Source organism: Microchirus variegatus, assembly GCF_963457635.1.
Source record: "Microchirus variegatus genome assembly, chromosome: 15".
Classification (NCBI taxonomy): Eukaryota; Metazoa; Chordata; class Actinopteri; order Pleuronectiformes; family Soleidae; genus Microchirus; species Microchirus variegatus.
The window spans coordinates 22,155,969-22,300,147 of record NC_139816.1 but is presented as its reverse complement, the minus strand read 5'-3'; the positions used below and the strand labels follow the sequence as shown (position 1 = coordinate 22,300,147).

The following is a 144,179-nucleotide window of genomic DNA, read 5'->3' as shown; positions in this document are numbered from 1 at the left end:
ACACCACTTGTCTGGAGTTTTGTCGGGTTGTGGACGGCTTGCGCCTGTGGCTTCTGCAGCGCGCAGTTTCACACACTCTGCATATTGCACTTTGTGCCACGTTTTTTAAGTGGTGAAAAAGATTTGTATTGCTTCCATCACTGGCTGCAACGTGCTTATGGCACTCCCTACATAAAGCGTGGTTTTGTTGCTCGTCCGATGATTTGTATCCAAACCATCTAGAAATGATTGAGCCACTGCTTTTTCTTTTACTAACCCAGACGCTCTCCTCCGCAGACGTTGCTGCTTTGTCCATGTGAAGCGGAGTGTCTGTACCTGCCCCTCCCCTCTCTGTGCATGAAAGAGGGGCGGGAGGAGCAGTGCAGAGAGCTCCCGTCAGCGGCTTGTCTGGAGCAAGGATCACAGCGCTAATTTGAACTATATCGATATACGCGATAGGGTCTTTCCATATCGCATTTAAAAAATATATTGATATATCGTAAATATCGATATATCGCCCAGCCCTAATTCACCTAATCCCCATATTGCATGTTTTTGGACTGTGGGAGGAAGCCGGAGAACCAGGAGAAAACCCAAGAACATGGGTTAAAGGTGAAGTAAGTAATTTATAGTGACATCTAGAGGCGAGGCTGAAATTTACAACAACGAACTCCTCCTCTGCTCACCCCCTCCCTTCCCTGAGCGCTATGGTATCCTCAGCCGGTCAAATGTCGTCCTCGTCGTCTTTCTCCGTGTCAGCAGATGAGGTTCTAGTATTTATTCAGACAACGAGGGGCAGAGGGCGAGGACGAGGGACAGCTCTTTGTGGCCGCGGTAGAGCTGTCAGAAGCCGGCGAGGGAGAGGGCGAGCTACCGCGGCCGTAGCAGACGAAGCAGAGAGAGTGGAGGCGGGACTTCCGCTACAAGTAAAGTGACGCTTGATTTGTTCTCTCGGGTTTGTCCTTACAGGCTCCGGTAGAAACATGGCGTCTCGCTGCTAACAGTGACAATGCAACAGCGGCCCGCGACCATGTTATTTTACATGACTTTTTGAAACACTACAAAAATGAAACAAAAACTATTATACAGCGACTAGACAATGCAGGAGCACATAATATGTATTAAAAAGTAGATTTTGGGTTATATAAACCCATAAATACTACACAGTGTCCCTTTAAGACTTCTCTTCTGTCTCTATCTTTCTGGGAGTTATAGGTTTATACTACAAGTCAAGTTTCAGGGGGTTCAAATGTAACTCTTTATTTGGACTATATACTTGACACTTTTGTCTCTTGGACCTATATATACACCGAAAACCGGAGTTATAAGTCCACTTATAGAGTACAATATACACTGGGAGTTTTGCTGTGCAGAAGGCCTACTCTGTCTCAAAACAAGTGATCCAAGATGTTACATCAACTTCACAGTTCAAGTCAACCTGTTGTTCTCCAGCAATTATTTTGCCAATTTGCCAAGCCATTGAGCTGAACACTTTTTACTGGGCCACAGTAAAAACTTAATACTTTTAAATGGCATTGATTCCCAGTGGTATGCCACAGCCATCTGATGTTTTTTAGCTAATGACTTTGTTATATTTTTTTAATTTTTGATTGTGTTCACCAAAAACCTTTGTTTGACTTCAAACCTGTCAAAAATAGGTCCAATTGTCCTAGAAGAATTGGACCTATTTTTTCAAATGGATCTGGGATAATGAATCATGATGTGATGTTTAGGAATCAATTTGTGATGTGAATAAAGCTCTTTGAAAAGTTTATGATGTTCAAGAATGAGATGCTTCAGACATACTGTCATACGACGGGAGAAAATACAGTATGATGTTCATGATTTGCATCAGAAACAGCAACAGTCTCCAATGTGCATTTCCTTCTTGTACATCTCCAAATATCAAGGACACATTTCGGATCAAGCAAAATGTTGACTCTGTTTGGTCATTTTTTTTCTCTCAACAAAGCCATAATTGTATAAATATATCCTGTTACAAATATCTGTCTTGGATATGATGTTGTTGTCTGAGAGGTAACCAAAAAGCAACTTTAGCTCAAATTGCCCAACTCCTTCCAATATGTCATGCATATTGTCAATAGCATAGTTACCAGGAACATCAAAGTACTGTAGATCATTAAGTAAACATGTTCGCTTCACTCCAAATTTTGATGGCATTGTAGGATCTGTCACGATCCACATTCTCACATTTTCCCAAGTTCCTTTTTTTTGTTCCCTGCTGCTCCGTGTCTTCTCTCTCTCTGCAGGAGGCGTAGTTGACCTACTTCCAAGATGACGCTGGTGATTGTCTCCACCTGCGCGGCTCCTCCCCAGCTGCTCCTGATCAGCGATCAGGAGGACTCTTAAGGCGGAGCTGCACCTGTCACCGGCGTCAGTCCGTTGTTCCGCTGGTAAAGCCGTTACTTACTTCGCTGTTAGAAACTTGACTCCAGGAAATATACTCACCGCTCGTTCTCTTCAGGTCACCACGTCTCCTGCGTTCGAGAAGATACGGAGGTCCCCGTGGATTCCATCTCCTCCGGAATCACTTCCTCCTTCTGCCTTCTCACCTCGTCACCTCCTCGTCAATGGAACTGTCGCTACTCCTCACGTCACCTCTTCATCTGGGACTCCTGTACTCCTCATTCCTCCACCTCGAGTGAGTTCGTTCCTTGGAACCGACAGATGAACTTTGTGCCACTGTGGAGTCGCTGATTTCTCCCGATCCCTCCGTTAGCTGTTACGTACTTCTCTCTGATCATACTTACGTGCATGCTAGCTTACTGTACTCCAGGGCTAATAAAATCGCATTTTTACATACTTACTTTGTCTTGTCTGCATTCGGGTCCTCTATTCTCTCACAGTCGTTTCCCCTTAAAGGGAAACGAAACAGGATCTGCCTTCAAGTCATTGCAATGCTGAGCATGCAGTACTTTATTGCAGAGTGTTATTCTTGGATCATCATCACTGAAAACTGTCTGTCCATACTTCTTTACATACTTTGTATGAAAAAGTTCCAAAAGATGAATATTCATAAGCGCGGATTTTATCTATGGAGACAGATTTCGTAAAATAAAGTATATACTTCCAATCTTATGGATACCATGTTTGGATCCTAGTGGATCTGTATTTGGAGAGAGTTTGAGAGAGTGACCTTTAAAATAGCTCCCATCACAGAAATCTTTATGAAGCCCAGTCTTCTCACAAGGCTGCAAAATATGATTTAAAATCTCCCGTTTGTTGAATATAAACTTCAATGTTTCCAATGGAGGAATGTACACAAATGTTCTGTCACAGGGACCTGATCGTATGTGCCAGTGGTTTGATTACTTCTGGCGCCATATCGCACCCTTAGAGCGACCTCAACAGGTTTTGTAAGACCCCATTTCTCACTGAAATGTTTTTTTCCATTTTGTCTCAGTGTTCAGTTTGCTAAATGGACTTTGAAGACTTTCAAAATAATCATCAACTTTTGTTCTAATGTCTTCAACATTGGGGAGTAATTTTACAACATCATCTTTAACATTTTAATACAGTTCCTCTACCAGCTCCTCCATATTTTCAACAACAGTCATTATGATATTAGGAGCCACACCTGAGATTTGGAGTTTTGCAATAAATCCTGGGAAAAAAGTGGAAGTTTGAGATGACGAAACAACTGCTGGATGGTGACAAAAGTAGTGTTGTGACGGTCATGAACGATTTGTTCGAAAGAACCGATCTTTTGAGTGAATGAACTGACTGGGATCACTTCATGAACTGATTCCTTTCTTAGTTCAGTTGAGCTCAGCAGCAAGCTGAGCAGTTCTGTGATTCGTGAACACAGAACTGTCACGGATTCCCGTCCTCAGCGAAACAGTCATGGCGGCGCGCTGCTGTGTGTCTATTGTAGAAGACTTGTACAGAAACGGGTGCCAATTTGGCGTCTTTTTCTCCAAGCTAACGGCTAATGTTGAGTCAAGCTAAGGCACTTGAAAACAAGCACACACACTCGACCCATTAACAGACTTAGGTACACATAAAGTAATGAGAGGTTTTCTGCTTTTTCAAGCAGCACAGCTGTCGTTTTGTTTCCAGTTTTTTTCACAGCAAGGCTGTCATTTTGTTTTCCTGTTTTTCGCAGCAAGTCTGCAGTTTTATTTTCTAGTTTTCTGTTTCCTCCCTCCATGAGTTTTGTTTTGACCTCCAGTCGCCTTTTTAGTTGCTTATTCAAGCAAATAAACCTTCTTTGAAAACCATCTTCAGTTCTCGTGCATTTGAGTTTAAGATCCTGACTCGGATCCTGAAAATATTATTATTATCCTCTATGTGCCTCTATAATACTACCATTACTAATAATAATAATAATAATTTTACTTTTTATTTCAATATTATTATTTTGTATGATCATCACCATTATTATTATTATAATGCTGTTTTGCAATTAAACTGTACTTTAATATCAAAACTTGGGAGGGAGGAGGAGTCTGTCAGGGCAGGCGAATGCAGTCACTCACTCACTGACCCGCGAACATACTGACACAAACTGAACTGTGGCCGAGGACTTGAATCGTGCTTGGGAACGAACTGACACAGAGAAGTGGACAACTGGAGAACTGTGGCTGAGGACATGCAGGGCACTGAGTTCCTGCTCAGCACTGAACGATTCGGTGAACAAATCTTTTGAACGAATCATTTTAATGAACGGATTCTAGGGATTCAGAACACTCAAATGAACTGCTGATCCCAGCACTAGACAAAAGTAGACTGGCAAACAAAGCATTTATACATCACAACTTCAGTTGAGGAGCTTTGCCCAAAGATCCTTGACTGTGGGAGTTTAATGAGAAAGTCCTATATCAATATTGTAGATGGAGGTTTGCACAAATGTGTACATTGTGGCAAGACGAGTCAGTGAGTGAGTTTAAGTTTATAGCCAGAACACCACACAGCACATGTGCACATACAGGCATAACACTCCTTGTAAAACGTCCTTACCCACAACCCAACTGGGTGAGAGAACACACCCCTCAGTGCCTGCTGAGTTTCTGTGTTGGGACCCCCTCGAAAAACGAGATGCTGCATCTCAAGGGGCTATCCTAAATAAATTGAATTTAATTGAATTGAAAGTCTTAGACTTAGACAAGTCGTAGAACCTAAAGGGGAAGAAGCAAGTGCAGGTGTACTTGATGATGGAGGCAATGGAAGGAAGTTACCATTTTCATCTTTACAAAGCTGGCATTGATGGAAAAACATTAATATAATTTGTGTGAGCTTACAAGGACTTTTGTGTTAAGGAACCTTGGGAAAACTGTAAGCACTGTGCTGCATCACTCAGGATCATTTATCAATTTTTGTCTGTGCTGGAAGGTTGCCCTCATTTTCATTAAGACCTGGGGCCCGTTTCACAAAGCAGGTTTAGTGAAAACTCTGAGTCTATTAACCCTGAAATGAGGGAAACTCTGAGTTTTCTGTTTCACAAAGGGAGGTAAGTCAAACCAGAGAAAGAGGAGTAACTCTAGCCTGTTTCACAGAGAGGTAACTTAAGCTCTCGGTCAGTTACCATGGTAACATACTCTATGAACCTAACCTGGTCAGGTTTTTCTCGACAAACCTGGAGTTTCTCTCTATTGCCGCCCTCTTTCAGCCACACTGGGTATTTGATTTCCTCATTCAGTCAGTCAGCAGGCGAGTTTTGGCGTAGTATAGTTCTGCCATCATTAGGTGGCGACTATTTTCACTACCATGGCATGTCTTTTTGACAATGATCCAGTGGATGAAGGGGCAGCATTACTGTGCAGAATTTTAAATATTCCTTGGGAGATGATTATCAGACCGTGCATAGATGTTCTTGCACTTATCTTTTTGAGCGGTACCGTCTCACGTCACAGTCCATCATTTACATTCACAACCTAATCCGTCCTTATATTTCCAACATTACCAACTAAAGTCATGCTCTCACATCCCAGCAGAAAGTGTGTGTTGCACTGCATTGTTTTTTGCAAATGGGAGTTTTTTATACAACGTTGGCGATGCAGAGCACTTGAACATGATATAAAGGGTGAATTCCAATTCCTTGCTTAACCCTCAATCTCAAAAATGCGCGCTCCCGCTAGTGCAAGTGCTGTCCCGATTCTCAGAAAAGTTAAGTTGAGGAGCAAGTTTAAGGGCTGTCAATATTGAGATTTTCCGAGACCACCCTTGGGAGCAAGGGTTACCCAAAAGGTATTGCGTGTTTTCACATAACAAAGATGGCGCCGAAAGCAGCCAAGCGAGTACAATACAAATTAAGTATTTTCTTTTTCTTTGTTTCCTCCAGAACGTCACTGAAGACCTCTTCATCAACCTCTGTTCCATTGTCATCCAGCACATATGTTTACGAGTCAGTGGGTATACTGAACTTCATTTTTGCTTTGAATACAGAACAAAAAAATAATGAAGCTTGGGATGCATTATTGTTCAACTTACTACCACAGACACAGGACAAACTTGGAAATAAAGTGTTTACTTTTTATGGACCACAGCACTGTAGACTAGCATGATGCCAAAAAGAAATCAGCTTCCAGAGTTGATTCTGTGTACTGATAATAATTTTTTGTGTGCTTTTTCTCTTGAAAACAGGTATCACGACATATTTACATACAGGCACTGAATGGGTTATTTTTTTCATTAATGTTTGTAATGCATGGTGAGGAGGGAAGTTGATCATGACGTTCATAAAATATATATATGTGTGTGTGGGTGTGTGTGTGTGCGTGTGTGTGCGTGTGCATGATATTTATATTTTCAATCTTTGAAGTTGAGGTTGTTGAGGTGATTGAAATCAATATTGATACCATTTTTGACACTTCCAGCTTCAGATTTAAAAATTTGTGTTGCCCGTGTGAATTAGATATACACACACAGGACACAATAATTTGGGTTTTATAGCTTTACTCTGGCTTGCAATAGGTCATTCAGCCTAAATCAATAACCCAAAAATCTGAGGGGTGTTCTCAGTTTTAATCCTTGATAAGAAATAATAAATAATAAAATAAAATAAAATACAAAAAAACACAAAATACGGCAGTGGCCGAGGAACTAATTACACAAACAACATAATACAAAGTCAGTTCTGTAACCATTCACATACACGATTTTAAATGTACAGTATACAAAAACAGACACACACTTCACCAAACGTCTCTCCAACGTGTTTGAGTTTTCCTCACTTAGCATAGCAGCTAACCGTGGTTGACGCCGAACGTGTTTACATCCTGAAACTTATTTCCATTCTCTATAAATTACCATGTTCGGTCGCTTCACAAGCAGATAAGTTACAGTGTACAATATTCTCCAACATGTGTGTGTGTTTTTTACCTTTTAATTCAACCCCGGAGTGTCTGTTACACACGTTTTAACTCTCAATCCCACATTCAGCAGAAGGAAAATCAACAACCCAGAATGCACTTCGCGGCAAAACCTAACAGGGCTCAGTGCTGCCACCCTGTGACCAAAAAGTGTCTGTGTACATTTCTGTGTCTGTGACAAAAACATTACATAGAAAACGAGAACAAAACAAGCAAAGAACACATTATAATTTTACATTTGCAGTTTTTACCACCCGGTTACATTCTCCCCTGCAGTAAGTCAACGTCCCCGGTGACTACAAAACGTAAACTGATTCAAATGCTCCCTGCAATGCCTTTTCAAAGAGCGCAGCACGAGGCTCGTCAAAACCTGGGAAACCATGTCCGTGCTGACTGTTACAGCATTGCAGGCTGCCTTCGGCAAGTTAAAGGGATTTGGATGAGACCCTGCATTTGCCCGCTTGCTTCTCCTAATAGCAGGTGTAGGTGCATAAACTTTACATTCAGCTCTGCTAGTCATGCCGGTTTGAGCGGGTCTTTTCCCATTTTTACCAATGAGCAGGTCACTGTCACCAATGTCTGAATGAACGTCATTGTTCACACACTCTCTGTCACCATTCCCGATATCTGCCTGACCTTCCTCAGCTTCTTCGCTGTCACTGTCATGCAAAGGTGCTGTCACAGGTAAATTAACCCTGTCGGGGACGCATGGCAGCTTTGGTATCTGCATAAACTCAGGAGGCAGGATTTCCTCAACAACAACAAAATCTGGGTCAGATGACTCAGGAGGCACATCCTCAACTACAGGCTGTGTACTGGCATGTGACCTGGTTTTAGTTCTGGGTTTGGGAACTGGTTTTGCACAAGGTCTCAACTCTGATCTATGAACTCTTTTGATGGGACCTCCTTCCAGAGGTTCAACAGTGTGTGTAGTTCCCTGAATGTCAACTACCTTGTAGACTGTTGGACTCAATGCATCTTGAATCTTATTTCTCCCTGGGGGTCTGTGACATAGGAAAACAACCTGACCAATGTCCATAGGAGGACAATACACCTTCTTATTTTGCAGCACAATTCTCTCAGCTGCCTTCTGCTCTGAGTACTCTCTGGCTCTCTCATGTGCCTGTCGGAGTCTCTCCTGATGAACAGACAACCAGTCCTGTTTACGGTCTGACATACACTCATGCTCTAATAAAGCATCGACTGGGAGATGTGGCTGTACACCAAAAAGCAGAAAATAGGGCGAGTACCCTGTGGTGGAATGAGGGGTAACATTATAGGCATACACTAATTCAGGAAGATGCTCTGGCCAACGCCTTTTCTTCTCTGGAGGGAGTGTCCTCAACAAGTCATGGAAGGTGCGATTGTATCTTTCACACTGAGCATTTCCTTGTGGTCTGTATGGAGTTGTCCTTGTCTTTTTGACCCCATAAAGTTTGCACAGCTCTGCAATCACTTCACTCTCGAAATTTCTTCCCTGGTCAGAGTGCAACCTCTCTGGGACACCATACTTCATGAACCATTCTCTGAGAAGAACTTTAGCTGTTGTATCTGCTTTTTGGTCCCTGGTAGGATATGCCTGTGTGAACTTTGTAAAAACGTCAGTCACAACGAGGACATTCTCACGGCCATCTGAAGCCGGTTCGAGCACTGTAAAATCAATAGCCACCACTTCACGTCGGGAGGCTAGAAATGCTTTAACTGGAGCCTGGATTTTTGGCTGAGGCGTGTTTGTCAAAATGCACCGCTCACAGTTTTTAACCCAGCTCTCAAAATCTTCATAAAGCCCAACCCAAAAACATCTCTCTCTGAGCAGGTTCACAGTACGTTCTATGCCCTGATGTCCCATGAGGTTGTGTACACTCACCAAGACTTGGTCTCTTAGACAACCAGGCACGAGTAATTGCCATACTTCACCATGACGTGGATCTTTGATAACTCTGTACAACAATTGTTCCTTTTCCTGTACACGACGCCACTGTTTCAACAGTCTTTTCACTGAGCTCGATAGGGTTGGTCGCTCCCTGGCACTAGGCTTCCTCCCCTGATCCCAAAATGTCCTGAATTCTTTCAGGGTGGAGTCACTACCCTGAAAACCTATCAGCTCCTCTCTGGTAAAACCTGGAAGTGTGGGTGTGTTGCCTTGCCTGGAGCTTATCTCATCTGAACTTGATTCCATAGCACGGATCTGTCTCACCTTGTAACACTCTAGACTTTTGGTGACAAGATCAGAATCTAGGGCTGTTCCTCTCCCAATCAGGTTGCACACGGCTATACAACCATCAAAATCTGAATCAGGACAACAAATTTTGCACCCAGCAGGTAACCTCTAAAGTTCTCAGAAATTGCCCATTTTAAGGCAAGCAACTCTAACTTCATACTACTGTAATTCCTGTCATTTTTCTCAGCTTGACGTAACCAGCGAACTTGCGTATGCTGTGACACGTTTGGCGTTACCCTGCTGCTGATACAATATAGCTCTTAACCCGTGCTGACTAGCGTCTGTCTCAACTTCGAAGGGTTGTGTGAAATCAGCAAAACCCAAAATGGGAGCAGAGGTAATTTTCCCTTTTAACTGTTCAAAAGACGACTCACACTCTTGTGTCCACATAGCGCCAAACTGGTGACCTGTCTTTTTTGTTTTCCTTTCACCTGAACATTTGTTGACCAAGTCGTGTAGTGGTCCAGCAATTTGTGAGAAACCTTGAATAAATCTCCTGTAATAACTACAGAAACCTAAAAAGGACTGCAGCTCTTTCACAGTGATTGGGACCTTCCAGTTGTTAACAGCGGAGACCTTGGACGGGTCAGTCCCCACACCTTTCGCTGACACCTGATGACCCAGAAACTTTACTGACTGCTGCACACTTTTGTAACTTCACTTTAAGGCCTGTCTCTGCCAGTCTTTTCAGCACGGTTTCCAGTCTCTCTAAATGTTGCTCAAATGTCTCTGAAAAAACAAGATATCATCTAGGTAGACATCTAGGAGTATCTGAAAAATGAGATCACTCGTAGTGACTTGCATAAGTCTTTGAAACATAGCTGGCCCATTACAAACACCAAACTGCATTCGCACGTAATCATATAGGCCAAATGGTGTAGCAAAAGCTGTCTTGCCCATGTCTCTCTTGTGCATGGCCACCTGATGATAACCGCGCGGTAAATCTATAGTTGAGAAGAATTTCGCCCCCCTCAAAGCATCAAAACTCTCATCAATCCTTGGTAGCGGGAATGCATCACGTCTCGTCTTGGAGTTAAGTTTTCTGTAGTCGACACATAGCCTAAGACTACCATCTACCTTCCTCACAAGTACTATTGGTGAAGCATAGGCACTCGAGCTTTCTCTGATAACTCCTTTTTTCAACAGCTTGCCTATGTGTTCCCTGACTTCACTGTACTGTGTGGATGGGATTCGTCTGTATGGCTGTGTTACAGGAATGTCGTCTATGAGATGGATCTCATGTTGCACTTTGTCAGCGTGGCCTAAATCTACATCCTCTGTTACAAACACAAAAGAATATTTCTCCAGCAGTAAAGCCAGTTGTGCCCGCTGTTCTGAGCTACCAATTACATCAAGTTGGTTGAGGACGGACTGTACATCTGTGGGTGTTTCGATACTGTTGTCGATACTCACTTGTTCAGTATCAGCTGAGATTCTCTGGAACTGTATCTCACAATGTTCATCACTTTTCACACTGTCTACATGAGTCAAAACCCCTAGCCTGATCCTTGGTTTCAGCCAGATATCTTCATCAGACATGTTCATGACTTGTACGGGAAACACATGACTCTCAGATGAAACTAAGGTAGGCACGACAACCAAACCTCCAGGCAATGGTGCACTCACAGGCTCCAGCAACATTAAAGAGCCACGTTCACTCACAGTCCTAAGTCCCCTTGCCATGACTGTGGCGGCAGATAACGCAGGAACATGGACCATCTCGTTACTCACCACTCTAGCAAAGGACAGCCTGTCTGTTATAGTTACTGCATGAAGATTATTGAAAGCCTCTCTCCAGTTTGAGTCAAGTTTATTCCGTAGTGTGGTGTCAAACTCAGCGTGTACAAGCTCTCGACATTTTTTGACAACATTCATCCCTATGAGACCTGGAACAGAGAAAGAGTGTGCAGAATCCTTAACTATCAGGAAGCCTCGCTCAGGAATAGTCAGACCCATTACTTCGACCTCAAGGTCTACATAGCCCATATAGGGTATGTCTAATCCATTTGCTGCAGTGATCTTTAACCACTCAAATGCAGGATGAATGTCTTCAGTTTTATCTGACAAGTGTTCTCTGAAAAAACTCTCAGAAATTGTGCTGACCTGGCTACCGGTGTCAAGTAGGCATGATACTGAGACTCCCTGAAGTTTCACTTTGACAGTTTTGCATTCCCCGATTGCACGCTCAAAGATCCTAATTCTGTCTAGTGTTACTGCTGGTGAGCCAGTAGATCCCCCTCGAAATGCCTGGCTCATGACAACCGAGGGTGAAAGTTTTCCTGCACCGCTGAAGAACCAGATGTTGACTCATCTTGGCCTCTTTTGGCCTGCAGGCACTTTTTGGCAATGTGGCCCACGCCTCTACACTTAAAACAGATAGGCTGACCATCGGGTGTGAACCGTGGTTGCAGTCTAGCTCGTGGCTTGGGCTCTTGGAAAGTCTTTTGAGTGGTACGTCAACTCAGCTCAGTTACAGCACTTGCTAGGTCAGCAAGTGTTTTGCCTAACTCTACTAACTGGTTTCCTTATTGAGCTACTGCTCTTTGAACATCACCTAATGCGGTAGTTTGGCCATTTTTTGTCTCAGTAGCAGAGAACTGGGATTCCCCAACTTCTGACTTAACCTGGCTGCTCTTAACCACTCTGGGACGATGGGGCCTGCTTTCCTCCATCTCCCACAGGAGGGCTTCGCGCCTCACATCTAAAAGGCTACAGTCTAGTTGATCCCTGACCATCTTTCTGAGTTCACGCCTGAGAGCTGAATCCCTTAAACCCTCTATGAACTGGTCCCGGAGAACGACTTTCTCATTAGGTATCACATTTGATGACTGCTTCACTACAGAGCTCAAGATCTGGGACAGTGCATGGGAGTAATCACGGAGATCTTCTCCCTCTGCTTGTTTACGGTTGTAAAAGGTCTGCAAAAGCTGTGTGATGCTGCGCTTTTCCCCAAATGCATTCCTTAAATAGGAGTATAAATCACTGGGCCTCACTGACTGACCCCCCATGCATTTTTTAAAAAACATACAGCAGCATCAAGAGGGTAATGGACCAACAATTGTCGCTACATCCCATCGTATTGCTGGTAGTTGAGCCGGTTAAAATGTAAACAAATAACACAAACTTTCTTTTTCTTTTTAATGAAATGAAATGATAACTAGGGATGGGAGTTACACGGCTTTTTGAGAGTTGACTGTCAAGGTTTAGTGTCAAATTTTGTCTAGTTTTTTTTTTTGCAGGAGTGGAAACTATTCTTCACGGTACTAATTAATTTTAAGCTCAAAAACATGGCTGTTCTGTCCAATATTGACCATCAAAGCAGCGCTAATAAAAATGAGGGACAAAAAAAAGGTAAAAACTCTCTGCTGTCACGGATGTATCTCCAGATGGCGGTCAGGTGGTGAAAAGCTGGTGTATCCAGTGTAATTTTACGTCTGATCGGATGCTACATTAATTTTGATTTAAAAAATATATATATATATATATTTTTTTTATATATTTTTCCAAAATGATTTGGCGACCCCCAATAATTAGCCCAGCTAAACCCATGCTAGCGGTTAGCATCGCGATTAGCGTTTAGCTTTAGCGATTAGCATTAGCCCGATACTAACTGAAAATAAGGCTTGTAACAACAGCATTAGAACATCTACACGTTTCAATAACTTAAACAACTATGAGTGACCATACTCACTGATGGATCTACTCCAAGGATAGGCAAATAACTGCATGTGGTGGTGGAGCATTCAGTCTGCATGTGCATGTACTGTTGATCCCCTTACAGAGATGGGAGTAAGTCACACATGCAAGTCTCAAGCAAGTCTCAAGCAAGTCCCAAGTAATTTTTGTGAGGGTCGAGAGAAGTCAAGTCAAGTCATAGCTTAGGTCAAGCAAGTCACAAGTCAAGTCATAGAAATATAATAACCTGGAAGACAACCGTCTTAAAACTGAAAAAAAGACTGTAGCCTAAGTTTTATGTAGCCCTCCTTTGCACAAAAGGTCTAACATATTTACAACAATTTGTTTCAATATGTTGCTAATAAGTGCTTCAAGGAATGAACTTGAACAAATAAGACTTCGTAGGGATGCGCCATTTTTGGGGCCGATTCCGATTTTTCAAGAAGTTTGACCTGCCGATACCGATTTCAATTTTTTAAACCACTTACAGAAAGATATATATTTTTGCATCTTTTGCAGAAGAACATTTTAACATAGAAATACAAACGGACGAACGGTTTCACGGTATATGACGGTATTTTTTTTTCATGCATAATCAGGTGTTCACGGTATTTTCTACTGGTTGAGAAAATAATTACTGCAGTAGATTAACTTAAGGTGGTCTATTTTACTGACATGAATACTGCAGAGAATAACTCCACACTAGTACAGGTTCACATGGCCCCAGAAAATTATGTTGTTTACAAAGAAGAGCTACTCATGATTCTAATGAAGTGAGGAATCGGAATGCAAAGACAAAATACAGAACTTTGACTGTGCAAATCAACATCTTTTATAAACATTCCCGTGTTACCTGTTGATGTGGGTGCCGACCTTAACTTCGTGCATTCTTGATATTCCAAGACATGCTTACTTGGGCAGTCAAAATTGCTCAGAAATGATATTTCCCTCTAAAAAAAACACAGATATTTGAATATATTCGCATAGTATTTGCATCGCACATCTGGGGGCTTTCAATCAGCCAGACTGCCGGTTGATGACAGCATGACGTCAATAACAGGACAAACTAATACAACGAGACATAACTACCTGTGTATGTAGCTTATTTAAGGTTAAACATATTTCACAACATAGTACCTACACAAAAATAAGTAGATGAACTAATGACCAAGAGCGCAGACCTCACTCTCTCGCTCTCTCCCGCCCCTCGCGGTCTCTGCGCACACAGGTTTAACAAACAAACAAATGCTGAGTGCTGATCAAATGTTTTGTGCAAGTGATTTAAGGTCCTGACTCTTGTCTTAAATACGACAAGTGATTCAGTGATTGAAACAAATATATCAACATTAATGAAACGTTTACATGCAGAGCGCGCTCACTCGCAAAGTAGACAGCAGCGCCGCGGCTGTGTGGATGTTGTGTAATCAAATACACCGGTATGGCGGTATATTAAAAATTAATATCATAATGAAAAAAAAAAACGGTATTCGGTGTGAACCGGTATACCGCCCAGCCCTACACTGTACTACATGTGCGTGTAGCCTCTGTGCACGTGTGTTGCTGATGCTGTGCGATGCGGGTGCATTTGGCAGCTTTTTTTTTTTCTTTTTATTATTTGCAGAGAACAATCACAAATGCAGAATACAGAACAATGTTACCATACAACAATAGGGTAGAATCTGCAAAAAAGAAGACAAAATAATCCCATCCCCCCTCCCCTTTTCGGTACACTCCCCCAGCACATAACAGAAAAAAAAAAATTGAGATAAACAGAGTGTGGAAAGACAGCTTCAAATGAAAAAGAAAACAAACAAATAAATAAAGAAAAAATAAAACATTTTAAATGAGCAAGATGAAACGTATCATTAAGTGACCTTAGCGTACAATGTTATATTAATTCACCCAATCAGTCTGGTGTAAATGTAGATTGCGTGTCATTAACTAGGACAAAAAAAGGGCTCCAAATCCTGTCAAACCTTCCCGATTGTCCACGAAGTGACCACCGAATTTTTTCAAGTCCTAGAAAGTGTAGGACATCCTTAAGCCACTGCGAATGTGTGGGAGGTGGAACCGATTTCCATCTCAATAGAATTAACCTTCGGGCAAGAAGGGTGGTGAAGGCCAAGGTATCTTTTTGCGAGGAGGAGAGGCTGAGTGGGGGTAGCACAGCCCCAAAAACAGCCGTAAATGGATTTGGAGAAATTGTTACACCTGTAATTGTAGATAGGGTGGAGAATATTTCTTGCCAGTATTTAGAGAGATGTGGGCATTGCCAGAACATATGAATATAATCAGCGGGGGTTTGATGACAGCGATCACAAGACGGTGACACATCCTTGAACATTTTTGACAGACGTTCTTTTGTATAATGAGCACGATGCAAAACCTTACATTGAATAAAACAATGTTTAGCACAAATGGAAGATTTGTGCACTCTGCGTAAAGCCTCACTCCACATGCTTTCTGAAATTTCTATACCAAGACTAACTTCCCAAGTTGTTCTATAGGTTTCCAAGGGGCCTGATCTGAGTTTATGAATGTTGGAATATATAGCAGACACAGCCCCTTTAAGAGATGAGAGGGCATTCGTGAAGCTGTCCAAATCAGAGTCAGGAGGTAAAGCTGGGAAACAAGCATATGTACTCGAGACAAAGCTTCGCACTTGGAGAAATCTAAAAAAGTGACTTTTTGGCAAAGAAAATTTGGTTACTAATTGTTGGAAAGAAGCAAATATCCCGTCTATGAATAAGTCCCTGACGCACCTCACTCCCAATCGATCCCATAATAAAAAAGCATTATCCATCAAGGAGGGAGGAAATAGGTGATTACCAATCAGAGGAGATTTAGTGGACAGTGATTGGAAACCAAAAAAGCGACGGAATTGGGCCCATATTTTCAATGAAGACACTACAATTATATTTTTTGTATACATGGAGACAGAGGAGGGGAGCTGTGAGTGTAATAGAGACTGCAATGTGGCCGGATGTGTAGAGTTAGCTTCTATAGTTAACCACATAGGCGGAGCCTCCAAGTTCTTATACTGAATCCAAAAATTTAAACTCCTTATATTCACCGCCCAATAGTAAAATAGCATGTTTGGTAGAGCCATCCCTCCCAGTTCTTTAGTTCTTTGAAGTGATTGTAATGATAACCTAGGTTTCTTCTTATTCCAAATAAAATCCAAAATAATGCTGTCGAGTTTACGAAAAAAGGAGCGAGGGATAAAAATCGGTATGCATTGAAACAAATACATAAAACGAGGCAAAATATTCATTTTTATTGTATTGATTCTGGCGGCCACAGATAAATGTAAAAGAGACCACCGATCAAAGTCACTCTTAATTTGCGTCATTAGTGAAGTGAAATTTCTCTTGAACAGTTTTTCATAAGAATCAGTTAAATGAATACCTAGGTAGTCAAAGCCAGAGCTGGCTAATTTGAATGGTAAATTTTGTAGGGGGTAGCTTCCAGAAGATCCCTTAATGAGAAATAGCTCGCTCTTACTAAGATTCACTTTATAACCTGAGATTTTACCAAATGAGTCGAGGATAGAGAGTGCTATTGGAATAGATTGAGATACATTTGCAGTGAAAAGAAGCAGGTCATCCGCATAGAGAGTGAGTTTGGATTCCACTCCATTTCTAGTAATTCCTGTGAATTTAGGGTGACACCGAATGGCAATAGCCAGAGGCTCTATAGCTAAAGCGAACAAGAGGGGACTGAGTGGACATCCCTGTCTCGTGGATCGTTGCAGTGAAAAAGGGGACGAAGTTAAGCCATTGGTTTTCACTGTAGCTTGTGGTGAAGAATACAGCAGCTTAACCCAGTTTATAAATTTAGATCCAAAACAAAATTTCTTCAAAATAAAAAATAAATAATTCCATTCCACCCTGTCGAATGCCTTTTCGGCATCCAACGAAATTAAAGCTTCAGTGGAAGAGGAAGAGTTATGATTATAGATTATATTGAACACCCGCCTAAGGTTAAAGAAGGAATGCCTTCCCTGGATAAAGCCTGTTTGGTCCATTGAGATGATGGATGGGAGTGTGGCTTCTAGTCGTCTAGCTAGTAATTTAGACAGTATTTTAAAATCTACATTAAGTAAACTTATTGGTCGGTATGAGCTGCAGAGTAGAGGATCTTTACCCTTTTTTAACAATAAGGAGATACAGGCTTGGGATAATGTTTGTGGAAGGGAGCCACGATCAAAAGATTCTATAAAGACCTCTAATAATAATGGGGCTAGTTTCTCCCAGAATATTTTATAAAATTCGGCTGGAAAGCCATCTGGTCCTGGACTTTTACCAGTTTGTAGTAAGGTTGCAGCTGCCTTAAGTTCGAATATTGTAATTGGTTTTTCTAATACTTGAGCTAAGTTTGGGTCCAAAACGGGAATGTTTAGTTTATCGCAAAAGTCATCCAATTCAGTAACCGTAGGATTTACTTCAGATGCATACAATGATTCATAGAAATCTTTGAAACAATTATTGATCTCAAGCGGGTCAGAAGTTGGACCGGATTCTGTCTGTATTTGAGGGATTAATTGGGAGGACATGATTTGACGAAGTCTGTGGGCTAATAATTGACTTTGTTTGTCTCCATGCTCATAATACGTTGACCTGCACTGTGACAGTTGCTCCATAGTGTGCTGTGTCGTTAATAAGTCATATTCAGTTTGCAGTGTCATTCGTTTTTTATAAACATCTGAAGATTTTGATATTGAATAATCTAGATCCAATTCCGATATTTCCTGGGCCAATTGATTTAACCTTCCCTTCCAAATCTTTTTTTTGTGTGACTCAAACGAAATTATTTCACCTCGAATATATGCTTTCATAGTCTCCCATAACAGCGAGGGAGAAATATTAGGGGTCCTGTTGGTTTCCAGGAAGAAATCTATGCGATCGCGTATAACTTTAACAAATCCTTCTTCCAAAAGCAATTGAGAATTCAAACGCCAGGATGTACGTGGTTTCAACATTTTTTCCAAATTAATATTCATAGAAATGGAAGCATGGTCAGATACTATGATAGGGTCATATTTGCATGCAGAGATCAAATTTAAGAGTCGTTTGGGTACTAAAAAGAAGTCTATACGAGTATATGTATGATGGACTGGTGAAAAAAAGGAGTATTGTTTTTTTAACGGGTTGAAGGTGCGCCAGGGATCAATCATTCCAAATTCTTCCATAAAATGTTTAATAACTTTGGCTGACTTTGAAAGAGTGTTCAGGGCAGAGGATGATCTATCAAGGTGAGGGTTAATCCAGCAATTAAAGTCTCCTCCTAATATCAAGTTGAATGAATTAAGGTCTGGTAATAATGAGAAAAAATGTCTGAAAAAATTGTCATCGTCCCAATTTGGAGCATAAACGTTTGCCAATATTAGTTTAGTATCATGAATCTGACCTATAACAATCAAGTATCTGCCTGATGGATCTGTAATGGTTTTAAAATGAATAAAAGGAATAGATTTATGCAGAATTATTGCTACTCCCCTAGCTCTGCTTGAAAAACAAGAAAGATAAACCTGCCCCACCCAACCCCTCCTCAATTTGGCTTTATCTGAACTCTTTAAGTGAGTTTCCTGCAAATAAATAATATGTGAATTCAAATGTTGTAAATAATGCAAAACTTTGCTACGCTTAATTGGGTTGTTCAAGCCTTTGCAATTCAGACTTGTGAGCTTAACATCACAGCCCAAGGTCACTGGTTGAACATTAGATAGACTCATAGAAATACCAATAAACAAAATGTATTAATAATAAACGTTCCTGCTTCATCTCAAAAACATTAAAACAAACAAACATTGTATAAGAGAGTGTACCATTCCCCAACCCCACAAAAAAGAACCAAACATCAAAAACACAACCCCCAACCCCACCCCACCCCTGGCAGAAGCACCCCATAATAGGGTGCATGCCCACTTACCCCCCCATACACAACACAAACTTAACGTCATAAGTGGACCTTACCTACTTATGAGTGGGCTTCAGGGATAAAATTGACTTGTTTAAATGCCTCACAAAAATAGAATTGTAAAGTGCAACATTGTATAAAACTGTGCAAAAATTGTAAACCAACTTGAGAGGTAAAAACTATTAAATATTAACAAAATACAGATTGAGTAGTCCAATAACAGTAAATAAAAATATATCTATATATATATATAAATATAAGACATACATCTGTATATAGAAGTGTCCGAACATGACAAAAATCACAGCTTACCGTAACATTATATAGAACAATAACATTGCAAATGCAAACTAAGAAATGTAGTCAACAGCAATGAGCAGCTAGCAGCCGCGAACAGTTATGTAACTGAGCGGCTAGCTTAGCGCAATTGTGCAGCTAGTTTGGCTCAGTTAAATTTATTCTGCTTGACAAAGTCCATGGCAGACTCTGGGTTATCAAACTTCTTCACTTGACCGCCTGGTAGAGTGATATGTAGAATCGCTGGGTACCGGAGACCGAACCTTACATCAGGGTGTCCACGGAGCTCCCTCTTCACAACGGAAAAGGCCGCTCGCTGCTTAGCCACCGCCGGCACGAAGTCTGGGAATATGTGGATCCTCTTCCCGCTGAACATCAGAGGCGAGGTTTTACTCGCACCTTGTAGAATAAGATTCCTGTCCCGAAATCGGTTCAACCTGATGACAAGCGGGCGAGGAGGTTCATCCTGTTTAGGTTTAGCGCGCAGCGTGCGGTGTGCCCGGTCAAGTAGTGGCTCAGCCTCCAGGCCCAGTAGCTCTTGTAAAAAGCCAGCGATGAATTCTGTTGGGCGAGGACCCTCTGTCCCCTCAGGCAGACCAATGAGTCTAACATTGTTCCATCTGGAGCGAGCCTCCAGGTCCTCGCACCTCTTCTTCACGGTTTCCACTGTCGCTGTCAGCGAAGCTACATTAGCTTGTAGGTCGGCTAACTGGCCATCCTGCTCATTAGCTGCCTTCTCAAGCTCGTTGATGGTGCTATTTTGTGCCGTAACTTGCTCCTCAAGCGGCTTCAAGGCGGATTTAATCTCTCGTTTCACGGTCTCTGAGATAATAGTCTCAAACTTCCCAACGATGTCAGACCGCATCTCCTCCATCATGCATTTAATGCTCTGTAGCATTGCCTCATTAGCATCTAGCTTCTCCGGTAGCTCCGGATCTGGCGACTGTCGAGACTTGGAGCGAGTTGTTTTGGCAGAATCCACCTTGGACCGGAACGCCGACATAGTGAAACTTGTAGAAGCAAATTGCAGCACCAAAGTTGTGCAAGAAAATTAAGCTTGAGGCATTAAAAAATGACTTTTGTTGTAAATCCCCGAAGAGCTGCCACGATACACGTCTTACATAGTCGAGCTCTCGGGCGCCCCCCCTCATTTGGCAGCTTATTAACTTCGGAATATTTCTGACTGACCGGCTGGTCGCCGATTGCGGCCGATCATGTGAAAATAGGCTGGTTCCAGTCACTGGCCGAGCAATCGGTGCATTCCTATGTCCACTACTCCTTCAAAGAGGCCTCACTCTCTCATGTGAGAAAAAACTTTAAACATAACTTGGTGTCTTAGTGGAAGCATGTGTACGTATGTGTGAGAGGCAGAATGTGTTTGTGTGTGTGTATGTGAGGGAGAGAGAGTGTGTGTGTGCATGTGTGAGAGAGAGAGAGAGAGAGAGAGAGAAAAGACAGAGAGAGAGGGTGTTTGGAGGAGAGACTCCTCTGTGTGTGCAACCGCACATGTGTGACTGGTAGTTGTTATAACGTTACTATTTGCTGCAACAGCATTTGAAAAAAACTACAGAGTTTGCTCGGCCAAAAGGCGCGTTAATCGTGCGATAAAAATTTTTATTTTTGCGCTGCACACCTTGCACACGGCGAATATTTTCTTTTGTTGAGTTAAATAGTCTTGAAATCCAAATGTTCTAATTTTGGGAACACTGGCCGTGTCAGCAGTAGCAGAACTGGTAGCACCTTCCATCTTTCAAATCCTGGCCGCTCTACTGTTAGATGGGCGGGCGCATCACGTAGTAGAGAGATTACCGGTTGCCAGGTTCGCCCACATACAACAGGACACATCCAATCGAAAATATATATTTTTTATTATTATTCACCAATTAACCAAAACAGCAATGACTTGTCGAGTCATTTTGTGCAAGTCCAAGTCAAGTCTCAAGTTATGGATAGCAAGTCCAAGTCAAGTCAAGTCTTTTCTCACTGTTGATCAAGCAAGTCACAAGTCCTCAATCTGGCGACTTAAGTCTGACTCGAGTCAAGTCACTAGACTCGAGTCCCCCATCTCTGCACAAAACCCTTATTTAAAACAAGAATGACAAAATGTACATGACAGACATTATCAATATGATAATTAATAAATATATGAACTGCATCTACAGATGGGAATTGTAAAGTCTGATGGCCACAGGCAGGAATGATTTCCTGTGCCGTTCAGTGGTGGAATCAATCTTTCACTGAACAAGCTCCTGTGGCCGACCAGCACATCATAGAGCAGATGAAGGTTGTTGTCCAGTATTGTCCTTAACTTGGACAGCATTCTCCTCTCTGACACCACCTTCAGAGAGTCCAACTTAACCCCCACCACGTTACTGGCCTTGCGGATCAGTTTTTTGAGTATGCATCAGTGACCCTCAGCCTGCCACAGCATGCAACAGCATAGAGGATCGCACTGGCCACAATAGACTCATAAAATATCCTGAGCAGAGTCTGGCAGATATTGAATGACCTAAGCCGTCTCAGGAAATAGAGAGAGATCAGGCCCTTCTTGTAACTAGTGTGTATATTATTTGTCCAGTCCAGTTTGTCGTCGATGTGGACTCCCAGGTATTTGTAATCCTTGACCACATCCACATCAACCCCCTGGATGGAAAGAGGGGTCACTGGAGTCTTGGACCTCCTAAAATCCACAATCAGTTCCTTTGTCTTTGTCACGTTTAGCTGCAGATGGTTCTGCACGCACCATGTGATGAAGGAGTCTACCACAGCTCTGTATTCCATCTCATCACCCCCTCTGATGCATCTAACTACCGCAGAGTCATCAGAGAACTTCTGAAGACCTGTCCGACACACAGTGCTGCAGGCGCACATACTGTGGTCTTCCAGTTAGGTAATCCACAATCCAGGACAATAGTGGGGCATCCACCTGCATCGATGTCAGCTTCTCACCTAGAAGAGTTGGCGCACTGGAGAAGTCAAAGAACATGACCCTCACAGTGCTAGCCAGCTGGTTCAGATGGCGAAACTGATCAAGGATGAGTCTCTCCAGGTTCATCATGATGTGAGACGTCAGTGCCACAGGTCTGTAATCCTGAGGGCCACTGGGACATGGCGTCTTTAGTAGTTGAACCAGGCATGACGTCTTCCACAGCAGTGGGACCCTCTGCAGGCTCAGACTCATCCTGAAGAGGTGGTGAAGGACTCCACACAGTTGGGGGGCACAGGCTTTGAGGACCCGGGGGCTCACACCATCCGGTCCTGCAGACTTGCCTGAGTGGAGTCTCATCAGTTGTCTCTGGAACTGAATGTCAGTGAAGATGAAAGGTGTGGGAGGGGTGTCAGGTCTCACATAGAAGGCAATGTTGGAGTGAGGAGGAGGGGGAGAAAGAGTGGAGTAGCTGGGGGTTGCAGGCCAACTACAGGTAAGCCTGTTGGATGGAGAGTAGTCACTGCAGTGTCAAATCTGAGTTTCCACTCCAACTTCCTCCTGTAATTGTCCTTTGCCTCCTTGATCTTGACCCTCAATAGTGCTTGTGTTGTTGCCAGCTCTGAAGGCCCTCCTCAATAACAAGAAGAGGGCTTTTATGTCCTTAGTTACCCACGGCTTGTTATTTGGGTAACAAATACAGTCTGAACTGGAACAATGGAGTCAGTGCAGAAGGTGATATAGTCCGTTATGCACTCTGTAAGTCTATTCAAGTCCTCAGCATGGGGCAGGTTGTGATTCGACCTGCTCAGTGTGGGGAGGGAGGAGGAACTGTATGCCTCTTTAATGTTAGCATACAACAGGTCCAGAGTACTCTCCTCTGGTGGTACAGGTCACATACTGGGTGAAAGTTGGGAGTGTGGTGTCCATGGTGGCATGGTTGAAGTCACCTGAGATGGCAATGAAGGCACTTGGGTGATTGGTCTGTAACTGAGCTATGACTGAGTGAATGGTCTCGCATGCAGAAGTGGGGTTGGCAGAGGGAGGAACATAAACAGCCACCAGATCGACATGGGAAAATTCCAGAGGCAAATAATAAGGTCTGAGTCCAACAGCACACAGTTCAATGTCCGGGCAGCAAATCTGTTCTTTGATATTGATGTGAGCAGGGTTACACAACCGATTGTTGATGAGAATGGCAAGCCCCCCTCCTTTCCGCTTACCGCTTGCGGTGCTTTTCCTTGTTAGCCCGAACAGTGTGGAAGCCTGTGATGGACTCGTCGGGAATGTCCCGGTGCAGTCATGTCTTAGTGAAGCACATAAGACTACACTCCAGGTACTCCCGCTGACTTCGGGCCAGCGCCGTCAGCTCAGCCATATTATTCGCCAGTGACCATACGTTCCCCATGATAAGGGATGGAAGACACAGTGTATACCTCCTCCTCATCAAAGCCCCTGCTGTTTCACCTCCTCTCTCTTCCTCCTCTTCTGCCCTGCACCTCTGCATCCTTGGTTTGTTTTTCTCCAGATCTCAGGCGGGATGTCTGTAGGTCTCTCCGATAATCCGGCGTGATCAGCCGATCTCTGGAGTAAACAAAGCGGGTGGCATGAGTTGCTGCGCTGCTGTCGCACAGTAGAAGTTCTGCAGCAATAAAAAAGGAACAAACTCTCTCTACCAACATGTTTTGAGAGAGAAACTACTTAAACACAAGTTACTAGACATACAACGAAAAAAAAGTATGAGAAATAAAGTAAAAGTTTAAAAAGTGTACGACTGAACAGGAGTGACTGTAAACGGCTGCCTGGTGGTTGACGCATGCGCACTGTCATCAGAGGCTTTAACCAATCACAAGGCAGTTTAGAGAGAGAGGGGATGCCTAAGATTTGCTGCTCCACTACACCTATGATTGCGACTTCAGAACTGTTGACAACTGCAATGAATCTCAAGAGAAAAAGAAAACAAAAGTAAAGCATCAAATCAGTACATAATTTCAGACATGAAGAGATTGGCTGCAAATTATCTGAGGAGTGGAGCCTACTGCAGCTTTAAAGATTCAGTTTGTAAGTGTAGCAGGAGAGAGGTTTCCTCTCCTTATTATTAGCCCCAGTTTTTTTTGACCAATCACCACCAGAGGGCACATTTTATAGGGATGTGGAATTGATCTTGCTCTCTCTCTCTCTTGCTTGGCTGAGGCACCTCCGCTTTCTAGTGGCCTCGCTTCCGGGCGATTGACTCGACCTGTTGCAGGTATGTGGACGGTGGCTGCCTTGACAAACTGTAAATAAGTGGCATGTGTTAAATCTATTATTATTTATAGAAGATCGCTGTGCCGCTAGGTCCTCCTGGATCTCAGATAATGGGATCGGTGAGACGAGCTCCGTGTTTCCTCCAGGTGTAACAAACACTGCCCGATGGTATGTAGGCTGCTGCCTCCTCTTTGCCACTCACTAACCATGAGTGTTTATTAATTTTGTTTTCTTTGTGACATAGGGGCTGTGAGAAGTTGATCGCCCGCCCCTCTGCTGTTTTGCCTGGTGTTAAATTGTGCTTGTTCGCCTCCTTGGTGTGCGCCACGCCGCTCCTGCCGTTGCGCTCCGTAACGGCGCTGTTTCTGCCGTGTTGTCTACCTGCACGCACGCTTGGGTTGGTTCAGGAGTGGGTCTGGGGCTTCATCGGCAGCCGACCGAGCTTGGGTCATAACTGTGGGGTTTGGACGGGGATTGATTCTGTTTAGTTTATTTGTTTATTCATCTGTTTATGGCGTTATTTTCATTATTTGTTTTGATTGATTGATTTTGTTATTTTCTTTATTTTGTCTTGTGTAATGTATGTGTTGATTAGTGCCAATGTTATTATTTTTTTGTTTAACTCCTAGCAAGTAGTTTTTCTTTGTTCGAACCTTTTGATTATAGAGATTAGTTTCTTTCTTTATAATTCGTTACCTTCACCTTCACCTTCAGGCCTGGCACTCGGAACGTTAAGCCAGACGCCCTGTCCCGTCTCTACGCACCCGACCCTCCAGACCAGGAGTCTAAACCCATCCTACCCCCATCATGCATCCTGGGTGCTGCGGTTTGGCCAGTAGAGAGGAGAGTTCGACAGGGTCAGCGTACTGAATCTGATCCCGGCGGCGGACCCCCCAACCGACTGTTTGTCCCCACCGCCGTTCGCTCTGAGGTGCTCCAGTGGTGTCACTCGTCCAAACTTGCCTGCCATCCTGGAGTCGCTCGCATACTCTTCTTCCTCAAGCAACGATTCTGGTGGCCTTCCATGACCCAGGATGCAGCCACGTTCGTCTCTGCCTGTCCTACTTGCTCCAGAGGGAAGTCCTCTAATCATCCCCCGGCTGGTCTTCTCCATCCCCTATCCATCCCCCACCGCCCCTGGTCACACATTGCAGTCGATTTTGTTACTGGACTTCCTCCTTCCTTCAATAACACCACTGTTCTCACCATTGTCGACAGGTTCTCCAAGGCGGTCCACTACGTCCCTCTCCCGAAATTGCCATCTGCCTTGGAGACCACCGACATCCTGGTTCAACACGTCTTCCGCCTCCATGGCTTCCCCGCCGACATCGTCTCAGACCGGGGTCCCCAATTCTCTTCTCTGTTCTGGAAGACATTTTGCTCGGCCCTGGGAGCCTCTGCCAGCCTTTCATCAGGATACCATCCCCAATCCAACAGCCAGACTGAGAGGTCCAATCAAAGCATGGAGGTGGCTCTACGATGCGTCACCGCCCGCCATCCCTCCGATTGGAGTCTGTTCCTGCCTTGGATTGAGTATGCCCACAATTCCCTCATCTCTACTTCCACTGGCGTCTCCCCCATCATGGCCTCTCTGGGTTACCAACCACTCCTGTTCGAGTTCCAGGAGAAGGAAGTGGCGGTTCCATCCGTACAGGCCAACCTTGAGCGCTGTCAGGCTGTATGGCAACAGGTACGAGCCTCCCTCCTGAGAGCTTCCCAGCAGGCACAGAAACAGACCAACCGTCACCGCATCCCAGCACCCGAATACCAACCTTGGCAGAAGGTCTGGTTGTCCTCAAAGGACCTCCCCCTAGAGGTAGAGTCCCAAAAGCTGGCTCCCAGGTTCATCGGCCCCTTCCCCATTGATCGGATCATCAACCCGACTTCTGTGCACCTCAAGCTCCCCCGTTCTCTGAAGATCCATCCCACATTCCACGTCTCACTCATCAGACCGGTGGTGGAATCCGACCTGTGTTTTTTACATACTTACCTTGTCCTGTGTCTGCATTCGGGTCCTCTCTAGGAATACGTAACAAATATTTTGTTTGTTTATACATTTACATGGCTTCGTATGTAAATGTTTATTTGAGTTTATTTTATATCACTTAAATTTTGTCGTTAACATTTATTTTGGTTAATTTGTGTTTATTGTGGGTTTTGGGTGATATGTGTTTGAAAAAACCCTGTTAATTGTTTCTTTTGTTCCCGTTCCTTTCAGTCGCTGAGAGCCGCAGTGGTGGTCCTGGTGTCCCTGGGTGGTGGTTTCCCGTCCCTTGTGTGTTGCAGTTCACTTCCCCTCCTTTTTTTTGATATTTCGCACATGTGATTGGGGTGGTTTTGTGTTGGACCTTTTTCACACAAGTTTCAGCAGGTTCTTCCCACTGGTGAGCTCCAGCACCGGTTTAGGTCTTTTAATACTGTGTACTTATTAATCATATTTACAATCATGCATGTTACATTGTATAAAATAAATTGATTGACTCTGTTAAAAACTGGAACCACGCTCTTGTCTCTCTTAAATTAGAAGTGAAATTGAACCTGTGTGCCAAGTAATAACTTCCTGGGGCGAAACTCCCCAGGTGGTGTTGTCCGCTCTTTAACTGTTAGTGCCTCTCGTCACATAAGCATTATGGAACAGTTATTTTCAGTGTCCTGAATAATTAGCATCAGTTAATTAAAACATGTGTTTAGTATTTACTGGATGACCGGAGCACTGATACCGTTACAACTAAAATACAGCTGAACAGGTTGAACGATTGCCAGCTTTCTGCAGTGCTGTTGCTAAATACACCAGACTCCTCTGTTAAATAGTGAGAGATTTTAGAGATTAACAATTGTTCAGGATTTTTAAAGGGGACATATTATGAAAAATCAAATTTTTAATTATCTGGAGCCCCTATCAGTCAGCAAAGTGTGAAAAAAGATGACTCACTCATGGTTTTGTGGACCTCCTCAGTCTAAGTACAGGAGATGAAACTCAATGTTGACTTCCGCACTCACTCACTAAACAGAGCGTTCGGAACAGGGCTGTTTTGGCAGGGTGATTGAACCGCTATGGTGCTTCATCCTTTTGTTATTTAACTTTTTTTTTATTGACTCTTCATCAAACATGGCAATGCACAACCAGTGTGCTAATACAAACACAGCAATGAATAAGTCAACATTTTAAGAAAATCAAACAAGCATGACAACAACCAGCAAAAGTAGGAGTAAAAGACACTTAAACAAAATAATAAATAAATAAAGTTAAATAAAATACAGACAATAATAATAATAACAATAATAATAAACGGCCATCAAATGGATAATATAAAATGATAAATCATAAATTGCACATTCTTGACAGTTAAAATCATCACAAATCAATATCACATGACTACTCCTTAACCCTACATGGATAATAAAGCACTTGGGGGAGTGTACAGGTATCAGCCACACTTTCCAATCATTTCCAAATAAGGAGCCCATACCTTATTATTATTTATCTTATAAATAAGTTGTTCAAAAGAAGCTATCTTAGTAAGTTCCTCTCTCCATTCCTTAAAGCTAATCTTTTTCTTCTTCCAGCTTCACCCATATGCGTATTTGTGTGGATAGGCCGGATTTCCTCTGCAAAATACCCAGGATACATAGAGCCGGTCCCTCCCTGAACTCTACCTTCAGTACTTTATTGATACAGTGGATAACAGCCACCCAGAGGCTGTGTACCATCTCACATTCGTAAAACATATGTACCAGTGTACGCCTTCTTACATCTCCAGCACTTCGTCGGACATTTTTGCTGGAGTCCAGTAGTTCCTATTTAATATCCTGAATGAAATATCCTTTCAGACCTCGCAGTCAATAGGTGCCCCAAGGTCTTTTCCCATGCTAGCTTAACACCTTCGTAGTTTGGGGGTTGATGATTTCTAAACATGTCATAAAATATGGATGTCCCTCCTTTAAGTTTCCAGCCTGATCGCCATAGCTCTTGAATACAAGAGACAGGTGAAAATTTGACCTTTCTATCTGCTGTTGTGATACAGCTGTTGTGATAACTGAAGGAAATCTTTTCTGGGAATATTATATTTAGATGTACATTGTTCAAACGAGATAACATTTTTCCCGTCAAATAAGTTATGCAGTAACATTACTCCTGCCTTCACCCAATTTCCCCACATGACTGGCTTTTTGTTAATTTTCTAATTTTTTAATTTTTGCACTAGCGGGAGCACGCATTTTTGAGATTGAGGGTTAAGATTGAGGGTTAATCAAGGAATTGGAAATTGGCCCTTACTGTCATTTGGAACCCTTCAAAACAACAACAAAAACAACCGACCATAATAGGTCCGTGAGACTATGAGTGCTCGGCTGTCAAGCACTCCACCACCCCTCCTCTAATATGCATTTTATACCCTTATGTTTGGGCTTCTCAAGCAGCCAATTTGAAGTAGTTTAAATCCATCAATATCTTCTTTATCTCAACATTACTCCTCACCCCTTTCATGCATAGGTTAAATAGGCTACTTCGTTATTATGTTATCATGTCAACCTCACTCAAATAACCATATATAGTGACAAAGAATAAAATAATAATGAACAAAATCCAGTTGAGGCACTCCCCCATAATATACATATATAAAAGTCTGTACTGTGCTGCTATCAATCATCAACATTTTTCACCTATAACTTTTGTCTTTTGGTCCATAAGTCAATTCTACACCTTATACATTAAAATCAAATCCTCCATGGGGTTGTGTTACCTTCAATCTTGCTCTAGTGGCAGCTTGATGGCCCAACACAATGTCAGTGTAATGTGGAGATGAAAGCCTTTGCCTCCGCAGGTGTATTGAAAAGATGACGCTTGTTATTTACTGTGATCCTCAGTGTATCTGGATACAGCATTGCATAGGACACATCCTTCATACACTGGAGTTGGCGTTTGCCTTCATCATATTTTTTGCGCTTCTGTATTGCATCCCTGGATAAGTCCTGGTTAAAATAGATGCACTGTTTCCCTTCTCCCGTGCTGCACGCAGCACCGCCTCTCTTGCAATGTACCGGAGGACTTTAACCAGGATGTGCCTGAATCTCACGTCTGTGTTCGGCTTGGGTCTGCACCTGTGTGCTCTTTCAATTTCAAAGTCTCTGCCAACATCCATGCCCAGGCAGCCCTCCAACAGTGTACACACACATGTCTCCATTTCTCCAGATAATTGACTCTCTCCTGAAGTTGTTCCAAAGTTTTTGCGACTTGGCTAGCTGTTTTCTCCCTCGCGTGACATTCGTCTTCCAAGTTGGAGATGCGAGTTTCAGTCTCTGTCATTCTTCCTCCAAGCTATTGAACCGTGATCTATAGACAGGCCAAACTCCCCTTCACTCATGCTAGCTAGCTCAGTGGCTACATCAGCCTGTTCCTCCGATGAATCTGCCTCTTTTCCATCTTGCCTCTCCCATCGCCCGGTTGGCTTTTTGTCAGGCATGTTCCGGAATTGCTTCAGTTAGTGTTAGCCTACTATTTGGGTATTTTATGACAACGATTAATACTTTTAAAGGGGTATTTGGCACCCAGCCCTGCGGAGATCTCTGCCATACCGGATGACGTCCCACGTGACTCTCTTCATGGTGCTTCATCCTTAAGGTATATTGACCAAAGCATGTCACAGACATATTCATTAAGACACCAGGGAACTCGGTTAACTTGGAGAAATAGGTTATAATATGACTCTTTTAAGTCATTTTAACTGAGCTGCAGTTCAGCATTGTTAATTTTGATCCCTGTGTCAGATGCTGAACTCATGACTCTTCCAGTGAAGATACTCTCTGCCAGTCTGCTGCCTGCACGTTTTCTGCTCGCTTGAACCTCGCCAAAGCACCAGGTACTATCCCTAATGGAAAAGCTAAAAACGCGTTGAGTCAAGTTGAGCCGTGCTGGAAATGTATAATTGAAAAGCGCCATTAGTAACATCTAATGGTGAAACTGCAGATTGTAAGAAAAGGAGGACTCCTCCTCCACTCGGTCCTCCCTTTCCCCTTGCGCATCAGAAAAATTATCTATTACAGAAGTACCAAACAGGGCATCGAACTTTGTTTGTGCAGTAAGCTTCTAGTTCAAGACGCATATGCTCTAGAACAGGGGTCTCAAACTCAAATGACCTGGGGGCCAATGCATCCTAATGCATCATATATTGTGGTCAAGAGGGGGCCGGCCTAGAGAACAAAAAGTGGGGAAAAAAACTGTTCACAATATTGCATTATGATATCATACGTAAACTTAATAATACTATTTATGATAAAAAAATGTATGTATTAATATCAAAAACAGACATTTATTTCAAATTACATAAATAATAGTGTGGACAACTGTTATTAAAATTCATACCAGGAGCTGTTTCGGCCACTGTCATTCTTGGCTTGGGCCCTAAAAAGTGTATTTATATATGTAACTGAATGTTGTATGTGATGTATTTAATAATGGGACAATTATGACCAAATGTCTTATTATTACTGTTATAAAAAACATTGCTCGCAAAAATCTATTATATTATATCACCTCGCTGTGCCTCAGCTACACACTGTGTTTAAAAGACGGTGAGGTCATGGGCCATGTTTTCATTATAACATTAAGTGGGGGACCGCATGTAATCGATTGGGGGGCAGCATGTGGCCCCTGGGCCGCCAGTTTTAGGCCCCTGCTCGAGAAGATTTGTCCCCTGGGGATGCTGTAGAAACATGGCAGCATTAGAAAGCTGCCCCTGACAAGGCTCTTGTGTTAAGTAAATATTAAACGCTTATTCTAAAGTTATGAAAATCAAATGTTTTTTTTATGTTAGAGTGATTATACAAATGTACTTATGGGACATGGAATGGAAAATATGTTGTTAAACCCTTACATTCTATTTTATAATTTTTGTTTATAAATACATTCACCTACATGGGTTCATGTGAGGACACTGTGACTCTGTGTGATATCAGAACTGGTTTGATCCAGCTCTAATCAACCGTGTTACCATTCTTCATGGACAGATGATACAAGTTTTCTCAGAGCTGTGGATGTCACGTAATTCAGTTTGATCACACAGCCATGTTGGCAGGAAATACTTCTGACCAGTGCTGTATTTAAGCAGCAGATATTACAGAGATTGAGCAAATGAACACAGGTTGCTTTTCAAGTATTTCCGATCCCATTGATCAGCAGTATGGCTGAACAATGTGGGCAACATATGTAATTGCAGTATTTCCAGACTTTTATTGTGGTAGCAATTTTCAATATAACTTTTTGAATTACATTTTAATGTGAATCAATATCACATTTACTGTCACATTGATTCAAGATGGAGACTTACCACATTATACAATATATCGCCATATGAATTACTGCAATCTACTGCAAGAATGAGGAGATATTAAATGTTTCTAATATAATATATGCATTATATTTTAAAAAAAAAAATACATATATCGAATAGTTGATTTGCAGTGACTCTCTGTGATTTGCTAATTGCATTTGGTAACAATTAACTGCCCCCCCATCAAAAAGGACATTTAAGTGGGCTATAACACCACTGTGTATCTGTTTTTAGCACCAGGGACAGCACCAAATAGACATGGCTTGGTCCGTGGCGGGTCACATATAGCATCGTCCGTCCTGTGTTCTGTCCAGTTATTGAGGAGATTATTGGCAACAAATGAACGCGGTGTTTCCCACGTGACTGTGTAGGGTCAGCAGCACCCACACACCGTACGCACACACCCTTGACAACCATCAGTGCGTCCACTTTTCTTTCTTCTCCCTGTTGAGCGGGAGGGTAAGGGAGTGAGGTGCGGGCGACCCTTCAGATGCGCTGCAGTAAGGAGGAGAAGAAGAAGAAGAAGGTACCTCTGCCGCCGATATCCGAATCAAACCTGCTCAAAACGAGCTCTTCTCGTCGCTTATATATGTTTCGTACCCACTGGCCGTTTTTATGTGAAAGCTAGGAAATAAAAAAGACTGGTTTGATTTCGTAACGCACCATAACAGGCAGCAGCTGAGAGGAGAGGGGGGGAGAGAGAGAGGGTCTATTTTTTTGAGGATGCGGATTTATCGTATAGCTGTTATCAGTGTCACCTGGGATTTTTAAGCATTAAACATTCAAGTTAGCTTAGACGCACGCGTTGGTAGCGAAGCAAGCAAATTTTTGTGTCTGCCGAAATACCACACACTGTGACGCGGCAGAAAAAATACCAACACCGTTTACAGAAGACGACAAAATAAAGGGGTAAGACTGTTGTTTAATTTTTCTTCACCACCTCCAGTATGCTCCCCACTCATAACAAAGCTAATGTGATTCGGTGACTCCTGCTAGCTTGCCACTGCTATTAGCTCTTTTCGAGCCCACATATTACGTCCTCACATCACATCTCATGCCTTTTGTTGAAAGTCTGACATGCTGGTTAGAATGGACATGTATCTGGACTATGTGAGCTGTCAAAGAAAGAGAGGTGGACCAGACTGCATCGCCCGACGTTTGTTACTGAGTCCATCTCCCTCAGTGTATCTATTTTCTGCCTTTGTTTGAGTCGATGTGCAACGCAGCCACATTTCATCTGCCTGCTCTGCTCTCTATACGAGCCGCATGTGGATATGCCTTGTTGTTGTTGTTGTCCGTCTGGTCAGGTCATATGAATTGGTATGTACCAAAGAGTAGTATGTAATCTGTAATGTAATGTAAATCTGCATACAGATATTGTGGGCTGTGTGGTTATATTATGACATAGGACTGCGTGTCTGCCTGGCCTAGATTGTGAGTGAAAGCAGGGATGCATCAGGTAACGGTTTGTTTAAAGCAGAGCTGGCAAGTAAAACAGTGGAAGTCTGAGTTCTCAAAAGACCAATCAGCATTTCCTCTAATTTGCACACATTTGATCAACCCAGTGGAAAATAATTGTCCAAAATAAGATTTTTTTTTTAATATTTACATATTAGTATTGAGTCATAATAGAAATTAAATAATACGTTTTTGGTTTTTGATTGTGACATTTATGATGCCGACGACGACGACGACAACAACATGAATTTTGAAATGTGAAATTATCACTATTTAAAAATTTCTAAATACATTATTTACTATAGGTTTTCCGGTACATGAATTGAAAATAAGAATTGAAAACAGGATCTTGCAGTACCACTAGGCCAAAACAACAACAAATTAAATATACAAGTTAAAGGTGCATTATGAATATGCACTAAATTTAGAGCAACTGGCCATAAAATCCTCCTAATATGTCACAGAGGACCAGGAATAATGTTCATATAACAAACTGAACTCACCAACAAAACTAGTAAAAAAAAATATTTGCATTAAAAAAAATATTTTACGCACCGGAAGTTTGTTTATGTTTTGAAATCATGTTTTGGCATGACGCGCCATCTACCAATCATAGCAGTCGGCAGAGTCTCAGCAGTTGAGCAGCCATGGGTTGCCAGTTACGTAGCTACAGTGGAAATGAAACGAAAGGAAACCTAAAAGACCTCGGTATGAATGTCAAAAACGGCAAGATAAAGTTTGCGGCGAAGCGAGGGTCTATATAGGACATGCTTTTTGGGCTGCAGCGGCAGTTCAGATGACACAGAGAAATGCGGCTTTTAGTCTCTTTCTAATCTTACCTAATACTCTTCTTCTGACATGTAAAGAGAGAATAATAGCGGTATTCGAGTGGTTAAATAGGTGGACTTGTGTCAGGAAGGTAGTTGGATTGATTCCGTGCAGTGTCAATATAATTTACCTTATTATTGTATAAAGCATTAATAAGCTTGTGATGCATAAAATATTACCATAAATAAATATATTGGGTGTGTGGTGGTAATTTGCCACGATGTCTCACTCTAAGGTTTTGTCAGAAGTTGGCAGCCCTGCTATATAACATTGTAAATATAACATTGCTATATTACCATCTGATATATCCATCCCTAGTCAACAGCTAATGTTACCATAAATTATTATACATCTTGATCTTTACTGAGAGAACAGAATTGTGTGTCTTAGAGCCACTCATTTATGATAAAATGCTCGTTCCTCGCTCGTTGCTGACGGAGTTACGTGTCAACCGCTCTGGCAACCTCGACTCTGGAAGGGAGGGGTGGAGTGGGAGGTGGATACAACTCGTCGCAGTGTTTTGATTTTGAGTGTAGTAACCGTTTTTGGCCACATTGTTACATAATGCACCTTTAAATAAGCAAACGAGTCTATACTGAATACAGCCAAATAAACAAATAGTGTCAGTGTTACAAAAATAAAATAAAAATAAGAATCTCTCTGAAATAATGATAGAAATAATGCGTATCCTGTATTAACCAATCAGTAGCTACTAAGGATTTTTTCTGGAGTGAAAATTAATAGGGCTCGGACATGTGACGTCATTACTTGGCGTGGCAGCCATGTTGGAGGCTTACTTTACTTCCTGTACTTCACTACTACTACTTAGCCGCTGCGCACTGTAGACGTACTCTTCTCAGTCGCGTGTCTTAGTTTTCTAAATTTGGCGTTACTTACGATCTCAACCATGGTAAACCGATGCTGTGTCGTGGGGTGTGGAGCGTGAAGCCTTATTGGCATGGGGCGGCAGGCGGGGAGAGAGAGAGCGAGTGCGAGCGGGTGAGGTCTGTGGTCTTGGCCATTATTTAATTTACTTATTTTTGTGTTGGTAATATGTTGTGAACAAAACTGTATCAAATATAACCTACCTTATGTACACATCTTTCACCCTTTTTTGTTCCTCCACATCGGATGGTTGTCTCAACTCTCTTTTTCTTTCGCGCGCCGCAGACAGGCAGGTGGCGATTACATATATCAGGGTTTCCCCCAGCCTGTCACATTTGGGACAAGAGTCAGGACCTTAAATTGCTTGCACAAAACTCTGTGTTCCTCAACAATTATTGTGCTGATATTACTAGTTATTTTCGGATATCATGGGCTATGATATAGCGCAGATGAACGTAATGCAAAACACTGTCAGAGCCGTCAGTCTCTGTTGAACGCCAGCCGCGGCTGCGGGTCTTTTCAAATTAAGAGCCGCAGCAGCACAGGTACTTTGCGGGTGCAGCTCTTTTCAAAATATAAGAGCCGCACCCGCAAAGTACCCCCCGTTGATTAGCCGATTTTTGGTCGAAATTTCAGCGCTTTAGTCAACCAAGAGTTTCTTTGGTTGATTACAGCCCTAATACCTTGATACCTAATACCATTCGAATTTTGAAAAATACCGTGATATATATTTTTGGTCATATCGCCCAGCACTATCTCATATGTGAGTGTTCAGTGTCCAGGACGTTGCATGACACTTTTGTTGGTGTGTGCTGGTTGTTGGGTTCACGTCCTGACATTCACTATCCTGGTAGTGCTGTGCTGGAGCAGGCACGACAACCGGCAGAATGTAGCGTCTGTTTCTCCTGTACAGCTTTCCTTGTGAGTGAATGATAAAGGATCTGGGCTCCTTACAGATGTCCCTCACTGTGCCTGTTTGATCATAGCCTTTAGGTGTCTGCATTCTAAAAACTTGTCCTCCCATCAAAGGTTGGAGAGGTCGGTAGGGCTGGACGATTAATCTAATTTTAATCGCAATTTCGATTTTGGCTTCTCACTATCATAAAAACCTTATAATCGAAGAAAACCGATTAATGCACTGCACAACGCTGTGTGTGTACATTCCTATGCTAGAAAAACACCTTGAATGCACCTGTGTTACGTGCAGCTGCAGCAATCGTGTGACGTGTGGATCAGTAATATGAGGAGTGAGCGATTGAAAACATGGCAAAAAAGCAGCCTTTGGTTATGAATAAAGGTAGGACAATATCAGCTGGAAACATTTTGGCTTCAATTTGATGGACATTGAGCAAAAGGAACTTGATTGCAAAGTTTCTCACACTGTCGTGTCTGCTCCTAAAGGCAACACAACCTACTAATTCAATCACTTAAAGTTCAGCTGCATATTATAATATTTTGTTAAGAAGCTGAGCCTTTCTTGAGACTGGCAAAGTGGTGCTTGTTTGCCTTGACATCACTCTTTGTGCAGGAGATCCAAGTTTAACATCATGTGGTACATTTCTGAGATTCAACAGATTGAGAAAGACTCAATCACTTCCATCGCTATGAGACTTTTCCATGAGCTGTTTTGCACTGCGGACAGCCCTAAACCATTTGAATGAGCATACTCTGGGCTGCTCGTGACATGAGTGAAATCCCAATGTGCAGCAGAGTCCTTAAAGCACTGACTTGTAAACCGTCTACCATTGTCAGATATGAGAATGTGTGGTGTCCCATGAACTGGGAAATGTCTTTTAAGTTGATGAACGTTGCTGATGTAGCACCACGGAGTAGATCAATCTCATACCAGCCTGAATATGAGTCTACCAAAACTACGTATGGCCGTGCCACTCAAAGATGCCTGTTGCTACAGTGTACCAGGGAAGATCCGGCACCGGTTTTAGCTGAAGTGGTTCCTTCTGCTTATGTGGTTTTGTGCTGTTACACATGGGCATGACTGTATTTCTGAGCCAGAAAACAATCCCCCTGACTCTCTGTTTATTTGCTTCTGCACCAGGATGTCCTCTATGTACAATGCTAGTGTATTCCTTTTGTAAGGACTCTGGAATGACAGGCTTATGACATTTCATGATAACACCATTTTCAATAGTCCATTCATCCCTTAAAGGATAATGGAAACGAATAGCATGAGGAAGGCTTGATGGTTTGCTTGGCCATCCATGTCTGATGGAGCTGAGGCATGTGCATACATTTAGGCACCCTTGTCATTTTATTGATTTCAATACCTTTAGCACTAGTTATTGGAACTCTAAATTGGTTAGGTCAGCGACCCTTGACTTCCATACACGGGTGAATCCAATCATGAGAAAGGGTATTTAACCCTAACCCTAACCCAATTGTAAATGCATTTAATTTTTTGCATCTTCTCTGAAGAGTGGCAACATGGGAGCCTCAAAACAACTCTCAAATGACCTGAAAACAATGATTTCAGGTCATTTGAGAGTTGTTTTGAGCTCTCAGTTTCAACTGTGAGGAACATTGTGTGGAATTGGAAGACCACAGGCACAGTTCTAGTTAAGGCTGTTAAGTGGCTGCAAACAGGAAAGCCTGGCCTCAACTCTGCCGACTCCTCCATTGTATGGGCAAAAAAATGTCAAAGGCCAGACTGTCCGGTGGAAAAAATGCCAAACAATTAAATCAATGACATTTCACACACGGAGGTGAAAAATCGTACATCCATCGTTAAAAATAAAGAGAGGAGAAGACAAAACCTATTTTACCAGAATAAACAGATCAGATCGGTGATTGTTCCACACAGTCTGCTGCACTGAACATTCACAGCGAGTCGGTGACTCCTTTTATATGCGCTGTGTGTGTATGTCTGTGACTTTGTATGTGTGCGCTTCGAAGAATTGTGCATTCTTGTAAAGTATTTAGGTTTATGACAGAATGTCGCTTGATTTATCGCTGGTCACTGTTTTAAAAAAATAAGTAAAGTCGCAATGCACATGGAAATGTCACGCACAATTACAGTGCATATGCTCTACAGAGTTTTGAGTCGTTTCAGAGGGTTCCGTGTGGACAGAGATATTTCCTGAAAAGATGCCAAACTGATTTAGTGTTTTTTGCCATTTCCATGTAGATGTAGCCTTAAATGAATCTTGAGATGGTGTCGTTGAATGTGCATCGCCATGTTTGATGTAGGGCCGGGCGATATATATATATCGGAAACGTATTGTTATCGAAATTTACGACGATAATCAACGCCATTTTTCCCATTGCAAATGTTTTATTTTTTGATTAGCATTAGCGTAGCTAGCTGTTTTGTGACCGTCAGTCACTCATCTTCTTTCGACACCGCGAAAAACGCCCACACCGCTGACATTTTTTCTCCTCTTCAGTTCAACATGCCACACTCCTGTGTGGCATCACTGACACTGTCACATGCCCAGAGAAATGGCGCTTGGCCTCCCACTCCCTCTCCCGACACACATACACAAACAGCAACTAGACGAACAACATCGGTTGTTAAATTCGGCCCAGTCTTACTCATTGGACCGATGCCTAAATGTTAAATAAATGACGAACATCGGCTGATACCCATATTAATGCCGATATATTGTGCATCCCTAAATAAAACCAATTGAATCTAACCTGATTTTATCCGTCTTCAGTACCAACTCAGATAGAAATTCAGAGAACTCTGACAGGAACTCGGAATAAGGTGCAGGTGGAAGGTAAACTGTGACTATCATAATTGGTTTCTGAGATTTCCAACTAGGATGAGATAGATTGAGAATAAGGCTTTCAAAAGATAAATATCCTGGTTTGGGGTTAATCTAGTTTTTAAAATGGCTGCTGCAGCTACTCCTCCTCCACTGCCTGAGCTTCTGGGAATATGAGTGATGGCATGAATGGGTGGAGTGGACTCTAACTAGGGATGGGACTTTTTTGTCGACAAAACGATCGACAATCGACACTTGCGCACCTCGACAAAAAAATACAATTTAAAAAAAGTGTCACAAACACATAAAGTTCACGACCAATGAGGTTCCTTGCGCTCTCAGATGGTGCGCACATTGCAGAGGACGAGTCACCGGCTCATTTTTGTGAATGGAATAGGTGAGGGCGGGTCAGTAAGAGATCTATGGAGCTTCGGTCGCTGTCCGTGGTGCTCAAAGGCTGGTTTGTAGGATGAGTGTGTGGCCAGTCACCTGTAAAGTTAGCCTACATGGTGACAACAGCAGTTCTTTCCAGTGACTGTGCGTGTCCAAGCGTGTGTGTGCGTGCGAGCTTGTGCTAATGTTTAGGACGGGGTGGGGGTCACAACAATAAGCTGTCTACACAAATGAAGCATTTCACCCAGTCAAGATCCTGCACTCTGGTGGACACAACAAGCGTAGGTTCAAAAACCTGAGCCGTCTGGCGACACACCTGTGCCAATGGAGAGAAAACTCTCTGCTCTGCTTTTTTTTTTCTTTTTTTTGCCCCTCATTTTTATTATCACTGCTTTGATGGTCAATAATGGACATTACAGCCATGTTTTTGAGCCTAAAATAAAGTAGTACACTGTAGAATAGTTTCCATGCCCGCATTGCTGCTGTTGTTGACACGTGGACCTCGACAGTCGACTCTCAAAATGTCTGAAATTCCCATCCCTAACTCGTAAACTAACGTAATCTTCTTCATGCAACCAAGTTTAAGTTAAACAGAATAAATCAATACTATTGTTGGTAATGAGATCATTAATAAAAATGTTAAAGTCCTGTTGGAGGGACATAACATAGTCCTTTGTGATATTCAGTTAGCTCATGTCAAATATATTAAGACCTACATTTAAGTGAATCAGAGTAATATAAACAACTGTATGGGTTTAAAATTAATGTTAAATAAGAATTGCCTTAACTTGTTTTCTTCATTATCTATGTTGAATATCTGACAGAAGTGAGTGGAGAAGTAATTAGTAAGCATGTGAATGGGAATCATTCTCAAAAAGAAAGGTTTTACGGAGTCCCTCTGCCCCCAGCGCAACTGCCGATCAGAGCGGACTGTTCTCAGTTCCCACGTAAATCGGGTGCCAGGGGTCAGCAGCAATGTCTGCAACCCACCCGACCCATCTAGAAACACGAATCAAGGAATTTTTAGGTTTTAATTGACAGATTACACACACAATAAGCAGAAATGTCATGCATTTTAACATAACATACATTTATGTCCATTCTCGTTTCATCAACGAAAACTCACATACGTCTAGTCATGTTTTAGTCATTGAAGATCCATGTTTATGTCATTACCGCCTCGTATTATTATTGTCATGAAAAAAAGGGCCGTCAACAAAATAATTTTGCCCTCGTTGACGAAAACAACACTGCTCTACTCCTGTGGTCTGTCATACAACATAATGTTCAAAATCCAAACTATCCCTTTAATATGGTTACCTGGGGATCGCGGTCCCTTTTAATTACCGGAGGGTTAAATTACTTTTTTTTTGGCAGTGACTCCTTATTTTGGTACTGATGGCCCTTAATTTTAAAAGTAAAATGGTCTGCTCTGGTCTCCTTTTCTAAAATTTCTTATACAATGTAATTTTTGGCATCAAAGGAATTTAACACTTTACTTTGATGTTTTATTAATCAAAGCCATTCAACCAAAGTGCTGCAGAAAAACGGTTAAATCAAGGAATGTGTGCATCATCTTTAGCTTCAACTCACTGACCATCTCGTGCATGACACAGCGACACATCAAAGGACTAACTATTGCCATGACATCAAAGCGACCCGGACACAGACAGACTGTTGAATTAATATACCTATAATTCATTGCAGTTCCACAGGTAAGAACAATAATCATTTTGCAAATACCTACTCATCATTTTGTTTACTAAGGCACAGTTGGACAAAGAAAAACTGAAGCCCAATGTATGAACACACATTTTTGACGCACATAAAACTGCATTTCACTCCCTCATTGTTAATTAATTGGGCACTCTAAAGCACAGGTGTCAAACTTGTGTTGTGCGCACAATTGACTATTTTGACATGTGACGTGCAGTGTTGTCTCATTCTCCAAAAGCAGAAACAGAGAAAGACTTTGTTAATAATTCTTTTTTGTAATAGAATGATTTTTTCCCCCTGAACTGACTGAATTTTTTTGATTTGGCATGTTTACATGACATGTTTTTATTCTGATTAGGCTTTTATTCCAATTAATTATGTACATGTAAACAAAGCTAGTGTCACATTCTGACATTCAAAACAAAGGGACATAAAATTACCAATACACTTCAAAAGTGAGGTCAGGGAACTGCTGAACTCCCCGACTTGCATGGGAACATCACAGTTGTCCACATTATTTACGTAATTTTAAATAAATGTCTCTCTTTTTGATATTAATAGATTAATATGTTGTGCAGAAAGAACTGAATGATTAGGTAAGCAAATCTTATTTTAGTGAAAGGATTCTAAAGATTCAGTGTCTGTTTTTGGGTCAATGACATGACATGCATATTTTTGTGTCCGAGTCCTTTATTTAAAAAAACAAAAACAAAACTTAATTAAATCTCTCTCTCTTTTTTTTTAAACCTGTCCTGTGACACACTGACGTGCATTTGATTAAGTGCAGTGCCATTAGTATTTGTTAACAACCACATATAGAAAAGGTGATCTAGTTTACAACAGCTGTATCAGTTTATATTGGTTCTATCATGAAACAAAATGTGTATCTGTATGTCTGTGTGTGCACGCATCCATGTATGTGCGGAGGTTGTTACTTGGCATGGTCGGGAATCCGTGGTGAAAACCGTGTCGCCGCCCTCCAGCTCCCCGGGAGAAGACCACCAGTAGCCCAGGCACGTGGATAGTCCACCGGCCACGGGGAGCCACACAAGACCAGGGGGCTCAAAGGGGCCATGAACACCACGAACACAGATCAAACCAACACACGCCGAGGCAGGCAGACTTTTAGCCAGCAGGGCGTCCGGGTATCCTGGGGATGACCTGTACTGATAATAATAAGAAATTAGACGCCCTACTTTTAGGCAGGACGCCCTAAAGACGCCCTATTTTTCCCCCGGTAACCACCGAAACGATGTTGTGATGACACGCGGGTATAGACAGGCGCGTGCTGGCCGTAGTTTTTGCTGCCAGCACGCGCTCGTTAGGTGTCCACCAGAGTGAAGTACAGTGATCTTGACTGGATGAGTACTTAAGTACTTAACTTAAGCGCAACCTCGTTCGCACTGCATGCACACACGCTTGCGCACAGCCACTCGAGAGAACGAGCCATCTGAGAGCGCAGGGAGCCTGGACAACAGGATCGCTTTTTCGTGCACAGCTTCCTCAACCTCTGTGGTCGTGAACTTTACGTGTTTGTGACACTTAGACTTTTTTTACTCGTAATTGTCAAGGTGCGCACGTGTCGATTGTCGGTCGTTTTGTCGACAAAAAAGTCCCATCCCTACTGGAAAGTCTCTGCGCAAAAGCGAAACTTGGCTGCAGCGCATCGCTGATTATGAACTCCCCCGCGACACTGAATCTTCTAAACTTTAAAAGGAAAATGAGAATTTTATGGTTAATTATTTTGCTTTTTCCCCTCTCTGTTTTCACTGACTTTCGATCATTGTTTTGTCTAACTTATAGGTTGAATGTGTTTTCCTCCAGCCTGGACACCATGAGCACCATCTCACCAACTGACTTTGACAGTTTGGAGATCCAGCAGCAGTATAATGACATCAACAACCGTTGGGATCTGGCAGCAGAAACTGACTGGGATAATGAGAACAGTTCAGCACGGCTCTTTGAACGATCACGAATCAAGGCTCTCGCAGGTATGCTACACTTAAGGCCTCACCAACACACTTCATGTGCTTGCAGGGAGTTTCCTTGCATCTATTGTACATGAAAGCTGTAGCGAACGCAGGTCTTGTTGCTTCATGGCAACAGTGCTAGTCACTACACTGCCATGTGACCCACAATAGCCACATACATCATTTTAATATCACTGGAGTTTGGAGTCTCATCATGACTGTCTTTTTTTTTTTTTTTTCAGTACAGATAAACCAATACTTACAAAACAGTGTCAGTCCTTTAACATTGCCATAGCCTTTCTGTTACTATCCTGTTGTCACCGACAGGATTTGGCATGCGTACTTCTCACTACCGTAACTCCTAGATCGTTAGCGATATCTAGAACTATGGAATGGCAAAACACAGCAACCTCAACGACCATCATGTGGAGGATAAAGCGATAGAAGATGGATGGATACCGGAAAGCAGGGAGATAGTGCTTTGCACCAAGATACTTGTCAAAATATAATGCATTATTATTATTATTATTATTATGATAACACTGAGGACTTTGCGGAACCACTGTCCAATCACTGACAAGATTCACAAGATTAGTCGCTCGTTTGTGGTCATCAGGTTCTCACTACAGTAATTCCTAAATGGTTGAATAATTGCCAGATATTGAAAGTGAAAGCTATCTTGGAAAAAGGGGCAGAAGCACTCACTCACAGCCATAAAATCTACATAATTCCAGACATCCTGAATATCACAATGGTCATAAGAGGGTTAAAGCTATACTTGCCTTTATTGCATGTCTCACAACACTTAGTAAAAATTTGAACTTGAACAACTCCGCCTCCCTCAAAGGCCCACCCTTTAGGGCGGGAACAGCGGGGGGTTTGGGAGGGGAAGGGGATCCTTGCAACACCCGCTGCTTGTTGAGCACAGTAACTGCAGAGTGATACATGCTTTCAACTTGTTGTTTGGTCAAAAACCTCCTAGTTGCTGTAAATGAGCCGATAGAAATCCTCTTTTCTGACGTGTTTCCCAACCGCTAGATTTGAGACTCAACTCTCTCACCCCGAAGACCGAGTCTTGTGATTGGAATTCTTTGAGACAATTTAATGTCTAATTTGAAGAAATCTCGAAAATTCTGAATTACACTAATTATATATATATATATATTTTTTTTTTTTAAACTTTAATTTTTATTGAGAATTTTACCTCTACAAAGGTGCATCAACACACATAAATACAGAAACAAGTAGAAAATACATGGGAGTGACTTTCAAAGCAATCAGTCATTTTCTTTTACTCAATCAGTTTTTTTGTTTTGTCGCTACTCATTCATATATATAGTCCATCTCTTCCATTTCTCCTTGAACTGAGCTTCCTGTAGCCTTAAGCGGTGTGTCACTTTTTCCATTGTGTATACTTCCTCTACCAGGTGAGTCCACTGGTCTTGTGTAGGAACATCTCCCTTTCCCCATTTCTTTGTGATAGCTTTCTAAGCTGCTGTTAGTAATATTTTTACCAAGTATCTGTCCTTTGTTCTTATATTTTCCTCACATAGGTTACACAAATACAGTACTGTACAAGACATTGGAATCTTATATCCAAGTATTTTTAACAATGCATCGTGTATCATTTTCCAAAACCGTCTGATTTTCTCACATTTCCAGAAAATATGTGAATGGTCCACATTCATTACTCCACAGTCCCTCCAGCAAGGTATATTTTTGTTCAGCTGTTTACTCTTGATTTTGGGTGTGATAAAAAAACGTATTAGATTTTTCCAGGAGAACTCCCTCCAGATCCGCGAACTAGTGGATGCGTGATGTATTTTCCACATGTTTAGCCACTCTTCATCAGTGATTTTTATCTTAAATTCTGATTCCCATTTTTCTTTTATGTATTTAGTTGAGTGTTTGTTTAATATCAATTTTTTATATAACGCGGATACAATTCTAATTTTCGTTTCTTTGTAAGTATTGATTATGATTTGGATCACACCATTCACTTCTCCGGAGGGGTCCATCCCGATCTCTTTGATAAAGTAATCTCTAAGTTGTAGGTACCTATAGAAATCATGTTTATCCAAATCGTATTTTCCTTTCATATTTTGGAAACTCTCCAGCTGTCCTTTCTTCACTAGCACACACCATGCTGTGATTCCCTTGGTTGACCACCGCTTAAACCCTTTATCATATCTAGCTGGTTTGAATTTGCTATCATATGCTACCGACTTTAATAAATTGGCGTCTTTCTGTATCTTATAATTTTTTAATATGCTGAACCATAATTTTAGTGTGAACATTGTAATTGGGTTAACTTGTGTTTTAATCACTTTGTATGTTTCTTCATCTCCTATAATACTCTGTACTGGATATTCACCAATCTGTGCTTCCATCTCTTTCCACTTCGAAGTAAGGTCTGGTTTGCACCATCCAACAATATACCTCAGCTGAGCTGCATGGTAGTATGTTTTCAAAATGGGAAGTCCCATCCCACCTTCCTCTTTTGGCAGCTGGAGAGTCTCCAATTGTATTCTCTGTCTTTTTCCACCCCAAACAAATCTTGAAATTATTCTATTCCAGCTCATAAATTGAGACTGTGAGACCTCTACTGGTAGAGATTGGAACAGGTATAAAAGCCTTGGTAAAACATTCATCCTAATTATCTGTATTCGTGAGCTGAAATCTAATGTTAGTGTGGACCATCTTTCAACGTCTTTTTGTATTTCTTGATTTATCTTGCTGTAGTTTGATTTATATAGTTTAGATAGTCCTTTTGTGACTTTTGTGACAGATATTCAATTCTCTTAAGTGTCCAATTAAGATTAAATATTTCTTGGATCTCTTTTGGTGGACTATAGTTAAGTGTTTATATCTGTGTCTTTGTGACATTTATTTTATATCCTGATAGATGTCCAAATTCTTCTAGAAGTTTCATCAGTGCAGGTAAAGATTCATTTGGGCGTTCAAGGTAGGTTATGACATCATCTGCGAAAAGTCCTATTTTTTGTTCTATTCCATTCACCACCACTCCTTTAATCTCTTGATCTTGTCTAACAGCCTGCGCAAGTGGCTCTATAAAAAGTGCAAATAGAGTGGGTGACAGACAGCATCCTTGCCTTGTTGATCTCTGTAATCTAATTTTGTCTGTCAGACTCCCATTGACTTTAATCCTTGCAGTTGGTTGTTGGTAGAGTGTCTTTATGCACTGTATTGATTTATTGCTAAATCCAAATCTCTCTAGTACTTTATATAAAAATTTCCCAATTGACACAATCGAAAGCTTTCTCTGCGTCGATACTTACTAATACTGTGCTCTTTTTATCTTTTCTTGCTTGCTCCACGACATGTAGTGTCCTCTACAAGACGTCCTCTTATAAATACTGTCTGATCTTCCTCTATTATGTCTGGTATAAAGGAGTTCAGTCTTTTAGAGATTATTGTGGTATATATTTTATAATCAACATTCAATATTGAGATTGGTCTATAACTTGCGCAGTGTTCCTTGTCCTTTCCTTGTTTCGGAATGACTGTAATTATTGCCTCAGCCCACGATGGAGGTATTTTATTATTTTGGAGAGTCCAATTGAAAGAGGCAAGGAGCAGTGGTGAAAGCTCTTCTGCAAACATCTTATACCACTCTGCTGGGTATCCATCGCTCCCCGGTGACTTATTATTTTTCAATGTATTTATTGCATCCTTTACATCCTCCATTGTAATATCAGCTGTCAATTTATCATTTTGTGTACGTCCAATTGAGGGAAGGTCTAGCATCTCCAGGAATGCAATCATTTCATTCTCTTCTGCAGCTGTAGGTTGTGTATATAAATCCTGGTAATATCTTCGGAAGATATTTTCAATGCCATCTGGAGTAGATACTATCTCACCAGTATGGTATGCGCCCCCTATCTTGCACTCTCTTACCATTATGTCTATCCTCTACATTCATAAGAAAATAATCTATTCTTGAATGGATTTTATGTGCTGCGGAGTAATGCGTAAGGTCTTTTTCCAGGGGGTGTAGACTCCTCCATACATCAATCATCCCCATCTCCTCCAGAGATATGTTTACGAATCTTGTCAAATGCATTTTATTCTTTTTAGAACTAGTTGTATCTAGTTTGTGGTCTCTAATAACATTTAGGTCTCCCCCGCACACCAGAATACCCCCCGTTTCTGTTATGATGTCATCGGATAGGCATTTAAGAAAGGGTTTATCACTTTCCGGAGGTGCATATATGTTTACCAATGTTACTAATTCATTATCTACTCTTCCTTTTACTATAACATATCTTCCTTCCTTATCCCTGTAATTATTATATTTATTTTTAATCTCATCATAGGATCTAAATTCAACATCTCCCATCACAGACCTAATCCATTTATCCCAACAGAAACTCTTCTTATCTATTAACAGCTTCTTGTTATACCATATGGAGGATTTGCTTGATAAATAAGGGTCGGCTTTTGTTAATATATGTGCAATTTTCCATGACTCCCTGGCAAAAGCCAGTACCGGATCTTGAGAGGGAACCAATTTATCTGTCTGCGAAAGAAAAACCTCCACAGAAAAAGGATAGACCAGCTGCTCCTCCATCCTGGCCCACATAGGCACCCTTGTAAAGGGTAGGTGAATTTTAGGTAGCTGAGCTAAAGAGAATGACAAATGATACCAGTCTATTTGTGATAGTGCCGATCCCCCCCCTTGTCTTTTGCAGCATATAACTTGGTACGATTTAATATGTTTTTTTTCCCCTGCCCATTCAAAATCCTCTTTCAACTTGTTATATGTTTTAAGTAGTGAGGAAGGAAGATATCACATGGAAGTGATATAATTGATCTTGGGAGTTAAAAACATTTTAACTAGTCTGCCTATCAGGGAATTACACAATTTATTCCAATTTTGGAACAGGGTTTGGGTTTTGTGAATGACTGGAATATGTTGGCTTCCATTATTTTTTTCAGACCAGGTGTTAATTTAATGACAAAATACGTTAATCCATCTGGCATCCATCTGCATTTCCAATTCTTTCTGATATCTGGGGGACACGTTTTGGATAACGACATGGCTTCTGATTTCGACCAGTTCACAGTGTATCCAGATAAACTGAAAACTGAGCAGATTCCTGGGACCAAGGTTTCAGGGTTGCTGGATACCAATAAAACATCATCTGCATAGAGCTTGTTCCACCTGACCTGCCTGCACACCACATATATTTGAATTAGCCCATAAGGCTATGGCCAGGGGTTCAAGAAATAAGATAACAAAGATTAGAGGTGATAGAGGAGATCCTTGTCAAACGCCCCGATTCAGCCTTTGAGGTGACATAATCCCATTAGTTAAGACTGTGGCTGATGAATCAGTGTACATTAATTCCACCCACTTCCCTTAATATTGGTCCTAATCCAATTTTTTCTAACGTGTAAAACAAAACGTGGAACTCCACTTTATCATAAGCCTTTTCAGCGTCTAATGAAAAGGCAACAGTTGGTTTGTCATCATTTCTTGTCATCCACATAATGTGTAACAGTCTTTGAAGGTTGTCTGCAGAGCTCCTGCCCGCATAAACCCCACTTGATGCTGATGGAATGGAACCACGTCCTCCAATCTAGTAGCTGATATTTTGGAGAGAATTTTTTCATCCACATTAATTAAAGATATAGGGCTGTAATTAACACACTGCTGTGGATCTCTTCCCTTTTTATGCAGTAGCATAATAACTACTGCCATCATGCTTTCAGGTAGCCTACCTCTTTTTAACGCATGTCGATATGCGACCAGAGATCTTCTATGAATTTCTGATGGAAATCTACTGAAAACCCATCATTTCCGGGGGCCTTTCCTATCCTAAGGCTTCTGATTGCTTTTTTTAATTTCATCTACAGAAATATTGTGTTCCAAAATTGCTCTCCCATCCTGTGTGGATTGAGGAAAAAGAACTTTCAAATTTGTTTTGTCTGAGATGTATACAATTCTTGATAAAACTCCCTAAACATGGTATTAATGTCTCTTTTGTTTGTGATAAGGCTGTTATCTTTATAAAAAATTGAAGGAATAATATTCTGAAATTGTATCTGTACTCTGTTTGCCGGTACTTTACCGGCTCTCTCTCCCTGCACAAAATATTTCTGTCTAGTACAGAACAGGGCAAATTCAGTTTTTCTATTCAGAATGTCATTTAACCACTTCTTCCCTGACCCTCTTTTTGGAGTCCCTGCTTGAAAATGACATGCCCAAACTAAATAGAGTAAATCTCTGCGGTTACATGCTTTATGTGGATTATCTTGGTATCAAAATACAGATAACACTTGTGAGATTCCACCAGATGTGTAAGTTTCACTGTAGATGCCACTGTGTCAGAGTAAATGTACATGGAACACAGCATGACTGAAGGATTTTTTTCTCTCGCCTAAAATAATATTGCATTTTAACCCTTAGATGCGCCTTCAAGTTACGTTAACACACCCAGCACACCAAATGGTGCGCATGAAAGTACACAGCTATAAAAAATAGTATACATTTGTATTTTTGCTTTTTTTTTTTTTATTCCAGATCAACATCTGTTCTTTCCATGCATATAACATATTAATATATATTTTTTTATTTTTAACCCTTAAATTGCCAGGTTTATTCATGACGCCCCTTGATTTTATGATCTAAAAACACAAAAAATTAAATATTTTCAATATACTTCATGCAAACTGGATTTTTATTTTTTTGATTATTGCAGCCTGGTTTATGTAAACGATTACCAGAACATCCGCGCAGCCACGGCGCTGCTGTCTGCTTTGCGAGTGGGCGTGCTCTGCATGTAAACGTTTCATTCATGTTTATATATTTGTTTCAAGCACTGAACAAAGCCTGTCATATTTGGGACAAGAGTCGGGACCTTAAATTGCTTGCACAAAACTTTTGATCAGCACTCAGCATTTGTTTGTTTGTCATTTAAACCAGTATGAATCAGAATCAGAATCAGAATAAGAATACTTTATTAATCCCCGGGGGGAAATTGTTTTTGTTCCAGATGCTCTGTGCAAAGTAAGAAGAAATACAGCACGAGGAAACGAGCTAGATATACAGATGTAAATAAAATAAATATGTAAATAAAATAAAATAAAATAAGACAGTGAAATAGACAATAAGCTAAATGGTATAAAATAAACAATACAATAAACAATAAAAATAAAAATAAAATACAATAATAAGTGGACAATCTGGGAATATACACAATATACAGTGAATGTAAGTATAAACAAATGAAAGAAATTAGATGAGAATGGGTAAAGTTTGTTTGTTGTTTGTTTATTTATTTATAAAGAGTCTGATCATCAGAGGGAGGAGTTGTAAAGATTTATGGCCACAGGCAGAAATGACTTCCTGTGACGCTCTGTGGTGCATTTAGGAGCAATCAATCTCTGACTGAAGGTGCTCCTCTGTTTGACCAGAGCGTTGTGGAGAGGGTGAGAGTCATGCTGTAGTATCGCCCTCACCTTTGACAGCATCCTCCTATCTGACATTGCTGTCAAAGTGTCCAGCTCCATCCCCACAACGTCACTGGCCTTCCTGAGCAGCTTGTTGAGTCTGTTGGCATCTGCTACTCTGTCTGCTGCCCCAGCACACAACAGCAAACAGAACAGCACTGGCCACCACAGACTCATAGAACATCCTCGGCATTGTCCGGCAGATGTTAAAGGAGCGGAGCCTCCTCAGAAAATAGAGGCGGCTCTGTCCCTTCTTGTAAAGGACTTCAGTGTTTTTAGTCCAGTCCAGTTTATTGTCAATGAACACTCCCAGATATTTGTAGTGTTCAACAGTGTCCACAATATGCCCCTGGATGGAAAGTGGGGTCGCTGGTGTCCTCTTCCTCCTCAGATCCACCACCAGCTCTACCACCAGCTCTTTGGTTTTTGTAGTGTTGAGCTGCAGGTGGTTCAGCTCACACCATGAGATAAAGTTGTCCACCACAGCCCTGTACTCAGCCTCTTCACCCTTAGTGATACATCCAACCACAGCAGAGTCATCAGAAAACTTCTGAAGATGACAAGACTGTCTTGTAGCTGAAATCCGTGGTGTAAAGGGTGAAGAGGAAAGGAGAGAGGACAGTCCCTTGTGGGGCCACAGTGTTGCTGACCCTGGAGCAGAGAGCGTGAAACCTTGTTGGCACGGGACGGGAGGGAGAGAGAGAGCGAGTGCGGGAGCGAGAGAGTGAGGTCTGCGCTCTTGGTCATTAGTTCATTTACTTATTTTTGTGTAGGTACTATGTTGTGAAATATGTTTAAACTTAAATAAAGTACATATGCAGGTAGTTATGTCTCGTTGTATTAGTTTGTCCTGTTATTGACGTCATGCTGTCATCGCCTGACAGTCTGGCTGATTGAAAGCGGATGCAATGCACACCAGATGCGTGATACTATGAGAAAATATTTGAATATCTGTTTTTTAGAGGGAATATTCGAATATCATTTTTGAGCAATTTTGTCAGCCCAAGTAGGCATGTCTTGGAATATCAAGAATGCATGAAGTTAAGGGTCGGCACACTCCACATCAGCAGGTAACACAGGGAGTTTTTATAAAAGATGTTGATTCGCACAGTAAAAGTTTTGTATTTTGACTGTAATGGTCTTTGCATTCCAATTCCTCACTTCATTAGAATCATGAGTAGCTCTTCTTTGCAAACAGCATCATTTACTGGGGCCATGTGAACCTGTACTAGTGTGGAGTTATTCTACAGTACTCATGACAGTAAATTAGACCACCCTAAGTTAATATACTGGAGTAATTCTGTTCTCAACCAGTAGAAAATGCTGTGAACACCTGATTATGCATGAAAAATAAAATACCGTCAGACACTGTGAAACTGTTCGAATTTTGAAAAATACCGTGATATATATATTTTGGTCATACCGCTCAGCCCTAGTTTTATGACGCTTTGGTCGCTGCGTCTGAAGCTGCCTCCGGTACCGGGGGCGACCTTGTGAAAGAGGTTAATTCACGTGAACTCATTCAATTTACCCATGTATACGAGTCTTGTTACTCCATGTGTTGCTTCTCAAGCTTTTGATATCTGATCTAGTTTTGAGTTTCCTTTGATTCTCAGCTTTCTTGATAAGTGAGCTTCTTTGAATAATACGCCCCCTCAGAAAAGATTTGAAAGCATCCCATATTATCCTATGATCTATGGAGCCTTCATTATGTTCCCAGAATTCCTGCATTTCGGATTTTTTACTTTGTCTAGAGGATAGAGGACCAAATCCACTGGAGCATGGTCTGATAGTACTTTCTTACCAATTGTAGAATTCAGCACCTGACTGTCCAAATCACAGGATGACAAAGTAATCTATCCTAGAATAACTTGAGTGAGGATGTGAATAAAAGTAAAGTCCTTTTCATTTGGATGCAATACTACAATATCAACAAGACCCAACTCTTCTGACAACACATCAATTGCCATAACACCAGAAGTGTTAGGTTGAGTGGGTTGACAAGTTTTATCCATTGTAACTTCCCTGACTTGATTAAAATCTCCTCCTAGAATTCTGTTACTGTTCCCCATATTTCTAATTAAGTTACACACTGCATGAAAAAATTCTGGGCTAACAGAGTTAAGGGCATAAATATTAGCAATAGTTAGGGATGTAACAATACACTTAACTCACGACTCGATACGGTTCACGATTTTTTTGTTCACGATACAATTTTTTCACCATTTTTTTTTGACCAAATAAAATTATCTTTTATTCGCAGGAAAAAAATCTTAGAGGTGCTTTCTTTACAGAAACTCTGTAAAACAGTTTGTGTATAAAAAGTGCAACTTACATGGTCATCTTGAACAACTGCAATTTCCCGGCCGATCAGTAGGGGTCGCTACGCAAGGCTGTTGTGCTTTTGGCTACAGTGAGCAATGGCGTCCGAGAGAGAAAGACTGTGGAAGCGGAATAACATTGAAACACTCTTTATTTAAGTTTTCAGGGTATTTTATGAAAAAATAATATTAGAAAACAAAACTTATAACAACAATAAAGTGACTAGAAATAGAGTGACTTAAAACATACAGCAGAGCTAAATGGTGAAACCTTTTACACAAACAGTGAGTTACTTCTCTTACAAAGTCCACCTTTCCCAGAATTTGGTATACTGATCAAACTGTAATCTTAAGGAGAAAGTTAGTTAGTTATTTCTCCAACAATTGTGGTCCAGTCATTTCGTGAGGGCAGATTTGTCTGCAACCATTTCCGTGTAATGGCCTTCTTGCTCGTAGCCAGGAGCACTTTATAAAGGTAGATATCCTGGGGCATAAGCCCAATCGGGAGTTTTCCCAGGTACACTGTTACAAAAGAAAAGTCGACCTCTACACCAAAGATTATCCGTATTTCTCCAGCAAATTCTTGCCAATATGGTTGAATAAGGGGGCAGGCACAGAATATATGAAAGTGGTCTGCCATTGACTGACCACACTGTCTCCAGCATCTATCCTGTCCCTGGATACCCTGTTGCTTAAATTTCAATTTTGGAGACACAAAAATCTTATGTTCTTCCAGCAAAATTCTCGCCAAGCCCTGGAGTCAGTTGTCCTAGCTTGACCCTCACATATAGCTCCCCAGTAATTCTCAGATATCTCCAGGCCAGATTCCCCCTCCCATTTCTGCTTAACCTGGAGAGTAGAATGGTTACTGGAATTTTGTAGAGTTTTATAAATGTGTGATATCAAATGTTGTCTTTGGCCTTATAAGCATCTGTAAATATACTAATCAAATTGAGATTACTATTATCTATTTGTTTGATTTCCTTATTGCAGTCTGTATGATTTCAAGATGTAAGTGAAAGACTCTAGGCCACTCTTACCGGTTATCAAGCAGTAGGCCGTTGTGCCATCCATTGTCTGCCCACTGTCTGAATCTTTTATCTAGACCCGCTGGTAAAAACTCTGGGTCATATGCCACCCATTTCAATATTTTTTACACGCTTCCCAAGGTGAAGCTTTTTACAGGTATTGAACCACACCTTAAGGGCGACTCTGGTCCAGCGGTTCAGTTTATCCAGGTAAGGGTTTTGACGTTGGGAGTTACCCAAAAAAGACTGTAATGGTATTTCACATTGCTTTAGCTCCAGGTCCTTCCACTTAGCTGAATAGTTCGGGTTACACCAACATACCACAGGTCGGAGCTGAGCAGCAGTGTAATAGTCCTCCATACATGGAAGAGAAAGCCCACCCACATCTTTGGGTAATTGTAAAATCTTGTATTTAATTCGGGGCCTCCCACTGGCCCAGATAAACCTTGACAGCATTTTATTCCATTCCCTGGAATCATTATGGGGAACCTCAACAGGAAGAGACTGAAATAAGTACAGAAGCCGGGGGAGGACATTCATTCGTTTCAATTCTATTAGACATGTCTAAGGGCAATACGGTCCATCTTTCAAGATCTGCATTGATTGACTTAATAACAGGGTCAAAGTTAGCTTTATATATTTTGGACATATCTTTTGGGATCCAAATTCCCAGGTATTTAATAGCAGAGGTGTCCCATTTAAAATCAAATTTACTTTTCAGGACATCATCTGGTTTGAAGTTGTAAGTGAGTATTTGGGTCTTTTGCGTATTCAATTTATACCCAGAATAATAGCCAAACATTTTCAGAGTGGACATCAATTTAGGTGCACTCTGCAAGTTCGTCAAAGTGAATAATATATCGTCTGCAAATAGACTTATCTTATAATCATTATCTCCAATTGAAATCCCCTCAATCTCCTCCCTTATTGCCTGGGCTAAGGGTTCTATGAAGAGCGCAAATAGAGCGGGGCTAAGTGGGCAACCTTGGCGACATCCTCTCTCTAGTCTGATGGGTCGTGATAGGTGCCCATTGATTCTTATTCTAGCAGTGGGGTTTGAATAAAGTGATCTAATACATTGAATTGAGTTCTGATTAAAACCGAAACGTTGCAGTACTCGGTAGAGATAGTCCCAGCCCACTGAGTCAAACGCTTTCTCCGCATCCAAACTGATCAGCGTTGCGTTAATATTTTCATTGATCACATAGTCTATCACATGGAGTGTCCGTCTGATATTGTCCTGTGTTTGTCTTTCTCTAACAAACCCAGTTTGGTCTGGTTCTATCAGTTCAGAGACGATATGTTCAATCCTTTTGGCAATAATTGAGGTAAATAGTTTATAATCCGTATTCAAAATAGATATCGGCCTATATGAACTACATTCTCCCTTATCCTTGCCTTCCTTATGAATTATTGATATTACTGCTTCACTCCAGGATTGGGGCATCTGGCCTTCTTTAAGAGTGTGGTTAAAGCATCTGAGGAGCAGTGGAATCAGCTCAGGCTTGAATGTTTTGTACCACTCACTAACAAAACCATCTGACCCTGGTGTTTTGTTGGTCTTCAGTCGGGAAATAGCATCACCCAGTTCAGTGGATGTTATCTCTGCAGTCAACAATTTATTTTGGTAATACCCTATACAGGGAAGATCCAAGGATTTTAAGAACTCTATAATAGGCTTCAAAGGATTGCTGAATCTCATCTAGTTTGTAGCACATTTTGCCGTTTCTTGGATTTCGTATTTTATAAATAGTCCTTTCAGCTTGTTGTTTACGAAGTCGCCAAGACCGAAGCTTCATAGCCTTTGAGCCAGTTTCATAATATTTTTGTTTAATAAACCTAATTTTATTCTCAATTTCTTCATCATAAATCCGATCAATTTCCTGTTTAAGACATTTTATTTGGGTCCATATTTGTTGGTCTCTCTGAGTAATATGTTGAGCTTCTAGATTCTTTAGTTTTGACTGCAGTTCCACTAAGTGTTTATGCTTCTCCTTTTTCCTATGGGCTGTAAAAGCTATAAGTTTGCCTCTAAGTACTGCCTTCCAGGCATCCCACAGGACAATTGGTGATACCAATCCATTATTGTTATTATGCAAGTATTCTTTAAACTCTACTTGTATGTATTCTTTAAATTCTCTATCATTCAAAAGGCTGGTATTGAGCCTCCAAAGCGTATTTGCGTACTTCCGTTTATTGTCTAGATGCAGAGACTGGTACTCTCCTGAATGGTCTGAGACATCTCTAATACCTATCTTGCACTCACTTATACAGGATAAGTGAGAGCAAGATAGGTATTAGTCCATCTGTGGTTGAGATAAAAAAAGAATCCAATCTGGAGTATTCTGCATGGCGGGGAGAGTAGTAAGTGTACTGTTTTATTGCAGGGTGGAGGTCCCTCCATATGTCCATCAAACCATATTATTTTAGCATTTTCCGCATAAGTACTGAATTTGGATTACTCCTCTTGCGTAAATTTGTCAAGTCAAGTTTTGGTTGCAAATGGTTATTCCAGTCACCCCCACAGATTAAAGGTCCCATATTGTACCCTATTAACCCAAGTTAAACTAGGTCTTGGTGCCCTAATGAACATGTCTGTGTCATGCTTTAGTCAAAATATCATAAGGATGAAGCACAATAGCAGTTCAATAACCTGCGTTTCAGAACGCTCGGTTTTGTGCCTGGTCATTTACATGTGAATGGGACCCAGGTAAACACACATCCACTGCTTCCAGGGGAGTGTCGCCACTTCACCTATTGTCATGCACCGTCGTCCCAACCCCCGCTCCATATACCCCATAGTAATGTCCGTTTACCCGTTGTTACTGAGTTTCACCGTAATGCATAGTGACCACGATTTTGGCTTCTCGCGATCATAAAAAACATTCAAATGAAAAAAAAACGATTAATGCGTAGGTACGGGCGTGCATGTAAATTCCCATGCTAGAAAAAGACCCTGAACGCACCAGTGTTACATCGGCTGAAAGTGACGTGTGTGGATCAACAACACGAGGAGAGAACGTGGAAACACAACAGAAAGGCAGCCTTTGGTTGAGAAGAAATGTAGGACAACATCTACATCTTTCTGCAGTGCTTTCAAACGCGTGCTCCTCATATCACCGATCCACACACGCCACTCGCTGACCGCAGGCACGTAACTGGTGCGTTCAAGGTGTCCCTCCAGCATAGGAATTTACACACACGATCAACAACAAAGGGCTTGTGAAGCTTGTGAAATTTTTTTTCATAAATAAAATATATCCTCTGGACACAAACATTCTCTGAGGCTGGAAGTTTGTGTAAAACACTGTGCTCCACTGTGCAGCTCTTCCTCCTCGCCTGCACTCTCGTATTTCACAGGGACAAGGGGAGCTACGGTGGAGCTGTGAAGTACTCTGCCTAGCGGGGTGCCAACATTCACGGTGAAATGTCCGCACTGTCGTCACTTGGTCGGGAGGTGTAAACATCGTGTGTTTTATCGCCTATACTTACACAAAGTGGAACCACTAAAACATGACTGAGTCTTGTTTTTTCACATTTTGGGGACTGGTATGGCCCACTGAGTCCCAAATATAAGTACTAAAATATTAAAAAGTTGATTTTGCACAATAGGGGACCTTTAAAGTTCCTGATGACTCTAGACTTAATAAATCAAATATTTTTTTAATGAATTTTCTGTCATGTCCTGGTGGCATACAGTTAGGCCCATAAATATTTGGACATCGGCACAGTTCTCTTTATTTTGGCTCTATGCACCACTACAATGGATTTGAAATGAAACGAGCAAGATGTGCTCTAACGGTACACTTTCAGCTTTAATTTGAGGGTATTTACATCCAAATCAAGTGAACGGTGTAGGAATTACAACACTTTCTATTTGTGCCTCACACTTTTTAGGGGACCAAAAGTAAATGGACAAACTAAACAATCATAAATCAAACTTTCATTGTTTAATACTTAGTTACAATCCTTTGCAGTCAATTCCAGCCTGAAGTCTGGAAGGCATAGACATCACCAGTCACTGGGTTTCATCCCTGGTGATGCTCTGTGAGACCTCTACTGAGACGCTCTTCAGTTCCTGCTTGTTCTTTGGGCATTTTCCCCTCATTTTGGTCTCCAGCAAGTGAAATGCATGCTCAATCAGATTCAGGTCAGGTGATTGACTGATAACATTCCATATTTGCCTTAAAAAACTCTTTGGTTGCTTTTGCAGTATGCTTTGGGTCATTGTCCATCTGCACTGTGAAGCGCCGTCCAATGAGTTCTGAAGCATTTGGCTGAATATGAGCAGATAATATTGTTGGAAACACTTAAGAATTCATCCTGCTGCTTTTGTCAGCAGTTACATCATCAATAAATACAAGGGAACCAGTTCCATTAGCAGCTATACATGCCCACACCATGACACTACTGCCATCATGCTTCACTGATGAGGTGGTATGTTGTGGATCATGAGCAGTTCCTTTCCTTCTCTACACTCTTCTCTTCCCATCACTGTGGTACAAGTTTATCTTGGTCTCATCTGTCCAGAGGATGTTCTTACAGAATTGTAACAGCTTTTTTAGGTGTTGTTTGGCAAATTCTAATCTTGTCTTCCTGTTTTTGAGGCTCACCAATGGTTTCCATCTTGTGGTGAACCCTCTGTATTCACTCTGGTGAAGTCTTCTATTGATTGTTGACTTTAAAACACACACACCTACCTCCTGGAGAGTGTTTTTGATCTGGCCAACTGTTGTGAAGGGGTTTTTCTTCACCAGGGAAATAATTCTTCTGTCGTCCACCACAGTGGTTTTCTGTGGTCTTCTAGGTCCTTTGGTGTTGCTGAGCTCACTGGTGCGTTCTTTCTTTTTAAGAATGTTCCAAACAGTAGATTAGGCCACACCTAATGTTTTTGCTATTTCTCTGATGGGTTTGTTTTGATTTTTCAGCCTAATGATGGCTTGCTTCACTGACAGTGACGGCTCCTTGGATCTCATATAGAAAGTTAACAGCAACAGATTCCAAATACAAATGTCACTCCTGGAATCAACTCCAGAACTTTTACCTGTGTCATTGAAGATGAAATAATGAGGGAATAGCCCACAATTGTCCATGAAATAGCTTTTCAGTCAATTGTCCAATTACTAACCCTAACCCCTAAAAAGTGGGAGGCACATATAGAAAGTGTTGTAATTTGTAAACCGTTCACTTGATTTGGATGTAAATACTCTCAAATTAAAGCTGAGTGTGCAGTTAAAGCACATCTTGTTCGTTTCATTTCAAATCCATTGTAGTGGTTCATAGAGCCAAAATAAAGAGAACTGTGTCGATGTCCAAATATTTATGGGCCTAACTGTATATACATTTAACAGGGTGACTTCTTTGTCATCAATCTTGCCTTTGACTAAAATATAGCGTCCTTCTTTATCTTTAATTTGGGCTGTTAATTGTAATTGTAATTTGTTTGAGAGCAGTATTGCAACTCCCCTCTTACGTCCAGATTTGTGGGAGGAGTAAAACATCTTCATAACCCCATCTTTTTTAATTTCTCATGCTCTGAATCCGAGAGATGAGTCTCTTGCCAAAATGCCACTTGGATGTTTTCCCTTTTTGTTTTTGCAATAACTTTGCTTCTTTTCACTGGACTATGTAACCCGTTCACATTAAGTGTTATTATCTTATATTCCTGATAACCCATTTGCTTTGTTTCTTTCTGACAGTCGTAGCCTCTTGCAACCTGAAACACGTTTCCCTTGAACATAGATATACAAAAATAAGGGAACATGAACAACACGAAACACAGTGAGCATAAAACAAACTGACTTCCACAACTGGAGTATTTATATGCTCCTTAAAATTGAGGGGGAAGCCTGATTTAACAAAAGGGCCCCTCTTTGAAGTCAAGAAAGTTACTTCAGTTAACATCGTCCTCTATTATGGCAGTCTTTCCACCGATCCACTCTCCCACTATCAACAACTAGAAGCATGTCATTAATTTAGAGTAAGGAGAGAGATAAAGAAAAAGTAAAAATAAAAGTTATTACAAGCCATTTGTTAATTATCAATTCACCTGGTGGGACAGAGGGGGACAGTCACATATAGTCCTTGGCATTGAAATCTATTTCTGCATATTCTCTTCTTTTCTTAACAATCTCCGTCGGGTAGTCATGGTCAAAATATATTCTTTTATCTTTATAAAAGACCTCCTTCTTCTTCCAAGCAGATGACAGGATCTGATCCTTAGTTTTACACTCCTGAAAATGAATTACTATGGACCTCGGCGGGGCTTCATGGGGCGGCTGTGGACCCAGAGCTCTGTGGCAGTGCTGTATTTTCAGATCAAGCTCCGCCGGGACAGCCAGCTCTGTCATCAGAAATTTGGCAATGAAGTCCAGACATTTTATTTTCTTCCTCACCTTCAGGGATTCCATAAACGCGGATATTATTTCGTTGTGACCGAGCCTCCAGGTCGGTCACCTTCGTTTGCATAGACTCCTGTTTCTGCTTCATTTGCCGGAACATATCTTCAAGATCGAGGTTGCGCTCCTCCGGATCCGCCACACGCTGTTCGGCTTCCTCGACTCGGGTTGTTGTGTTTTTCAAGTCCCCCCTGATAACTCCCAGGGCCTGATTAATGTCGTCTCTGAATTCGGCCAGCTCCCTCTTCACGTCCTCTCTGTGTAGACCGGAATGAGTTCAATTCGATCTTTACGTCGGAGCGGATCGCTTTAATCTCATTGTGGATACTAGCTAACAGGTTAGCTTCGGAGGGGTCAGGTCCGGCAGGGCTAGGCGGGCTAGCATTCGCATTGTCATCGCCCTCAGTGGCTACTCTCTCACATTTTCCTGATCTTGTTATCACTTTACTTCTCGCTTTAATTGTTTTGTCCCCTTCCATAATATAACAGCTGCACTACCGCGTTAAACACTTGAGTCTGGGGAAATAATCTGAGTGAGAGGGAGAGTGTTCAGTCAGCCTGCCATTTTCTCTGCGCACCAACCGGAAGTCCATGGAACGCAGTTTTAATATAATTTGAGGCGAGAAATTGGCCATTTAGAGTCTAAACGTGCTGTGTGTATTAAGATATGACGTATTATAGTTTGGCAGCTCACGAGGTGGCGTAACGTTACTTTGCTTCTCACTGTGGGGGCAGCTAGTATGCTGCTGCATGTTGCTTGGTGCACGGTGCATCCTCTAGCTCAGGGGTCACCAACCTTTTTGAAACCAAGAGCTACTTCTTGGGTACTGATTAATGCGAAGGGCTACCAGTTTGATACACACTTAAATAAATTGCCAGAAATAGCCAATTTGCTCAATTTACCTTTAACTCTATGTTATTATTAATAATTAATATTTATCTTTGTGGAAACACTGATCATCTCAATGATTTCTCACAATAAATATATACAGAAACAGATAAATATCAATATGCAACACTTTATTTTTATATTTTCTCTAAGTGCACATTTTTCAAATTGAACATTTTCAAATGATCACTTCTAAGACAGTCTTGTGAAATCACAATATCCCATTTTAACTAGCTAGCCACTAACATTTTTTAACAAATCATGAATTACTTTGCACCATGTTTGTACAAATAACAACTCATGTAAAATACAAAAGTCAACTCTCAAATTTTTAAATAAATCATGTCACACTTTGAACTGGACACCAAATCTGTTTCTTTGTCAGCTAGTGGGAAGCCTGGCATTGCATGCTGTCAACTAGTGTGTTGTACTCTGGTGTGTAACTTGACACTGCAACTCTGAGTGAGTCTTGCAGATGTGCATCAGTGAGGCGTGTTCTGTGTTTGTTCTTGATGAAGTTCATGTCAGAAAAGGCTGATTCACAAAGATAAGTTGAACCAAACAGGCTTGCAACCTTCATAGCTGCTGCGCATACACCACTGTACTTTTCTGTGTCAACAAGGCACCAAAAGTTTGGTGCAGCCTGGTGGGCTTTGAGGTGGAGGTCATTTTGCAGTGTTACAATTTCAATCTCCACCTGTTCAGCATCCAGGCTGAATGTTGCACTTAACTGCTCAGCAATGCATGATATGTCCACGTTCATGAAAGGATTAGAAATGAACGACACACATGGCTCAAGCTGATCCAGGTCACAAAACCTGTTCTCAAACTCTTGCCCAACTCTGTTTATGACCTGAGAGTACTTTTCTGCAACTTTGTCAAAAGCCTCAGATGCAGAAGCATTGTCTTTCAGCACCATCTGCACAGAGGGAAAGTGCGGCACTTTTTTTCTCTGTAAATGCACAGAGAAAAGGTTCATCTTAGCTTTAAATGCATTTAAAGCACTTATCATATCGGCGACAGTTTTACCTTTGCCTTGCAGCTCACAGTTCAAACTGTTCAGTTTTCCAGTAATGTCCGTTAAAAATGCAAGGTCAAGTATCCACTCAGTGTCCTCCAGCAGCACGGTGTCCTCACCTCTGGACTGCATGAACTCTTTGATTTCATCCAAAAGTGACAAAAAACGTTGCAAAATTCGTCCCCTGCTGAGCCATCGGATTTCTGTGTGTAGTAGCAGGTCACCATATTCAGCTGACAGCTCCTCCAAAAGTACCTTGAATGTTCTGTGCTGTTTAGCTCTGGAACGGATGCTGTTTATGATCTTTACGACGGGAGTCATTACGTGCTCAAAGCAGATCACTTTTGCACATAAGGCCTGCTGGTGTATGATGCAGTGGTACTGCAGAAAGTTTGGGAACTCTGGGTCAGCTTTACAGTGAGCAACGAATCCTGTGTGTCGGCCGATCATAGCAGGAGCCCCATCCGTAGTCACTGATACCAGCTTTTCCAGCGGCACCTTTTTTTCCACCAAAAACTCCTTCACTGCGTTATAAATGTCAACTCCCCTCGTAGTTGTCTTCAGGGGCACTAGTGTCAGAAGTTCTTCTTTTGTGGAGAAATCATCAAACACCATCCGGATAAAGACCATCAGCTGCGCCGTACTGCTGCTGTCCACCGACTCGTCACACTGGATGCCGAACCACCGGCACCTCGCCAGATCACGGTCCAGCTGGTCGGTTAAGTTCCCAGACATCGCCGACACTCTTCTTACCATTGTAGTTGCCCCGAGTTGAACATCGGAGAGACTGGAGAGTACATCGGTTCCATACTTCTCGTCTTCAAGCACAGTTTTAGCAATTATCATCATTGCTTCTTTGACAACCTCCCCGTCTGTAAATGCCTTCTTTTTCTTCATCAAGAATTGCGTAGCTCTAAACGAGGCTTCGGTTGCTTTTTGGGAGTTTTTAACCGGTCTAGTGAAACAAGACTGCTGTTTGCACAAAGCTGCCTTTAACTCGCGGACCTTTCCTGCGCGCAGTGCGCTGCCCGGTGGGTAGTTAGCATGGTAGCTTGTGTGACACGTAGTGAAATGTCTCTCCACATTGTGCCGCTTTGCTATTGCCACAGTTGCCCCGCAAATGAAACACACGCAGGATCCTCTCACAGTGGTAAAAAAAAACTCTACCTCCCATTCGTCGTGAAAATGATATGTTTTCTTTCTTTTTTCTGACATTTTTTGGGGTAACTCTTCTCCTCATATTCGCTGCGTCCGCTAACGTTAGCTTGTTTGTAAGAGCGCAACAAACGCTACGTTTTGGTCATGCGCACAATACTGACCTTTGAACTATACTAGGTCAGAGTTCATTTATATTAAACGCAAAAAACACTTTACATTTTAAGTGTTTATATATATGTATTGTCATTTGTAAGTTACATGTAAGTGTGATTTAAACAAGAATTGCTAAATAAATAAATTATAAAAGCTCACTGGTAAGTGCTGCTATTTGAGCTATTTTTAGAACAGGCCAGCGGGCGACTCATCTGGTCCTTACGGGCGACCTGGTGCCCGCGGGCACCGCGTTGGTGACCCCTGCTCTAGCTCATCTCTATCGCATCCTCTACCTTCGCCATGTCTTCCCTTGTTCTGTACCCGTACCTACGTAGTGACGTAAGTCACCAACCAGTGACTTTATTTTAAGATAACGTAACCTATTTCTATCTAAAAAAAAAAAGAAGAAAAAGAACATATCCTACTTCTCTACTTTTCCTACTTTTCTGTCAACCGGTGAGAATCGTCAATTGTACCGATTTCTAATCGTGTCACGATGCATCGTTACATCCCTAGCAATAGTCATCTTTTGACCCTCTAGTGACATCCAATATAACCCATCTACCTTCCTTGTATGAAATATGTTTATGGACCTGACAATCTATATTTTTCCTTATCAGAATACTCACTCCTCTTTTCCTTGAGGAAATGATATTCCTGCGCACCATAGCAGTTCAATCACCCTGCCAAAACAGCCCTGTTCTGTTCAGAATGCTCAAAAACGTTGGTTTTGAGGGGGTTACGGGTAAAATATTGCCTTTTTACCAACATATTCTTTTGCAGTTGCTGTTCTGCCAGTGGTATATGTACTTATGCAATTTGAAATTCTATAAAATAAGGCAGCCATCTTGGGTGCCACATGCTCTGATCTTGGAGCATTGTTATAGTCATAGTTCAGTCAAAGTAAAGATAAATGTAATGGAGAGAGAGAGAGAACCATCTCAGTTTAACAAGTATAGGCTTGACATATGCATTCTTTTACATGTTGTAGCAGCTCTTTGCCTGCAGGCCCAAAACCCTCCCCTTATTTTCATGTTCTCTTCAAATGTCATGCATGACCTACATTCTGTAAGCTGCTTTCTCACATTTCTCTCATGTGCTCAGTCTCAGTCAGTGTCTCTGCTTCTGCACAGGTGGACAACCCTTTGTTATGATTATAGTAATTTTCATAAATAATTGCCTTTACAAACAGTTGACTTCACAATAAACTAGCTACTCACGTGTATTATACAAGTGCAAGCCCTCTGTGATTTAAAAAAAAAAGAAGATCTGTTTAATGTAACCATTGTTAAATACTGGGAATGGGACTTTTTTGTCGACAAATCGATCGACAATCGACACGTGCGCACCTCGACAAAAAGTGTCACAAACACCTAGAGTTCACGACCATGGAGGTTAAAGGAGCTGTGCACGAAAAGGTGATCTTGCTGTCTAGGCTCTCTGCGCTCTCACATGATGATGCGCGCGTCACCGGCTCGTTCTCTCGAGTGGCTGTGCGCGTCCAAGCGTGTGTGCGTGCAGTGCGAACGAGGTTGCGCTTAAGTTTAGGACGGGGGTGGGGGACATTAACACGAGCGCTAAATGAAGACGGCATCTCACCCAGTCAAGATCACTGTACTTCACTCTGGTGGACACCTAACGAGCGCAGGTTCAAAAACCTGAGCCGTCTGGCGAGTGGCGACACGCACGTTCCAGCGGAGAGTCTGCTTTTTTTTCCTTTTTTTTGCCCCTCATTTTTATTATCGCTGTTCTGATGGTCAATAATGGACATTACAGCCATGTTTTTGAGCATACAATGAAGTAGTACAGTGTAGAATAGTTTACACCCCCGCTGCTGTTGCTGCTGATGTAAAAAAAAAAAAGTTGACACGTGGACCTCGACAATCGACTCTAAAAATGTGTGAAATTCCCATCCCTATTAAATACCATTAAATCCAATTTTACTAAAGTTAAGTATTGCTTTAGTTGCCTAGATTTGAAAACCACTGTCTGTTGTACCTGGCTAAAAAAAACCCAAAAAACATTATCACATAGGAGTTAGAATAGAGGTGATTTGTGTTCCCCCTTCTATTCTTCTTATAGTCCGCCATGCTTTAAAGCTCCCATAGAGTGGGTCTACTAACATCAATAACTTGTTTTTATGGTCAAAAACCGCCTAATTGCCGCAAATTAGTCTCACTGAAGCTCTCCTCGGGCGCAGTGTTTCAGACTGAAATCTCACACCCAGAAGTGTGTTTTGATTGGCCAATACCTGGAAGTGACACCAGCTCTCAGAAGCGCCCTCCCCCTCTGGAGCGGTGGATGCACTGCTACTCATTATCAAAACAGCGTTTTAACAGTGTTTAAAAATGGCTTCGTCACAATGCCCCGCTGCAATCGCATTTACGTCTTTGCCCCGGAGTCGGACACAGAGCCAGAAGAAACTGTTGCAAGTGAAACACCTCCACAATGGACATTCTTCTTCTTCTGCAGGACAATGTGCACAACTGGATTTGCGCGGACTAGTGCCCGGACCAGGAGGATCCGCTGTTCAGGAGAAATGCTGTTCACGTAACTGGTCCAGGTTTTTTCAGAGATCTCGCTGAGTCCGAAATAATCTCAGCGACAGCTTCACCCAGCGCTGGTTCAAGTGTACTAGCATCAGCATTAGGGCTGTAAAGTTCAAATGGACAGTTTTAATGATGTATTTCATCCCTTTTTTTTCCACTATTTTGGTTTAGTCCAGCCCAGTGGGTTGTTGTCCCTCCATGGCCAACGAGAGACAGACAGATTTGCGATGCCATTAATTACACGTGAAATTTGAGCTTTTCATTTCAGGCTACAGTCAGTCCTCCTGTCACATCCATGTCAAAGACATCAGCAGCGTGGCAACATTTTTCAAAAGTAGATGATGGTAAAAAAAAAAGTGGAATGAAAACAGTTGGCTTTTCACTGCTCTACTACAAACATGGCATATAATTTTTTAAAAACCGTAAGCTAAGGTTGTTCCGTCCATCAGAATTGGCATATTTCAATGTTTTAGTCTAATAATGATTGATTTGTTTTATAACTGCAACCGCGCGCCTGCCTGTAACAGCGGCAGCATCCAGTGGTCTATTTGTGTCTCAGCCATTATTTTCGGATATCACAGGCTATGGTATTGCGCAGATGCACGTAATGCAAATCGCTGTCAGAGCCATCAGACTGTGTTGATCTCCAGCCGCACGCTCTTTTAATTAGAAAAGAGCCCCCGATTAGTCTATTTTTAGTCAAAATTTCAGGGCTTTAGTCGACCAAGAGTTTCTTTGGTTCATTACAGCCCTAATCAGCATTAGCTCAAGCGATAGCTTCTTCACTAGCTTGTTGGCTAGGCTCCTCTGGTTTAGTGGATTTTGCGTTTCTTTTCTGCAACATCTTGGGGCAGCACCCCACATCACATCACTATTTTTATCATCTGTATGTAACAATTTCATGGCTTCTGCTCCTCAAAAGGAAGCCTGTTGTAGCTTGTCATCTCATTACTCCAACTCCCCCTCTATAAACATCCAGTGAGTGAAGGCCTGCAGCATTTTGTCCTCTAATAATGCCTGTCCAGATCCTCCCACCTCATTGGGACAAACAGATCAAACACACAACCATGGCTTTTTACAAGTTCCTCCTGATCAGACCATCCACTCACTAGAAACGATGTGTTGACATTCTTTTTGCACACACAGGCATTATGTATGTGTACATTTGCCCTTGTCACACAACCGTGACCCACAGTCAACTCCCACCCTCATGCAGAATAAACTGACGCCTTTTATCAGCATTTTTGGCCTCTGTTGTTGTTTTTATCCAATTGCTCACCGAGATCTGTTTATTTTTGCAGCAGCAGGGGTTAATTTGTCTAATTTTTTTCACCTCTTTGATTTGGCCTGCCTGCTTTCTGGGACTTATTTGGGCTGACCCGGTACCTCTCGTAAAGAAAATAATAATAATATGTTTTATAAAGTTTAAAACTAATGTCGAAAAATTAAAGGTCCCATATTATACCCTATTAACCCAAGTTAAACTAGGTCCTGGTGCCCTAATGAACATGTCTGTGTCATGCTTTAGTCAAAATATCATAAGGATGAAGCACAATAGCAGTTCAATAACCTTTTCAGAACGCTCGGTTTTGTGCCTGGTCATTTACATGTGAATGGGACTCAGATAAACACACATCCACTGCTTCCAGGGGAGTGTCGATCTAACTTACTATCCACAGCCATACTGTCACCACTTATCACCTATTGTCATGCACCGTCGTCACAACCCCCGCTCTGTATACCCCATAGTAATGTCCCTTTACCCATTGTTACTGAGTTTCACGGTATTGCATGGAGTGACCAAGATTTTGGCTTCTCGCGATCATAAAAACATTAAAATCGAAGAAAAACGATTAATGCGCCACGCGGAGTGTATGTAAATTTCATTTTGTTTATTAAGATTTAACGTCATTTGAGAGTCGCAGATCTGTTGACGCACTGAAAAGCTAGAAAAAGAATGGTGCGCCATTCCTGGGAAGAAGCGAGACGCGGAGGCCAGTTCAGAGGCTTGTGTGGTGTTGGTATTGGTGGAGCCTTACATAGGACATCAAGATAATTTTTTTTTCTTTCTTTTTCTTGAGTTGGCAAAACATTACAAGCCAAGAAAACGAGCCTGGTTGGCACAATTAATAAAATCAGAAGAGAGTTTCCTGTGTGTAAAGACTCAAATGCCGGTCCGGTAAGGACAACAAATTCCGGCACCTTATGATTTACAATTTAAGCACTGTATAGGACCTACAAGTTTTCCATAAAAATCACCTGGAGGACTCACACTTCTCTCTTTCTGCTCTGTCTCAGTTGGACAGTGCAGCTCTATTGTCATAGATCTGACCTGTCTCAACTAATAACTTTGTTCTCAGTATTTATTTACAGAAACAGAGCAGAGTGGTAAATATTGTTTCAGTAATGATTTAAAGCAGCAAATGGAGGCTTAGAGGAACACCTAATTGCTGCAATGCATCTCCCTCTCTCTCTTTCCATCTTACCCAATCTTTCTCTATCTGCTCAGCAGGACAACATGGCTCTAAAGTCACATTTATCTCAGTCAATAATAGTTTGTAATACTTATCTATAAATACATAAAGTGTAGTTAGTAAAAATAAATAAAATTTATGGTGGAGACCATGTGCACATGTACAAACCATGAGGCAGGAAAGAGTTTTTGGCTTTTTTGAGGCTCTTGCAACAACTTCCTTCCTGTCTTCAACACCCTGTGAAGGCAGAGCCTATTATCAGAAGACAGGAGACCAAGCTTTTTCTTAGAGAGTGATTAAATAATAAATTAACTGCAGCAAGACAAGATAGGACCTCACATTCTGACTGGAGACTTTTCTGATGTACCTTTTTGGCAAGCCACACCCCACTTCTCACTGGAATTAGGGTGGGGTTAAATAATCTGCCCGAAGCTACACTGAGCAAAGGACTCTAATGGTTTAGTCCACCTCTACTCCTCCTCCCTCCCCTCATCTACCCACCATGTTCTTTCTTTGTGCTCCTCCCTCAAACACACCTTATGCAAATGACACATTTTCAGACAGGACAGCAGGCTTTGTTTACACAGCTATTCCAAATGCAGCCAGTTAGCCTGCTGTGCTCTGCTCCAGCCTGTGTGAGATTGGAGTTTGTATGGAAGGGATTTCCACTCTTCTTTTTACTTACCACGAGGGAGTTTAACCAAAAGATTTTTTTTTCTTTGCTCAGCGGCCACAAGTGTGGTGAAACTAGAGAAGGTTTTGTTCTTCAGTTTTGGTTGAAATGCTTCTTTGAAAAAAAAAAAAATTCTCCGCCCCTGCACCCATTGCTGTTTTTTCCTTGGACAAGGTGGGACACACTGTATATGAAGAGAAGTACGAGCAATACTATTTTCAAGTTGTGTTGTGCCTTAGCCACAGCACTGAGTGAATCTGGCATTTGGGATATACCGAAATCTTACCTGAGGAGCAACCTTCTAAAAGATTCGATCCATTCTAGTCAATTTTGCTATGTGCAAAACTGTCATTCATTCAGTATCTGAGAGGAATATTTAGAGGAAGATTCGGAAAAAAAGGACATGGAGTGGGATCAGAGGGATAGAGAGCCCTGCTTGTCTCCAGCAGCATTTGTTAATTCGATCCAATACTCTAATATCTTGGAGGGACGGTTTAAACAGCTACAAGGTAAGAGTATTGTTAACTGTGTTTTATTTCATTGGCTTTGTTTTATGTTGTATACAATGTACAGTTGGTTATTGTGTTGAAAGTTATTGACTTAAGACTTTGTTATGGTGAAACTTGTTACCGTTAAACACATCCTGTTGTGCTTTGAAACAGGAAATATGGTTTGTGCTCTCATTTTTGACCTCAAGCACTGGCAGGTACTCTGCTCTGAATGAGTCTCCAAATAGCAAGACCTTTTCTGGCATGGCTTCTTGGGTTATGAGGTTAAAATTATTTTTTAATGAATTACTAATTCAGGGAGAATGTGGAGATAATAGAGCAGAGTTGTAGAAGACATGCAAACGGCTTCAGCTCAGCTCTAAGACAGGCAGGCAGCCTGGCACCTGATCACCAGGCCACCTGTCCTTTCTTATCTTATTACAATACACGGCTCTGTGTCTGACCAAAGCCTCTGAGCTCTGTGAGGTCTTGCACACCACAATCACAGAAGTCCTTATTTGTGACTTCAGACTTTGGGAATAATGTGGTAGCGAAATGCCTGTGTATGTGTGTATGTATGTATGTTTTTTTAAGTCTTGTATTATCCTGTGCCGTCTTTCGCTTGAGATTTAAAAACCAATAGTCACTGGCTATATGTATGCAGAAGGAGAGTGTGTACATGCATTTGTGTGGTACTCTATGAAACCGGTATGTCAGTCAGTGCTGTGCGTGAGGATCACAGTGTTATGTTGGCTTCCAGTCCTTCCCTAGTTGCTTAAACCCATATGTCAGGGCAGTGATGAATATCAACACATCCACCCTGACAGCTCTGGCACTCATGACTGGTGATAAGATTCGGAGAGGGAGATTGGATCTTGTAACTTAAAGAAAGTACACAATCCACAACCCTGTTATCCATGAAAACATGTACAAAGAGTCAAAGGGCAGATTCCAAACCCACACACCAAGTAAACCTCACCCATATTCTGTAACATTGGGGGTCAGTGTTCAGTCACCATGTTTGTGCTGACAGGATTTATTCACATTTCCCATAAAAAAGAATAGTGTAAAATGTTACATGTGTTTGACGTTAGCTTATGAACAGAGGCATTTGGACATATACATGTAAGTTCTTCAGTGGTAATTTCTAAGAATGGATACGCTCTGGATGAAGTTTTCTGTAAATACACTAACACACTTACATACTCAGACACGCAAACACATTTTTGGCAACACCCACCTGTATTTCCAGTTTGACTGTCCTTGTGGTTTATGTCACAAGGACAGTGCTTTCAATTATGTCTCTTTGCAAATAAATTCCTCAGCTATATGATACATGGATTTATGCTGTTAAATTACATATAAACTTTTGACAGAATTTTGACAAAAAAGATTATATGCAAGATTGTTAGGCTCTATACAGGTCTAATATTGTAGCACTGAAACCTGTATCATTCTGTGACTTGCTGGTAAATGATATCTAACCAGTAAAGAATGGACTGAGTAACTTAATAACTTTGGCCAAGGGAGACGGGATTAATGAAACACTGTGCCTGTATAAGTTATGGGGAAAAATCTTGTTTTCTTGCCATGTTTTTGTTGCTAGAGAGTTGCTGTTTGTAATCACAATGTCAGCAATACTGTGTTTAATGCCCTGTGAACATTTACAGCACTTTGTACTTTCAGTTGTTTATCTCTGTGCTTAGATGCATCTTTCATAACCCAGTTGAAAGATAAATACAGTGTGAGTTTGGAAATAGGGTTCAGGGTCCTTGTTTATAGGGTCACTGCACAAGCTACCTAGGCCCTCTGCATGGCTTCTGTGGACTTTCATTCACCACTCTATCAGTATGGCTTTATTCACATACACAGTAGTAGCATGATGTTTTTTCAAACAGGATGTGACTAATGCTTTGTAGCACTGTTTCAACTAATCTTAATATGCATAATGGGATGCCATCCCACAACAATGTGTGACCACTGCCAGTGACCAGCATAAGGAGGATATCCAGTCTTGTGTGGCAAAAAACTAATATGTAAATGGGTGAAAAATAAATGGTGTGGTTAAAACAAATAAACACTCAACTAAACTCGAATTTTCTTACTTATTGTTCTTATTTCACCACCTATGTACAACACAGAGAATTCACACAAAAAAGTCAATCTCGACCTGAATTAAAGACCAAGGAGAAAAACAAAGTATGTTTGTAATCGATAAATCCATTAACTTTTTTTCTCCCCAACAAATAAAATAAATGAATGGATTATAGAATCCACTTTAAAAATGTATCCATTGATTTTTTTTTTTACCACCCAGTGAAAGGTTGGACTCCAGTTGTAACTCAGAGTCGCATTACCATTTCACCACACACACAGCAAAGACATTAATGTGTCTTTTACTAATGTTGTTTTACTAATGTTGATCTTTGACAAAGTTCAAGGAGAAAGCTTTTGCAGGCTTGTGGACTATTATTGTCTTGCTGACCTTTCACACCCTTACTGTGTCCAGATGTTGTTTACTGAAAGCTGCTTGTTTCTGTCTTCTTCCTCATGAGATTGTCCTTGGACAGTCTTCTACTTCGTTTGTCGTTCCCATTATCAGTTCCAGCTGCACATGCACAGGCAGGCATGGCCTCTCAGTAACGATCAACCTGTTAGATTGGGGTAAAGCACATCGTGTTTATATAGTAGTGAACTGTTAAAAGTGTAAAAATATCTTTGACCACGTGATGGGTGGTGGTTCTTATCACAATCTTCCTTGCAAAATAATATGAAAAGGAAGTGCAGTTCTGCTTTTAGAACATTGGTAAAGCATGAGGTTTGGTTGTATGAGACACAGACACGCAAAAACGAGTTCAGGTGTTAAGTGCAGTGAAGTAGCTCTCTTCCCTTTTCAAAACTCTTTATGTTGTCACTTAGAGATGGGACACCCCTTAAATGCAGATACGTCTTCAGACTGTGGGGGGCAGAATAACGCGAAAGCTGCGTCCAGTCTGTCAACTCCAAAAAAGAAGAACACATTTACGTCATGATTATTTATTACGATCCGTTTTTTCAGTCAAGTTATTAGGTTGTCAGTTAGTTATAAGATGATACTCATACAAATACCACAACCAAGGACATATTCAGCTGACAGATACCACACACCACGGCTTATTGAAAAGTAAACGCTAAAAGATCGTAAAATAAATGTTAAGCAACAATGACGTAAGTAATCCATAGTATGGGTCTAAACGAAGATAATAAAATGGTTTTCATAATTTTTATATCTCTATTAACAAAGAAAATACTTAAATTGTAGCGTACCCGTTTCGCTGCTTTCAACGCCATCTTTGTTCTGTCAAAACACGCAATGCATTTTGGGTAGCCCTTGCTCCCAAGGGTGGTCTCGGAAAATCTCAAGAATGAGGGTGTTACAGCACTAAAACTTGCCCCTCAACTTAATTTTTCTGAGAATCAGGACAGACTTGCACTAGCGGGAGCGCACATTTTTGAGATTGAGGGTTAAGATTGAGGGTTTAGCAAGGAATTGGAATTCACCCTAAGCTCATTCATCCACAAAAATGAGTCTCATTAAGGAAGTTAACACTGTCACTCTGGGCAAACTGAACCTCAAAATACTACCAACAGAGAGAATTACATGAGACATTTGTGTCAGATTTATGTCAATCCTGCAGTAAAAACATGCTCATGAGAAAATAATATTACTGCACGTGTGCAGATATTAACATCGCACGTGCAATATACAGTATGTCCCTTGCGCACATATTGAACAGCTCTTCAGACGGCTGCGAATGAGATACAACTAAACGTTACTCGCTCGAATGACCAGACTTCTACTCGTATCCCCTGCTCTTCATCGCGACTGTACTCGATCCTCGTCGTAAAGATCATTATTTGGATGTGGGGTTAGAACTGCGCATAGAGAAATTATCCAGTCTGCAGAGAAAAAAAGGGCCCTCTGTCTGCACCAGATGAGGGGGCACTACCACTTTTTTATTTATGTTGATTTGTTTTACTTTTAAATGTGACCAGCATTGCATGGCTTGTTTTAAGATTCACTGGCCAATTACTAAATTAGGATTTAACTTAAGTGAAAACAATTGATATTATTATTTTTTTATTTCAAGAGTGTGTCTTTTTGTAAGACTCTATAGTTGGTGTTTAAGTATTGTTAGTACATGTCTTACAATATCACATAATAGTCAAATTCCAAATTCCATTTTATCTTTTTGTTAAAACAAAGTGCTCATTTTAAGAAATAAAACATTTTAAACATCAGCTTGAGATTACCTTTTCCTTTTTGTTAACTTATCTGAACAGTCTCAACCAGTTGCACAAGAAACAGACTAGCAAATCAATAAACATTTCCCCCTCTTTTTTTTACTTTGATAAACATAAAGAACAAGATCCCGGATACAAGCGGCTGAAATGAGTTTTCTCCGCAGGGTGGCAGAGCGCTCCCTTAGAGATAGGGTGAGGAGCTCTGTCACCCGGGAGGAGCTCGGAGTAGAGCCGCTGCTCCTCCACATCGAAGAGCCAGCTGAGGTGGCTCGGGCATCTGTATCGGATGCCAGGGAGGGGGCACTACCACTTTTTTATCTGTTGCTTTATTTGACTTTTATGGCTTGTTTTAAGATTCACTGGCCGCTAACTTAATTAGTATTTAAGTGAAAAAAAAAATATTATTATTATTATTTTTTATTATTATTTAAAGGGACACTGTGTAGTATTTATGGGTTTATATAACCCAAAATCCACTTTTGTATACATATTATGTGCTCCTGCATTGTCTAGTCGCTGTATAATATTCTTTGTTTCATTTTCGTAGTGTTTCAAAATGTCATGTAAAATAACATGGTCGCGGGCCGCTACTGCATTGCCACGACGCCATGTATCTACGGGAGCCTGTACAGACAAACGTGAGAGAACAAATCAAGCGTCTCTTTACTTGTAGCGGAAGTCCTGCCTCAACTCTCTCAGCGTCGTCTCTTACGGCTGCGGTAGCTCGCCCTCTCCCTCTCCTCACGAACCTCATCTGCTGACACGGAGAAAAACATAACTCGTTAATGATGATTAATTAATTAATCACAATTAATGCGATCATTTGACACCCCTAATAAAAATAAGTTTGGTAGCACTAACAGCTACCAAACTGGCTGACTGGAAAAATAACTGGGAGTTAGAAAGTGCGTTTAGCGATTCTGTTTTCTCACACCACGAGACAGGTTTGCGGCTCTGAGTATCGCGATTTCGATTTTGACACGCATAACGCAAACAGTGAATGAATGGACATTGAGATGGTAACATCTTACAAATACCTGGGTGTTCACATTAACAATAAACTGGACTGGTCTGATCATGCTGCTGCGCTCTACAGGAAGGGTTAGAGCAGACTCTACCTGTTGAGGAGACTGAGGCCTTTTCAATTGCAGGGTGAACTCCTTAAGACCTTCTATCACTCAGTAGTGGCATCAGCCATCTTTTATGGTGTGGTCTGCTGGGGCAGTAGCATCACAGCTGCGGACAAGAACAGGCTGGACAGATTGATTAAACGAGCCAGCTCTGTCCTTGGATGTCCCCTTGACCCAGTGGAGGTGGTGGGAGAGAGGAGAATTGCTACCAAGTTATCATCTCTCCCACCCCCTGCAGGACACATTCACAGCACTGGACAGCTCCTTCAGACTGAAACATCCTAAATGTCTGAAGGAGCGTTATAGCAGGTTGTTCCTCCCTGCAGCAAGCACTGCTCTCAGTAGACCATACGTAATCAGGCTCCTCATCGCATGTGCAATATACTGCTATTTTACACAAGTGCAATATACTGTCTATAATGTAAATATCTAGTCCATACTGTATATATTCCGGAAATTGTCTATTGTACAATGTACAATACAATATTTTATAGTCCAAAACATGCTATTTTCTGCAAACGAGCAGATCAAAATTTCTCCTGACTGACGCTTGACTACGCTGCGGTGTTTCAGACTGAAATCTCACACCCAGAAGACAGACTGTGTTGTGATTGGCCAGCCAGCTTAGAGCCTTCCCAACTTTAATATCTTTTTATATTGTACTTCTCTTGTTAATGCATGTTTATTATTTATTGTCCTTATCTTAACTGTCTGGAACACTGTAAATATCCCCACTGTGGGACAAATAAAGGACCATCTTATCGTATCTTATCTTAAGGGAATTATAACAGTAACTAATAACTAAAGAGATGCAATTTGTCGTGATCATGAGGCTGTGGGTGGTCCACGCTCACATATCCATCATAAGGAAAGATGGGAAGAGTCTAAAACTGCGTGGCCTCCTTTTAGCCTTTCAGCCTGATGACCGACGAGAGAGAGAGAGAGACCTAGTATCCGGGGTATAAGATTATGAAAAATGTGAATACAAAATAGGAGTACAATTGCCAATAAAATAAGATAAAATTAGGAATATAAAAACTAGGGCTGTCAAAATTAACGCGTTAACGCAGGATGATTAATTTGTGGAATTAACGCGTACATTTTTTAACGCACTTTCTCACTTTCATCGCGCTACGGGTAAACGTGCAGTTTATGAACAGGCAAGGCGGGGCCAACTGCATGGGGCCCCGAGCCGATAGGGGGGCACCCGACACTCTGAGCCTAAATTCCCAATTGAGCAGCCGCATCCCCCGTCCCCCTTAAACAACAATGACATCTCAGTCGGAAACCTCCCTAAAGGAGCCCCACGTCACCTCACGTTAACCTGTGTGAAGCTGAAGGAAAATGAAGAGGAGTTATTAATCAGGTAGTTAGAAGAGGAAGAAAAAAAGAGGATGAAGAAAAAAGAAAGAAAGACACACAGTTGTAAGTGGCGCTACTGGCGCAGATAATGATATTATCATAACATTAACAGTCATTGTCTAACTAATTGGGACACAGACAGCAGCTAACATTAGCGTCAGAATGCTAGCTGACGCTAACGCTAACTTCTAGAAGCAGGTGCTGATGAGGAATTTCCTGCTGTGGGTTTAGTACCCCAAGAAAACTGTTTAACTTTTATACTTTATATTTTGTTTAAAATGTGAGTTATTTACAGTGCAATGTGTAGTTTTTTTTAAAAAAGTTTTTCAAAGTTATGTACAGTATTTAAATTTTTCTATTTATTTATATTGTCTTATAATGTGGGTTCTTGACAATGTAATGTTTATTTTTTACTAAGGTATTAGTAATAAGGTTTTTACAAGTTATTTACAGTATTTTATTGTTCTTTACATTTATATTTTCAAATACTTTAATTATCTCTCCGTTCCTTCAACAATATAAGTAGAAAATTTGAATTTTTCTGGCATATTTACGAATGGTAATTAATCGTGATTAATCCACAGCTACCCTGTGATTAATCTGATTAAAAATTTTAATCTTTTGACAGCCCTAATAAAAACACAAAGATAGGGACATAATTAGCATTTTTTTCATATGGATGGGTAGAAAGTGCAGTGTCACGTAAGAGAAAAACCCAGCCTGTACATTTGAGGGCTTCAAATGTACTATAGAGTCCACTGAAGCTATGTGTATGGTCCAAGCATCTATCCAGCTTCTAGTGTTATCTGGTGATTTGAATATTATACGTGCGTTCACATGGTCACATGGCACTCATGCAGCTATACACAAGTTATCATGATAGATTGTGTCTTGCTGGCTGAATGACAGCTTATGTCATCACCAAGTGTTCTCAGGACTATTCCAGGTCACTCAACTCTCATTAATAATAAAAAAACTTCCATACATTTTACACGCTCATGCATTTATAATTCAGGTGTCACTTATTTCATTAAATTGTGTTTTTATTTGTTTTTCTTAATTATGGTAACTAAATAACTAACTATTATTTGTACATTAAATGTATTTATTTACTAAATGTATTTATTTTATTTTTTTAATCGGGACAATGCAGTTTAACGGTTCCAAGATCCAGTTCCGGTTGCTAATTTATAACCAATTTATTTAATACATCAAATGTGTATGTAAAATATGTCATTAAAAGCTGCAAATACAAGTTCCAATCATTTTATTAAACAACACACTGTGTATGTCAAATTGTTCTCACTTATAAATGCGTATGTGTTCATGTATCCTTTCTCGTGTTATCTTATGTCATCCTCGCCCCTATTTGCCACATGCACAGGGTAAAGTCTGGCTGCATATTTGCTCACATAGCATACAGATAATCATTGTTCTCAACAGTACTCAACTTTGTTTGGTGTTAAATACAGAAATCAGCAGCGAGCTAAAAGGACCTTTGAGATTGTAGAGGTCTCTCTCTACTCTGCATCCTGACATATACTTAAGTCTTACTACCAAAGACAAACATGTTCAGAGTGAGTGGACATGCCCAAATATGCTTTTGAAAATTTTAGTGCTGCCCCTAACTACTAGTTCTGTTCTACCATACCACTGGTTTACAACACAAAAAAATAGCACAGAAAATGTACTTGTTTTCTGAGCTTGTAAAGAAAATGCTAGGCTATATCATTCACTTTATATTTTTGTTTTGAAACTGAATAAATTCTCTACTACCCCAGGGTATTAGTACCCTGGGGTGCACAGCAGAAAGCTGTTTTTTTCAAAATGGTTCAACTTGAAGTTTTGAAGAAGCCACTACATGCTTCAAATCACAGTATTGTGGGTCTTCAAACCATAAACTTTGTATTTGAATTAAGGTTGTTTGATCGCTGTGAATCATTCCTAGTTTGGGTGTGGCGATCTCAAATTCCAGAGCTTTTGTTGTTTTTTCGGCCAATCAGCTGACGGTCACGGAGAATACACATGGCTAATTAATATGCACGCACAGAGAGAGAGAGTGTGTGGAACTTTCTAGAAATTATTGAGCGTGTGCAGTGCGAAATTAAAGCGTGATTGTCATCAAAGCAGTCGCCATCAAAGCTTACCAAAGGAAGGCAAGGAGAACCGGACAATAATTAAACTGTGGCTGAACTTCTTAACAAAGACAGAGACAGCACCTCTGCTCTGTGGTTAGCATTTTAAGCTAGCGATCTTTATGCTAACATACTAGCAGACTTCATCGTCACAACAACAACAAACAGATGATTATTCAGCGGACGAAATAGAGCAGGACAGACACAGTAGTTGTCTGAGATGATGACGAGACGCCAGCACTGCTCTATCTCCTTATGGTGAGTTTTCATTAACGTGGTTAATCTACGTACCGTTAGTGTTCAGTCACATACAGGGACGTTTTTTCTTGTTATTGTTATTCACTAGCATGTGCTGATGTGCTTGAATCATGCCTGAATGACACAGCTTTGTGTATGAAGTATTGACTGTGATGATAATTATTTAGCAACGAGTTGGGCGTTATTATCATGATCCATTCACACTACACCACAGAGCCACTTCAATGTATTTCATTAGTGTCTGTGGCAGCAAGGTATTTTGATTTGATATTAGAAATATGTGTCTATCTTTGATCCTTCTCTCTTAAGTATATATAGTATATTTTGTTTTCATGAAACAACAAAAACAGATGATGGGGACCTGTAAATTTTCATGATTTTCCTTTATAAATCACTGGTTATTTGGATAAAAAATTTCAGTTAAATATATCATATAGGAGACAAACACAGTGATATTTGAGAAGTGAAATAAAGTTTATATGATTTACAGAAAGTCTTCTGGAGAACAATGTCCAGGAGTCGGTGACAAAGTTGTTGTGCCGGGGCAAACCATCAAACTGAACTGGAGATGTTTTGTAAAGAAGAATGGTCCAAAATACCTTCTGCCAGAATCCAGACTCTAATTAGAAACTATAGGAAGCTTTTAGAGACTGTTATTTCTACAAAAGAAGGATGCACAAATGTTTTCTTTTGTGGTGCCTAAACTTATGCACGTCATTAAATAATTCTTGCACACTTTCTGTAAATCATATATATATATATATATATATATATATATATATATATATATATATATATATATATATATATATATATATATATATATATATATATCATATATAAATCATTTATTTCACTTCTCAATTATCACTCTGTTTGTCTCCTATATGATATGTTTAATTGAAATGTCTTTTTCAAACAACCAATGATTTATAAAGGAAAATCATGAAGATTTACAGGGGTGCCCAAACTTTTGCATACCACTGTATGACTACACGAGAACTCAGGACAGAACAAGACAGGACAAGAAATGATAACAGAATAAGCCACCCCCCCTTCCTATATTTTTTTAAGTTATTTCATTTCAGATCTTAAAGAGGATTTTATGTCCAGTTTTTTAATGTATTGTATATGTATTGTTCTGTGTAGCAGTGTAGCTCACAACAATAGTATCTGTGGTCATACAGAGAGGTGTGGTTTCACTGACAGCTTAGGCCAGGGGGGGGTTGTGCTATGTAAATGTGATGATTCTGTCTCTTGGCTCCCAGAAGGTGTAAGTATTTAAGGCTAAAATTCTCCCTAAAGCAGTTTGAGGAGTGACTACATTCAAATGGCCATATCTTCTTCAAATATTATTATATTAAGCTTAGAAATCACACTTTCAGAATCTGTAAATAACTCAAAATGTCCCTCGGTAGACTTGTGACCGGTTTTGCCATGGCTGGACTCATATTAGGTGAATACAACAATCCCTGTTATAGCAGTGTGTGAAAAAAAAGAAGTGTGAAATGTAATGTTATCTCCAGCAGCCAGGGGACACTGTTTTTTAAATTTACTATTTTCATATAGACTTCTTCAGGGTCGGACTTTCAATTCAAGGAAGTTTGGTTCAGAGTGGAACAGGATTTGCAAAGTTATAACAGTTTGTCTTTTTGTTGCACAGTAAATAGCATAGTCTGCTGTCACCAGGGGCCAGTGGCGGCTCCTGAAGAAAATTTCAGGGGGGGCATTTTTTTCTGATAATTATAAGGTGACCCATTCAATAGGTGCATAAAGCAAGACAGTATCAATGTGTTGTTAGTAGGGATGGGAATTTCACAAATTTTTTGAGTCGATTGTCGAGGTCCACGTGTTGAATTTTTTGTCTGTTTTTTTTTTTTTTTTTTTTTTACAACAGCAGTGTGGGGGTGGAAATTAATCTACTGTGTACTACTTCATTTTAGGCTCAAAAACATGACTGTAATGTCCGTTATTGACCATCAGAACAGCAGTAATAAATATGAGGGGCAAAAAAAAGGAAAAAAAGCGGACTCCGCTGGAACGTGTGTGTTGCCACTCGCCAGATGGCTCAGGTTTTTGAACTTGTGCTCGTTAGGTGTCCACCAGAGTGAAGTACAGTGATCCTGACTGGGTGAGATGCCGTGTAGCGCTTGTGTTATGTCCCATAATAACTCACGTCCTAAACTTACGCTCAACCTCGTTCGCACTGCACGCGCACACACACATGCGCTTGGAGGCGCACAGCCACTCGAGAGAACGAGCCGGTGAAGCGCGCACAATCATCTGAGAGCGCAGAGAGCCTGGACAGCAGGATCACCTTTTCGTGCACAGCTTCTTTAACCTCCATGGTTGTGAAATTTACGTGTTTGTGACACTTCGAATTTTTTTACTTTTCATTTTTTTGTCGAGGTGCGCGCCTGTCGCTTGTCGGTCAATTTGTCGACAAAAAAGTCCCATCCCTAGTTGTTAGGTGATTAACAGTCCTCCTTGTGTCCACTAGATGGCAACTTCATAAACAAATATTATTTACATGAATCTAATGTATGATGTAAAATAGCTAAACAGGACACAAGATGTGTCCAGCAACCACATAAAGACAGGGGCAGCATATTAAGTCAAGTATTTATTAACTGACCATGGATGGAAAGCTTTCACAACTTTTACCAGATACATACAACAAACATACATGACAAGATAGTGCAGTCAAATTATTCGTGAAGTGTAAAGGAAAGTGCAGAATTGGATCTTTAGATGTGTTGCTAAATGCATCTTACAATACTCTCTTACACAAAACAGTCCGACTGTCTAATTTGCGTGAAGTTTAAACCTGCAGTTAAACCCTGAGCAGAGCAATACAAACAACAATGTTGGCAAACAAGCTAACAAACGTAGCTTCAAATAGTTGCTGTCTGCTGGTACGAGCCCTAAACAGCTAACACGTATGAAAGCGCCAAATACGTGGCACTGGTAAAACTACATGTACTTAATCGAGCACAATCCTCCGTGTATTTTCAAAACGGAGAGCTTCCCTCCGCTCAGCGCGCCGCCAGAGGCGAACAACTTATCGAGAGACGTGAAGTGAAGTGCAGAGAAGTTATCCCCTCCTCTCTTTGCTCAATTTACATATGACGCAAGCACGTTAGTGCATGCACATAAATCCGTTAAAAATGCTTTGGAGGGTATGTTTTTCGAAAAAAAACATTTTTAACATGAGAGTCAATGGGAGAATTTTTGGGCGATTCTCCACGTCAGTCAAATCGCCCCAGAAGAGGCAGAACCATAAAACGTGACTTGAATCTGACGATTATGATTGGACAATGACAGATAATATGTCTAGAACACTGATAATAACTACCTTTGCTGGCAGAGACGGCTGAAAGGAATATTAGTACTAAAGGTCTTTGGAATTGCTGAGGAAAAAAAATGTCTTTCTCCTCCTAGTTGGGAGGGCGTCACCCAAATCGTCCCTATACACCAGCCGCCCCTGCCAGGGGTGCTGTTTTAGAAATGGAATGTTTTCATATCAACGTCTCCAGGGCATCAATGCAAGGAAGGTCATTGGACCTTCCATCACGAAGTTATAAGAGTTTCATTGTCTGTTTTGACAAATCAGAATTTTTCCTAACTTTGGTGCCCCCTATGTCGTACGCCATGCGACATTTGAAAAAACCTTCAATAACTTTGGATCCTCAACTGGTCCGCAGTTACCTCACCTAGTTTAAAGGTGCTTGCACAAAAGCTTTATGACAAGTTCGTTCAAATACCACATGTAATTCTGTTTTTCACCAGGGGGCACTTTTTCCCAAATTTAATATTTTTATATTAGATGTCTTCAGTGCTGGAGTATCATCAATCCAAGGAAGTTTGGTTCAGATTGGACCAGGACTCGAAAAGTTATAACAGATTGTTTTTTTTGTTGCAAAAATCTGACTTTGCACCGTGAACATGGCAACACCGTTAAACAATGTGTTATCATATTCAACACTTGTCATCCACCATGTGTTTTAAGTTGGATACGATAATCTCTGTAAAAGTTATTCCTGAAGACTTTGTTGTGATTGGCCAGCCAGCGAAGAGCCTTCCCAACTGTCTTGTGATTGGCCAATACCCGGAAGTGACATAATCAGCACACCAGCTCTCAGTGCATCCATCATCCCTCTGGAAAGATGGGATGATGCCCACTTGCTGCCCACGGTGTTTTTGTAAAAAAAATGTTTTAAAGTTGACAGGAAATTTGAACTATTATGTGTTATTGTAAGACATTTATTACAATAATAATAACAATATTTAAACACCAACCATAAAGTGTTACAAAAAAACACTTGAATTTAAAATAAATAATATATATTTTTTTTCACTTAAATTAAATATTAATTAGGTAATTGGCCAGTGAATCTTAAAACAAGCCATGCAATGGTCACATTTAAGCAGTTCTCCTGAACAGCAAATCTTCCTGCTCCGGGCACTAGTCCGGGTACATCCGGTTGCGTACATTAAACCGCAGAAGTAGAATAACGTCCGCTGTGGAGGTGTTTCACGTGCGACAGTGTCTACTGACTCTGGGTCTGACTCTGGGTCAAAGTCATAAAAGTGACTGTGGCGGGGAGTTGTGACGAAGTTATTTTTAAACACTGTTAAAACAATGTTTTGATAGTGAGTAGCAGTGCATCCACCGTTCCAGAGTGGGGAGCTGCGCTTCTGAGAGCGGGAGTGCTGAATATGTCACTTCCGGGTATTGGCCAATCACAAGACAGTTGGGAAGGCCAATACGCTGGCTGGCCAATCATAACACACTCTGTCTTCTGGGTGTGAGATTTACAGTACGTCTGAAATATTGCGGCTGGGGAACAGCGTCAGAAAAGAGGATTTCTATCGGCTCGTTTACAGCAAGTAGGAGGTTGAAATAGCATAGAAATTTCCTCCTGCCTCAACTGCAGACATTGAAATTTTCCAGTCAGTGCTGTAGTCAGCCCTATTGCCTGCTTTGAATGAGCAATAATGTATTTGTACAGTTAGATAATGTGTTTGCCTCTATATCTTAAATGAACTGTTCATTATGGAAATTTCAATTTTATATAGTACCTGTGCTGATTCTGAAGATTGGAATTAATAAGAACTAGGGCTGGGCGATATGGACCAAAAGTCATATCTAGATATATTTTGGTTGAATATCGATAAGCCATATATATCTCAATATTTTTTCCGCAAAGTGAGAGCTGTGAAATGTCAAAGCCAAATATGAGTAGTTTTATTGAAAACTACTCAAATAATAATAAAATGTAAACATAAACACTGTATAACAACTAGGGGCGTGACGATTCACTCAGCTCATGAGACGAGACACAATATTGGGTTCACGAGAACGAGACGAGATGAGATTTTGAGAAAATGACAATGACAATATATATGACTGGACCAACAGATTTATTTAAACAAGTTGCACATGCATTTTGAAATGTAAATGTAAATGTGAAATGAAACTCTTTACATGCATGATGTTAGCAGGGTTTCCCCCAGAAAACCGACTAAGCCAGGTGGTATCTCTCGGGCCCACTGGCGGCCGACGGCGTTTTTTTGTAAAAAAAAAATTGGAAATCCATTCCATAGTTTACAGCCAGCTAGCAGGCGAGCATGATTGACCAGGAGTTAACCAGGAAGTTCAGCTCCGCAACCTGCAGCCGAGCCGATGTAATCCCAGCCGTCACCGTTTTAAACGCCTGCTCGCTGAGGAGAACTGAAAGCGGCATAAAAACAATGAAAATCACACTCTTCCAAGCCAGGGTTCACGTTAGCCGGTATATATGCCGGTTTTTGGCTGTTGTCACGTGAATTTGGCCGGCGGAAAAAAATATACACAAATAAACACGGAGACACTATTCATTTATTTATTTATTTATTTATTTAAAACGCCGGCATCGAGTTGTGTTTGGAGATTTAAGATTCACAGCTCGTCTGTGACTCCGTTTATGTGTGTGTGTGCGTGTGCGCTGCTCTGCGCTCACTGTGTGTTTGTGTGTGTGCACGCACGCGCGACACCAGGGGTCTGTAAAGTCGCTGTAAATGTTGTAAAAGTCATACATATCATACTTGCCTGTATAAAGGAGTTTATTAAAGCCCAATAATCAAAATGATGATAAAAACAATGATATTAATATTAAAGCAAACAGAGCATCCATATCGGAATAGTATCAGAGTATCGGCAGCTATCTAAAGTCAGGTATCGGGATCGGATCGGAAGTGAAAAAAGGTGGATCGGTGCATCTCTAATGACAAACCCTAGTAAGGGCAGCAGTTATATATAAAGACAACAAAATAAAGTGCTAATTTTTAAGAAAAACATTTTTAAACATCAGCTTCAGATTACCTTTTCCTTTTTGTTAACTTATCTGAACAGTCTCAACCAGTTGCACAAGAAACAGACTAGCAACTCAATAAACATTTCCCCCTCTTTTTTTTTTTACTTTGATAAACTCCTGCTTGACCACATATCGCTGGTCAACGCTAAATGGTCGCCGTTAGCGAGCCGGTTTGCAAGGCTCTGTCTGACGTCACTGTACATTTGCGGCAGTGCTTCTCGTGCAAAATAGTTGCTACTGGGAAGCTCATATTTCGGATCCATCGTTTTCATTAGCTTTTCATTAACCTGTCTTTGGCAATGTGAAAGGACACCGCTTTTGTTATTGCACACCACTTGTCTGGAGTTTTGTCGGTTTGTGGACGGCTTGCGCCTGTGGCTTCTGCAGCGCGCAGTTTCACACACTCTGCATATTGCAATTTGTGCCACATTTTTAAGTGGTGAAAAAGATTTGTATTGCTTCCATCACTGGCTGCAACGTGCCTATGGCACTCCCTACATATAGCTGGGTTTTGTTGCTCGTCTGATGATTTGTATCCGAGTAAAATGTCAAAATCTACAAATGATTGAGCCACTGCTTTTTCTTTTACTAACCAAGACGCTCTCCTCCGCACGCTCCTCAGATGTTGTTGCTTTCTCCATGTGAAGCGGAGTGTCTGTTCCTGCCCCTCCCCTCTCTGTGCATGAAAGAGGGGCGGGGCACGAGGAGCAGTGCAGAGAGCTCCGGTCAGTGGCTTGTCTGGAGAAAGGATCACAGCGCAAATTTGAACTATATTGATATAGGCGATATGGTCTAATTCCATATCTCATTTAAAAATATATCGATATATCTTATATATATAAGATATATCTTATATATCGATATATCGCCCAGCCCTAATGAGAACAAACATTTTTCTTTCAAGATGTTGATTCATGTTTATGTGAATTTGCATCCACTTTTAATGTAGGAGTACTTGACTGGAAAGAAGCAACTGAAACAAGAAAAGCGAGATGTAGTTCATTAGGATTTTAGAATTAATATTAGTTTTAATGCACACACACCAATCAGTGATAATGAATTTGACCTCTGCATTTGAACCATCCTTATTACCCACCAGTAGTGAACACACAAAAACTGTGCAACCCACTGCTCCTGTACCTGGGAAACAACAGGGGTTAGATGCCTTGCTCAGGAGCACCCCATCCCTTGATGTGTCCTGGAATTTGACAGTTTTTTTGAAAGGTGGTCAAGTGGTTAATTCCACAACATGCTGTCCTCAATCACCTCACCTAATAATAATAATACATTTTATTTGTAGATTACTTTTCATAAAATAATCTCAAAGTGCTACAGAAACCAAAAGGAAACAAAAACACTAAAGGCAAGAACACATTAAAAATCAGCAACAAAAAGAAGTAAAAGTGATAAAATACATAGGTAAAAACAGCTAAAAAGAGTTTAAGAACGGAGTGAAATTAGGGAAATCTTAGAACAATTTAAGAACGCCTGACTGAACAAAAAAGTTTTAAGCCCTTTTTTAAAAGTGTCTACAGACTGGGGGTTGGAAAGTTTCAAACAGTGAATGAAGTTGTAGATGTTCCTGTGCAGAAACAGCTTTTTCAAGCACCTTGCACAGAAATGGAAGATGGGAGATGGGCCAGTAGTTGGAGAGGCATTCTGCATCAAGATTGGGTTTCTTCAGGAGGGGTTTGATAACTGCAGTTTTGAGTGTGGGTGGGACATTTTATTTGTGTGATGAGAGGGCTTATGACAGACAGGTTAGATTTGAAGAGTGCTGTAGGGAGGGGGTCCAGGGGGAGGTAGAAGGCTTTATCTTTTTGATGAGAGCCTCTACTACGATAGTAGAGAGTAGAAAAGTGCTGAAAAGGGCAGGTTGTGGGCAGGCAGCTGGCAGAGATGGAGCTGGGGAGCCAGAAAGCTGAGACGGGATGGAACTTATCTTCTCTTTGAAAAATACAAGAAACCTGTTGCAGTGTTCTTCTGTGGGTTCTGTATGGTTTTTGGGATTGAGGAGGTGGTGGAAAAAAGCTGTTTGGAATTTCCTGGACTGTTATTTATGATGTTGGAGTAATAGATGGACCAGACTTCTTTTAGGGCCGCTGCATAGGCCTTCTGGTGCTATTTGTAGGCCAGCTTGTGTACCACTTGGCCAGATGATTCAACACGCCTCTCAATGGCACGTCCAGCAGCCTTCATCTTGCGCAGTTCATCTGTGAACCAGGGGGCGGTGTGGGAGAAAGACACAATTCTTGTTTTAAGGGGGGAATGTGTATCCAGGAGGCAGTGAAGAGAATAATTATAGTGTTCGACGGATTTGTTGAATGATGGATGGTTGACTGAGGCCAGCAATTGGAGGTCAGCGTACAAGATGGCAGGGTTGATGTTTTTTAATAAAAATGAAAATGAATATCACCCTTAGGCTTGGGGAGGGGGGACGGGCAGGAGAATCCGTGGAGATTATGCTGTGATCAGAAACGCCTAGGTCATATACCAACAGATTATTGATGGAAGGAGAATCAGAGATAACCAGGTCTAAAATGTGCCCTCATGTGGTGTGAGAAGGTGCATCAACATGCTGTGTGAGGTTGAGACAGTCCAGTATATTAAGAAAGTCAGCTGCCAACAGGTAGGATGGATTATCAATATGAATGTTCATATCACCAAGTATGATGTTATTGGAGGAGAGCAGAGGGCGGTGAGGAGGAAATGGATCTCTGCGATGAAGGATGGGTGAGGTTTGGGCGGCTGGTAGATCAGTACTGAATTTATCTTGGAGGGGGTTTTTGATTTGAAGGCCAGATATTCAAAAGAGGACACCTCAGGTAGACAGAGGAGACAGCTTGAGATCGTTACGGTAAATTACTGCCAGGCCACCACCTCGACCAGTGCAGCGCGCCCTCTGCAGGTAGCTGTATCCAGGGGGACAAGCTTCATTTAATGAAATGAAACCAGGTTCTCTGGCTTCCTCCCACAGTTTGAAAAAAATGCGATGAATGTATGTATGATTGAATGATCGTGGTGGTCGGGGGGCCGTTTGCCGCACATTGGCAGCCACGCTTCTGTCAGTCTGCTCCAGAGAAGCTGTGGCTACACGTAGCTGACCACCACAAGTGAGAATGTGTTAATTAATAATGGGTGATGATAATGTAAAACGCTTTGGGTGTCTAGAAAAGTGCTCTAGAAATGTAATGAATAGTAACAATAATATCTTTTTCAAGGATATGATGTGAGCTTGTTCACTTCACATTGCTTGTTCCATCAAGTGGCCCATTACTTCAGTGTTGGTGTATCTCCAATTGTGACCAGCAAAACCTAAAAAGTAAAGGATACATTTTGATGAAATTTTCTGGGGATGTAGATTGTGGCCCAAGCAAGAAATTATTAGGTTAGGTTATTAGGTAGCATAATGTTCTTACTTTTCATACTGTCAAAACATAAAATACAATTTACTCTAAATGCTATAGGACATACGCCAGGCCTGAGAAGAATATGTGCATACAGCATGTGTACAAGCTTTATTTGAATAAGTATACTTTACAATGTATTCAATCACAGGAACAAAAACGGAATAAAGCCAGGGTGACTAAGAAAATAAAATAAAAGTTATTATAAAGCAAACAGACCAAACAATCCTAAACAACAAGAAGAGGCACAAAAGGGAGGTTGGCTTATGACATAATTGTTTCCCAAAGTATTGGTTGTCTACATAAGAACACAAATGTGGTGTTTTGAGATTTTCCCCCTCTTGGAACCATCTTCCAAAAAACAGTTTCAGTGCCCCCAAAACACCATTTGTGTCTGGATAAAATGCCAATACAAATCGTGTGAAACTCTAAGAACAAAAAAAATCTGATCCGTCATGTTGGTGCACCAATCTGTTTGAAGTTCACTGTATGAGTCATCATGTTGCTAATTGTGGTTGTTTTTTAAATTACATATCCCATTATAATGTGTTAAGGTTTTTTATTTATTTATTTATCTATTTTAAAATATCTATTCATCCTCATCACTTTTGCATTCCATTACATGCCGCTATAAGTGGGTTTCTTTTCTTTGGCTCATTAGCACAGAGCTGCTCTTCAGGTCTGTGTCGTCTGTCTGCTTCTGGTTTGTTCTGCTCAGGCTTGTTAGGTGCTGTTAAGTACAATGCTAGGGAAGTCTTTTTTAAGAGGCAGGGAGGCCTTGTGTCCTAGAAATGAGGTCACCTTGTTAGTTGGTGGATCAGGATCAGGATTAGCTTCTTACTCCCCTGCTCCATATGTCTGAGCTGCTGTTACATCTTAATTTATTGTCATTCTTTTTAAAGTCCTGTTCTAATAAAGCAACTACATAAAAGCTTCATGTCATTGTCTTCATGTTCAGTTTTGCATCGTCATATTTCTCTCCTAAACTCCCATAATTGGCGTAATCTCACAGCAATGTTAACATGAGTGCAACCATCAGTAAAAATCGGTGTGAAGAGTGAAAACCTCTTGCTAAGCTGCTGACTTAATAGTGCAGCTTATGAGCTGCTCAAGAGCTCAAGTCTCTATGATTTACTGTGTTAACTGTCTGTTCTCAGATATGATCAAAGCTATAAAACTGCTTTGTGCAAAAAGTAATTCATTGTTAATTGAGCCTGAGCAATATATTGATATATCTATATAGTGACATGAGATGGTCTCAGATTTTGGATATCGTCATATCATGATAAGGTATCAGTGATCACTTTGATTGATTGATGATTTGATTATCAGCATATTTATTATCTTATTATTATTATTATCTTTATTATTTATTATCAGAAAAAAAGTTCATAACTATATTTTAAGATCATGTAATACAGATCATAAATGGTACATATTTTCCACCCTCTTTTTGAGATACACAAACAACTCTTAAGAAAACCTTTCATGAGCCCAGAGAAACAACCCGTTTGCAGCTTTACATCCTGATATACAGTGTCTCGTATATCAGTATACAGCCTGAAAATATCCAGATATAATTTACAGTGGTATGCACAAGTTTGGGCACCCCTGTAAAGATTCATGATTTTCCTTTATAAATCATTGGTTATTTGGATAAGAAATTTTAGTTAAATAAATCATATAAGAGACAAACACAGAAAAAAAAAAATACCTTCCGCCAGAATCCAGACTCTAATTGGAAGCTATAGGAAGCTTTTAGAGCAGGGGTCTCAAACTGGCGGCCCCCACTTAATATCATGTTATAATGAAAGCATGGCCCACAACCTCACTGTCTTTTAAACACAGTGTGTAGCTGAGGCACAGCTACCAGCAAGGTGATAGAATATAATATATGTTTCCTAGCAATGTTTTTTTATGACAGTAATAATAAGACAGTTGGTCATAATTATCCCACTATTAAATGTATCATATACAACATTCAATTACATGATATATAACTACACTTATTAGGGCCCGAGCCGCGGAATGGCAGTGGCTGAAACGGCTCCTGGTACCAATTTTGATTACAGTTGTCCACACTTTTATTTATGTAATTTAAAATAAATGTCAGTTTTTGATATTAATACATTCATTTTGCATCATAAATAGTATAATTAAGCATACCTGTGATATCATGATGCAATATTGTGAACAGTTGTTTTTCCCCATTTTTTGTTCTCTAGGCCTGCCCCCTCTTGACCACAATACATGCACCGCCAGGTCATTTGCGTTTGAGACCCCTGGTTTAGAGGCTGTTAATTCTGCAAAAGGAGGATGCACAAAATGTTTCTTTTTTTTTCCCTAAACTTATGCACGTGCCTAATTTTGTTTAAATAAATCTAGGTCGTTAGAGATTACTACACACTGTCACCTAACCAATTCTCTTTTTTGCCCTTTGCAGATGAGCGTGAAGCAGTACAGAAGAAGACCTTTACCAAATGGGTGAACTCTCACTTAGGCCGTGTGACCTGTCGCATTGGGGACTTGTATACTGACCTACGCGATGGCCGCATGTTAATCCGCCTCCTGGAAGTGCTCTCCGGAGAACAGCTGGTCAGAATCACTCAGAAGTCAAATTTTGCTTTCCCAGACCCTAACATGGCCTCCGCATGGCCTCTTTACTCTTTTTCCCCTTTTTAAGTTCCTGCTACATTTCCTCTTTGTACATGTTGAAACCAATTTCTGACTTTGTCTCTCTTCTTTCTTTGTCTTCTGTCTTCTTTATGCACCTTACAGCCAAAGCCCACTAAGGGACGCATGCGTATCCACTGCCTGGAGAATGTTGATAAAGCCCTGCAGTTTCTCAAAGAACAAAAAGTCCATCTAGAAAACATGGGCTCACATGACATAGTGGATGGTAATCACCGTCTCACCCTGGGTCTCATCTGGACCATCATCCTTCGCTTCCAGGTAACATGAAGAACCCTCTCCTCACTCCACTCCCAGACCAGCTTAGCTCTGGGACATTTGGCTTCTGCATGTCATCTCGTCCATCCTCAGGCAAAATCAGTCAGATTGTGATGCATGTAGTCCTCATTATGTTCACTGGCAATTTTACTTATCAAGCTGAAGCAGAATGATAATCTGCAGTAAATCCAGAGCAGTGTGTTTTTGATAATGTGTGGCTTTCAAATGAGTCAGAGTCCACTGTGGATGTCATTAAAAATTCCATATGATATTTTTTGCAACAAAACCTGTGATAAGGCAAGCTCATCGAAGTAAGAGCCTCTGTTTAAATACTTAAATTGGGGATGGAAGTTGGGTAAAATATTGTGGAAAATGTATGGACATTTTTTCTAAATTAATTGGTAAAAATGCGTGGGAAACCTGAGTAAACTAATACACAGAACATATACATGAATGAGAATACCGTTCTTACTGCATTATTGGTCTGCTTACAGATCCAGGACATCAGTGTGGAGACGGAGGACAATAAAGAGAAAAAATCAGCTAAAGATGCCCTGCTGCTTTGGTGCCAAATGAAAACAGCAGGGTGAGTAAGGATCAGAATTTGATCATATAAGATGAATGAAAGTACAATTAACCTTACTAATTAGGACTGCAAAGATTATTAATTATGAATCAATTACTAAATTAATCAAATCTATTTCATAAGTAATGAATCAGTTTTAATGCTTTTAACAATTAAAGCGGACCTAGACCGGAAGTTCCAATTAACGCTGTTTTTTAGTGTGTCTGCGTCATTACCTTGTTTACGAAGCCCTGAAGTTTCGAAACAAACGGTTCAGCCATTGCTGAGAACGCTGTGTTTTATTGTAATCTCGGGCTCAGCGAGATCTCTGCAAAAACCCGGTCCGGTTACGTAAACAGCGGTTCTCCTGAACAGCAGATCGTCCTGCTCTGGGCACTAGTCTGGGTACATGCGGTTGCGTACATTGAACCGTAGACGAAGAATAACGTCCGTTGTGGAGGTGTTTCACGAGCAACAGTGTCTTCTGACTCTGGGTCAGGCTCCAGGTCATAGTCATAAAAGGGACTGCGGCGGGGAGTCTTGAAGAAGCTATTTTTAAACATTGTTAAAACAATGTTTTGATAATGAGTAGCAGTGCATCCACCGCTCCAGAGGGGGGAGCTGCGCTTCTGAGAGCGGGAGTGCTGAATATGTCACTTCAGGGTATTGGCCAATCACAAGACAGTTGGGAAGGCTCTACGCTGGCTGGCCAATCACAACCCACTGTCTTCTGGGTGTTAGATTTGTGTCTGAAATATCACAGCGCAGTGTCATAGTGATTGGATCGGCAGTTCGTTTGAGTGTACTGAATCACTTGAATCAGTTCATTAAAATGATTCACGAGCTCTCTATGTGTCAGTTCGTTCACGAGATTCACTTTCACAGCCACAGTTCACCTGCTCTCTGTGTGTCAGTTTGTTAGCGAATCTGACAGCACGAACGAATCAGAGCAGCACGGCAGACACAGTTCTTCTTACTAGTCACTCCCTCCCCGCTTGGCGCACGTTGGCTGCCGTCGTTTGCCGAAGATTCACGAGTGAGTGACGGCGTCGGCGAACGACTTCACGAGTGATTCACAGAACGCGGCAGTTCCACTCCCGGCCACCACGCTCGCTGCTGAGCTCAACTGAACGAAGAAAGGAACGAATCACTCATGACCGACACAACACTACAGCGTCAGAAAAGACAGATTTCTATCGGCTCGTTTACAGCAACTAGGAGGTTTTTGACCATAAAATGATTTTATGAAAATGATTTCTTTGTCATTTTAATGATAACAAAGAAATCATTAAAATTTAATAATTTTGCTTTATAGATAACACAAAAAAATATATATGAAAGCATCATCATTTTCAGGTTTAGAAAACACTGGTAAACATTTTATGACATTTTATGGGCCAAACTACTAGGGCTGCAATGATGAGTAATTGCTAGTAAACTATAACAATTATGATGCTTGGCTTTTGAAGCTGATTTGTCTGTAAATAAATGAAAATGAACATGTAATTGATTAATGGAGAAAAGAATTGACTGTGCTGTGTTGCGGTGTTGGTTTAACAATTATTTTTCTGATTTCTGATCTTGTGCAGATACCCCAATGTCAACATCCACAACTTCACTACCAGTTGGCGAGATGGTCTGGCGTTCAATGCCATTGTGCACAAACACAGGTCATTGACTTCTACTTGCACTTGATATCACTTGCTACATTGTTATGTGGAATGAAACCAGACCCTTTGGGCATAGTTTTAAGAGAGCTCCCTTTTCAAAAATAGAATATTACAATGCAAAACAGAACACTGTCTTCTATCTGTCCCCTATTTTAGTTTTTATCTAATCAGGAGCTTATATTGTTCTCACACCACAGCTATGCTTGTAGGTATTTTTTTTAATCTCCTTTAAAAAGGAGATTACCCTAAAGACTGAATGTAGGTCTCATCCTATCATTCAGTCTTTAGTATGACCCAAATGATGGAAGTAAAATAGGGAGTAAGATGACCTAGATTACCGAAATACAGTAATAACCCGTTTTTTTCCTTCAATGAAGAGCTATGCATGTGCACTCACTTGCAAACCCTGCTGGAAAGAATCTGTTAATAGAAAAACTGTGCCATATACTCTCATCATTTAGACCAAACTGCAAACCTAAGTTGATACCTAATAAATCATTTGTTTCAATCTAAAAAAACATACTTTAACTACCTGTAGAGCACAGTGTTCAATACTACATTACTACATAAAATCACTGCACTATTGTCGACTTTAGCCCTTATGTCTTCTACCAAAGTTACATATTCATGTAATCTATATGATAAAGATCATACCATGAAAGAGGCACCACAGCTCCACTAGTATTCTTCCCCTAACTCTAGTGTAATTTCTCAGGTTTCATAAATTACATGTTTCCATGTCCATATTGAGAATTTGCCAAATCATGCTATTTGGTTTGAACCTGTTATATCCAAGGAAGCATGGTTTATAGACAACTGAAAAAAGCCTGTTAGCATGTAGACATCACATGTATTAACTACATTTTTTTATGCAACCTTGTTAAAAAAAAAGTCATGAGTCATGATATAACCATTCAATGTTGCCTTCACTGTTGACCTCCATAGACCAGACCTGATTGAGTTTGATAACCTGAAGAGGTCCAATGCTCACTATAATCTCCAGAATGCTTTTAATGTGGCTGAGAAGGAAATGGGGCTTACCAAGCTGCTGGACCCAGAAGGTGAGTGCCTGAGTGAATTCATTATGATTACTTATGAATCAATTATGATTACTATGATCACATACTTCCATAGACATGTATTAATACAAGATGGAACAACATGTTTTACTGCAAACCATGCAAAGGAACAAACATCTAAAACCAATTAAAATAGTAACAGGTAATTATGCGCTCATTTTTTTCAGATGTCAATGTTGATCAGCCTGATGAAAAGTCCATCATTACATATGTTGCAACTTACTATCATTACTTCTCCAAGATGAAAGCCCTGGCAGTGGAGGGCAAAAGGATTGGAAAGGTAAGATACCCCCCCCCCCCCAATTGTTTGTTGTTTGATTTGATTCACATATCTTTCACCATTGCAGGTGCTAGACTATGCCATTGAGGCTGACCAACTAATTGAAAAGTATGAAACCTTGGCCTCAGAGCTGCTGCAGTGGATTGAGCAGACCATAGTGACACTCAATGATAGGCAGCTTGCAAATTCACTGAGTGCTGTGCAGAACCAGCTCCAGGCTTTCAACTCCTACCGCACTGTGGAGAAACCACCCAAGTGAGTAACAGATCTGACTATCTCTGTGTATCTCTGTGTCACATATTATCAGTTTGGATCAAAGTGTGATAATACACAGTATTTGAAACTGAGGTTATGTCTGTCTCCACAGATTTACAGAGAAAGGAAATTTGGAGGTACTACTCTTTACTATCCAGAGCAAAATGCGAGCAAACAACCAAAAAGTCTACATGCCACGAGAAGGCAAACTCATCTCTGACATCAATAAGGTTTGGCCTGTTCTATTTGTAAATAAAACTTTCCAGAGAATATATTTTCATATGTGATGTTGTCAGTCAACATGGTAATATGTTAAAATGCTTTTTGAGAAACTGGTAATTGGGCCAATTAGCCACTGTCGCTTCTGTGAGCCAATTTTAATATGTGATAAACAATATTCTGGTTGTTGAATGTTCTAAACCTCTGTTTATGTTTACATTGGTGTGACAGGCGTGGGAGCGACTAGAGAAGGCAGAGCACGAACGCGAGCTGGCTCTGAGAAATGAATTGATTCGACAGGAGAAGCTGGAGATGCTCGCTGCCCGCTTTGACCGCAAAGCTGCAATGAGGGAGACATGGCTGAGTGAGAACCAGAGGCTGGTTTCACAGGTAGATAGATGAAAAATCCTATTCTGACATGAATAGTTCATAGTTTCACTGTAACATGCTGAATTCACTCTGTTATTAGGACAACTTTGGAACTGACCTTGGAGCAGTGGAAGCTGCCACTCGTAAACATGAGGCAATCGAGACAGATATTGGAGCATACTGGGAGCGTGTGGCTGCTGTGGAGTCTGTTGCAAAAGAGCTGGAAGCGGAAGGGTACCATGATGTACGGCGTATACTTGCACGGAGGGATAATGTCCTTCGACTCTGGGAATACTTGAAAGAGCTTCTGGTTGCACGCAGGGAGCGGCTAAATGCCCATCGTGACCTGCAGAGATTGTTTCAGGAGATGCGCTACATCATGGACTGGATGGCAGACATGAAGGTAAAGACACTCAACAGATAACTCAACAAAAGAAAGACGATTAGGGCCACGAGAATATTTCTTATTTGGAAACAAATTTTTAAAAAGTCATATTTAAGTCGGAATTCTTACTTTGTTCTCAATATCCTGTAGGGGTGGAGCAGTTTGCAAAATCGCTCTGTTCTTATCACAGTTTTGGGGTCACTGTTACACTCTAGAAATACCATACATCGGCATCAGATCTATAGTTTAATAAGCTACCATATACAGATTTTTTTTTACTATTATTAAAGCGGACTTAGACCGGAATTTCCAATTAACGGTGTTTTTTAGTGTGTATCTGCGTCATTACCTTGTTTAAGAAGCCCTGAAGGTTCAAAACAAACAGTTCAGCCACTGCTGAGAACGCTGTGTTGTATTGTAATCTTGGGCTCAGCGAGATCTCTGAAAAAACCCGGTCTGGTTATGTAAACAGCGGTTCTCCGGAACAGCAGATCGTCCTGCTCCGAGCACTAGTCCGGGTACATCCGGTTGCTTACCTAAAACTGCAGAAGAAGAAGAGCGTCCGTTGTGGAGGTGATTCACGAGCGACAGTGTCTTCTGACTCTGGATCAGACTCCGGGTCAAAGTCATAAAAGGGACTGCGGCGGGGAGTAGTGAAGAAGCTATTTTTAAACATTGTTTAAACAATGTTTTGATAATGAGTAGCAGTGCATCCACCGTTCCAGAGGGGGGAGCTGCACTTCTGAGAGCGGGTGTGCTGAATATGTCACTTCCGGGTACTGGCCAATCACAAGACAGTTGGGAAGCCTCTACGCTGGCTGGCCAATCACAACACAGTCTGTCTTCTGGGTGTGAGAGTTGAGTCTGAAATATCACGGCTGGGGAACAGCAACAGAAAAGAGGATTTCTATCGGCTCGTTTACAGCAACTAGGAGGTTTTTGACCATTAAAACAAGTTAATGTATGTAAGTAGCAGGGGTCGCGTTAACCGATTATTTTCCGTTATTGACCGTTTTTTTAAAACGGCGACGGAAAAATCTGAGGGCCATCTGTCATTTTGACAGATTGCAATACACACCCCTGACCACTTGGTGGCGAAGAGCATATTACAGTAATTGGCTCTTGTAGAAGTAGAAAGTAGAAAAGAAGAAAAATGTCACAGCAGTTGAGTATCAGAAGTTTCTTTAAAAAGCCCAATAATGATGTTGATAAAAGAGGTGAAAAAAGAGGGATAGATGCAGATGAAGATGAAGGACAAACTCAGCCCTTGGCCTCGGCGGAGCGAGGAAGCAGCAGCAAGGAGGTGAGGCGGGAGTATAGAGTTCAGTGGGAGAGGGAGTTCTCCTGGCTGAGGACGGAGGATGGAAAAATCCAGGTGGTGCTGACAGCGTGTTAAAGAGCTATGGACAGGAGTCTTTGGAGCGCGTCTGTGACCCGCTCCTATTTCACTATTCATTGTTCATATGTAGCTACTGGGGCCACACAGTCAGATGTTTTTGTTACTGTGGAGAAAAAGTTACATATTCTTCATATTCTGCTTGATGTGTGTATCCACTGTGTGGATTATTTGTTCAGCTTTTTTGGTCTGAATATTAATTAAAAATTAATTAAAATGAAATGCAATTGAATATTTATTATCATTTAAATTAAATAAATTAAAGTGACTGGTAGAATTAGCTTATGACGGGATTTTTATGACCCTGTCAGTCAAAATGACAGACAACGAAAGCGTAAGCATCCACCACAGTCATCGTAGGTAACATGAAATCTGAAGACCTCCCTCACAGGAGAATGAAACGATCCTACGAACTCTAACTCTGGCCCTCCTCCTGTGTCTTCTCTTGCCATTTCTATAACTGGCTCACTGCAATTTCATGCCCTGAACCAACTTTTGAGTACCGAACGGACAGTTATATTTAAGTGAACCATTCCACCCCTACTATTCTTTTTCTTAGAATTTAGATTCTAGTATGTAAACACGTGCAAATGTATACATTCTGACAACTGTGAAAAAAATCTGTCTTGGGCTGTGTTCGGTCTGTTTCAGGGTCGTCTGCAGTCTCAGGATAGTGGCAAACATTTACATGATGTGTTAGACCTACTTCAGAAACACACACTGGTAGAGGCTGACATTTCAGCTCAGGCAGAGCGGATCAAAGCAGTGCAGGGAGCGGCACATCGCTTCACTTCCAACGACCAGGGTGAGTTTCCTCAAACATGCTTTTACTCCTCTGACCAAACCATGCAGGTTTAGGCTGAATCTCAATTCCACCCCTTAGCCCTCCCCCTTCCCCCATCCTCTTCGTCGGAGTTCCCCTTGGCCCTCAAAACAGAGTTGAGGGTGCTAGGGGTAAGAACGTTCCCCTAAGAAATGAGACACACCTCCATTACGTCATCACGTCGTCCAGACTGGACGCTCGCGGACTGCTACATCAACAAGCCGATGCGATGCTTGTTGATGTAACAATCCAAAAATGCCGTCCTCACAAGTAATGTCTGTTGCCTGGGCTATTTTTCAGTTTTTATGACTGTCAGCTGCTAACCAACAACATCGGAGGTGACGCTGACGTGAGGAGTGTTCACAAACACAGTTACAGCTACTGCAGACCCACTGCATTACCATAGCCACACACACGCACACACACGGTGCCGAGGGAGAAAGTTGCTCGCAGACAGAGCAGAGTAGAGCGGGGACAGAATCTCCTGTTCTGTCCTGAAGACCTAACTGTGCACTCCAGCACAATTTGTTAATGTTAAAAAAATAGCGATAGCTGCTAGCTAACCACTTACGAAAGGAATGCCGGGATAGCATCGGCTATGACTAGCTAGTAATTCAAAACAAACTTGACCAGTGATTCAGAAACACCGTTGACAATTGAAGAAGACCACAATACAATCATTACACATGACTGTCGTAATTAAGATACTGAAAATACATTTGTGCGAGTCTTTAACGGCTGGCTTTCAAACTTCGCTGACAGGTGACGCAGCGGAAGCTGGGAAATTTCTCAAAGCCCTCCGTTTCAAGTCCGGTCCTGAGGAAGCTTTGTTTCAAGGGCTACGTAGCCCTACGACTTGGCCCTAGCCCTTAACCCTAATGAGAAATGAGACAGCCCTACCCCTCACATGAACGCGCAAAAACAAGGGGTAGGGGGAAGGGGGAGGGCTAAGGAGTGGAATTGGGATTCAGCCTTAGTCTGACTTATTTGTACCTAATGTCTAAGCAGTGTATTTCTGCCTTGTTTAATTTTGATAACTTGACAGTCTACAAACCATGTGAGCCAGGACTAGTAAGTGAAAAGGTTGACCTGCTGGGTCAAGCCTATGACGAGCTTGGTCAGCTTTCTGGGAAGCGAAAAGAGCAGCTCGAGGACTCGCGCAGTTTGTGGCAGTTCCTGTGGGATCTTGGAGAGGAGGCAGCCTGGATCAGAGAGCAGGAGCAGATCCTGGCGAGCGGAGACTGTGGACGTGACCTCACTTCTGCTCTCCATCTGCTCAGTAAACATGAAGCTTTCAGAGATGAGATGGCAGCCCGCTATGGCCCCCTGAGTAACAGCATTGCTGCTGGGGAGGCTTTAATTCAGGAGGGACACTTCGGAGCCCCAGAGGTCACAGAGAGGATTCAAGACATCCGCTCACAGTGGGCTCACCTCGAGGAGGTAGTTGCTGATTTCTCCCATCAAATTTCTTCTCATATATGCATCTGTTTCTGTAATCTACCCGCTTTTCTTACTTCTTACTTACTACTCCAGACAACCAAACTGAGAGAGCAGAGTCTTAAGGAAGCGGTGGCCCTGCATCAGTTCCAAACAGATGCCAATGACATGGAGGCCTGGATCATGGAGACTCTAAGACAAGTATCAAGTCAGGAAGTGGGCCACGATGAGTTCTCTACCCAAACCCTAGCTCGCAAACAGAGGGAGATAGATGAGGAGATCCAAAGCCATCGCCCCCTCATTGACTCCTTGCATGAGCAGGTCCAAGCACTGCCACAGGCCTATGCACAAAATTCTCAGGTATGTTTGCTTTTTTTTCCATATTTCTTCGACAATGACAAATCAATGTCATTATGCACTAAATGTTGGTTTATTGCTTGACTGTAGGTGGATGGTCGCTTATCTGCTATTGAGCAGCACTATGAAGAACTGGAGACTCTGTCAGCAGCTCGGCGACAGGCCCTGGAAGGTGCTCTGGCCCTCTATCGCATGTTCAGTGAAGCCGGTGCCTGCCAGCTCTGGGTTGAAGAGAAGGAGCAGTGGTTGCACACCATGGAGATCCCAACCAAATTGGAGGACTTAGAGGTGGTGCAACAGAGGTCAGTCTCTAAGAACGACAAGAGAAAAATATTAACACAAATTTGATTTGAAAATTACTGCACAGTAACGCATAAATGTTTAAACTGTGGACACTGAAACTGGGTTTTTCAGATATGACGTATTAATTCAGACTCAACAACCATCTGTATCACTTAATTACCTTATCCTTTTCCAAGTTCATTAATTTGTGATGTTTTACTTTGTAACCACAGATTTGAGACTCTGGAACCTGAGATGAACAACCTAGGTACTCGGGTCACTGATGTGAACCAGGTGGCAGAGCAGCTGCTCGGCTCAGACAACTGTAACAAAGACCAAATCCATCAGACACGACACCAACTGAACAACAGGTCAGAGCAAACAAACAAAGGAAGATTACGAACCACAGTTTTGCAAGAAAATATATTTTTATTCAGTAAGCACTGTGGTTAAATTGATTTCACTCAAGATTTGCATTTTTGTTGTCCCTAGATGGTCAGAGTTTGAACAACTGGCTGGTCAAAAGAAGCAAGCCCTTGAGTCTGCCCTAAACATCCAAAACTACCACTTGGAGTGTAATGAGATTCAAACTTGGATGAGAGAGAAGACCAAGGTGATTGAATCAACTCAGAGCCTGGGTAATGACCTGGCTGGAGTGATGGCACTGCAGCGTAAACTCACTGGCATGGAGAGGGACCTGGAGGCCATTCAGGTATAGATATGTTACATGCAGTTGGTGATGGATGGAAACAGAACAATTAATGATCTAAAAATAAGGAAATTCATTTTGATTATGCTGGGTGTGCTGGGTGTTGTGTGACAGAAAAATAATAATAATTTCTGTATTATACAATTTTTCCTGTCTTTTTAGGGCAAATTGGATGACCTGAGAAATGAGGCAGAAAAGCTAGCCAAGGAACATCCAGAACAGGCAGGAGAGATTCAAGGGCGCCTGTCGGAGATTCAGGAAGTATGGGAAGAGTTGAACACCACCATGAAGCGACGTGAGGAGTCATTGGGTGAAGCCAGCAAGCTGCAGGGCTTTCTCAGAGATCTGGATGACTTTCAGTCCTGGTTGTCTCGCACCCAGACAGCTGTGGCCTCAGAGGACATTCCCACTTCTCTGCCTGAGGCCGAGAGCTTGCTCACTCAGCATGAAAACATCAAGAATGAGGTGGATAACTATAAGGAGGACTATGAGAAGATGCGGGCAGTTGGTGAGGAGGTGACCCAAGGTCAGACAGATGCCCAGCACATGTTCCTGGCTCAGAGGCTCCAGGCACTGGATACTGGCTGGCATGAGTTGCGTCGCATGTGGGAGAACCGCCACAGTCTTTTGGCCCAAGCCTTTGATTTCCAGACTTTCTTAAGAGATGCCAAGCAGGCAGAAACCTTCTTAAACAGCCAGGTAAGAGCAACACAACTAACTACTGTTTACTTGGACTTACTTAGTTTTTTTTGTTGTGGTGTGTGTGGGTTTTGTGGTTTGTTTATCTGTATTCACACAGATTGCTCTCAGACCAGAGCAATTGGGACAAGACAAGTAAGTAGTCAGAAAGGTACCATACAAGGTTTATTTATAGCATTTCCATCCATCCATCCATTTTCTACCGCTTATCCGGGGCCGGGTCGCGGGGGCAGCAGTCTGAGAAGGGACGCCCAGACCTCCCTCTCGCAGGACACTTCCTCCAGCTCTTCCGGGGGGACCCCAAGGCGCTCCCAGGCCAGCCAGGCGACGTAGTCACTCCAGCGCGTCCTGGGTCTTCCTCTGGGTCTCCTCCCGGTGGGACATGCCCGGAACACCTCCCGAGGGAGGCGTCCAGGGGGCATCCGATACAGCTGCCCGAGCCACCTCAGCTGGCTCCTTTCGATGTGGAGGAGCAGCGGCTCTACTCTGAGCTCCTCCCGGGTGACAGAGCTCCTCACCCTATCTCTAAGGGAGCGCTCCGCCACCCTGCGGAGAAAACTAATTTCAGCCGCTTGTATCCAGGATCTTGTTCTTTCGGTCATAACCCAAAGTTCATGACCATAGGTGAGGGTAGGAACGTAGATTGACCGGTAAATCGAGAGCTTTGCCTTTCGGCTCAGCTCCTTCTTCACCACAACGGACCGATACGACAACCTCATTACTGCGGCCGCTGCACCGATCCGCCTGTCAATCTCACGCTCTATCCTTCCCTCACTCGTGAACAAGACCCCAAGATACTTAAACTCCTCCACCTGAGGCAGGATCTCTCCACTGACCCGGAGGGAGCAAGCCACCTTTTTTCGGTCGAGAACCATGGCCTCGGACTTAGAGGTGCTGATTATCATCCCAGCCGATTCACACTCGGCTGCAAACCGCCCCAGCGCATTCTTGAGTTCCTGGTTCGTAGGAGGCATCAAGACCACATCATCTGCAAAGAGCAGAGATGGAATCCAGTTGCTCCCGAACCGGGCACATCAGCTGTGCTGTTTTGCTTTGTCCTCTGCCCAGCGTCAATCCCCACCGGGCACGTTACGGCAGCGCAGCAGTGCCTTGAGAGCCAGCGGTATTCACGGAAGATCACGCGATAATCCTGAACGCACGTGAGTTCGCAAGATCCCGCGATGGACTGTGTGTATAAAGGAAACAACAACAACACAGCTTCTTTCATTCTCCGACGTGGAAGAACTGTTGATCTGGTGTCATAAATGATTTTATGTTTCTCCACTTCAACAATCAGTCTCTCGTCGTACATTATGAATCTCCGAGACACTCTGATTAATTGACTGTTGACCCTGTAGCACCGTTCACGACGTAATTTTGATGTGAAGTTGTGATAGGCCAAATGACCTGTGTTTTGTTTTATTTTGAAAGGGGGGCAGAAGTGTTTTACTTTGAGTCTGTGTCGTACTTGCTGTCTGGTGCAATCTGCTCTGTTGAGCTTGGCGCAACTCAGCTGCAGCAACGGCAAAAATAGAACTGCTACCTATCGAAAGCACTGTGGCACGGAAAGTCACTTCTAGGACGCTGCTGAGACACGTTGCAGCACGTCTGGTCGCCGCTGACGTGCCGTGGCTCTAACGCGGCCAGTGGAAATCCGCCTATAGGGGAATCTGATTATCAGTCAGCAAGATATGCCCATCAATCAATCAATCTTTATTTGTATAGCCCACAGTTTACAAAACATAGTTTGTCTCACAGGACTTCACAGGGTTGGTAACATCCTCTGTCCTTAGACCTTCGACCAGGGTAAGGAAAAACTACCAAGGAAAAAACCCTTATAACAGGGAAAAAAGGTAGAAACCTTAGGGAGAACCACAGGTGAGGGATCCACTCCCTGGACGGACAGACGTGAAGTAGATGTTACCCAAAACATACAATACATAATGACAAAGAATAAAAAGTGAAAAGTCTTTAAATGCCAGGATCCATCTGGATCACTGCGTTTGTCGCAGCCTGGAGCGAAGGCTGCGACAAACAGACTTGGGGATAACGGAGTCCTCTTTCCTGTCCTGACCTCATGCCGTTCACTGGTGTCAGCAGAACTGTAAGAGATTAAAAATCAGTTAGAGATGTGCTATATGTGGATTTATGTGCTACATCTCATGGGGGACATTGAGTAAGTAGTGAGGGTTGAGAAATCGAGGATGGGGTAGAGAAAGTGTGGCTCATGCAAAGTCTGTGTGCTCATTCTAAGTGCATGATGGGAAGTTCCCCCAGCAGTCTAGGCCTATGGCAGCATAAGATAGACTATTCTAATCAGGACATACCTGATCTAGCTTCGACTATAGGCTATGTTAAAGAGGAGGTGTTTTCAGTCTCACCTTAAAGGCGGAGACAGAGTCAGACTGTCTGACTGAAAGTGGGAGTTAAGGAGCCTGGTAGCTAAATGTTCTACCACCGATTCTACTTTTATTTATTTTCGGAATAAACAGTAGACCCGAGTTCAGGGAGCGCAGCGATCTATTCGGTTGATATAAAGTGATTAAGTCACAAATATAAGAAGGTGCCTGATTATTCAGGGCCTTGTATGTGAGTAGAAGTATTTTAAAATCCATTCTACTTTTCACTGGGAGCCAGTGAAGAGAAGCCAAGACAGGAGTTATATGATCACTTCTTCTGGTTCCAGTCAGTATCCATGCTGCTGCGTTCTGGACGAGTTAAAGGCTTCTCAGGGACTTACTCGGACATCCAGACAGTAAGGAGTTACAGTAATCCAGCCTAGAGGTTATAAAGGCGTGGATTAGTTTCTCAGAGTCTTGTCGCGATATAATATTTCCAATTGTCTTAATGTTGCGAAGGTGGTAGAAGGCTGTTCTACATATATGCTTAATGTTTTCATCCAGTGATAAATCCTGGTCAAACAGGACTCCTAGGTTCCTTACTGTTGTGCAAGGGACTGGGGTGTTACTGCCTAGGCTTAGAGCTCCACTTTCAAGAGTGGAGCCCATCACAGACACACAGACAGACACACGCACAGACACAACTTGCTTTATAGAAAAATTTGAAAGTTCTACCATCACTGTGGTTTTCTTCTCAAAAACGAATGACATAAAATGCTTTGAAAATGGAACGCAAAAGTTGCGGTTCGCTATGTACATTAGTTTTGACCTCATGGTGCAGTACATTTTTGGTACAGAAAGAAATGCAAAAAACTGTGTATAGTATTATTGTGTAGTTTGCTCTAGATCGAAATCTTGATCTGTATTAACAATGTGGTAAACTGAGTGGCCTTTGTATATTTTTATATATTTGTGTATATGTGCAAGGTGCCACATATTTGCACAGCTTCATACTAGAGAGGGCTGAGTCATGCGCTCAGAGGCATATTAATAATCATATTTATGGCCCTTTGTAAAGACAAACCTTGTGTAAAAGATAGCAGCAGCTCAGTTTACACAGCTGCTCTGTCACTGCTGTGTAAACAAGAGGTGCATGAGATGCAACAAACGAGTGACACATTTACTGTGGCCAAGGCATACAATATTGTTGGAACCCATCTTTCAAATAGTTTGCTGTAGTTTGAGTTCATCAGCATATGCCCAGCCTGTGCTTGTTTTTTTCAGTTAATAACTTATGTCATGGCAAAGGTCATAATCAAGAAAAAACTATTGGAATTTAATAATTGATTGCTTGCTTGCTTGAGAAAACATTTTTACAGCCTTTTCCTCTTTGTGTAGGAGTATGTGCTGTCTCACACAGAGATGCCTGCCAGTCTTCAGGCAGCAGAAGAGGCCATTAAGAAGCACGAGGATTTCCTCACTACCACAGAGGCCAGTGAGGACAAGATAACGGGTGTAGTGGAGACCGGACGGCGCCTCATTAATGACTCCAATGCAAATTCTGATAAGATCCAGGAAAAAGTTGACTCCATCCAAGAAAGGTTAGAGTGAAAGTTTAAGAAGGGAGATAAAAAATTTAAATAATGTAAGTTTTCGTTATGATTAGATGTTTGTTTCATGTTATCTTTCATTTTCGTCAGGCATTATAAGAATAAACAAGCTGCAAATGAACTATTGACAAAGCTGAAGGATAACCGTGAACTTCAGCACTTCCTCCAAGATGGGCAAGAGGTACAAACAATTTAAAAATGAAATGAGATTATTTATTGCTTATGAATAAATATGTTTGAGTTCAAATAGGTTAATAATTCTGTGATGATATGCTCTTTTCTGTAGCTCACACTGTGGATCAATGAGAAGATGCTGACAGCACAGGACATGTCTTATGATGAGGCCAGAAATCTTCACAGCAAGTGGCAGAAGCACCAGGCCTTCATGGCAGAGCTGGCCTCAAACAAAGACTGGCTAGACAAAATTGACAAAGTGAGAAAATATGTGTGCTTTTTAAAGGGAAGAGGAGATTTTCAGCAAGTTATTTGTGTGTGATGTGTGAGCAGCGATTATAAGAGGTGGTTGCATTGCAGTGGGGGAGGGGGGGCATCTGACTACCTCTTTGTTGTACACCAATATTTATGTAAATAAAAATGTATTGCTTGTTATTTGTCTCTAACAGGAGGGTCAGGCTCTAGTGGCAGAAAAGCCTGAGCTGAAACCCATTGTCCAGCAGACCCTGGAAGACCTACAGGGTCAGTGGGAGGAGCTGGAAAACACCACCCGCACCAAGGCCCAGTGTTTGTTTGACGCTAACAGGGCAGAGCTCTTCACACAAAGTTGTTCCTCTCTAGATGTCTGGCTGAAAAACTTAGAGGGTCAGCTGCAGAATGATGACTATGGCAAAGACTTGACCAGTGTCAACATCCTGCTGAATAAGCATCAGGTAAACAGCGCTGTGCAATTGAAGCATCATCTCAAATAATCTTTTAGAGCAATACGTACTGTTGTATAATAGAATTGTGCAATACAAAACATGAAGATGATAATTATTAAAGAGATAGTTCATATGAGTCACTGACACATGATCTGTGTAACTGGAAACAGAAGTTTGTGTAGCTTTGCAAGCCACTCAAATCAGTAATATTGCACCACACCACGCAGGAGTTGTTGATCCACTATTGTCTCTATCAGTGAGTTCAAATGCATAATTTTGTGACCATTTGAAGTACTTGGCTGAATTTTCCACAGTAACACCAAACAAGGCAGCAGTAGATCAGCAACTCCTGTATCATTGTGTGCTAAAAATTAAGGACTGTTGCAATATATATTAAGCAGGTGTAGACATTAGGTCAGTTTTTTTTCCGAGTGGCTATAATCTGTCTTTCTCTTACAACCACACTAAAAAGAACTATCACTTTAAATGTGCTAAAACAAAAATAAAAAAAATCTGTGCTTAATTATTTATGAACATCATGAGTTGAGTGCGTTTGTTGGAACTGGCCTTACTTGTTTAGTATATATGTATGTATGTGTATATATATATATATATATTGGTGTATATGTGTATGTATATGTATATGTATATATATATGTGTGTGTGTGTATGTGTGTATATATATATTTTCTGCATTTTGGTATGTGTTTGTTTAGATGATAGAGCACCAGATGGATGTCAGAGAGAAGGAGGTGCAGTCCCTGCAGTCTCAGGCTCTGGCCCTGTCCCAGGAGGATGCTGGACTGGCCGAGGTAGATGGTCAAAAACAGCGTGTCACTGACAACTTCTCCAGAATTAAAGAGCCTCTTGAAGTCCGGAGACAGCAACTTCTTGCCTCCAAAGAAGCACATCAGTTCAACAGAGATTTGGAGGATGAAAATGTAAATTGGATTACCTCTTATTGATTTATTATATACTGTGTGGAGTCTGTCATTTTTGGTTTTCTATCCTATCTTGATTTGATCCTTGTGTTTATTCTGCATGTTTCTCTCAGCTGTGGGTGAAAGAGAGAATGCCCTTGGCTACCTCCACAGACCATGGAAAAGACCTGCCCACTGTTCAGTTGCTAATCAAGAAGAATCAGGTAAAATGAGGACAAAAAATAAATCTGTTTTATAAGGCAACATTTTGTGGTCTCACAAATCGGAATTGATCATTGATCCTATCATTGATCCTATCGTTGATCCTATCCCATATGATTGATAATTACTTAACATTTTGCTGTGTTGCACAGTATATCTGTCTACAGAATTTCTGTTTGCCTCACGCTCATTTGAACATGTGCCTTTGCACGACTGAGTTCTAGGGATATTGTCAAAATGGGAGAAACAGGTGATTGTTTTTGTCATCTCAGCATCTCAGCCAATCATTGGCTTGTTAGGGTTTGGGGTTTTTATAATTACATAAAGCAAAGCAGTAAATATAATTCACCTTTACAAATGGTTTTCCATTAAATCAGCTGGAGAACTCACAGAGAAAATAGTAATGGCTCCACCACTGTGTGTGTGTTGAGATTTTGCATCAATGTGCAAACAAAAGGAGGTTTTCTACAGCAGAGGGCAATTTTGTAATAAGATTATATTGAAATATATTGTCCCCATGTAAGACCTAATTTACTGAGGTCTACTTTGCTGGCTGTCTTTACAATTTTTTAAATAATTTGCCTGGTGACCCCAGTCAAGTCTGCAGTGACTTCATTTAGCTCTGCAGACACGACTGGCAAAGACGGCATTTTGGCCAACTTCAGAATCTTCTAAAAATGTGAACCAATCACAAACAGGCCACAAGTTTGTTTTTTCCTGGCAAGCTAGAGGTGGGCTCAACACAATTGTGACAGAGTTGTGATGTCTAGCGGCTTTTGTATGTATCCAACATGGCAGCCACCAAAGAGCAGCTGTCTTGTGATTTGGCTGTTGCCATTTTTGATAGGAAGCACATTTGTTGACATGTTTTGTTGCTCTGCATACGTCATCCAGATCATTGGTCTGATTGGTTGTTGGTCCATCCAGTTGCGTACAGAGACATTTTGATCTGTGTCTGACCGTCACACCTCTCGAGGGAGGTGATTAAACTCTTTCCAGACTCATACTCTCAGATAAGATTGAGATGCAGTCTGATGTTAGTCAGGCTAAAGGTTCATAGGAATTATATCAAAAATTGCACTGTCAACCCATAAACACCCTCTTTGTGTCTGACCCAGACATTGCAGAAGGAGGTCCAGGGCCACCAGCCCCGTATTGATGATATCCATAGACGAGGAAAGACTCAGAGCCAGGTAGATGGTGAGAGACAGTCTGTCCTAGAGGAGCGTCTTGTTGAGCTGAAGGACCTTTGGGACCAATTGATTGCAGAGACGGACAAGCGTCATGACCGACTAATAGAAGCCAATCGCGCCCAGCAGTTCTACGCTGATGCAGCGGAGGCAGAAGCCTGGATGGGTGAACAAGAGCTACACATGATGTCAGAGGAAAAGGCCAAGGTACATAAAAAATAAGGCATCGATTTGCCACTTTTAACATTTTACAATCTCACGTTGTGAGAAAACATGATCATTTCCTGCTCTTTCTTGCAGGATGAGCAGAGTGCACTAGTAATGGTCAAGAAGCATCAAATCCTGGAACAGGCACTTGAAGACTATGCCCAAACCATTCATCAGCTAGCCAACAGCAGCCGCCTCATGGTCACTAGTGAACACCCAGAGAGGTCAAATAGCTGTGAATGTTGACACAACTGTGACTTATTCCATCTCAGCAACAGAAACTGATAAGTCTTTTTTTCTTTATAATGGAACAGTGAGAGACTCACCTTACGGCAAGCCCAGGTTGACAAGCTTTATGCAGGATTGAAGGATCTAGCGGAGGAGCGTCATGGGCGGCTACAGGAAAGATTGCGGCTGACTCAGCTCAAACGGGAGGTGGATGACCTGGAGCAGTGGATAGCTGAGAGGGAGGTGGTTGCTGGCTCCCATGAACTAGGACAGGACTATGAACATGTCACAGTGAGTGTTTCTTTTTTAAGCTCAATTAATTCAGCTGAATTTATTATGTTGATCACATTTGGCCTGGTTTTTGTTCTTCTGTAGATGCTCAGGGATAAGTTCCGAGAGTTTGCCCGTGACACCAGCACCATTGGCCAAGAGCGAGTAGATGCCGTGAATGTGCTGGCAGATGACTTGATCGAGTCTGGTCATCCTGAGAATGCCAGTGTGGCTGAGTGGAAGGACGGCTTAAACGAGGCCTGGGCAGATCTGTTGGAACTGATTGATACTCGCACACAAATGCTGGCTGCCTCCTATGAGCTGCATCGCTTCCATCAAGATGCCATGGAGGTGCTTGGACGTGTTAAGGAAAAGCAGGAGGCACTGCCAATTGACCTTGGTCGTGATCTGAACACTGTCCAACATCTACACAGGCAGCACAACACTTTTGAACATGACATCCAGGCACTTAGTGGACAGGTCAGCTATCTGTTGATGATTTGATCTCACGTGAGTGAGAAGAGCAATGTCAATAGAATTGTGAATGATTCTTCTTCCTCATTGACCTCCCAGGTAAACCAGATACAAGATGATGCAGCCCGGTTGCAGAAGGCATACGCTGGAGAGAAAGCTGATGACATCAACAGGAGTGAACATGCTGTGAGTTCTGCCTGGGAGGGCCTGCTCCAGGCTGGTCAGGCCCGCAGGATCCTCCTACTGGATACGGTTGAGAAGTTCCGCTTTTTTAACATGGTGCGAGACCTCATACTATGGATGGATGGTGTAAACCTGCAAATCGATGCACATGACAGTCCCAGGTGAATGTTATTTCACACTCATGAAGTTTCCTCTTATCAATGTTACGTGTATATTTAAATGTCACCCCTCTTCCCTCTGTTATCACAGGGATGTATCCTCTGCAGGCCTTGTCATTGCTAATCATCAAGACATCAAGTCAGAGATCGAGACCAGGGCAGATAGTTTCACTGCCTGTATTGAGATGGGAAACACCCTCATCAACAATAATCACTATGCAGCTGATGAGGTATTGTTCAACTTTTCTGTATGTATACCAACAAGAAATTGCCTTGACTTAAATAGAACATCGCATTATCATGGATTCATCCTTAATCCTTTTCTTTCAACTTTCCTGAATGCTCATTGATTCACAGATTCGTGAGAAACTGGTGCAGCTCCAGGAAAAAAGAGATAAGATCAACAAAAATTGGCAAGACAAGATGGACCACTTACAAATTGGTATGCATGCTTCAGGGGACATTCAATCAAATGGTGCCATGATTTTAAAAAAAATGCAAGGGATCATTGATGAGGGCACTTTACACGCTAGAGATGTTGAACAAGTTTGACACTACACAGACTTACAGACAGACACACCTTTTTTCCCAGGTGTGCAGGAGTAGGAGGTACCACAAAATCGGCTGACATGAATAGTAATTTTCCTGAAAAAAAAATTAGGTTCCAATTAATTGAGCCTCACCTCCATCATGGCACATAAGCTACACGTATTAGAAGTACCATTATCACAAAATTCTCTGCTGAAACTTTTCATGGATGCTTCTTTGTGTTTTCAGTCATACTCCACTCCGTTTGCACCTTATTCTCTTTGGTAGTACAATGTTGCTGTTGCCTTTGTTTTTTTTTGCATCAATCAAATAGCTTTCTGTTGAAGAGCAGGACTGTTGGCTTAATAATCATTGTGTGAACTTGTTATGCTAAATCGCTGTCCCATGCTAAATCTCTGTCTAATGTAAATATCTAGTCCATACTGTATATATCCTGGAAATTGGTTATTATGTACACTATACAATCTACTCTCTGTAATTTTAATTACATGTTTATTTTATATAGTCTCAGTGTTAATATCTTATTATATTTTGTACTTTTCTTGTTAATGCGTGTTTATTATTTATTATCCTTATCTTATCTACTGTCTCGCTGCTATAACACTGTAAATTTCCCCACTGTGGGACAAATAAAGGACTATCTTATCTTATCTTAGTTTTAACATTTCATAATTTGTCCACCGTTTTTCTCTTCCCTTCTCTCTGCATGTCAGTGCTGGAGGTGCTGCAATTTGGACGAGATGCCTGTGTGGCAGAGTCCTGGTTGGTCGGGCAGGAACCTCTGGTGCGAGCAGCAGAGCTGGGCTCAAATGTAGATGAAGTAGAGAGCCTAATCAAGCGTCACGAAGCTTTTGAAAAACTTGCTGCAGCCTGGGAAGACCGCTTTGTCCTGCTGGAGAAACTCACTACAGTAAGTCCAGACATATCCTCCATTACATCAGTTCATCTGTTTGTGACAGAGATATTCTGATACCATTTTTCCCCCCCGATACCGATTCCAATACTTGTGCTGTGGGCCGATACCGAGTACTGATACCAGTGTGTTATAAAGAAAATATATCTCATCAACTTTGCCAACCCAATAATGTTTGCCTCACATACAGTGCTCTGCAAAAGTTTTAGGGCACCACCAGCTTTGTTGTTTTTTCTGTCTGTCAAATTCTGTGATCATTGGGATTTAGAATGACGTGATGCGACTTAAAGCTGGTCTTATATATTGGTGAGCTGTCAATGAGTTTAACTCATGCAACATGTTTATTTAATGCTCAAGCATGTCTTGAATAAACCTGGTGTAATAGACTTTTTTTTACAGTAGATATTTTTTTAAATGAGCTGGGAGGACAAACCCAGGATTTACCAGTAATTAAGGTTCCACTCCGAAAAAGTGATTTTTTATTTATTTTTATTTTTTTATTATTTTTTTTAACTGCATATTTATTTTCTGGATGTGTTCCAGTAAAGTGAAATTGAAATAATTATCCTCTATTGTCCTTATAGCATTGCTAAAACAACAAATCTAATGGTGGCTTAAGATTTGATGAATACAATGACAGAAGGATACAAAAGGTATAAAATACAATATATAAATAGCTTCCCATTTAAATGAGTGATACATTTTTTAAAGGTGATATTTGCTTTAAAATGCAATATTTTTTTAGGCGAGAGAAAAAAATCCTTCATTAATGCTGTGTTCCATGTACATTTACTCTGACACAGTGACATCTACAGTGAAACTTACACCTCTGGTGGAATCTCACAAGTGTTATCTTTATTTTGATACGAAGATAATCCACATAGAGCTTGTAACTGCAGAGATGTACTCTATTTAGTTTGAGCATGTCATTTTCGAGCAGGGACTCCAAAAGGAGGGTCAGGGAAGAAGAGGTTAAGTGAAAAAAATGTATATTATTTATTTAATTTCTTTTTGTAAGACTCTAAAGTTGGTGTTTAAGTATTGTTAATAAACGTCTTACAATAACACATAATAGTCATAATTAAAAATTTCCAGTGAACTTTTAATTATCATTATTTTTTTACAAAAACGCCGTGGGCCCGAGAGATACCACCGGGCTTAGCCGGTTTTCTGGGGGAAACCCTGTTATTTGGCACTCTTCCTTTCTTGGACACCCATTTACTGATTTTTTCCTGGGGATTTGAACTGTGTAATGAACCCAACCTTGGACCGTTCTAATCCCCACACTCTTAACCAGTCAGCCATGTCTATATATATTTCAGATTTTATGCTCCAGTATCGGTTTGTTGACCCTTGGAGATTTTATAATCCGCATACTAGGGTATATTCTTTCAATTCTCATGTGCACCAATACCAATTGATTAGTAGCATTTAGTCTATCAATATCAATAATTTTAGAGAAGAGCACATCTACCCTGGCTTTACGAATTTTGTTGCGATGAGCAGAATAAGAAATTTCACGTTGTCATGCGGCACCAGACAGGGATGTCCCCTCTCTCTCTTACTTTTCGCCTTGGCCATAGAGCCCCTCTCACTTGCACTAAAATCTCTTCCTCAATTTCACGGTATTCTGGCATGGATTTAAAATTGTCCCTGTATGCGGATGACCTTCTTTTATATCTGACCCACTGACTACTATTCCACCAATTTTATCTTTGTTAGAGATATGGCTCTTTCTCTGGCTACAAAGTTCATCTCCTTAAAAGTGAATGTTTTCCTATAAATTCCCTCACTCTCACACTCACACTTAAACGGTCTGATATCCCTTTCAAGCTCAGCCCCTCAGGGTTGAAATATTTGGGGATCAATGTTACCCTCTCTCTATTCTGCAAACTTTTCTCCATTGCTTGCCCTGGTTGGGGTAGATTTCAAGAGATGGAACTCTCTCTCCCTTTGACGCTGATAGGTAGAATTAATGTGGTGAAAATGAATGTCTTGCCAAGATTTCTTTTTTGTTTCAGTGCATTCCTTTATTTTTGACCATACATTTAATTTTTTTTATTTTTTTAATCTTTAGATCAAACAATTATTTACTCCTTGCGGGGCGGTAAAACCCCCAGAGTGAAGAAGTCCTTACTGCAAAAATGTACTTTTGAAGGTGGTCTTGCCTTACCAAATTTTCTTTTATATTATTAGTCAGCACACATACACAAATTGACTTACTGGCTCCAATCCCCACAGCTCTTATGGTGTAAGCTTGAGACTCAGTCCTGTGTATCCTCTTCACTTGCTGCCTTACTCACCTCTTCATTGCCTATCAGTCCTTCCAGTTTCACAAAGAATCCTATGGTACCCTCTACTCTAAAGATCTGGATCCAGTTTAGGCATCACTTTAAGTTTCTGTCTGCGTCCACGCTGATGCCTTTAGTGGATAATCATCTATTCCCCCTTCTCTTATGAATACTTCATACAAGTTTTGGCAAAGTCGAAGCATTAAGGTTTTCAGAGACCTCTTCAAAGACGGTACTTTTGCTACTTTTTTTACGCCTTTCCTCAGATTTGAAATTACCTACATTCCTTCTGTTTCTTTATTTTCAGATTAGACATTGTGCTTCTTCTCTTTTTCCTTGTTACCCCTTCCTACCTGTTAATCAACCATTGGACGGCCTCCTGACATTGAAACCCCTTCAGAAATCGCTAATATCCAAAATATATAACATGCTCATCACTCTTGACTCTCATTCAGTTGTCAAAATCCAAAACGCGTGGGAGCGTGAGCTTAGTATACATCTGATGGATCAATTTTGGCATAAGACTGTACACTGTATACACTCAACTACTCCTTGTGCCGCTGCATAGATGAGGAAATGCGGCGGATTTTCAGATCTGGAGCAACAGGTGTATCAGGACGGAGCGGATCCTCTCCTGAGGCTGCTGTATTGAATGCAGCATCATCCCACTCGCATTCGGTGAAGAGCCGCTGTAGTCTGCCTGTGATCGGATAAAACTCACTGGCGTTTGCTGTAAACTGTGTCCGCGACCGCAAGTGTTTCATGTGTCCGACGGCTGTCAGATGTAGGCTACAGATAGATAGATAGATTTCTTTATTGTCACTGCAACGAAGTACAATGAAAAGGTACAGTGCAGGCCTTTCAGAGCATTTTAACAATACTTCATCCAGAGGAGGTGGGACAATGTTCTTGAGATCCGACTGGAGAGACATCCTGATAAGCCAATTAGAAACTGGAAATTCAAGTTGACTTCAGTTACAATCAAACTCTCTTACACATACTACTATACTCAATCACACTGCATATCATTCTCTCATACATTCACTATCATCTTATTGCATCCATAATAGCGTGTAAGGGAGTATGATAGTGTTTGTGAGAGTATGAAAGTAAATGTGTGCGACTATAGAAGTGTTTGTGAGAGACTATGATAGTAAATGTGTGTGACTATAGTAGTGTGTATGACTATAGTATGTGTGCGACTATGGTCGTTTTTGTGAGAGAGTATGATAGTAAATGTGTGCGAGTATAGCAGTGTTTTTTGAGAGTATGATATTAAATGTGTGCGACTATTGTAGTGTTTGTGAGAGGGTATGATAGTAAATGTGTGTGACTATAGAAGTATGTGTGCATGACTATAGTAGTGTTTGTGAAAGAGTATGATAGTAAGTGTGCATGTTAAACTATAGTAGTAAGTGTGTGTGACTATAGTAGTGTTGGTGAGAGAGTACGATGGTAATTGTGTGACTAACGTAGTGCTTGTGAGAGAGTATGCTGTAACATTTGAGCGCAAGGCTGAATAATTTCTCAAACGGCCTCTCATAAAATTAAGCTTTAGTGCAAAGAGACTTTCCAGCATTCAATGGGTGCTTTTCCACAGTGTACTCGTGTTTCGCCGCCAAATTTTCATTACATCCCTAAATATAACATCTTTATTGACAAGAACAATATAACCATTATAATGACGTATTTGATGGTGTGACTTGGTAGCCCATAGATGTATTGGCTCAACCAGAGACGGTTCTATATTGTACCCATCACAGTCTCTGCAGGCATAACGTATCGCTAACGAGTGGCTTTTCTCGCACACAACAGATTAGATCACAGATAAACTCAGCTGTCAGATGCATTCAGAAGTGTTTTTAATCGTGATGTGTATTTCAGCGTGAGAAATTGGAGGCGTGGTGTGAGAGCATGTGAAGCCAATCAAATTTGTGAGTCTCACGACCAATGCGTGAGAGTTGGCAGCTCTGCAACTGTGTTTTTTCTTTTTTCTTTTGTGGCTTGGTAGATGCACAATATAATGAATGTCTTCCTCTCACTTGGGATAAAGGCAGGGAAAATACTCATTAAGTGTTAAGTTAAGATTGCATTACTGATTTCCTATTTTCTCAGCTCGAGGAGCAGGAGATCCAGAGGAGACAAGAGGAAGAAGAAAGAGCCCGACAACCCCCTACACCACCCCCTGCTGAAGAAGTGGTACAATCAGAGACAGAGAGTCAGCTACATAATTCTGCAGCCAGGTAAACTAAAGGAGACTCGTGAGTAAAGCACAATAATATGTGGCCAGCCATGGCAAAACCGGGAACAACTCTGCAGAGGGACATTTTGAGTTATTTACATATTCCAAAAGTGTGATTTCTAAGCTGTCCAACGCATATTAAATTTGATAATATTTGAAGAAGATATGGGGCCTCATGTACAAAGACTTGCGTGATGTTTTCCTGTTCCCGATAATGCCCGATAATTGCTGATAACTAACAGGGGGGGTCGCGGGGGAAGCCGCCAGGGAGGGGGGTGCAGGGGGCGCCCGCTCGCGAACCCCCGCTAGGTGCAAACGGCTTAAATTAGCATATCAATGTTGTGATCGTCAGACCTGCGCTGACTGACACAGACAACCATTGGATGAAACCATACACAGTTCCATAGTAAAATCCTCTGTGATTGGACAGCTCATTGGTCACCTTTGGAACACATGGCCATTTGAGAATTTTAGCCTCAAAGATTTACACCTTCTGGGAGCCAAGAGACAGAATCAACAACCCCCTCCTGGTCAAGCGGTCAGTGAATCCACATCTCTCTGTATGAGCTACTTCTCTGGAGCACAGATACTATTGTTGTGAGCTACACTGCTACGCAGAACAATACATACAGTGGTATGCAACATTTTCGTTTATAATTCATTGGTTGTTTGGTTAAGAAATTTCAGTTAAATATATCATATAGAAGACACTCAGTGATATTTGATAATGAAATAGTGAAATAAAGTTTATGTGATTTACAGAAATTGTGCAAGAATTATTTAAACACAATTAGGCATGTGCATAAATGTAGGCATCCTTGTCATTGTATTGATTTCAATACCTTAAGCACTAATTATTGGAACTCAAAATTGGTTTGGTAACCTCAGTGACCCTTGACCTCCATACACAGGTGAATCCAATCATGAGAAAAGGTATTTAAGGAGGCCAATTGTAAGTGTTTCTCCTCTTTGCATCTTCTCTGAAGAGTGTCAACATGAGAGCCTCAAAACAACTCTCAAATGACCTGAAAACAATGATTGTTTAACACCGTGGTTTAGAGGAAGGATACAGAATGCTCTCTCGGAGATTTAAGCTCTCAGTTTCAACTGTGAGGAACATTGTGAGGAATTGGAAGACCACAGGCATAGTTCTAGTTAAGGCCCGAAGTGGCAGACCAAGAAAAATCTTAGATAAGCAGAGGTCAAGGATGGTGAGAACAGTCACAGTCAGCCAACAGACCAGCTCCAAAGACCAGCTCCAAGACCAGCGCTTTACAAGGAGATGCTGTATGGAAGAGTAATAGAGAAAAAGCCTTTTCTCTGCACAGGTCATAAACTGAGTCGCTTGAGGTATGCTAAAGCACATTTGGAATAAGGTGCTGTGGACGCGATAACTGGAAAAGGCGTTTGAGATTTTTTATGGGTCTCATACACCCTGTAGATGATCCCTATTGATTTTGAGCTGTCTACCATTATTATTAATTAATTAATTAATTAATTAATTAATTAATTATATAAAAACCATATTTTCGCCTGTGTCTTCCAAAGTATTGCAGGTATTGGCGTCAAATTTTGCATGGGCATCACATACCACCTGAGAATTATCCCTATCTTTGTAGCTTTATTATTAATTAGCAAATTAATTAATTTATTATGCTAAAAACACATTTTAGGCTTTATCTTCCAGACTGATGGAGATATTGCCTTCAAATTTTGTACAATGATTCATGTAACAACTATCTACAAGTACAATCATTATTACTTTGGCTATGATTGGTAATAGTTACATAATAAGTTAACCAGTTAACTTATTAGTGAACACAGAAAAAATAGTTAAGGCATTTCTTCTTTATTATTGAGCTCATTTGGACACATTGAGGATATCATGGGTTTATTTAGCACTTATTCATAATATTTATTACATTATAATATACATTTATTAATTATCATATAAAAAACAGTTAAGCCTCCATTTCTTTATTAATGCATTGAATGGAAAGTTTGAACATATTGTAGCTTTTTCATGAAATTTAATAAACATAGTGTATGCTTTTTCATGACATTTGGACACTTTGAAGATATGGCAGGTGTGGTAAGCATTTTAATATTCATAATATTTAAGGTATAATAGGTTAACTAGTTTTATTAAAAACTAGAGAGAAATTTATGAGTGTTCAATATGGAGTTTATATGGATACTTTGAACATGTATAAAGTGTAGTCAGCATTATATCATAATATTTAACAGTTATTTTGTTTAATTTATTAATAATTAATTAAAACAGTTAGTGGCAGGTGCGAGTGCGTATACTTTGGGTTTATTGGAAAGTTGAGGATTGGACAAGTTCGCGGATATACCCCTTGCTGTCGGCCCCCGACAGTGTAGGCTAGTTTGGGCAAAACAAGGGGCGTTATGCATGGCTGAAAAAAAGAACACAGCATTCCAAAAAAAACACTTGCTGGAAATTCCATCATGCTGTGGGGCTGTGTGGCCAGTGCAGGGACTGGGAATCTTGTTAAAGTTGGGGTTGCATGGATTCCACTCACTATCAGCAGATTCTGGAGAACAATGTCCAGGAATCAGTGACAAAGTTGAAGTTGTCCCGGGCCTGGGTCTTTCAACAAGACGACCCTAAACACTGCTCAAAATATATTAAGGCATTCATTCAGAGGAACAAATACAACATTCTGGATGGATCTGTCTGTTACTGAATGAGCTGATGTTATTAGTTGATAATATTATTGGTCCATGTTATTACATACTTGTAAGAACTCCCTAGAGTTCTCACGAGAATGCATTGCACGGCAAGCATCTATTGTAATCGCTCGCATTTATTCCTCTTTTTTTCTTATCCCTCTTCCTCCCAAAGTTTGCCACGTAACTGGTCCCGCAGCTTTGCGAAATACAAATCTTACATAAAAACATGCGGTTTGATCCGGAATATACTGCTATGACTTTTCTAAGTTTCAAGTAAGCATGGCGACAAAAATTGTGAGGGCTTGTGAGTCTCTATGTATTGTTTTGTTATTCTCCCTTTGATGCGTAACCCCTCCCACAGTTTTGAGAAAACCCCCACACATTGGATTGATCTGGAATTGTATGCTATGACTTTTTAGTGTTTCAAATAACCATGGCGACAAAAATAGCAAAAAACTGAATAATACATGTTGTGAAACGGTCGAAAACATGATCAGAGCCCAGCCCACTTTAGAACCTCACAGTGTTGTCATACGTTAACGTAGACCTGAAACTTGATATGTGAGACCAAAGACCAATCCTATCTGCAAAAGATGACCTCCCTACAGGAAGTGGAATGCCCAAAACAGGAAGTTAAATGTAACTTTGCCATATATTGACCGTTCTGCACGAAACAATATGTGAGACAAGGGACCTTCCCTGGACATGATTAGGGACACGCCCTCGACCCAACAGAAAGTCGGCCATTTTAAACAGGAAGTGCCCACTAACTTTGCTGAACGATGACCGAGCTGCAAGAAACACAATAAGTGAGACCAGGGACCCGTCCTGAACATGTCTGCAAATGATGCCCTCCCAACAGGAAGTGCAACGCCTGAAGTAAAGTCTAACATTGCCCCATCTGCACAAAACCTTGTCGCAAATAAAGATAAACAATACTTTTCTTCCTACACAACAAATGACAAACATCAAAAGTAGCTAGGCTTGGATTACATTTCATTACAAAACTGAGCACGTTTACCAACTTTGTCCGAAAAATTAGCATCAAGAAGCAGGCACGATCAAAATTTTTATTGACATGCTTCCCTCTCTCTCAAACACAGAACCAGTCTGGACCAGACCACATTGAATCAGTCTGTGTCAGTGAATGGAGTACACAGTGACAATGAAACATCTCAGGTGAGACATACTTTATTTATGCATTCACTATACTTAGCTATTAAGTTTTACACAATTTGTGCTGTTTCACTGATTATTGTTTCACCACTTTTTTATTGAACTGTGTAATGTTTTGTAGTGATTTGTCCATGCTGCATTGTTTTTCAAAATATGAAAGTTTAACACAAATAAGAGACTGCTGTTTTGACCACTGCCTTGAAAATGTACTCTGTATTTATACACTCAACTAAAACATAGAAGCACAAAGAAAAACGTGTAGTTATTGTTATGTGACAAAACAGAGTAACTATCCAAAAATAACAGTACAACTTTATCAATAAAGTTACTTTAATTTGCGAGCATTAGGATCAATTACAAAACAAACTCCTGGAGTAATGGCAGGAAGAACACAATGGGGGTCCATGATCCAAGTTCACAAACTTCAATAACGTGTGTCCACCATTAGCCTCATGCAGAGCGGTACACCGGCGACGCATGGACATCACCAGGTTGTCGATCGTGGCCTGGAATGATCGTGGAATGATGCACCTTCAGTTGTGTTGCCACAGCTGTAACGCTCAACCCAGCACTCGGCATGCCAATGGCACACTCCCTCGTGATTTGTGACATCTGTGTCATATTGACAGGTGACAAAAGTCCACATTTTGGTGTGCCCTTTTATTGACCAGATGATAAGGAGTGTCTGTGTACTGGTCACGCATATTGACCACCACTCTGCCATGCTCCATGACTCTCAAGAGTTGAAATACTCAATCTGAGATTGTAGTCAATAGGAGTGGCCAAGTGACACTGGACTACTGGGTTTGAGCAAAACAAATCATTCCATAAACAAATGCATCAAGAATCTGAGCAAATGTTATGACATTCTATTTTGTTCACCATTTCAAGTTTGTGCGTATATATTTTTATTGAGTATATATATATAAGAACATTAATTCTTATCCAGAGTTTCCCCCAGTGCATTATAAGTAGGGAGGTGAATCTTTGGGTGGCTCACGATTCAATTCGATTCCGATTCTTAGGGTCACGATTCGATTCAAAATCGATTCTCGATTGATACGATTCTTTATTCAAAAATTGATACAATGCATAGTGTGTTGAGGCAGATTATGGCATCAAAACAATACAGTTTGTATAAGATAGTGTGATAATGTGATCACACAAAGGCAAACTTAAGACAAAATTTAACATTTATTGATTCAAAACAAATAAAAACTTACCTACTTTACAAAAAAATAACTTAAATAAATAAAAGCTTAGGCTAGCTGACTTTTTCTCCCAGAAGTTACAAAAATAAACTGTACAACTGTACAAATAACACAGACTGGTGTTTTTTTTTCAAAATAGAAACTTCAAAAAAAATCATTACATTATCATTATTTTTTTTTTTTTCAAAAATCATTTTTTGAAGATTATGAATCAATTCAGAATCGTGGATGATTAGAATCGCGATTCATATGTGAATTAATTTTTTTTCCCACCTCTATTTATAAGCCTGGCGGACCACTGTTCTTGTCAATAAGGTTGTTACATTTAGGGATGCACCAGGGTGCACAGAAAAAAAGTTGCAACATTTTTGGTGCTGAAATTTGGGAACTACAAGAAAAATGGCTGATAACGAAGATGGAGACCACAAAGGAAGACCATGAGAAGGTTCATGGATGTTGTGAAGGAGGACATGAGGACAGTTGGGGTAACAAAAGAGCACACAAGGGATAGGATAAGATAGAGGCACATGACATTCTCACCTACAGGGAGAAGCCGAAAGAAGAACAATGATAGAGACTCAGTAGCACAATTGACTGCAGGAAGTTCAGAGTAGAGAAAGAGCCTTGCAAATGATGAGGGCATACAGGCAGAGAGAAACCCAGTCTACCCACAATCAGTGCAGCAAAGCATAGTTCTCCACCAGGTTATAGCACATGAAGAGAAACTGAAGAAGCCAGACAGGTTCTATGTGTACGCCTGCAAGGTTCTGCAGAGTGAAGGGTATAGCACATGCAACATGTGGAGGGAGGTATCTCATAGCCATTTGGGTTCAAAATGAGACATTCAATGAGCCACAAAAAACTTCATCTCCTCAGTGATCCCTCAAGCAGATGCAAGGCCTGACCATGACTGTCACTGTAAACGGCCAATGTCCATGTAGTGGGTACAACAATCTGAAACATTGCTTATTGGACAAAGAATGCTGAAGATTGAGCTGCTGGGCAGGAGGAAGAGAGGAAGACCACATGAGGACAGTTGGTGTAACAGAAGATGACACAAGGGATAGGACAAGATGGTGGCAGATGATCCAATGTGGGGCCCCAAAGGGTGAAGCTTAAAGAAGACTGATGCAGGAGAGTGAACAGTTTAAAAAGTGACAAACTTCAGTTTGCAGTCAGAAAAAGGTGTCCAATGGCAAGATGTGGCAAAAATTCTTTCCATATTGTAGACTTAAAGAGACATAGATTCTAAGGCTAATAATTGGTTAAAATGTGTTTTTCCTTGTGTCTTTGCTGTCTACGGCCGTGTCAGTACCTACTGTTTAGTACCTGCTGCAACCACACTTCAAAAAACCTGAACTATCCCTTAAGGTTCGAGAGTTGAAAACTATGTACTAATTTTCAAGTTTCTGTCTCAGACTAAAATCCTCAATTTCTTATTGCGTCTTTACCCGCAGTCGTTGTCGTTGGGAAAGAAATCAGAACCTAGATCCCGTGTCTGTAAGCCAAAGCAGCAGGAGCGTGTGAGTACCAACCCATGGACACACTTTTAGCTTCCTCCTCGTCCACTTCACAGCCTCTGCTCAGCTCCTGGTCAACTGCAGTTTCCACTTTCTTTTACCACAAAACCATTGCACTCTGTTGCAGGTGCAGTCCATTGCTTCAATTATTTATTCATTCAATACACAGTTTCATTTGTGAGCCCCATTTCCATTAATGGCATGATATAGATTCATGAAGAGATTGTCGTCATGGATCAATGATGTGTGCAGTCTGCAGGTGCATATGTGCTCATATTGACCAAGACAAGATTCCAGTTAATTACCATAATTATCAGTGTTATGATGTGGCTTATTAATATGTATCGTTGAGTTTCTCAGTATGATTCGTAATACATAAAAAGTGTATTTTAAAATATGTTGAAGAGAGGACGGAGCGTTTCAATATTTCGATTCATATCAAAATATAGATCAAATTGGTATTTCTGTAAGACTGAGCAATTTGACTTTTAAGTTATATCTGGATATTTTTAGAATATATACCGATATATCTTGTATATCAGCTAATCTCTCCAAGTTTAGTGTAGCATGCATGTTTTCCAGATGTGTGGTTTCTTAATCTGTTGTGAGTGAGTGACTAGTAGTAAATATCTTTGTTTTTTGTAAAACTTTATTAACACAAGAATGGTGGAGCTATAATTATGATTTAGTTAGATATAATTAATCTCATATGGCACAGATGGTACCAAACTGCGCCAAAAGAGAGAACACCTAGACATCTCTTTACTAAAACCTCTGTAATTTCACTCTGCTTCATTTCAGCATCAGACTTTGCACAGCTCATGTCCACATGTTGTTACATGACCTCCATGTGCTTTAAGCTCCTACTGCATATTTTAAAGGTGATATTTGCTTTAAATGCAATATTTTTTTAGGTGAGAGAAAAAAATCCTTCACTTATGCTGTGTTCCATGTACATTTACTCTGACACAGTGGCATCTACAGGGAAACTTACACCTCTGGTGGAATCTCACAAGTGTGCATTATTTTGATACCAAGATAATCCACATAGAGCTTGTAACTGCAGAGATTTACTCTATTTAGTTTGGGCATGTCATTTTCGAGCAGGGACTCCAAAAAGAGGGACAGGGAAGAAGAGGTTAAATATGTGTTATATATATATATGTTTTGGCTGATTAGAATTTAAATCAACAGTCAGACTTCAATGGGCAGAAGAATTGAGATTCAGGACTTAGAACTATATAGGACAGCATTCAGCCTCTTGGTGTACAGCCTGACAGATTTAATAGGAGAAGAAGTGAAACCTATGCGTTGTATGGGCCATCTCATTTCAATAGCGCATGACTTCCATCTATTCCTGAGTGAGCAGTCGACAAAGTCATCTCCTCCCTCCCCCACCTCACAGGATCCAGACCTGAATTGAGACACAGCTACTCTGCTGTTATTTTAGCTAATCATAGGCTGACATCAAAGCAAACGTCTTCATGTGTGTCTGTGAATGGCTGCTCTGCTACTCCCTTCCTCCATCGGTCCCTGAGATTTCTACCTCTTTAACAACATTTATGTACTTTTCAACCCACAGGGCTCGGAGTCTGAGTCGGTGAACGGACCTGGTCGGGACAGTGGGCTGGCGTCTTCTCGTCTTGAGCCTTCTGCCACGTTACCGAGCAGGGGTGGAGCGGAGTCCGAGCCAGACACCATGGCGGGAATGCTCTATCGAAAACAAGAGATGGAGTCCCACAGCAAAAAGGCAGCAAGCAGGTCTCATAATTTCACCATTCTCGCCAAGTATATATTATTAGGACTAGAAAAAAATGGCTTCACCGGAAGTGATGGTTCCCAGTTACTTTACTAAATTAAAAGTAAAACGTTTGTGGGTATAGTCAACACTTTTGAATATAAGTTTCAAGAAAAGCCTATGACAAATTTGTCATAGGCTTTTCTTGATTCTTGTCACTGGTCTACTCTTTTGTCCCCCTCTTGTCTAACCAGTGCGAGACTGGCCCCTCCCCTTTTTATAAATGCAGGAGCTGTCACTTCATCCTCGTTCTCTTTCAACCACTCAATGTGTGATGTGGGTGATTGAGATCCTTTGTACGGCAGCTTTGTATGGCAAACCATTTACCACGCTCCCCTGCCCTTCTTACCCCTCCATCAGCATTCAGCCACTATTTGGTATTTTTCAAAATTAGATTTAGTTACCCTTTATACTTTGCTTTGCTCCCATAGGTCCTGGCAGAACGTGTACTGTGTGCTAAGAAAAAAAAGTATTGGCTTCTATAAGGACAGCAAAAGTGCCAGCAATGGTGTTCCATATCATGGTGAGGTTCCCATCAGCCTGGGAGAAGCTGTGTGTGAAGTAGCTCATGACTATAAGAAGAGGAAACACGTCTTCAAGCTCAGGTGAGAAGAATAGACACCTCAGGGGCTGTCCATTTTATTTTCTTTCCTTAGTCGCTCTGGCTTTCTTCATTCAGTCTTCGTTTCTGTGATTCTGTACATTGTAATGTGTACTTATTTAAATAAAGCTTTATTTCAAAGAAAGTTCGTACACAGTGCACAGTTGAATGTGCATGTTCATTATCTTCTTCGATTTTGGTGTAGCAGCACTACACAGTCACATACAGGCCTGCCTTTTGTAGTTTAGCATTGAAGGTTATTTTGCGGGTTTTGCGTGACTGAAGACATTTCATGAAACAATGCCGAGTTTATGGAAAACGACAAAGAAAAATATTATTCATGTTTAATTCCATATCTGTGCAGATAGAGCCGAAAAACCAACTCAGAACAAACAGTCCTGAAACGGTGCTGTTGTCTCACTGCTACATTAAATAAATAAATAAAAAAAGAGACAATGACAAAAGAATGGGATGTGTTGTAGATTACAGGTTATCTCTGACTAATACTTCACCACTTCTGCTGTGTCTGCAGGCTAGGAGATGGAAAAGAATATTTGTTCCAAGCAAAGGATGAGGTGAGACATGTGGAAGATATTAAAAAATAAAAACTGACTAGCTTGAAGAGCCTCTGCCTGAAGTCTAATGATGTTTTTGGTCCGTCTAAAGATGGAGATGAGCTCCTGGATACGATCCATCATCGGTTCCATTCCAGCAGGAGCAGGAGACTCTCCTGGAGCTCCACGAGCTCTCGGCCATGCCATGACCATGCCTCCAATCTCCCCCAGCTCAGGTGAAACTGGAGCCGTCACCATGCGCAATAAAGAGGGCAAAGACAAGGATCGGGAGAAGAGGTTCAGCTTCTTTGGCAAGAAGAAATAGAATCTTCTTTTTTCAATAAATTTTCAACAGAGAGAAGCAGGCAGAAAGACACACATACAAATGGATCAAACAAACATACTGTTTTCAGAGGAAGGCCCAAGAAATGAGACAAGATCTGCTAGATGTGGCAGACAGAGAACAGAGTGCTTTCTTCCTTTTTCTCTCTATGACTTTTCTGTCATTTCAATTTTTTCAATTTTCCCCATATATGACATTTAGCTGCACCCAACAAACGTCCTCATCCACAGCAGTAGAGTAAGATCAAGGTGTGCTTGTTTGTTTGAGGGAGTGATCAATAGAAACGTTAATGCTGCTGTGTCAGGAATTACACTGGATGGATGGTGGCTTTCTATTGTTGTGCATTGTATTTTGTTCTCTTCTATGGAAAGGATCACATCAGTCTATTTTTCTGTTCTTGGTGTAATTAAACTGACCAATCCTTTGGAAATTCTTATTTATCTTTTTGCTATTTCTGCTTTGAGAAAATTAATTTGACATTAGATAAATACATTTAGTTAAGTGGAGAATGTTGGGCGTTGTCCTTGTATGTTTTTTTACGGTTTATAGATGTATTTAGGTCTGAGAAAAAGAAAAAAAAAACTTTTAACAGTGTGCAGTTTGTGATCACAAATTTCATTGGGGAAATTATTTATTTAATAAGTGGTTGCTTTTTTATTTTAGCTCATTTTGCCTGTATTTGATTACTTCTTCTGAGTGATCTTTTCTGCTTGATTTTCAAATTTTTTTTGTTTCTGTACAAAGCAGAGGAGATTAGTTTTCTAGTGTGTGTGTGTGTGTATGTCTGAGTGGTGCTTTGGATTTTGCACGTTCATGTCCTACCTAATTAAACGTGACCACATGAACGCTGCGTTTCAGTACGGCAAATACAGACTAAGCTCCAAATATTGCTGGAATGATTTCATGAAATTCGCTTTTTTTGCTTTTGGTTGATTTATTAGGCAGAAGGCAACTTCACCTGTTGCCCTCACTTGCTCTCTGTTAAGGTGCTGGAGGTTGATAATAGTTCAAGTATAGAAAGTCTCCCAATGTCTTTTCATTTTGAAAAGTGAAATGTGTGACAAGATTTACCCTTTCTACTATTGTAAGTTGACATTGCCAATGAAGTTCCTTGAGGTGGTTTTATTCTGTTTATATAATTATTATTATAAGTGTGGTGTGAAGGCATGGCAAAGTTTGTGAGCAGGAAGTGAAATTTGACAGGCAGTAAGGATTGCATTGCACAGCATTGCATCATGGGTGTGTGACAGAGCTCTGTAGCTTCAGGCCAAACCAGGTTACCAAAGTCAGTGCAGTCTGTGAATAGTGTGTATCATTTTCCCTGGGGGGAGGGTTGAGCTGTTAAAGTAGCTATTGCTACACTTCCTCTGCTCCAGACTACACTCACACATCATCCATCTGATATTAGAGAGTTCACGTTTGTAGTCACATGCTGTATTTTTTTTCACAGCTTTTTTAAATGTGTTATGATTCATAGTTTCAAGTTTGACCAAATTGGTCTCGTGAAGCAAAAACATTCTACTTTCTCTCATTCACACACACGCACGCACACACGCACACGCACACACACACACACACACACACACACACACACACACACACACACGCATTTTAAAGCTGTACTGTGTATTTAATGCAGAGTGACCTGGATGATCCCCTTAACTGGCCACGAGTGGGCATTGCATAAGCACTGTGCTACCAGTGAGCTTTGTGAGCAGAACATGGGACCTGTGTATATTGATGTCAAAGAAATAGTTTTTAGTTTTGAAAAGTACTTGTAGCGATGAGGTACTTAATGAAGAAAAAACCCACTTTTACTTGACTATTAGGTATCAGATTGGTTACATTTTAAGCTTTCTTTTGTAGAAGGCGTCTGGATATCTGCTGTCCAGTTGGAAACTTGTATTTTTTCATCCGGAGTCTGTCCATGCAGCGTTTGATAAGCCCATCTGACAACCTTCAGCTCTCTTGACTTTTGACAAATGTCTGTTCCTCCCTCTGTAATGCAGAGTTCTTAATACCACTATTATAATTAATTACTATTGTTATCATTATTGCTACTGTTGTTACTATTACTACTGCTGTTACTAATGCAACCTATTGAAAAATTATTACTGTTATCCATTTTCAGGTATGTGTCTGTAATGCCAGACCCTTCCACACGATGTCAGTGTGCTGTGGAGCATTTTCATTACAAATTGGAAATAATTAGTTTGTTGACTTGTGTATCCACATCTAATATAAGAATAATAAAACATGGTTTAATGAATTAATCTGATTGTGGCTGTTTTAATGATGAGAAGTCTCTGTGTTGATGCTTTTTGTCTCTTATTGGAATTGTATTAAATACTTCTCATCCATGATTCAAACCCTTAATGTATCTCAATCAACTTTAACTATATGGCCAAATACATTTTATGGTAATAATGGTAAGTATTTATACAGCACTGTTAGTCTTGATTACCACTCAGAGCTAATTTTTATTACAGTTCATCTTCACTCATCCACCCATTCACTCACATGTCCATACAGCTCATCAATGTGCAAAAAATTGTCTATCACACATCTTTCCTACTCACGCTGCTGGCACAGCCATCAGAAGCAACATGGGGAATTGAACCCATTTTGCATGGACATGTGGGTTCAATGGACATGGAAATTGTGTCTTGCACTCTTTCTACTTTTTACTCGCAGATTAAATTCTGTCAAAAAGGCCCGCTTAACCTCTCAGGTAGCCGGTAGTGTTGTGTGAGTGAGAGGGGGAGTGGTATGGGCTGAAATATGTGCCACCATAAACTGAATTCAAATCATTTATATTTAAATTGCTAAACTTGAATGATTGCATTGGAACAAATTATATGACAAAATTATGAAAAACAAAGACACAGGATTAGGTTTTATTTTGTGATCACTCACCCCTGTCACGTCTGTGTTTTTGACAGCTAAAGCCTACTTGAAAATGTATTAATAGCGAATATTAAACATGTTCTATGGACAACATTACCATTAGTTGACTCTCCCCCTGTCGATGCGGCCACTGTCTCTCCTCGTGCCGGTATCCTGAAACTCCCCAACTTGGGCAGCCCCTTACGGTGGCCCTGAGGTGCAAAACACAAAAGCAGAAAACACAAAAACATTAACTCAAAACGGAAACACAAATCAAAATAACACAAACAAAAACAGAAAACACAAAAACATTACCTCAAAACGGAAAAGCAAATCAAAAAAACGCAGAAGCAGAAAACACAAAAACATGATCTCAAAACAGAAACGCAGATCAAAAAACGCAAAAACAAAAGTAGAAAACACAAAAGCATTAACTCAAAACAGAAACGCAAATAAAAAAAAACAAAAGCAGAAAACACAAAAGCATTAACTCAAAATGGCAGAGGTTGGTCCCCGTCATCGACCAGGGTCGTCGATCATTGCATGTACGCACAGTCCGTGTTTCTTTGTTGTTTTTTTTAAATATATTTTTTGATGCTTTTTGTCTTTAATGGACAGCACAGTGTTGAGAGACAGGAAATGGGAGGTAGAGAGGTGGGGAATGACACACAGGAAAGACCACTTGGTGCGGGATTTGAACCAGAGATGACTATAGCCTTAATGTATTAATGTATTTTCTGCTTTTGTTTTGGTGTTTTTTGATTTGCATATCCGTTTTGAGGTAATGTTTTTGTGTTTTCTGCTTTTAATAATAATAACAACAACGGGTAGAGAGTTAGAGAGTTAGAGGAAGTAGGCCTGTTTAAAAAGGTGGGTTTTCAGATGGGATTTGAAGATGGGATGGGAGACAATGTTCCTGATCCCAGGGGGGAGGGAGTTCCAGAGGCGGGGGGCAGTGGCTGAAGACTTTGGCCCCCATGGTGGTCAGACGGGCAGGAGGCTCAATGAGGCTGATAGATGAGCCAGATCTGAGTGTCCGGAAAGGGGTGTTGATGTGAAGGAGGTCAGAGAGGTATGGGGGAGAGAGGTTATGGATGGTCTTGAAGGTGAGAAGCAGAATTTTTAAATCCATGCAGAATTTAACCGGAAGCCAGTGAAGCTGTTGCAGAACAGGTGTGATGTGATTGATAGATGGGATCCTGGTGATGATGCGGAGGCAGAGTTCTGAACCAATTGGAGTTTATAGATGGACTTGTGGGGAAGACCAATAAGAAGTGAGTTACTATTGTCAAGGTGGGATATGACCAGGGAGTGGACCAGGATAGCAGTGGAGTTGGGAGTAAGAGATGGGCGGAGACGGTTGATGCTGAGTAGGTGGTAATAGGCTGATCGAGTGGTGTTATTGATGTGGGTCTGGAATGAGAGAGTGCCGTCAAGGACGACACTCAGACTCTTAACCTGTAGGGAGGGGGGAACAGAGGAGTTAACGATGGGGATGGTGAAACTTGGAGTGTTGGTGAGAGTGGATTTGGAACCTATGAGGAGAACCTCGGTTTTGTCACTGTTGAGTTTCAGGAAATCAGAAGAGAACAAGGTTTTGATTTCTTGTAGACAGCTACAGAGGGAGGAGGGCGGGAAGGTGGAGGTGGGTTTGGAAGAAAGGTAGAGCTGGGTGTCGTCCGCATAACATTGGAAGTGGATATTGAATTTATGGAAGATCTGACCAAGGTGGAGGAGATAGATGATGAACAGGATGGGGCCAAGTACAGAGCCTTGGGGAACACCAGAGGAGAGGGGAGATGGTTGGGATGTGAAGGTTTTCAACTGGATGAACTGAGTGTGGTGAGGGAAATAAGATTTAAACCACTCCAGGGGTGTGTCGGAGATGCCAATTGATTCTAGTCTGTCGAGGAGGGTAGTATGGGAGATTGTGTCGAAGGCCGCACTCAGATCGAGGAGGATGAGGATGGATAATAGTCCGGAGTCAGCTGCCAACAGGAGGTCATTAGTGATTTTGAAGAGGGCTGAGGTGCACAGACAACATTAAAGGTGCCATATGTAAGAATGTGGCCAAAAATGGTTACTACATTAAAATAATTAAAAAAGAGGTCTTATAGGTTTTGTTTTCTGACATAACTGGCAACCTGTGTTTGCTCAGCAGCTGAGACTCTACTGACTGCAATGATTGGTAGATGGCGGTAGGTGGCCCCACATGCCAAAACATGATTTCAAAACATAAACATGATATTCAGTCTGCAAAATATTTTTTTGAATGCAAATATTTTGTCTGTACTGTTGTTGTTGGTGAGTTCAGTTTGTTATATGAACATTATTCCTGAGTCTCTGTGACATATTAGGAGGATTTTATGGCCAGTTGCTTTAGATTTATTACATAATGCACCTTTAACTGTTACAGTGTCTAGGTGTGTAGCATTAAATAATTAAAGTAATATAAGACAGACAGAACATACTTCACAAAATAGAACATAAACAACATTAAACAATTAAAGTAATACAAAACAGACAGAACATACTTCACAGAACAGAACATAAACAACATTTGACTGACATTCATTTGTATAATAGTGTTGTGATTCAACTTCGTAATTGGTGAGAATATATTAGAACCAATGATTAATTATTTTTGATAATTAATTTTGTTATTCATTTTCTTAAAAGCTAATAAAAAATGGGGCACCACTCCTCTTAAGGCGAGGAGAATGACAGGAAGACTGTCACTTAACGACCTTCAAGTGTCTCTCGACAGTTATAACTAATTAATTATAAGTATAGTATTAATTAATAATTAACAAGGAAGGTGTGAGATCGTACACTGGCTTCTTTCAATTACCATTTGTCACAAACAAGCAAGCACAAAAGACAGAAACAGTACTTTTAAAGTAAAGGTTTAACATTTATTAAAGTATTAAATTTGATCAATAACAACAATAAACATCAATCCCTTAATCTAAAGTAACTACTGATAAAAACGTTTCAATATACAGTTGAGGCCAAAATTATTAGCCCCCCAGGAATTATGGTATATTTTCTTAAAATTCTTCCCAGTGTTTGCAGCATTGATAAAACTTGATATAATCAAACATTCACCAGTGCTATTTAGTAGCTTTTGGTACATTTTGGATACAAAATAAATTTTTAGGCTTGCTTTATATCAAATATAGTGAAAAATGGGGTGGTCAAAAATATTAGCCCCCATGTGTATTTTTGTTTTCAAAACACACCTAATTAAACAATCAGGTTTCAAACCACACCTATGCAGTCAATTGGCTTCCGGACAACACCTAAGCATTCAATCAGCATAAAAGGACTCCAAGGAACAGGGCACCTGTGCACATTGAGAGGGGATTACTTTGACTCATCATGCCAAAGACAAAGGAAATCAGTCTTGAGCTCAGAAAGAAGATTGTGGAGGCTCATGAGAAGGGCGAAGGTTATACTGCCATTTCAAGTGTTTCACAGTGTCTAGAACCGCTGTACGTTGCATCACTGCCAAGTACAAGGAGACAAATTCAGGAAAACACAAACCTGGACGTGGTCGTAAACGCAAGATTTCAAGAACTCTGAATAGGAAAATCGTCAGAGATGTCGGCAAGAACCCCCGGACATCTGCCAATATGATTGTTGCTGACCTGGCCTCTTCTGGAGTTGATGTTTTAAGGAACACAGTTGTGAAGGCTCTTCATCGTGGTGGGCTTCACGGCCATCGTCCGAGAAGAACCCCTTTTCTCAAAGAGTGGCACATCACAGCAAGACTGAAGTTTGCCCGTGAACATTTGAAAGGTAAAGATGAGTTTTGGAAGTTTGTGCTTTGGTCTGATGAGACTAAACTGGAACTGTTTGGGCATAAGGATGTGGCGTATGTTTTGCAAAGGCATTCAACCCAAAGAACACAGCTTCCACAGTTAAACATGGTGGTGGGAGCATCATGCTGTGGAGCTGTTTTGCAGCCTCGAGCACAGGGAGCCATGTTCAGGTGCATGACATCATGAAAAAAGAAAATGATGTTGAAATTTTGAGGAATAATATGCAGAAATATGCTCGTAGTCTATCCTTAGGTCGTCGATGGGCCTTCCAACAAGATAATGACCCGAAGCACACATCAAAATTCCGGAAAAAAAACTGAAGAGGACCCAGAAGTGACGTGAGAGACTTTTTCCATAAACAACTCAAGGTCCCGGTTGACACCGTCAGGAACATCACCTTCCGCCGGGCACACCGCATAGGAGGGAGGCGGCAGGACGGCCAGCGCCCGCGTCCCATCGTCTTAAAATTCGAACACTTTAAGCTGAAGGAGCTGGTGAAGAGCCGGGGAAGAGAGCTCAGAGGAACGGACTTCAGCGTCAACGATCAGTTTCCCAAGGAAATCCTGGAGCGACGCAAGAGGCTGTTTCCACTGAGAAGGAAGCTCATCGCAGGAGGATCAGCAGTGGTTGTAGCAGTGGATAAACTGTACGTCAACGGGCAGCTATACCGGGATAAAGAGGTAACCCCCTGGCTCTACTAAACAGAGATTAACAATACTCGGCCAATCCTACAGTCGCACACCGCAGCACCCCCAGTGGTGGAATGTAACGAAGTACATTTTTCATGTATCTGTACTTTACTTAAGTAGAATAAATTGTGTTTACTTTTTACTTTTACTTCGTTACATTTTGCAGCAATTATCTATACTTCTACTCCGCTACATTTTCACAATACGTTTCATTTAGTGCTGTCAGTTAAACGTGTTATTTTAACGGCGTCAATTTTTTTTTATCGCGCGATTTAACGCTCTTATTGGCCAAGCCAACTTTGTTGTTTTTTTCACAAGCTGTTGCCTCAACTAGTAACGTCAGAACAACTACAACACCACACCGGATCTAGATAGACCAGAAACAAAACAACAGACACGCTGTAAGAGTAAACGTTCCGTTTTGAGCGGATGGCGAGCGTTGTGCGCTTCTCCGCTAGCTCCTTCAGCTCGGATTAGCTCGTTACGGCAACAACACATTAAACCAAGGGACTTCGTCTGCGTTAAAGAATGGCTCTTTATTCACAGAACTGCGGGGTGATACACAGACTTATTATTGTGTGGTTCTCACATTAAGAGAAATAACTCAAACATTTAGAATAGATAAAAATGTGCGATTAATTGCAATTAATAGCAAGTTAACTATGACATAAATGCGATTAATCGCGATTAAATAATTTAATAGTTTGACAGCATTAGTTTCGTTACAATTTCTGATAAGTTCTGAACCCCAGACCAGTTCTTTCTCCACCCTCGCACAGCATCCCGCCGTCATGTCCGTCAGGTCTGGGAGCGGGTACGACGGGGACGCTGAGCTGCGGACGGGTGGAGATGGGGATTTCCACTGGACGCGTTACAGCCGCGGAACGTCGGCAGTGCGGTTCTGCTTCGTCCTCTGCCCAGCGTCATTGACGTGAGTGATTTGTGCGAAAGTACGAAATCATTTGAGTGAACTAACCCACTGGGATCACTTCATGAACTGATTCGTTCCTTTCTTAGTTCAGTTGCGCTCAGCAGCGAGCGTGGCGGCCGGGAGTGGAACTGCCGTGTTCTGTGAATCACTCGTGAATCTTTGGCAAACGACGCCAGCCAACGTGCGCCGAGCGGGGAGGGAGTGACTCTTAAGAACTGTGTCTGCCGTGCTGCTGTGATTCGTTCACACTGTCAGTACACTGACTCAGTCATGATTTGCAAACGAACGAACTGAGACAGAGAGAGCTGTCACGGAGGAGGACATGAATCACGTTCAGCTCGCGCTGTCACTGACTCTTCATGATTCGCGAACACAGAACTGTCACGGATTCAGTCCACGTCGCGGCGGCGCGCTGCATTATAGAAGACTTTTACAGAAACGGGAAACAGACAATTTAGCGTCCTTTTCTCCAAGCTAACAGCTAATGTTGAGTCAAGCTACGCCACTTGAAAACAAGCACACACACACACACCCCATTAACAGACTTAGGTACACATAAAGATTAGTGTCCTCCTCCTTGATAGCTATCTGTCTCAGTTCGTTCGTACGCGCGAATCATGAGTGAGTCAGTGACTGACAGTGTGAACGAATCACAGCAGCACGGCAGACACAGTTCTTCTTACGAGTCACTCCCTCCCCGCTCGGCGCACGTTGGCTGGCGTCTTTTGCCGAAGATGATTCACAGAACACGGCAGTTCCACTCCCGGCCGCCACGCTCGCTGCTGAGCTCAACTGAACTAAGAAAGTAACGAGTCAGTTCATGAAGTGATCCCAGTCCGTTCGTTCACTCAAATGATTCGTACTTTCGAACGAATCACTCATGACCAACACAACACTAATGTCCAAGCTACGCCATTCTCATGATTTCAATTGTGTGATCAGCTTTGGGAGATGTTTCCTCTCCTTCAACACATTGTCCTCTAACAGTCCCAGATTGTCAACTTTAACAACAAGTTTCTCAAATACTTGTTCCTCCTGAAAAACTGGAATGGAAACAGTCAATAGTATAGCATACATTTGTCTCATAAAAAATCAAAACAGTCTCCCAGAATGCGGTCCATAAATCCCATTAACTTGCGTCGTCCAGAATGTCATCTGGCAGGTGCGTTGCCACAGCTCCATGGTAGCTCAGGAATGCTGTAGTCAATAAATCCTTGTATAAAGCTGACACGCCTAATCCTTTACAATGTTCATCCACATCAGGGGCCTCATGTACAAAGGTTGCGTACGCACAAAACGTGGCGTATGTCCTTCCACGCTCACGTTCAGATGTATGAAACGTGAAATGACCGTGGAAATGTGCGGTGCCCCACGCCAACTTCATGGCTGGCGTACGCACGTTTCTCCAGCTATTGTTCCTTTGGCGACACTTAGTGGTGATACTGGGAAACTGTTAATAATGTGAAAACATTAGTCATCAGAGTGATGTGCACATCAGAGACACACTTATGAACAATTAACACCTTGCAAATGGTGCAATCCGACGTGAGCGAGTATTTAGGGAACGCAAGGATTTACTTGCGAACGATGATAATTGGCTCATAAGCCGATTTCGGTCAGGAGTGTGCCAGTCAACCCTGAGCCGAGCCATGCCGTGTGGGACGGAATCATCCGAATGTCATCCAGGTACATCACTCCCATACAATGCTGTTAAACAAGCCAACATTAAAGTGCAATTTTCAGCGAGAGCCGGTTTCCCTAATGTAATCGGAGCTATTGACTGCACACACATTGCTATAAAAGCGCAATCACAGGATAATTTTGTTTACGTTAATAGGAAACATTCATCAATGTTCAAATCATATGTGATGCGCAAATGCAGCTAACTAACATCATGGCAAGGTGGCCTGGTTCAACGCACGACTCATTCATTATAACAGCGGTTGGGAACAGGCTGGAGGCTGGGACAGTGCACGATGGGTGGCTTCTGGGTGAGTAAATAGTTTATTCTTTTAATTGTCCCGTATATAAACCAGCGCCATGCACATTTGGGCATGTGCGCATTCAAATATCATGTTCTTTATTTTCTGCTGGTGAAATTAGAGCTACAGAGCTTTCTAACAAGCCCCTGATCGTCTCCCTGTGTTCAGTATTCATGTCAGTAAAAGCGGGCGTAAAGTTGGAAATGGAAATTCATTAATTGTGAGAAAAAAATAAAAAAATTAAACATGAGTCAAAGTGTTTAATATCCTGTCATCTTTACGCACGAGCGATGTGTGAGCAGCTGATTGTATGACTTGTTGTGGTCACTTTGCTTCAGCGGTGAGCAGAAACCCTCCTCGCTTCACCTCCACCTTGAGCTCTGACCATTTATTTATAATCTGTGTGTGTGGTGTGGGGGGGGGGGGGGGGGTGTATGAGTGTGTATGTGTGTGCGCTGCTCGGATCCCACAGCATTTACAGACTCACTCACACGCTCCCACTGACGTCTTTTTTTGTCATATTTATCCCTGACCAAACAAAATCTTCCTGCGCGTTTTCATTCATTCACTAGAATGTCTTGCTCAGACTGTGTGAAATTCCTTTACTTTCCTTTGTTCAGTGCGTTATTTGATCAAAGAGGTGAATCTCAGGGCCTATTTAAATTGATTTGCATATGTAAATGGGGCGTGGACAGGGAGGAGTTTGGCACCTCTGCATGTGCGCTCAATTCCACGTTGATTTGGGATGTACAAAGGGAACGTGCTTGGATCCATGCGTACGCACACTTGGATACATCTGAATCCACGCAAGTCTTTGTACATGAGGCCCCAGGTGACCACGCCGTTAGGTTGACCAGGCCTGGAATATCGATTCACTTGATGTTGTTAATCTGCGCCTCCCGAAATGGTTTGGTTACCACTCCAGACTTGGGGGCTGGACGTCTGCCAACAGGACCGCTATTAGGATGCCTCTCTATCTTCATTGTTGGGACCCCTCCTTTTTTTTTTTTTCTAAGAGAGAGATTTGACCCCCCCCCCCCCCCCGCGAGGGGTGCTGTGCCTATCTCAGCAGAATCACTCCCTCTGTCCTCACCAAGCTTAATTGTGCGAATATGTCTTTCCTTTTAAAATTTTGCAGTGTCTCTTCTATTTCCAGTCCTTGAGGCTTTGTCCTTGCTCTCTTTATTCCTGCATGCCGGCCTTTTTTCCAACGATTTTTGCAGTCTATTTCCTCATTAGCTATGTGTCCTAACTTGCCACAGCAGAAACATGGTCCTTGTGCATTTGTTTTGCCACTGTCAAGTTTGTAGCATGCAGAGCATGAGCTTCTTTCGAAGCCATTTCCATTGTCACACTGATATTAATGGCCTAAGAGTCATTTTCTGTGATTAATTTCGTCTGTGCAGCTTCATTTCTTAATCCACACAAGCCTGTCTCTTCATGTGTCATTTAAAGCATCTTTAAACTCACAGTGTTCAGCTAATTTCCGTAATGATGCAACAAACATAGTAACAGACTCATCCTCTTCTTGGTTTTGTTTGTGAAACCTGAACCTTTCAGTGATTGTCCACAATTTCTGTAAAACTGCCTGGCTTATACTGCTGGTTTTAGAAGGCTCAGTAGCAGGTTACAAGTCTTTGGACCCATCACACTCAAAAAATGGACTGGACGATTAATGAATTTAAATCGATTTTGGCTTCTAACGATCATAAAAACATTACAAAAAGGATTAAGGCGTGTCTGTAAATTCCTATTCTAGGAAAACACATTGAATGTACCCACATAACGTGCAGTGTGACGTGTGTGGATCAAGAATATGGAGGAGAAATTGTTTCCAAAGTTTCTCGCGCTGTCATGTCTGCTCCCAAAGGCAATAGTCATAAAGTGGTCTATGACCAGGCGATAAAGCTCGTCAGCCAGCGCCACTGTAACACAGTCCTCTATTAAGTACACTTTAAGCCCAATTTATACTCCTGCGTAAAGTGCTCTGTGTAGGTTACGCAGAGACTCTGCGTCGATGCAGAGACGGTCGAAGAGCCTCTGCGTCGTCTCCGGGTGCACAAAATATTTTTTAAGTGTCCGTCACTCCGTCAAGGGACAACGGAGACGGCAAGAGCTGCGATTGGTCCTCAGGACAGGCCGAGATAGTGCTGCTCTGTGCCGGCTCACTGTGCGCACCCAGCGTCCACAGAGGCGGAGCTGATCCCCGCCGAGAAGGTCGCTGCCAAACTATAAATACGTCATATCTTAACACACACGGCACATGTTTAGACTCTAAATGGCCAATTTCTCGCCTCAAATTATCTTAAAACTGCGTTCCGTGACACGAACAACAGTCTTTCTCTCTCGGACACCATTGCTCACTGTAGCCAGAAGCACAACAACCTTGCGCAACGACCCCTACTGATCGGGCGGGAAATTGCAGCGCGTATCCGTCACCACGACGCAGAAGTATGAAGGCTCGAGTCGTCTCCGTGGTGACGCAGTCGGATAACGCATACGCAGTCGGAGAAGTATAATGTGGCCTTTACAATGACGCCCCATGATATCCCACCACGTCCCGCAGACACCAGGAGATAGCGGAGGCTGTGACATTTATGGTAGCGAAGGACATGTAAGCATCAGTACTGTAAGCAACCCAGGATTCAAGACACTTTTTAAGAACTAAGACAAGCGTCACATGTTGCTGTCATGTAAATATTTCAGCAGAGTTGCAGCCCTGTGTAATAAATGTTGTGCTGAAGTTGCAAAAGATGTGCTCTGTTTTGTTATTTGAGATTTTGTTTTGATTTTGCCTGTGTTATCAGTGTTTTTTGCAAATTGTGCAGTAGTGCAAGTAGATTGGTTATTTATTTTTATTTATTGTTTTTATTGCTATCATTATTTTGATTTACTATTATTATTGTTATTATTATTATTATTGTACTTGTTTACTTGTTACTAATTTATTTCTGGCTGTTCTTTTGAGTTATATTTAAAGTTGAGTTTTGGTGGTTTAATAAATACTCAAGTTTTGAAATCAATGAATAATCATATTTATTAATCGTGATTTCAATACCAATCAAGATAATCGTGATTATAATTTTTGCCATAATCGTCCAGCCCTATTAATGACCCAGGGGAACATACCGTTTTTGCCGTACTAGATAAAGTGTAATTGCCCATCGACATCGACAAATTGATGCACTTTACATTTATAAGCATACAGTGTTATGCAGAGGTGTACTTATAACAATTTTATAGACAAATTATACTATTTATAGACACGGGGGAGAGTGGGGGGCCACGAAACGTTTTCTTCATCCTAATAGGGACATGACAGAAAATAATTGAGAAGCACTGCATTGTATTCCATTAGCTCCATGCTTTCGTTGAATGGACCGATTGAGCCAATAACTCCAGCCATTACTCGGCTCCTGGTTGAATGGCGATCTTCCCCTAACAAACTGTTCCTTCCCATAACGTCCTTTTTCCAGAGTTACTCACAGAGTTTTTCCGTGTCGTTTCCCGCTGCTCACTCCTCCCTGTTTTGCTGAAAGCTGTAGCATCCACTGCAGCACACAGGGCGACACACCCGCACACCGGCGACGTCTACCTGTTCAGTGCGAGCAGGGCCGCCTTAACTTAATGTTAGGCCCCGGGGCTGAGAGGTTTTGGAGGCCCTCCCATCCCCTCAATTTATCTCATCGTCTCATTTAAAAAAAAAAATTATATATAGGTATTCTACAGCCGAAAACTTTACAACAGCAACAACTCTCTGTAGAACCTGTGTCCAATATTCACACTCCTCATGGAACTGTTTATTTGAGTTCCGAGTCCACTGTCACTGTCAGCTGCTTGATGAATGTAAGCGATCATGGCTTTTCTGTGAATGTCACAGCTTTCATGTTCTATTATACAATCATTTGCATGTGTGACGGTTCTCTATGTAACAGTCTTACTGCATTGTGTAGGTGGACCTGCACATGGGGAAACCAGACTGAATCAGCATGTCGACATCACGGACGGAGACATAAACAGCCCACAGCAGTTATCACGAGTTCTGCTCTTTATTTAATCACTTTTATGACTGTGATCATATAGTGGAAATTGTTTTTTTTCAACAGGGTATGACATGGTATCTCTGACACATATCAAATAACATAAAACCTTAAGCTTCTAAAGCAAAATCTCTCTTGTATAAAAATACAGTATATGAAAATAATAAAGTTTCTCTGACACTGGAATGTAACTAATACAATAACAATATATATTTTCCACATAATGGAATAAACAGCAAATACAAACAATTACCTGCACATGGGGAAACCAGACTGAAACAGCATGTCGACATCACGGACGGAGACATAAACAGCCCTATACAACACACCATAAGTCCAAATAGGAATAGCATCGAAAGCTAGCCAGAAAAAGCTAAGATTAGCATTTTAATTCTGAGCCCCTAACTAATTGCTTACTTGTTGCCAAATAAACGACATTAATTCCTCTATTGCATCACAACAGAAATGCAGTAAATTAAAACATAGTGTGGTTTTATGGTTTTAACAATATATCAGCAGCGTTTAACATTACTTACCACAGCAGTTATCATGAGTTCTGCTGTGGATTACCCATAAACCAGCACTTTTGCACCGCAATGCGAGAGTGACACCAGCAGAGGGCGCTGTCCCCATTTGTACAGGAATTTTAACAGAACCTATTTACAATCCATTACACGTTTCCAGTCAAAATAACCCCAACTAACGAATGGTGACTATTTATTATCACCAAAAAATTTCGATGCAAAGCAAAACACAGTACCTGCTGATGGCGAATAATAGAGCCATTCTCTGGGCACACACGCTTCCTCTTCACTGCTGTGGGCAGCGGCAGCCCCCTGCTCCTCTCCAGCTACAGCCACCTGCACCGACTGCGGCTCCTCCGCTCCCTCCGGTGTGTGAGACAGCAAGTTTTCTCTGGTGCTGGGTCCATCTTCAGCAGAAGCAGCTGGTTTAAAGTGAGCTTTCGGATGCTCTTTAATTATCCTTTTCCCGCAACTCTTTCTTAATTTTTTCTTTTCTTTTCTGGGCAACACTCTCGAATGTCTTCCCTGACATTTTCCACACTGTCACTCAATCCTTGAGGGACACACAACCCAAAACTAGACATTCTTATAGGTAAGTACACAGGTCAATGGGGTCATGTTGTCACAATCCACGCTCTCATTCACATCCATTACATGTTTCCTGTGTTTTCCCTGCTGCTCCGTGTCTTTGCTCTCTCTCTCTGCAGGAGGCGTGGTTGACCCACTTTCTGGATGACGCTGGTGATCACTGCCGCTGGTGATATGACAGGCTTCGTTCAGTGATTGAAACAAATATATAAACTTTAATGAAATGTTTACCTGCAGAGCGCTCACTCGCTAAGCAGACAGCAGCGGCGTGGCTGCTCGGAAGTTGTGTAATCAAATACACCGGTATGGCGGTATATTAAAAATTCAAATCATAACGAAAAAAAAACGGTATTCAGTGTGAACCGGTATACCGCCCAGCCCTACACTGTACTACATGTGCGTGTAGCCGCGTGCACGTGTGTTGCTGATGCTGCGCGATGCAGGTGCATTTGATCGGCTTATTAAAATCGGAAAAATATTTCTGTCTGATCGTCCGGTCGCCGATTGCGGCCGATCACGTGTAAATCGGCTGGTTCCGGTCACTGGCCGATTAATCGGTGCATCCCTAACTAACCTTGTCTCCTCTCCAGGTCGCTTCGCCTCCTCCTGGAGAGTCGCCACTCTCCAAACTCACCCTTGTCACCTGAGCAGCTACAACTACACGAGTGAGTCCGTTCCTGGTTGGAACAACAACTACGAACTTGAACTGCCACATAGGAACGTCTGTTCCTTCGCCTGCCAGTTACAGCCTGACTTATACACACATATACATACTCACCTGATGTTATTTGTATTACTTACCTTCCTTATAATAAACCATTTAAATCTTCCTCGTTGTCCTGTCTGCATCCGAGTCAATCAATCAATCAATCTTTATTTATATAGCCCACAGTTTACAAAACATAGTTTGTCTCACAGGTCTTCACAGGGTTGGTAACATCCTCTGTCCTTAGACCTTCGACCAGGGTAAGGAAAAACTACCAGGGAAAAAAACCCTTGTAAAAGGGAAAAAGGGTAGAAACCTTAGGGAGAACCACAGGTGAGGGATCCACTCCCTGGACGGACAGACGTGCAGTAGATGTTACCCAAAACATACAATACACAATGACAAGAATAAAAAGTGAAAAAAGTCTTTAAATGCCAGGATCATCTGGATCACTGGGTTTGTCACAGCCTGTAGTGAAGACTGTTGTGGTCAGAGACTTGGGGATAACGGAGTCTTCTTTCCTGTCCTGACCTCATGTCGTTCACTGGTGTCGGCAGAACTGTAAGAGATTAAAATCAGTTAGAGATGTGCTACATGTGGATTTATGTGCTACATCTCATGGGGGTTCATTGGGTAAGTGGTGAGGGATGAAAAATGAGGACGGGGTAGAGAAAGTGCGGCTCGTGCAAAGTCTGTGTGCTCATTCTAAGTGCATGATGGGAAATTCCCCCAGCAGTCTAAGCCTATGGCAGCATAAGATAGACTATTCTAATCAGGACATACCTGATCTAGCTTCGACTATAGGCTATGTTAAAAAGGTTGGTTTTCAGTCTCACCTTAAAGGCAGAGACCGAGTCAGACTGTCTGACTGAAAGCGGAAGTTGGTTCCACAGGAGAGGAGCCTGGTAGCTAAATGTTCTACCACCGATTCCATCACACCGCATTTATCGCTTTTCTTCGATTCTAATGTTTTTATGATCGCGAGAAGCCAAAATCGTGGTCACTCTATGCATTACGGTGAAACGCAGTAACAACGGGTAACGGACATTACTATGGGGTATATGAAGCGGGGGTTGTGACGACGGTGCATGACAATAGGTGATAAGTGGTGACAGTATGGCTGTGGATAGTAAGTAAGCTCGACACTCCCCTGGAAGCAGTGGGTGTGTGTTTACCTGGGTCTCATTCACATGTAAATGACCAGGCACAAAACCGAGCATTCTGAAAAGGGCTGTTTTGGCAGGTTATTGAACTGCTATTGTGCTTCATCCTTATGATATTTTGACTAAAGCATGACACAGACATGTTTATTAGGGCACCAGGACCTAGTTTAACTTGGAGTAATAGGGTATAAAATGGGCTCTTTAAAGTAGTATATTTATATTGTCGAGGCTAGTGGGTTGGTTTGGATAACAATGTAGCTAGCCATTTAGCCGCTAGCATGGAATCTCACAAGCTATCGTCTCCACCGGAACGTCTCTCTCGTCGTGGGCTAAATATCCCGAA

The 144,179-nt window shown here is 41.4% G+C and overlaps 1 protein-coding gene across 3 annotated transcripts; it reads left to right on the top strand.

Moving 5' to 3' along the window:
- Positions 1 to 42,762: 42,762 nt before the first annotated feature.
- sptbn2 (spectrin, beta, non-erythrocytic 2) lies at positions 42,763 to 126,485 on the top strand (the record flags this gene model as incomplete). Of its 3 annotated transcripts, none has more annotated exons than XM_083901342.1 (39): positions 42,763 to 42,919; positions 90,899 to 91,050; positions 91,234 to 91,407; positions 91,899 to 91,990; positions 93,559 to 93,639; positions 94,585 to 94,700; positions 94,886 to 94,998; positions 95,066 to 95,253; positions 95,366 to 95,483; positions 95,704 to 95,862; positions 95,942 to 96,244; positions 98,274 to 98,427; positions 99,491 to 99,885; positions 99,979 to 100,242; positions 100,330 to 100,541; positions 100,755 to 100,892; positions 101,014 to 101,233; positions 101,393 to 101,929; positions 105,667 to 105,869; positions 105,969 to 106,059; positions 106,165 to 106,311; positions 106,502 to 106,765; positions 107,473 to 107,697; positions 107,811 to 107,900; positions 109,017 to 109,295; positions 109,389 to 109,519; positions 109,610 to 109,814; positions 109,899 to 110,273; positions 110,367 to 110,611; positions 110,700 to 110,838; positions 110,966 to 111,050; positions 111,871 to 112,067; positions 116,477 to 116,604; positions 120,404 to 120,479; positions 123,145 to 123,210; positions 124,790 to 124,968; positions 125,437 to 125,610; positions 126,139 to 126,181; positions 126,273 to 126,485. In XM_083901342.1, the coding sequence occupies 39 exons, from the start codon at positions 42,763 to 42,765 to the stop codon at positions 126,483 to 126,485; spliced, it is 7,128 nt and encodes a 2,375-aa protein (XP_083757468.1). The 3 variants fall into 3 exon arrangements, with proteins under 3 accessions (XP_083757468.1, XP_083757467.1, XP_083757469.1); XM_083901341.1 differs by lacking the exon at positions 123,145 to 123,210 and adding an exon at positions 69,416 to 69,544; XM_083901343.1 differs by lacking the exon at positions 123,145 to 123,210.
- Between the last annotated feature and the right edge of the window lie 17,694 nt (positions 126,486 to 144,179).